The 139,285-nt window shown below is 39.6% G+C and overlaps 6 protein-coding genes, 4 non-coding genes and 1 pseudogene across 11 annotated transcripts; 5 read left to right on the forward strand and 6 right to left on the reverse strand.

The window, feature by feature from the left end:
• Positions 1–2,933: 2,933 nt before the first annotated feature.
• LOC112089511 lies at positions 2,934–3,039 on the reverse strand. Its single transcript, XR_002901149.1, has one exon. It is a non-coding gene; the product is annotated as a small nucleolar RNA R71 (small nucleolar RNA).
• A 10,766-nt stretch (positions 3,040–13,805) lies between these two features.
• On the forward strand, positions 13,806–13,910 carry LOC112089576. Its single transcript, XR_002901211.1, has one exon. It is a non-coding gene; the product is annotated as a small nucleolar RNA R71 (small nucleolar RNA).
• Positions 13,911–20,015: 6,105 nt separating this feature from the next.
• Positions 20,016–21,038, forward strand: LOC112089148. Its single transcript, XM_024160126.1, has 2 exons — positions 20,016–20,298; positions 20,389–21,038. The coding sequence occupies exons 1-2, from the start codon at positions 20,016–20,018 to the stop codon at positions 21,036–21,038; spliced, it is 933 nt and encodes a 310-aa protein (XP_024015894.1).
• A 5,984-nt stretch (positions 21,039–27,022) lies between these two features.
• LOC112089149 (uncharacterized protein At3g60930, chloroplastic-like) lies at positions 27,023–29,603 on the forward strand. The gene is made up of 3 exons (XM_024160127.1): positions 27,023–27,911; positions 28,002–28,774; positions 28,845–29,603. Exons 1-3 carry the CDS (start codon positions 27,023–27,025, stop codon positions 29,601–29,603), a joined length of 2,421 nt encoding a protein of 806 aa, XP_024015895.1.
• A 1,343-nt stretch (positions 29,604–30,946) lies between these two features.
• LOC112089150 lies at positions 30,947–34,818 on the reverse strand (annotated as a pseudogene).
• Positions 34,819–39,164: 4,346 nt separating this feature from the next.
• On the forward strand, positions 39,165–43,844 carry LOC18025541 (3beta-hydroxysteroid-dehydrogenase/decarboxylase). The gene is made up of 13 exons (XM_006408720.2): positions 39,165–39,288; positions 39,443–39,682; positions 39,774–39,863; positions 39,952–40,085; positions 40,242–40,412; positions 40,955–41,080; positions 41,426–41,505; positions 42,038–42,236; positions 42,363–42,468; positions 42,730–42,904; positions 43,195–43,351; positions 43,464–43,530; positions 43,626–43,844. The coding sequence occupies exons 2-13, from the start codon at positions 39,445–39,447 to the stop codon at positions 43,769–43,771; spliced, it is 1,689 nt and encodes a 562-aa protein (XP_006408783.1). The 5' UTR covers positions 39,165–39,288; positions 39,443–39,444; the 3' UTR covers positions 43,772–43,844.
• Positions 43,845–57,993: 14,149 nt separating this feature from the next.
• Positions 57,994–60,080, reverse strand: LOC112089151. Its single transcript, XM_024160128.1, has 6 exons — positions 60,053–60,080; positions 59,547–59,934; positions 59,138–59,267; positions 58,751–59,038; positions 58,434–58,658; positions 57,994–58,296 (listed from the first exon to the last, which is right to left on the reverse strand). Exons 1-6 carry the CDS (start codon positions 60,078–60,080, stop codon positions 57,994–57,996), a joined length of 1,362 nt encoding a protein of 453 aa, XP_024015896.1.
• A 16,213-nt stretch (positions 60,081–76,293) lies between these two features.
• On the forward strand, positions 76,294–80,629 carry LOC18025582. 2 transcript variants are annotated; one of them, XM_006408721.2, is made up of 10 exons: positions 76,294–76,885; positions 77,612–77,703; positions 77,877–77,979; positions 78,418–78,674; positions 78,785–78,916; positions 79,147–79,266; positions 79,344–79,469; positions 79,582–79,802; positions 79,903–80,056; positions 80,298–80,629. In XM_006408721.2, exons 1-10 carry the CDS (start codon positions 76,735–76,737, stop codon positions 80,514–80,516), a joined length of 1,575 nt encoding a protein of 524 aa, XP_006408784.2. In that variant the 5' UTR covers positions 76,294–76,734; the 3' UTR covers positions 80,517–80,629. The 2 variants fall into 2 exon arrangements, with proteins under 2 accessions (XP_006408784.2, XP_024015814.1); XM_024160046.1 differs by having other exon boundaries at positions 77,612–77,683; positions 77,879–77,979.
• On the reverse strand, positions 80,617–84,617 carry LOC18025583 (polyadenylate-binding protein-interacting protein 7). The gene is made up of 7 exons (XM_006408722.2): positions 84,518–84,617; positions 84,362–84,419; positions 82,933–83,835; positions 82,112–82,550; positions 81,919–81,989; positions 81,419–81,543; positions 80,617–81,284 (listed from the first exon to the last, which is right to left on the reverse strand). Exons 3-7 carry the CDS (start codon positions 83,743–83,745, stop codon positions 80,990–80,992), a joined length of 1,743 nt encoding a protein of 580 aa, XP_006408785.1. The 5' UTR covers positions 83,746–83,835; positions 84,362–84,419; positions 84,518–84,617; the 3' UTR covers positions 80,617–80,989.
• A 15,645-nt stretch (positions 84,618–100,262) lies between these two features.
• On the reverse strand, positions 100,263–100,369 carry LOC112089382. The gene has a single exon (XR_002901020.1). It is a non-coding gene; the product is annotated as a small nucleolar RNA R71 (small nucleolar RNA).
• A 5,384-nt stretch (positions 100,370–105,753) lies between these two features.
• Positions 105,754–105,860, reverse strand: LOC112089355. Its single transcript, XR_002900992.1, has one exon. It is a non-coding gene; the product is annotated as a small nucleolar RNA R71 (small nucleolar RNA).
• Positions 105,861–139,285: the final 33,425 nt, after the last annotated feature.

A 139,285-nucleotide genomic window follows, 5' to 3' on the forward strand; every position in this document is an offset into this window, starting at 1 on the left:
GTGTCTACCACACATTGGATTGATAAACCCTTTATGCTGCAAAAGCTAAGGGATTGATAACCCCTATTTAGAGCTTAAAAACCTCTAGTGAATAGAAATCCTCTGGTGGGAGTTCGTAGTGCAAGTACTTTAGCTACCGCCTAGTCTAGTGCTAACCACAAATGAGCTATCATGCGTAGTGTAGAAGCGTGCAGGTCTAAATCATCATAGTTTTCTGTCAAACATTCCTGAAAAATACTAAAGGTCGCATAGGTTACATATTAAAATTTAAAAATTACTTGAAAATTAAAAACAAAGAAAGCAAATGATTAGTACGGATAGACATCCTCCCCCAGACTTGAATCACACTGTCCCCAGTGTGAAAAAGTTGGTGAGAAGATGGTGAATAAAAGCAAGATAGTATAAAATAAAGGAAAAGAAAAATATAATGATGATAGAACCGTGATGGTGGTTAAATGACAATGAAGTGCTGATCAATCACTCTTCCTCCGATGTGTCTGCCGCGAATTGGTGCTGCTACTGTAAGACGGTGACGACGCGCACAAAACGTCGTCCCTGTCTCTCAACTCTGCTGATAACACCTGATTTTGACCACTTTTATGGATCACTTTCAATATCTTATGCAGGTGTTTTTACTCAGTTTTAAAGGTTTTATAAGTGTTTTCTATTTTTTGGAGTTTTAAAAGGTTTTTCAGGAAGCTTGGGACTTTGGAGTGCATTTAGGAGCAAAAGTACATTTTTGGATAAATTCAGGCCGTCAGAAGTTAGGCAACCAAAGAAGACCTTCTCACTGTCTGATCATCCCCAAATTTGGGTACATTATAGATGAGACAACCAGCTTTCCAACACACTTTGGATCAAAGCAATCCAACGGTTAGATCTCTCGATATCATCAATGCACTGAAGGCCGATCAACACAAGCCTAGTCAAGCACAAGTGCTTTCACCCGCGGCCAGCCTTCTTCCCAGCGCGGCTCAGGAGGTCTCACCCCCGGTGGACCTATGTCCGAACCTCAGGAGCCCAACTAAGGCCCCACTTCCTGCACCTATTTTACAAGCCCTAGACGCCCAAGACTTGGAGAAACACTATAAATACTCATTTTTAGGACTTTTGTAAAAGAGCCACTTTCTTCTCTTTGAGAGAGAACTCATTCATAGTTTTAGGTTTTATTTTTATGCCTTTGTAGAAGCTTTTCATCGCCATACTGTCTTCAATAAGAGAATTTTTTCTGCAACTTTGTTTCTTTTACTTTTCTTCTTCTTAGTTCTAAACCGATGATGATGTCTACCTCAGCCATGTCTGAGTAGTCACCTAGTTGGGTGAAAGGGTAATCCAAAGGGATCCCATGTTCGAATGACATCTAGGTTTTTAGGAAAATGGATTTTGATTCTTAACATGATTCTCCCATTCATCCAATTCTCAAAGCGGTGATTCTGGATTGATCACCCAGAATCCGATCCTAGGTTTAATCCGAGCCACGAGAGTATTGTATATGGGTTGCCTGAAACGGATCTTATGGATGTCCCCGTTGTAGGAGACAAAAGCTACCTACGGAGGATACGTAAGCAGAGATGGATTCCGATCTACAAAGCATGATCTTGTTCTGGCATGAGAGCGAGAGTTAATTGCCATGAACAATTGATTAGATGATTAGGGTGAGAGTTGGCTAATCTTACATGTGTCTTTCCTAATTTCAGAGTCATAGAAAATCCTTGCCTAAATTCCTTGTGTTTTAGAACATGAACCCTAAAGATGAACCTTGAACCCAACGCTTTTTCCTTACTATTTTTCAACCAATTTTTACTTAAAGCTCTTTTTAAATTCTCTACATAATTAGATTTGGTGACAAACCAAAACCCCTTTTTATTAGATTAGGTTTACAACTGTTTTTAGCATCAGTTAGAAGTCCTCAACACACAGATCTCTGTGGATTTGATCCCTAAGTACTACTGCGTTTCCTGTGCACTTGCAGCTTGTCTAGGGTAAAACTTGTGTTGCCCACTGCACTCACATCAAGTTTTTGGTGCCGTTGCCGTGGATCTGTCGCTGTTGACTTGACTTCTTAATCTAATTTCAATCCTAAACCTTAAGATTTTCGAGTTCTGCTGGAGATTTTCTAACTCCTCTTTTTATATTTGCTTTCTTTGCTCACATGTGCATGAAAACTAGGAGAGATCCTGACGAAATCGTATTGCCCTTAGACAAGATTGACAAACACGAAAGAGCACTTAGGAAACTCAGACAAAGAACGCTCAAGATGGCCAATCCTAATGCCCATCAGGAAAATCTTTTAAATCGTGACCAGGAGGATCACATTGGAGATGATGACCATGATTCAGTTCATGGTGACGACCTAGATGCTGCTCATGAAGAAGATGGACAGCCACAACTCGATGAAGAGGGAAACCGAGTTCCTCTAAATCGTGCTCAAGCCGCTGAAAATCAAAGGAGACAAGACTAGGCCGATGTTGAATGAAGAAGGAATGATGAAAACATTGTTCCACCAGTTGTTAGAGAAGCCAATCGACCAATACAGCTTGCTAATCCTGCGAGAATACAGCCTCGGAACAGACTCATTGCCGATTTTGATGCACCTCACCAACACTTTCAAAATCGATCAGCTATTCAAATCCCTGTTCCAAGAGATAATCATGAGATAAAACCTCAGATAGTCTTTTTGGTGAAGCAGAACCAATTCCATGGAATCTCTACTGAGCATCCAATGGATCACATTGATCTTTTTGAAGAAATCTCTGGAATGGTGAGAACAACTCCAGAAACTGTGGACTATGTGAAGTGTAAGCTTTTTCCTTTCTCTCTATTTGATAAAGCTTTTAGATGGTTGAAATCTATGCCATCTGGTTCTATTACTTCATGGGAAGAATGCAAGTCAGCTTTCCTGAACCACTTCTACACCAAGTCAAGATCGAACCAGCTGAGAAACAAGATACAAAGCTTCCAACAAGGCCCAATAGAATCATTCTATGAAGCCTGGGAGCGATTCAAGGAGTATGAGAGAGACTGCCCTCATCATGGTTTCTCTAGAGCAAACCTGCTAAGCACCTTCTACAGAGGACTTCAGCAGAAGTATCAACCTTCTCTTGACACTGCCAGCAATGGAGATTTCAGTTCAAAAACTATACCACAAGGGAGAGCACTCATCGAAAATCTGGCTGTAGCTAACTGCAACAACAACCCTGAGTATGACAGATCAAAGAAGACTATCACTAGTCATGAATCAAGGGAGATTGCTGAGCTAAAAAGCATGGTAAGTCAACTTCTTAAGTCTCAAAACAAGAATAGACATGCTTGTGATATTGCTGTAGGAAATGAAGAAGATGGAAGATATGAAGAAGATGGCATGTACCAAGAGGAAGAAATTAATTTTATGGGAGCCCAGGCATATCATAATCGATTTAGTCCAGCTTTCAACAACAACTTTAGGAACTCTGGTGCCAACTTCAACAATCTCTCATACAGAAACCAAGGGGCCGAAAATCAGCCCTATCCACAGCAGCAAAGGAATTTTCAAAACAAGTTTCAAGGTGGAAACTATGGAGGAGGAAATTTCCAACAAAGACCAGCATTCAATCCACAACAAGCACAGACCAGCTCATTAGAAGCAACCCTTTCCCAGCTAAGTAATCAGGTAAAATCGCTTGAACAAACTATGATGCAGACTACTCAAGGCAATGAGAAGTCATTCAGGGAAATGGGGGTGAAGATCGATTGTATCTACACTGATTTGAATGGGAAGTTCGAATCTCTTGCGACTCATGTCAAGAAGTTGGAACATCAGATAGGTCAAACCGCAGATTCAATGAAGAGACAACCAGGATTTTTATAAGGAAGAGTAGAAGATAATCCAATGAAGTTCTGCAATGCTATGACAGCAGTTTTGGAGGAAGAACCTGTCGCAGACTCTAAGGAGAGATTGACACCTGAACCTCTCATAAAAGACTCTGAAACCGAGCATGAGAGAAGCCGAGTCATTCCAGTTAAGGTACCCAAACGCTTGCCTGACCAAAGACTCAAAAAGTCTAAGGATCCAGGGCATTTCTCATTCACTTGTTCAATCTTTGGAATTGAATTTTCAGATTGTTTATGTGATTCTGGTGCTAATGTGAATGTCATGTCAAAATCTGTTGCTGAGAAACTTGGTATAGGTACATTTGTCCCATCTCCAGTAAGGATAATCTTTGGTGATTCATCTCAAAAGAGAACAGAAGGAATGATCTAGGACTTGCCACTGATCATTGGAAACAAAACAATCCCAGCCGATTTTCAAGTCTTGGAGATGGACAACGACAAAGACAGACCTTTGATATTTGGTCGCCCATTCTTAGCTACAGTAGGTGCTGTTATTGACCACGCAAATCGCTGTTTAGTTTTCTTAAATGTGGACAGGAGAAAGTTCTATAAAACCACACCAGACCAAGCTCCAAATCAAAGGGATAAGGACAAGAAGAAGGTGATGGAGGACAAGAAGGAACTAAAAGCACTTGCATCTAGGCAATTTGGGAACATCAAGATAGTGGTGCCACCAGACATCAGCAAGGAAAAGGAGAAAAATCTTGAAGGAATTGTTGAGAAGACAAAATATATCCTCAAGGATGCAAAAATCCTCAAGAAAGGAAAAGAGATTGTGATTCAAGTTGAAGGAAATCCAAAGTTCAGGCTAAGAAGGACCACAAGGACTCTTAATTCAAGGAGTCTTGTCTCTTCCTCTCAATCCTAATCCTGCCAAGAGTCTAGCTAAAAGACTTTAAACAAAAGCGCTTAATGGGAGGCAATCCATTTGGTATGATTTTCTTTTCTTTTTATTTCTTTTCTATATGATTTCTTTTTTTTATGCATTTCAGGCTTTCATAAAACCCAGAAAAACCAAAAACATTCAAAAAACCAGAAAATACAAAAAAATAGGAGAAGAAAGCAGGAAAACGGGAGAAATCGGGAATTCCCGGGTAGCATTTGCCGCGGCCGCGATCAATCCAGCCGCGGCCAACCCGTCTTTTACCGCGGCCCGCACATTTCAGCCGCGGCCCAGCTCGAGTTTACCGCGGGCGCGTGCACCTGGCCCGCGGCTGGCCCTGTTTTGGTCACAAGGCGAGTTTTCCCTGTTTCCCGTAAAACAGAACTTCAATTCCCCGTTTATTATGGGATTTAACCGAGAAGTTCCCAGAACATAATTTCCGTGTTATAAACGCCAGGTAAGTCCTCTAAAATTTTAAAAATAATTTTTTTCTTAGAAAAAACACCTTCTTAAAAGAAAAAGAGAATTTAAAAGATCAAAAAGGTCTTTTCTCTTCAACTTCCCCAACAAGCTTGGAGATCTAGAGAAAAAGACAGATTTCAAACTTGACAAATCCTATCCAAATTTTCGAACATATCTCACTCTTTTTCAAACGAGATTTCAAATCTAGCATCACATAACACTTTCATCAAGGTATGAGCTCAAATTTCTCACTTTTTCTTAAGAACTCAGATTTAGGGTTTTCTTAAAATGAGTAGAAATTCACCTTAGGATGATTGGAAACTTTCTTTGGACTTAAGGCTAGACTACTGGGTAGTTTAATTGCATGATTAAACACTTAGACCATAGAGATTTGAAATTTTCAAAAATCTGAGATTTGAACTTTGAAAAAAAAATTGAAATTTGGAGATCTGTTTGGTTCAGCTTTGCAAATCTGGATTGTTTGGTTCTTGTTGATAGAAAAGTAGACTAGATTACATGTGAGTGAGCATAAAACAACATCCTGATTTAGAAATCTCATGTGTTGAACATCAGTATATCGAACTTGAACATAAATTCTCAGATTTTGTAATGTTTGATGCATTTACAGCTTGTTTGTCATGATAATGTGTTTATGATTTCTCTGTAAACACCTTGTTCATAAAAATCGATACCAAAGCAGCTTGATTTATCCTTAGTCTCGAGAATCTCGTTTTTGCAGGTCATAGATCTCACTCAAGTTCGACTGATTCGAACCAAGAAGAGCCCTCATGCGAAAAAAACCCCCATTCGCAGGAGACATATGATGCATTGAACGAGACACAACTGAGTGAAGATGAGCCTCTATCTATCTTCATTACCACGCAAAGAAGGATCTTTTCAGGAAAGATTGAGCAGACCTCCACTCAGCTATCTTTCCCAAGAAGAGTCAAGCCTTCCTCTAAGCTGAAAGTGAAGTATGTTGGTAAAGCCATAGACCCATACATCGATTACTTGGCACAGCTTAAGAAGCTGAAGATCAAGCCAACTCCAGCAATTGACTACTCAACTCTTGAGATGCTTGGAATCAAAGAAGATGTGATATGGTATCTTGATAGGCTTAGAATGAGATCATTCATGGAACAGAACTTTCAGACCTATGAGAACCACACCAATGAGTTCCTTGCATCAGCAACTTTGAGCTACAAGAAGAGAGCTACTCCTAGAGCTCTAGATGGCACACTCTCCTTCTCTATTGGAGGTCATCCGTACTCTCTCACCATCTTAGAGATATGTGATGTTTTGAAGTTGCCTTATTATGATGAGATTGCATTGGAGAAGGATCCAGATGAGGATCTTTGGAAGCTAATGGGTTATGGAGTTTATGACAAAGGAAGGTCTAAGGCATCATTACTCTCTCATCCTGCTGTTCGCTATGTTCATAAGCTACTAGCACACACTGTGTTTTCACGAGCCAATCAAGCGAATGTCCTTAAGCCAGAGTGGGTGACACTACAGCTACCATTCGCAGATCACCCCAGGTTTCCTTGCTTTGCTTACATCATTGCAAGGAACCCAGTGAAATTTAAGCATGAAATGCTTACAACTGATTGTTAGGAGTACTCACCAGCTTTTGGGAGCATCATCACTTCGCTTATGATAGCAGCAGGAGTTGATTTTTCAGCTGAGACACCTCTTCGAAAGGATTGGTTTGATCTTTCTCATTTCTCTAGAGACAGGACTATCACCAGGGCCAATATGGATCCAATTGGATTTGCTTACAAGTTCTCCACCAGTTCCACCGAGTACAGGGTACTACTACCCTCGGATTCAATGCCCCATCTCTGAGATGGTTCAAACCCAGGATGGAAACCAGAGACCAGCGACTTCCTAACATCTTTGCCACTCTTACCAAGAGAGAGGTAACAGCAAACAGCAGGAGACTACAGCCTGCACCATCCTCATTTAAAGCCAGTTCTTCTCATTTCAGAGCATCCACTAGGAGTGATGCAAAATTTGCAGCTTTGAAGAAGAAGCTTGACCAGCAAGAGAAGATCAACAGGCGCATGAAGAGACTACTTAAGAGTCGCCGGTCTGATGACTCCTCATCCACAGAGACAGATGACAGCCATGAGACATAGGCGCCTATCCATCATCACATCATGCCCATGGTTCTATCACCATTTTCTTTTCTTTTATTTAGACTCTTTTGCTTTTATTTCACCATCTTCTCACCAACTTTTTCACACTGGGGACAGTGTGATTTAAGTCTGGGGGAGGATGTCTATCCGTACTAATCTATTTTTCTTTGTTTCTTATCTTTTTCTGTAATTTTTTAAAAAATTTCTATGCTTATTAAAAGACCTTGAGTATTTTTCAGGAATGTTTGACACAAAACTATGATGAGTAAGACCCATGTGCTTCTAGACTTTTCATGCTAGTTTCTTTTGTGGTTAGTACTAGACTAGGCGGTAGCTAGAGTACTTGCACTACGAACTCCCACCAGAGGATTTCTATTCATGGAGACTTGTCCTGACAGGATAGACTAGCTCATTTTACTTGAACATAATCTTGACATCTAATTTTCTCATCATTGGTTTTAGCAGGCATCATGATACACATCTAGGACATCTTTACATCATTATTACCACTCTTTGTTGTCCTAGATGGCCAGTTCATCTTTAGCTGGTACCACACCCTTTACCCAAACCTTTATGTTTAAACTTCACGCATTCTCTCTTTAGCTCTTTTGGCAGATATGTGCAAAAACGCCGGAGAGGGAGGAACAACATGGTTTTCAGTCACTGAAGAGAATGACTGAAGAAATTTGGGAAATAGGAGTATCAGCAATCATATCAAAGCTCGATGGTGCCTCAAAAAGCTTGAATTTAAAGGTAAATTTTGTGCCTCCTAAGACTCTATGTCAAAAGGCGGTTTCCCCTTCAAAAAAAAAAAAGAGAGAAAAAAAGAATGAAAGGAAAGGAAACTAAAAGCCTAAAGAGTCTAGGATGACCGAAATTATTTGAAGCAAAGGCTACAAGTATTCATTTGTGAGCATTGGGTTTTAAACCTGGACAAAAATCTAAGTCTGGGGGAGTTATGAGGAGAACCTGAAGAAGAGAGATCAATAATCCTAAAGCAAGAAGAATATGACTGGAAACTGTGGATATCAACAGCTCCACCCTCTCTTGCTGTTTTGCATAATGTCTTGTCTCTTCAGAAAAGGTAACCCTAAACACTGAAAGTCTCACCTTCTAAAACAGCCATTTTGAATACCTAGCCTTGATTGCCTTGCTAAACTCCTTTTGATGAGAACCACTGGAACTTATAAATGAATGTTAAGAGCTAGTTGACTGGAGGATAGGTTTAAGTGTGCAGACTTTCGCATGACAGATCAACAGACTATTTATGCTTGTGCTTTGGTGAGAATTTTCTAGACTATCCTTGATTTGAGCATAATGACTAACTCTAGTTTAGAAGCATGATCTCTGAGATTTTGTTAGTTCCTACGTTTTTCAAACCTCTTTTCCAGGTTCAGATCTTTCGTTTTGTTTGAGGACAAACAAAGGTTTAAGTCTGGGGGAGTTGATAAAACCTGATTTTGACCACTTTTATAGATCACTTTCAGTATCTTATGCAGGTGTTTTTACTCAATTTTAAAGGTTTTATAAGTGTTTTCTATGTTTTGGAGTTTTAAAAGGCTTTTCAGGAAACTTGGGACTTTGGAGTGCATTTAGGAGCAAAAGTACATTTTTGGATAAATTCAGGCCGTCAGAAGTTTGGCAACCAAAGAAGACCTTCTCACCGTCTGTTCATCCCCAAATTTGGAAATTCTAGAGGAGACAACCAGCTTTCCAACACACTTCGAATCAAAGCAATCCAACGGTTAGATCTCAAGATATCATCAACGCACTGAAGGCCGATCAACACAAGCCCAGTCAAGCACAAGTGCTTTCACCCGCGGCCAGCCTTCTTCCCACCGCGGCTCAGGAGGTTTCACCCCCGGTGGACCTATGTCCAAACCTCAGGAGCCCAACTAAGTCCCAAGACACTTCTTGCACCCATTTTACAAGCCCTAGGTACCCAAGACTTGGAGAAACACTATAAATACTCATTTTTAGGTCTTTTGTAAAAGAGCCTCTTTCTTATCTTTGAGAGAGAACTCATTCATAGTTTTAGGTTTTTATTTTATGCCTTTGTAGAAGCTTTTCATCGCCATACTGTCTTCAATAAGAGAATTTTTTCTGCAACTTTGTTTCTTTTACTTTTCTTCTACTTAGTTCTAAACCGATGATGATGTCTACCTCAGCCATGTCTGAGTATTCACCTAGTTGGGTGAAAGGGTAATCCAAAGGGAACCCATGTTCGAATGACATCTATGTTTTTAGGAAAAGGGATTTTGATTTTTAACATGATTCTCCCATTCATCCAATTCTCAGAAGCGGTAATTCTGGATTGATCACCCAGAATCCGATCCTAGGTTTAATCCGAGCCACAAGATTGTTGTATCTGGGTTGCCTGAACCAGATCTTATGGACGTCCCCGTCGTAGGAGACAAAATCTACTTATGGAGGATACGTAAGCAGAGATGGATTCCGATCTACAAAGCATGATCTTGTTCTGGCATGAGAACGAGAGTTAATTGCCATGAACAAGTGATTAGATGATTAGGGTGACGAGAGTTGGCTAATCTTACATGTGTCTATCCTAGTTTCAGAGTCACAGAAAATCCTTGCTTAAATTCCTTGTGTTTTAGAACATGAACCCTAAAGATGAACTTTGAACCCAGCGCTTTTTCCTTACTGTTTTTCAACCGATTTTTACTTAAAGCTCTTTTTAAATTCTCTGCATAATTAGATTTAGAGACAAACCAAAACCCCTTTTTATTAGATTAGGTTTACGATTGTTTTTAGCATCAGTTAGAAGTCCTCAACACACAAATCTCTGTGGATTCGATCCCTAAGTACTACTGCGTTTGCTGTGCACTTGCAGCTTGTCTAGGGTAAAACTTGTGTTGCCCACTGCACTCACATCATCTGCGCTCCAGGTCGGACTGTGTGCATGGTGATGTAGATGATGAAGTATGGTCGGTGGAAACTGATGGTTGATATTGAGCATGTTACACAGTCTCGGGACTGATGCTGAAGGTATGTAAACTTGGTGCTTCTCAGTGCCAGTGCAATACTTGTAAACGAACCTATCTAGAACAGAAATGGCACGAGCGATAGTGTGATTGCGAGAGAGATAGAGTAGGTCATACCAGTCGTCGGGAAGTGGATCATCAGATGAGAAATTGAATCCAACAGCCTGTAGTATGGCTGTAATAGCGCTCCCATAAGCAGTAGTAGCATCCTCACATCCATGTTAATCATTCTTCACCTTCACCATGTTCTGTGCTATAATCCAGGCAAAGCAGGCAAGTCAAGGGTTGTCCATAAATGGTGTCTGAAGTGTAATGATCTGAGTCTTCATAACACACCCTCTAGAGAAAATCATGTGTGCTAAGAGCTTGTGCACAACTCTCACTGTGGGATGAGTAAGGATAGCTGACTTGGATCTCCCGCTATCATAGACGCCATGACCCATCTCTCTCCATAAGTCAAAATCAGGTTCTTCTACGAGATGAATGTCATCAGTGTATGGAAGCTTAAGAGCCTCACAAAGTGCAGAAACGGTGAGTGAGTAGGACTGTCCACGGATAGAGAATGATAGGACACTGTCAGATGCTCTAGGGCTCCTCCTCTTCGTGTGGTGAAGGGTGACGGTTGCTAAGAACTCGCGGACTAGTTCGGCATAAGTTGGAAGATTCAGCTCCATGTAGGGTCTCAACCTAAGTGCATCGATGTACCAGATGACATCTTCTCTAATCCCAAGCATCTCGAGTGTATGATAATCAATGCAGGGCGTTGGTTTGATGTTCAGCTTCTTGAAGCGCCTTGCATAATCAACTCTTGGGTTAATCTCCTTCCCAATGTATCTGATCATTGGTGGCTTGGGAATCGCATGGGCTTCTCTTGAGTGTTGGAGCAGCCTCATCACACGACCTCTTGTTCTCGGTATAGCTCGGCTAAGCATGTACTCTCCAAGAGTACTATCATCAGGTATTGCCTCGGAGCTGTCACCAGTGCGATGGCTTCTCCGAGACTCGGTTGGTTCCATTTCTCTTGCTAGAAAGAGAGATTTGACGATATATTTGAAATCAGCCTTGAAAAAGAGTTAGGTATGGTCCAAGAATTTCTTAAAAAGCTTAAGAATTGAAAAAGATGTTCTATCTCCTAAATCTCCAAGTATTTTGGAAGACAAGAGAAAAAGGAGTTTTGATCCATAAAGTGCATTTCCTTTCTTTTAAAAGCGTTTTTGTGGCAAAAACGGGGAATTCTCGGGAATTCAAAAGCTTCAAGAAACTTACCTCACTTGTTTGATACGCAACCGGAAATTAAAAACTTATGGAAAATCTGCATGGGCTTTCCAGGGAATGTTCCGCAAATTTCGGGAATCACCAGAAATCTCTGAAAAGTAACAGGAATCGGATGTCCCGTCTCAACAACCAACGGCCACGGTCAGGTGGCGCGCGACCGCAGCAGTCCTAAGCTCGGCCGCAGTAACATTCACGGTGCCGCGGTCGAAGGTGTGTTGGCCGTGGGTCGGTTGGTCGCGACCGCGGCCCATCCTGCGGTCTTCGTCCATCTTTCAGGTTTTTATCGGGCCGAGCAGCTAAAAACTTCTCCTTTTTTCAGTTTTTCTATTTTTCTGAATTTTTTAAAGGTACCTGAAACTAAAAAGAAAAAGGAAACATAAATTTCAAAAAAGGAAAAGAAAACTAAAATAAAGTGTACCTAAATGGGTTGCCTCCCATCAAGCGCTTTTGTTTTAAGTTGTTTAGCTCAACTTAGGCTTAAAAGATCAGGTTGGTCGGAACTCCACTTGATGTGCCTTTATCATTTTCGGGTGCTGGACATTTGGCTTCTTCTTCTTCTTAAGGCACCAGCTTCTTTCCTTTACTCTTCTTTCGTACTTTAACGTTGTTTAAAACCTTTTTTGTGTTCTCGATCAGTTCTTGGATCTGTTCCTCGCTAGACTCTACTTAATCTAATGGAATGATGATCTTAATTTTTTCAATAGGTCTCGGCTTCTCCTTCTCTTTCTCCTTTGGCCGTTTTCCTTTGCTTGGAACATTGTCTGGGACAGTGGAATAAAACTTCTTTCGGTCTACGTTTAGGAAGACAGCATGCCGGTTTGCATGATCTATTACTACTCCTATTGTAGCTAGAAATGGTCGCCCGAATATAAGTGGTCTCTTCTTGTCTTGATCCATTTCCAGAACTTGAAAATCTGCTGGAACAATCTTGTTCCCAACTAGGATTTGTACGTCATGAATCGCCCCTTCGGTATCTTTTTGAGATGAATCTCCAAAGATCACCTTAACCATCGATTGCCTTAAGGTTTTTATCCCCAATTTTTTGGTAAATGTCTTAGACATGATGTTGACATTGGCTCCTGAATCGCATAGACAGTCTGTGAACTTGATCCTTGAAATGAAACATTGGAAAGGAAAACATCCCAGATCATCGGCTTTTGTAAGCCTTTGAAACGGGGAACGTTGAGGTACCTTGAATGGTGGTTGCTTAGCATCGACATCCTTGTAGAGAGATATAAAGACTGGGGCTTCTTTATCATCTCCTTTGGCCTCAACTCCTTCTTCAGGCAGTGTGGTGATGGCATTCCAAAATTTCCTGGGGTTGTCTTCAACTCTCCCAGGAAGAGCTCCATTTTGTCTCTTCATTGAATCGGCTGTTTGGGCAACTTGGACATCTAGCTTTTTGACGTGAGAAGATAAAGCTTCAAACTTCCCGTTCAGGTCATTTTACATGCAATCCACTTTCACGTTCATGTCTTTAGATGCTTTCTCGTTTGTCATAACAAGCTGTTGGATGGACTGTTCAAGTCTTCCGATTTGCGAAGCTAACTGGTTTATTGTGACTCCCTGCTGCTGTCCAAATTGATTGTTGAATCCCGTACCTTGATAGTTGTATGGTTGTCGCAGTTGAAAGACTCCAGTCCATCCAAAATTTCCACCTTGAAACTTAATTTGGAAGGGCTTATAGAGCGGTGGGTAATGCTGGTCTTGAGGATTTTCCACATTTGGATTGCGGTAAGAAAGATTGTTGTGGTCTTCATTCCAAAAGTTATTGTTGAAACCGTTGTTGAAGCAATTCGGATATGGTGCTTGTGCTCCTACATAGTTCACTTCTTCTTCTTGAAAGGTTGGATTAGTGTGATCGGTATCACAAGGTCCTTCGTCTTGTACGCATTGTTGGTCTCTCAAGCATGGATTGGGCGATTGTGGCTTTTTAAAAGCTGGCTCATCATATTCTTCAACTCGGTTATCTCCTTGTTATCTGTTCCAGTCTGCTTCGTCGATCGATCGTATTCCGGGTAGTCATTGCTATTGGTTTGAGCTAAATTTTCGATGAGAACTCTTTCTTGTGCTATCGTCTTCTGTCCCAAATCTCCATTGCTGGATGTATCAAGTGAAATTTTGTATTTTGGTTGCAAATCTCTGTAAAATGTGCTCAGCAGGTTTGATCCGGGAAATCCATGGTGAGGGCAGTCACGTTCATACTCTTTAAAACGCTCCCAGGCATCATAGAAGGGTTCAGCCGGTCCTTGCTGAAAACTTTAGATCTTGGTTCTCAATCAGTTCGACCTTGACTTTATATAGAAATGGTTCAGTTTACATTTTTCCCAGTTAGTGATCGATCCTGCAGGCAAAGATTTCAACCAACGGTGATCTTTATCTGCTAATGAAAAAGGGAACAACTTACACTTTAAATAGTCTGCTGGAACTTGGTTTATCCTCATCATGCTTCAGATTTCTTCAAAGAGTTCAATGTGATCCATTGGATGATCGGAAGGAACTCCATGGAACTGGTTTTGTTTCACCAAAGCGATGATTTGAGGCTTGACTTCAAACTCATTCTGGTTCGGGAATGGTACTTGAATTGCAGATCGATTTTGAAAATTCTGAGTAGGTGCGTCAAAATCAGTTATGCGATGGTTCCTAACTTGTCTTCGGTGTTGATTTGCTTGCTGAAAAGGGCGGTTGTTTTGAGGTCAAGGACTTGCTCTAGGGCCGCAATAATGTGAAAGTATTTTATTCTTGGCAGACTATGGAGGAACTTTTTAAGAAGCTTTGTTTCATCAATGACTTCTCCCAATGCGGTTGACTTCGTAGCTAACTCCGAAAGCTTCCCGACAAAGTCTTTTATGGTATCTGTTTCCTTCATCTTTATTCGGTCTAACTTAGTGGTTAATGTTTGAAGTCTTGCTTCTTTAACTCTGTCAGCTCCCATATTCCTAGTTTTTATTGCGTCCCAAACTACTTAAGCGGATTCGAAGTTTCCGAGTTGCAGAGTTAATACATCGGGTATCGATTGGAATAAAAGAGCTCTGGCCATATCGTCTTTTTCAAGGGCATTGTCTCCCTCTTTTGTTCTGGGATCGAACGTTTCCCAAACCTTGTACACCTTAAGTGCTGCTTGCATTCAAATCGCCCATACCGTATAGTTAGTGGTATTAAGCATTGGAAATTGTATAGGCGAAGGACTGCTCTCCCTCAGCTTGGTAGTTACCAGAACAATATCGCCCATATTGCTGTATCGGATGATCTTTGTTTTGGCTCTGATACCAAATAAGCTTAACACTTTGAGATTAAGAAAACACCTTTATTGCTTTAAAGAAAATAACTCAAAACTTAAAGCTCTCAAAACTCTCTCTATAGACTCATGAGTCTACCACACTTTGGTAACTTCATATATATAGAGAATGTTTTCCTAAATCCTAAACCAATTAGAAATACAAATTTCCTTTTCTTTAGATATCTCCTAAATATATTTAGATAACTCCTAAATATAACTATTCCTAATTGATCTAGGAAGCTTGCTGCTCAAGCTTTCTTCAAGCTTAATCGAACATGAGAGCTTTGAGAAGGAAGCATAGGGTTTGGGGAAAGCGAGAGCTGAAATTGATAAGAAATGACAGAAAGTAAAACTGGGGTTTTGGAAGTGAGAGAAATGGAGGAGATGAGAGAGTAAGGTTATTCAAGAAGAAGCTACAAACAAATTGCAGAGGAATGTTGCTAACATGAAACTGGCACTGGTGAAGGATAAGGTAGAATTGGAGAATTATAAGTCTGAGAAGAAGTGCACAGAGAAAGCTCTGAGTGAATCATAGAAAATGGAAATAGAGAAGGTGTTAAAGAAGGCCGAGTTGTGGAAGAAGCTAGGATTGCGCTAGCAGTGTTGAAGGAGAATAGCCTACTAATGGAGTACTCAATGATGACCAATAGAGTTCCTTGGAAGGAAAATTACAGTGGCTAGTGGTTGCTGCTGGTTCAGTTAACTTATTATCGACTGTAAGAACGAATGTTTTGACATTGTTTTTAATTTTCTAACTAGATTTTAACTCCGTGCATCCGCACGGGATTTTTTTATTTTTATTTCTAATATAATATTTTTTATAAAATTTCATTTTATTATTTATTTCTTTTTAAATCAAGAATTTTGTAATCATGTTTAACTTTGAATAGTTATAAATTTCTATATTAGTAGAATAAGGATATGAGTTAATTAAATATATATTGATCTAATGTTAATTATGAACTTTGTTATTATGTAAATTTACACATAAACAATCTACATATCTATGAATTGGCTAACAAGTCCGTTTAATTATCTCAAATTATTTTTTAATATTTAACATGTTTTGACAAACTAATCTGAATAAAACTGTAATTATAAATGCATAACTCTAACTTGCTCCATCATATTATTGTATAATATAAATATTTATCAATATTAAATATTTTATACTTTAGACCAATTGATTATGATTAAATATAATAAGATATTCATTTACCATTTGTGTTATTATGAAAATTTTATTTAAATTAAAAATTTTAAATTAAATCTAACCTGTATTCAAAGAATTTTCAAATAACTAAAGTTATTATCTAAAATTTCGTAATAAATTTATTTATAATTTTATTTAATTTTAAATTAAATGGAATCTATATTTTCGTAATTAAAATTAATTGAAAAAAATTTCGAATAATTTGAAATTTAAATTAAATATAAACTATATTTAAGGAAATCTAACAATATCTAAATTAATACTAATTTTTGAAATTTGATATAATATAAAATAAAATATTTTAAAAAAATTCAGGTATGTTTGGAAACAGGCACTAAAAATGCTTCTGTTTTAATAGAATAGATGGGATAAACAAAAGAAAAAAAACATGATATTAGAAAAACTCATGTATATACACAGGTATTCCTCTAGTAATATCAGAAAATCAGTCAACATTCATTCCAGGAAGAGCAATATCAGATAATGTTTTATCCCGCATGAAGTTCTACACTTTATATATCCGGCTTTGATCTGAGGTTCAGATTAGTACATGAGTTTATGTTCTTCTTGATAGGTTCTCTTATTTTCATGTTTCAATTGCTAAATTGGGTGAACAAAAATCTTGATGATCTTTAGTAAAACTAGCGGTTTAGTTTGTATTATTGTTTTTTCATTGGACCTGTTTCGGAGAAATATCATTTTCTATTTTTTTAGGAAAAACGATATATTTCCCCCTCAAAAATATTATATAGTAACAGATTCAACCAAATGTTCGACCTTGGCTTAAATTTTCCCAATTGCAAAGTTGAAAACTTATTTTTCCTAATTAGAAAGTTTGAAATCTATGTACCTTCAATATAAAAGTTCAAAACTAATAACCACCCAGACCATGATTTAAATCGGTTTACAATTTACCACTGAAGCTTAACAAATTAAAAATAAAATCAAACCAGAGTATGACCCGATTTCAATGGATTAACAAAATTAATACCAACCCAAAATCTAAACCCAAAGTAAACCCAAAAAAAAATTCCTCGTGAATTTCTGTGTAGCGAGCTTACCTTTGTGAATTCTTCTTTCTGTGACTGTCACCCTAGTGTTCTGTCTTCATCTTCTTCCTAGCATAGGACGGGCATATTGTGCATATCTTTTGCTAGCTTCCTCAATTCTCCTGCAAATTGTGCATAAGGTTCTGATTTGGATTTCGGGTTCCATGTCTACAAAGAAATGCAAATCACCCAATGTAAGACAAAAACGACATCAAAGTTAAAGCTTTGGCAATTCAATTCCAGTATGATCTATGTCTCTCTTCAACCTCTTTCGACATTTTTCTAGCAATGAATATTCTTTTAGATACAGTTGTTTACTTGGCTCTCCTTAAATCAGATATAAACTGTGCACAATAGACAGTTAAATCTTTAGCAATTCAGCTTCAATATGATCTCGAAATCACAAAGTCATGGGCCTCTCGAAATCAGTGGAATAACTTCCACTATATAGACTCTAGACGAGCTCGAAAATATGTTATTCAAATTTGTTTGTCACGAATTAAGTACTAGATCTTTCAGGTTTTGTAATTTTGCCGGTGGGATTGTTCCGTTGAGATAATTGAGATTGAGATCAATCGTTTGAAGCTCCGAGCACTGATATATTGCCAACATAATCTGTCTGGCAAAACGATTTTGAAATCTGCCCATCAAAATTGTTGTAGGAAAGTTTCAAGCTTTTGAAGGTTGGTGCAGTTGATAAGCGCAATAGGGATGTAGTCTGTTGGTGGTATGCTCTACAACCCGGTTGGGTCCGGTATAGACCGCCAGTTTATGATGGTCAATGCTGGAATGGCTTCGGCCTGATTTGAAGGTCCATCAGTGATAAGACCCAATGATAAAAGTTGGTGGGATTAGAGGGAGAAAACCCTAAGACACATGGGATTCAGTTACTGTTCAAGGGGCTGGACTCCTTTCCAAGGAATAGAGAGCTCACTAATATTGTATCCAGTTCGTCGAGAAACCTTCGAACCCAAAAATTTGTATTCCGAATTCGATATATTAATAAAAAGAGTCTTTACGACCTTGAATTACCAAATTGACCCTTTTAAGTTGAGATCTATAGTCAATAATTGGCGGTCACTGTGGGGCCGATTCAGTAATCGACCTTCGAACAACGATGACAGACGCAGCACAACCGACCTCTATCCAAGTCGGGAGCCAAGTCACCATGTTCGATAACGACCCGAGGCAGGTCCCACCACAGGTCGGCGGACCTCCAGGCGATGGCGAACATAGCCCGGCCCGACCTTCAGTATATACCTCAAGAGACAACGTATGACCGAGTTCAGTAGGAGCTCCAACCAGCACCGAAGCCCGACATGCAACGATAGCTACCTTCAATCTAACCGCACTCATAAACGCCTTCGCCGCTTAGATGCAGGAGCTGGTCAAAAGCAACGATGCCAAGTTCGCAACCCTCACTGCACAGATCACCAACTTGCAGCAAGAGAGTCCGCTTAGAAGATGGAACCTTATCAGCGATTTCCAGGGAGAGGGAAATCAACAACACACTGCAGCACGTTCGGTGGTCTAGCAGTTCGAAATCCCAATCCCCCAGTCGCACACCCCGGAAGCCACGCACGACCTAGAAATTGAGCGGATGCAAGCCTAACTACGTGACATTAGCTCAAATTTCCATCAGACAACCAGTTCGGCACCAAAGATCGACCGAGTAATCCAAGAAGCGCAGAAAACGTTATTCACCTCCCGGATAACCAACATTCCTGTGCCTAATCTCGAGAAATTAAAGCTACGACCATATGAAGGAAACTCAGATCCTAGGCACTTCCTCACGTCGTTCGAGATCGTGATAAACCGGCTAAAGTTCAGTTAGGCCGAACAGAAGGATGCCATCCAATGCCACCTTTTCGTCGAAGACCTCGAAGACATTGCATTGGACTAGTTCTCTAGGCTGGAAGCCAACTCCATCGACAACTATAAGGAGCTTTCGACCAAATTCGCAAAACATTTTTCTATGTTCATGGGACAGAAAACTCGTGTGGAAAATATCCCAGAGAGAGACCGAGTCCCTTAGAGATTTCATGGCCTGCTTCAAGGAGATCATAGCATAGTGCACAGTTGATGACGAAGCCGCCCTCGAAGCATTATACTAGAAGACCTGGTATAAGTCCTCGTTCCACAAGGAACTTCGTCGCAACAGACCCCTCACTCTCGAAGACGCGTTTCATAAATTGAATATTTTCATCGCGGAAGAAAAAGAGGAGGCCGCCAAGGATCGCCAGTACTCGGCAACAAAGCCTAACCAACCCCCGACCCCAATGGTTAAAGATATCCAAGGGGCAAACTGCAGCCCAGAAAATCAACTGGGATGGTAAACCAGGCCGGACCTTCAAATTCAAAAACAGGTTGGCCCCCGAAATCTTGGAACACGTGGAACCGAGAGGATGACACGCCAGCGAGTGAACGTTTTTGCGAATACCACGAACGGTACGGGCATAGCACGGAAGAATGCAGACATCTAAGAGACTTCTTGCTACAGCAGTACCACAAGGGGGAGGTCGCTGTTACAGACGTGCCCTGACCCGGCCTCTGACGACCAAACCTTCGACAGAACAAGTCCGAGAACCAAGAGCCCGCTAAAGCTACCGACTCCGACGATGAACCGACTGCTTCCCCTAAACGAGACCATGAAGCAGTTAACCGGGAAGCAAATGTTCCCAAATACAGAAAAAGGTTAACATGATTATTGGAGCACTGGAATCGTGTAATTATTCAGTTCGGGTGCTAGACGAGTATAGCCGCCAAACTTCAAGTGCCACCCTTCCACAACAACGGCTACAGTGACCTTACTCTTCACTGACGCCGATCTACATGGAGTATACATGCCTCACAACAACTGCCTCGTCGTCGAACTACAGGTTGGTGATGTCGAGGTAAGCAGGATACGGATCAACAGTTCGGTGAACGTCATCTTCAAGGAAACCCTTAAGAACATGGATTTCCCGGACTCAGAAATCAAGCCATATATGGAGTCGCTAACCGGCTTCACCGAAGATAAGACAATGACAGTTGGTACGGTGAACGTACCGATCTACGTCGGAGGATCAGCTCGAATGATCAAGTTTCTAGTCCTCAACAAGCTGGAGATTGACAACACCATCCTAGGTACTTCTTGGTTGTTCGACATAAAAGATGTGGCCTCCACCTTCCACCAGTGAGTCAAATTGACCCCATCCAGAATATACACATTAAAAGGAACTCAGACCATATCCCGGCAATGCCATCTCACCGAGTGCAAACTCAGTCTTGCACGAACATGCATCATAGGCCCCTGCCAGAAAGACAGTTTTTCGGTGGTAAGCGAGTTCGCCCAACCAAAGCAAAGCCTTGTCGAACAGGTCGGCATCGATCCAACCAATCCGGAGAGATGCGTAGGAATAGACGCTGAACTCGATAAAGATATCTGGGAGGCACTCGTCAACTTCTTCCGGAAGAACGTCGCCACATTCGCATGGTCCATCGACGGCATGCCGGGAATCAGCCCGGAGATCACTTGCCACGAGCTAAACGTTGATTCGACCTATAAGCCGATTAAACAGAAAAAACGCAAGCTCGAACCAGAAAAGACGCGAGCGGTCAACGACGAGATCAAAAAGCTTCTTAAGGCTGGTTCAATCATGGAAGTCCGATACCTGGACTGGTTAGCAAATCTATTGGTAGTAAAGAAGAAGAACAGAAAGTGGAGGATCTGTGTCGACTTCACCGACCTGAAAAAAGCCTTCCCCAAATACAGCTTCCCCTTGCCTCACATTGATCCTCTTGTGGAAGCAACAGCCGGAAACGAATTGCTATCCTTTATGGACGCCTTTTTGGGGATACAATCAGATACTGATGCACTCCGATGACCGTGAAAAGGCTTCGTTCATCACAGATCGGGGGATATATTGCTACAAGGTCATGCCATTTGGCCTCAAAGGTGTGGGTGCAACATATCAGAGACTTGTAAACCGTATGTTCGCTAGCCAGCTCGGCAAAAACAATGGAAGTGTACATCAATGACATGTTAGTCAAGTCATTATACGCTAAGGACCATTTCGGTCACCTTGCGTCATGTTTCGACATCTTGAATGAGTACAGGATGAAGCTTAATCTTGCTAAGTGCACATTTAGTGTAACAACAGGAGAGTTTCTCGGATATATCGTGACCGAGAGAGGAATCGAAGCCAATCCAAAACAGATAACGTCATCTTAGATCTGCCGTCTCTGACCTCGAAGAAAGAGGTCCAGAAGTTAACCGGAAGGATCGCCGCCCTTGATGCTACAAAAGCAGGGTGTCTGTTTTACTAAGCTTCAGGTTTTAATTTATAACCCCTAAATGTCTGCAAGTGCACAGATGTGCGCTGTAGTACTTATGGTAGCGATCCACAAAGACTTAGTTGTTTCAGTACAAATTCACGCTAATTCTTAAATCAGACTAGAACTAAACAGATTTGGGTTTTGGTTTTGGTTGTCACTAAATCTAAACTAAAAAGCAAGTAAAAAAGCAATTGAAAACAAAAGCAAGTGAAAGCAGGAAAATCGAATGAAAAGCGGAGAATGTAAACAATAGAAAACAAACGCTGGGCTCAAGGGTATTGCAGGGACTCATGGACTAAACCTATGATGAAAATAAGTAAATAATAAAGGTAATTGACTACGTATGTTTTAGAATTTGAGGCATGGAAGTATGAATAGTCTGCTTTTGCAGCACTAAACAACTATCTCTCGCAACCCTGACCAGTAGGTTTCCATTCTGACCCTGGAAGAGAGTAGATGCAATAGTTTAAAAAAGACTCATCAACATTCACAACTCATTTATAGGTAGGTTTCCAGTCCTATAATAGAATTGCTGATAACACCGGATTTTGACCATTTTTATGGATCACTTTAATGTCTTTCATAGGTGTTTTTACTCCATTTTCAAAGGTTTTCAAAGGATTTCTATGTTTTCGGATTTTAAAAAACTTTTCAGGTAATTTGGGATAAAGAGGCATAAATTGGAACAAAAAGACTCTTTTGGATAAATGTAGACCGTCAGAACTCTCATGGAGAGACGAAGATCTTCTCACCGTCTGATCACCCTCAAAATTGGACAACTTATAGAAGAATCAGCCAACTTTCAAATGCACTTTGTTTGGAGATATTCCAACGGTTGGATCTCAAGATACCCCATTTGCCCCGGAGATGTTCGTAGACGGCCAGCAAGTCACGCGACCGCGACCACCAGCCTATTTCCCGCGGTCACAAGCTTCCCGACCGCGGCTAACTACCTATTTCTCACGGTTACATCACTCCCGACCGCGGCCGGCCAAAGTCATTTCTGAAGCCCAAAGTCATTTCTCAGCCTCAATTCCGGAACCCATATTTCTGAAGTGACTATACACCATCATGGAAGTGAGCCGAGGAAGTGAAGGTTCGACATCGAGTGGTTGACTGGGTTGCGTAGAGAACGGAGAATAGAGGGAAAACCCATATTTCTGAAGCCTAAAGTCATATCTCAGCCTCAATTCCGGAACCCTAGAGACCATGGAGTATTGAAGATTATAAATACTTGTCATTTAGGTCGTTTTTAGACACAACCTTCATACTTTTACAGAAACCCTTTTCCTTTAGCCATTTTTATGCGATTTTTATAGAAGATTGTTCAAGTCTGAGTTCTTCAATAGAGAAGCTTTCTTTCATCTATTTTCTTTACTGTTTTTGATTACTTTTATTAAAACCAATGATGATGTCGACCTCAGCCATGTCTGAGTAGATCCCGAGTTGGGCTTAGGGTTCCCGAAAGGGGCTCTCATAATCGATTAAGATATCTAGGTTTATAGATCTGGGATTTTAACTTTGTTCTCTGTTTATTCTCGTTCTTATTGCATGTATGCTTGATTGATCACCTAGTATCTGATCTAGATAGTTAGTGTTGCGAAAGTTTTCATTAAGTATCAGACCTAGAATGAAACAGGCGATTTTTTCGTAGGAGTGGAAACCTACCTGCGGCGAGATTGTGAGTACTGACGAGTCTTGTGCAGCTCTTGCGTTCTCTCCCTTCCAGGGCTAGAGTGGAAACCTACTGGTCAGGGTTGCGAGAAACAGTTGGTTATGATCACGGCAGTGACGTAGTCATACCGCCGTACTCTAGCTCTAGAACCCTATATTTTGATATCCGTCAATCCCAATCTGTCATCCCTAGTGTTAAAACTGATTATGATCCCTGTAGAGTTCCCGAAAGCTCAGCGTTTTTAGCCATAGTTTACAAATCAATCGATTTTTACTTGCTTATTTAGGTCTGCATTTCAATTGCTTTAGTTCGATATTTTGCTTGCTTTATTTGCTTTCCATTCGATTTTTCAACTTGTTCCTTAGGATAGATTTATTTGCTTTTTTCGTTTTATTTTAATCCGTGAAAAACAACCAACCTCTAAAACCAATCTAGTCTAGACATAAAGTTAGAAATTGTAGAAGAATACCAGGCACACAAAATCTCTGTGGATTCGATCCCTAAATACTACAACTGATTAGCTGTGCACTTGCGGCTTTCATTTGTTTTTGTTAAAGGTAAAACTTGTTCCCTCACGGAGTTGACACGCATCAATTGGGCGATTCACCCTAGGTCAGACAATCAATGAAAACTTTCGCAACATAGCATATCTAGATCGAATTCTAAGTGGACAGCAGAGAATCACGAAGTAAGAATTAAGGTTAACGAACAACACCTAGAAGATTATAAATCCTAAATCTATCGATTCATAGATGAGACACATGAAATTCCCTTTGAAAAATCATTTTAAACCCAATTGGGAAACTAATCAAACATATTGTAACAAAGCATCATGAACGTATTGAGACTGCTAGTAATTAAAAAGAACAAAGAAGAAAAACAAAGAACAGAGTTGCAGGTGGAGGCGCGATGATGCACTACTTTGGCGGCTTCTTCTTCAGAACCGACGGCTTCTCTAGGGTTTTGTAAAATTGAGGCACACACACAAACACACCCTTTAGAATGATCTGAAAGGGGTATCTATAGCTTCTGGAGTTTTCTTGGACACTTAGGGCTTCAAAAATAATAAAAGAATCGACTTGGGCTTTAATTAGTTTGTCTAGGAAGTTAATGTTGTCTGGCCGCAGTCGCGGTGCTTGTACCCATGGGGAACCATGCTTTGGTCGCGGTCCCGACTTGTGCTGTCTTCCGAGACTGCATTTTCTATCTTTATTGCATCGGGAATATCTAAAGATCTAACCGTTGGATTGTCTCCAATCTAAGTGCATTAAAAAGCTGGTTATATCCTCTATGTTGTCTCAAATTTTGGGGGTGATCAGACGGTGAGAAGGTCTTAATCGTTTTCCATACTTCTGACGGTCTGCATTTATCCAAAACTGATCATTTGTTCCAAATTGCATATCTTTTTCACAAGTTTCCTGAAAAGGCTTTTGAAACTCTTAAAAATTGAAACACCTTAAAAACCATTGAAAACAGGGTTAATACACCTGCATAAGACATTATTATGATCCATAAAAGTGGTCAAATTACGGTGTTATCAGTTCTCAACAGATTCATTTCCAGGTCGACAGATAAATGTTTGCCGTTCTTCCAGTTTCTCCGTGGAAACAAGCACCACGTATGGGGTACCGAATGCGAAGAAGCTTTCCATCAGTTGAAAACATATCTCTCAACGCCCCCGGTATCGGCTAAACCGGAAGACGGTGAAACCTTGTACTTGTACATTGCTATGTCGGCAGCAGCGGTCAGCAGCGTCCTAGTCTGCGAGGACAGAGGTGAGCAACGACCGATCTTCTACGTTAGCAAGTCACTGATCGATGTCAAGATCAGGTATCCGACCCTAGAAAAACTAGCATTGGCAGTTGTTGTTTCAGCCTGCAAGCTCCGACCCTACTTTCAGTCACATTCTGTCACTGTCTTAACCAACTAGCCACTATGCACCATTCTGCATAGCCCGAGCCAGTCAGGCTGACTCGCGAAATGGGCTGTCTAGTTGAGTGAATACGACATCGATTATAAAAATCGAATCAGCGCCAAGTCTTAAGTTCTAGCCGACTGCCTAATCGAGCTACCGAAGGAATTCATCGTCGAGCAGCCAACAAGTGAATTGTGGATTCTCCACGTCGATGGATCCTCGTCACATCGAGGTTCAGGGGTCGGAATTCGTCTCAAGTCCCCAAAAGATGAAATTCTCGTGCAATCATTTCGTCTTGAATTCCTGGCGTTGTGTGAGCCAAAATTCGCACAACCAGAATTTGTGAAGAGAAACTAAGGGATCTGAAACTTCTAGGATAATCGAAAGAATAGTAAGATCAAAAGAGGATTTTATTGCTGTAAGTGTTTAGTCTTTGTTGCTTAGGGTTGCCAGAGTTGGCGGAATGAATTGCATACATCATATATTTATACTAACTATCTAAACCGCCTAGCCGAAAATCTCGGGCAAAATTTTCGGAATATTTCCTTATCGCCTCGTGCGGCTGACCGCCTTTGCATCTCGCCTAGGGTTTTCCATGGGCTTCACCTCTCAAGGCTTCGGTTCGGCCCATCCATGCTTCTTTACGGCTCGGCCCATCTAGCCTCCTTCACGGCTCGGCCCACTGGCCATGGAGACATGATCTAGCCCACCGCACCGATACACAGCTCGGCCCAAACATGTTGAAGTGGGGCTCGGCCCATTTCTTTCGATGCGGCTCGGTTCACCTGTCTTCTTTCACGGCTCTCCCCACTGGCCTATCTGCACGGCTCTCCCATTCGTCTTGGTGAGAACGGCTCTCCACTTGTCATGGTGAGAACGGCTCTCCCACTTGGCCAGCACGGCTCTCCCACTTGGCGACCACGGCTCTCCCACTTATCTTTCTTCCATACTTAGCCATTCTAAGGTGGTTTATCTACTTGGGGTGAAAACCGACCCCAACAGTTAGCCCCCCAGCTTGTCAGTTTCGGAGGCGAGAGTGACGAGGTCCATTATTTCCGATCGTAGGATAAACCACTGAGTTAGACGCCGAGGCGTTTTGGGAATGAAGATGCCGAGGTGTTCTGGGGATGAAGGCGCCGAGGTGTTTTAGGAATGAAGACGCCGAGGCGTTCCCAAGGAGTGCCGAGGATGCCGAGGCGTCCGAGATGGTACCGAAAATGCCGAGGCAAGATTAAGGACGAGGCAATTTTTTTTAAATAGTGACAGCCCATGACGAGGTGATTTTAGGAGGTGATGCCGAGCCGAACAAATGGCGAAGCGTTTTGAGAGAAAGCTCGTTAGCGACGAGGCGTTTCAAGAAACAGATTCAACGCCGAGCCATTTCGTTAACGGCGAGGCGTTTCGAGAGAACAGATTCAATGCCGAGCCGTTTCGTTAACGACAAGGCGATTCAAAAGAGAAAGAGTCAATACCGAGCCGCTTCGTTAACGATGAGGCGTTTCGAGAGAACGGATTCAATGCCGAGCCGTTTCGTTAACGACGAGGCAATTCAGGAGAGAAAGAGTCAATACCGAGCCGTTTCGTTAACCTGGGTACCCTGACTGTTGGTCTTTCGAGAGGAAATTCCGGATCTTTCGGCGCGTGCCAACGATGCAGCCCGGTATAGCCAATTCACCGCGGATCCCACACGCTGTTGGACGGCTTCTCGAGGTTTACGCGGAATTCACGCGCTTCGTTTTTCTATAAATAGGTGAGCTCCTTCACTCTTCCTCATTATTTCCCGACTCATTCGTTTTCACTAAAGGTAGCTCTCCCTTCTCTCTTCTTTCTCTCTCTAGTTTATTTATTTTCTGGCTAGGGTTTCCGAGGTCTCTGCCGTTCCAAATCTTTTTCCGGCAGAGGCTCGCCGAGTCGCGCTGTAACTCTTGTAAAAGTCGTAAATTATGTCGAGCTGTTCCGACGATTCGTTGGAATCAATTTTTCACTACGAGCCAAGCCGCGTAGACGCCGAGGCGAGAGGTACGGCAGAATCCTCCGAGGCGTCTGCTTCGCCGAGCCCCTCCAATCACTCATCGGACGAAGCGTCAAACCATGAAAACCCATCAGATGTCGGCTCTCCAGATGGCGAGCCGTCGGTTTCGACGAGCCGTCCCCAGGATCCCGTTCCTAACGAGGACATTAACCGCGCCGCGCTCAAGGCCGAAGAGGAGGCATTTCCCTTTGATCTTTTCAAGGCGAAGCTTGAATTGGAACACCTCATGGCGTCCCGAGGAACTTCCACATCAAGGCGAGGGCCGAGAGTTAAGAGACAAAAACCTGACCCGCCTGGATCTACACTCTGCTCCCTTGAGTCGCTCGAGGCGTTGAGGCATCGCTTCGGAATATCCGAGGCGGTGGAGTTCGTCGTTCCAGAGAAGAGCGACCGAGCCGACAACCCTCCAGAAAATCATTTCACTCTGTACGAGGCGTTCTTCGAGCTTTGCTTCCTCTGGTTCCCGATCCCCGGAGTGATCCTCGAATACCTTTGGAAACACGGGATCTCGATTGGGCAGATTATGCCGAGGGGATTACGGCATATGATTGGCATTTTAGTCCGAAGCTTCGAATGCGGTCTCGACATCGAGCTGAATCACCTGCTGAACTTGCTGAAAATCAGGAAAGCTCCGAAAGGAAATAGGTTCTATATTTCCAACAAGGCGAAGCGACGGATTATTGGCGGTTTTTCCAGCAAGGATCAGTTTTGGACTGAACGCTTCTTCTACGTCTTGGTGAACGAGGCGTCGGTCGGCGAAGATTACGTTCACCGAACCAAGACAGCTTGGGGACCACTTGGTAGCCGACCCGAAGCTTTGCCTCGGCTCGGAGATTCAGTTGATATTCTCTTCCTTTTCTGAGACTTTTGTTTTTTGCTTTGTTTTGCAGTTTGGTGCTATCTTCCCCCGATTCCCGACGATCTCTTTACTGTTCGAGACTCTCTTTCGGCGCGGAAGGTTAAGTGGAGAAAAAACTTCACCCTCGAAAGAATAGAAAAGGCGCGAGCCATCCTTGCCGGAGTCCCCGTCAGTTCTTCGTCCTCAAGTTCTTCAAGAGATACCCGGGAAAAAATGGTGGTAATCGCCCTTAGAGAAAGGAAGAGGCACGAGGAAGAGGAAGCCGCTAGACGAGCTGCCGAGGCGGCTTGCGCGCAAGCCGAGGCGGTCTCAGCGCAAACCGAGGCCATCCTTCAACCCGACCCTCCGAGCCGGGAAGGGGACGTGATGATCCGAGCCGCAAAAGGGAACGCTGCCGAGGCGGTTGAAAAAGAGATAGCGCCCGAGGAAGAACCGGGCGAGATAATCTCCGAGGCGTCAGGGGACGGCTCGGCGGCGCGGAGCAAAACACCTTCGCACTCCGCCATTCTGGCTCTCCCGAAGTCGACGAGGCCGCCAACTTCGGTCATCCAGAAGCATGACCCGAGCCGAAAGCATTCGGCTGCCGACAAAGGGAAAGGCGTCGCCGTTCAAAAGGACGAGCCGGCGAAGAAAAGGCGAAAACCGACGCCAGGGGATCCTGCTGCGCATAAGTTGGTCGTTGACGACCCTGACGCCTCGGCTGTCATGTTCTCGCGCGTTAATAACGCGAACACGCGCCTTCCCCCATCAGAGAAGCTGAGGAGGCCGAGGTCATACGGCGCGATGGCACATCGCGGTACTAAGGTGCGTTTTATTTGCCTTTCTTTATTTTCGCGAATTTTACTAAGTGTTAACCGGAGTTTATTCTTTGCAGTTTGTCGCGGCCATTAATGACCTGATGGCCGAGTACGAGGCGGACCTTTCTAAAGTTGAGCGTCGCTTGGACGAGGCCCAAAACGAGACCGCAGCGTCAAAGGTGAAGCTGGAAGAGGTGCAAAACGAAGCCGCGGCAGCAAAGGGGAAGCTCACCGAGGCGATGACCCGAGTGTCGAGGTTGGAAGAAGAGAAGATAGTTCTCCGAGCAAACGTCAACAAAGTTTCCGCCTCGGTGATTCGCCTGGAGGAAGCAAGGAGAGCCAAAAGCGTCGAGGTGGCGTTGCTTAAGAGGCGCATCGAGGCCAAGGACGCGCTGTTCGAAGCCAAGGTCAAACGCGAGCTGACGGCAAAGTTTCAGGAACGCCTTGCTAAGGTGGAGGAGGGTTTGGTCAAGCTCGAGAAGCTCGGCATGACCAAAAATGATGAGAACGATCTGGGACAGATCAAGGGCAATCTCGCGATGATTGCCGACCTGAAGAAGCCGGACGCCCCGACGCTTGACGACGAGGAGGCGAAGCTGAAAAGCTGGGAGAGTGAGTATGCCGACGACGAGGCGTACGAGCGTATCGCTTCCGAGATTCGGGGCGAACTGTATTACTCTCCCGTATCGCCGGACTCGGTTGACATAACCCTCGGCAACGAGCCGATCGAAGAAACAGCGGCCAATTTAGGCGTTGTGGACCCGAACGGCTCGAACGCGGGTACGCCGATTCCCTCGAACCTTCTCGCCGATCGTGAAACGCAGTCCGCGGCATGAGTTTTGGCTCACAAATTTTTCTTGCTTGCTTTTGTACTTAGGATTTTATCCGCTCTCTTTTGAACTTTTATGTGTTTTGTGCCTGGACGGCTTTATCCACCCGACTCTTTATTTTTTGCTTAATGGATATATTTTCCTTAGCCGTTTTCGGACTTACTTGTCCATTAATTCGCAAAAATGTCTACGAAAAATTGTCAAGGACGGAGGCTGTTATGTTGATTTTTTCCTTTACTGTATTTTCGAAATTGACCGGAACATGGGCTAAGGGATGAATTGTTTTAAGGACCTCGTTTAGGTTCTAGACGAATTTTTGATAGTAAAAGAGCGTTACGCGATAATGTTTAGGCAAGTCTTTGCTGGTAATGCCGAGCCGTGTTTACGGCGAGGCGTTTTCGCTTTGAATGATGTCGAGCCGTGAAAACGACAAGGCGTTTCGTTTCGAGTGGTGCCAAGTCGTGAAAACGACGAGGCGTTTTTGTTTTGAATTGTGCCGAGCCGTGAAAACGACGAGGCGTTTTGTATCGAGTGTTGCCGAGCCGTGAAAACGACGAGGCGTTTTGCTTTGAATGGTGCCGAGCCGTGAAAACGAGGAGGCGTTTCCTTTCGAGTGGTGCCGAGTCGTGAAAACGACGAGGCGTTTTGCTTTTGTTAGCCAAGGATGAAGTGTTATCAAACCTGTCTAAGGACCGGTGTTCTCGAGTATGTTTATCCGGGTTTAAGAGTTTTACATCGGTTTTAGAGAAAGCGATGTAGTCTCGACTTATATTCTCGTGTGCCATAGTAAACCGTGGCGACCTGATACGTTTTTGGTCTGATATTTGTATAGCGCGCTTTAATTTTTATCCGTAGAGGATGTAACTTGCACCCTCGTCCTAGGAAAGGTGGCAAAATTCCGTTTAGAGAACTTTGTACTTGTTGCCCCGTTGTGGCCAGCAACGAGACGAGGCGTTCGAAGGCTTAGTTTGCCGAACTGAAATTGAGGACCGTTAAAGGTCCGAGGTAATCAGGTCATGATATCATGCCGAAGTGGTGAGTTAAAGAATTCAAAAATCCGAGCTTGTTACAATGTGAATCTAACCGAAGCGATAATAAATGAACCAGAAATCAAGGGTAAAAGTGAAATAAGTAGATGATTAAAAACGAACTGAGAATATGCCGAAGTGGCGACGTTCCTAAATGGGCAAGTCAAAATAATAGAGTTAAAGGAGGTATGTGTATACGTACCCACTCCCCCCCCCCCTTTTTAGGAGGGGGGACAGCTGAACTCGTCCGAAGACGGGCTGCCTACGTACCCTTTGCAGGGATCAAGCCGTCCCGTAGTTCATACTGGCCGTGCTGTGGTTTTAGTGATAATACTTCTTTAGATGCATTGCGTTCCATGATCTTGGAATCGCTTCGTCAGCTAGTGTCGTGAGTTCGTAGACTCCTGGACGAACCACTTTTGTGACTTTGTAAGGACCTTCCCAATTTGCTCCGAGCTTTCCTGCGTTCTTCTCGGCTGTGTTTTGGAAGACCTTTCGGAGGACGAGCTCCCCTGCTTTGAATCTTCGACTACGAACGTTTTTGTTGTAGTATCGCGCCGTTGCTTGTTGGTAGTTCTGGATTCGAACTAGGGCTTGGTCGCGCTTTTCGTTGATTAGGTCAAGCTCATCTAGCATCCTTAAGTGGTTCAAGCCCTCCTGCCCTGGTAGAAGTCTTCGTCGAATACCTGGGAAATCCACCTCGGGGGGAATTACGAACTCCGATCCGTAGACCAGAACGAATGGAATTTCCTCGGTGGCTCGGCGCGGAGTTGTCCGATGAGACCAAAGGACTCCTTCGAGTTCGTCTGCCCATCGTCCCTTCTTGGCGTCGAGCCTCTTTTTCAGACCGTCGAGTATTGTTTTGTTGGCTGCTTCAGCTTGTACGTTCCCTTGGGGGTATCTTGGCGTGGATTTGCTGAGGCGGATTTTCTACTTCTCGCAGAAGGCTTCGAAGCGTGTTGAGATGAACTGGGATCCGTTGTCCGTGACTATTTCGTAGGGGACCCCGTGTCGGCAGATGATATTTTTCCAGACGAAGTGTTCGACTTAAGCATCCTTTATGCTTGCATAGGAATCGGCTTCGACCCATTTGGAGAAGTAATCCGTGAGGACGAGCAGAAAACGCTTCTGCTTTGAGCGATGTAGAGGTCCGACGATGTCCATCGACCATCTCATGAACGGATAAGGCGACGAAATCGACGAGAGCAGCTCGGTAGGTTGATGAATTGTCGGGGCGTGCCGCTGACACTTCTCGCACTTAGCCGTAAATTTCTCGCAGTCCTTGATCATCGTGGGCCAGAAGTAGCCGTGCCGTTTTATCTTGATAGCGAGAGACCTTCCACTGGAGTGGTTCCCGCACGCGCTGCTGTGCACGTCGTGCATGATCTTTCTTGCCTCCGGTCCTTCGACGCATGTCATGAGAGGCCCTGAGAATCTCCATTTAAACACCTCGCCATCGACGAGGACGTAACGTGCGGCCTGAGTTTTTAGTTTGCGGGCTTCCCATTTGTCAGTTGGCACCTCTTCATCAGCGATGTACATTCGGATAGCTCCGAGCCATTCTTTGTCGCAACCGTATTCCGGCTCGGCTTGTGAGGCGTCTTCTTCCATTGGAATGGCTTCGTCGTCCTCTGGTTCTTGTTCAGGAGGATTTATCAGCCAAACTCCTCCCACTTCTTCGATACTAGGACGTTCGATGAATTTGACTGGGATCGTCCGTCGGAGATCTGGGTCTGAGGTCGAAGCGAGTGCTGCCAAAGCGTCAGCCGAGGTGTTTTCTCCTCGGGGAATTCGCGTGAGGTCGAACTCGTCGAATTTTTGCACCAACTCTCGAACCACCTTGAGGTAAGCTCCCATTCGTCCATCCTTTGCCTCATATTCTCCGTTAAACTGGCATGCTACGAGCTGTGAATCACAAAAAGTCCTTATCTTTCGAACCAGGATTCCCTGCGCTAGTCGTATGCCAGCGATCAGTGCTTCGTATTCTGCTTCGTTATTCGAGGCGTGGAAGTTCAGGCGAAAAGACTGCTCTAATATTTCTCTGGTGGGAGAGGTGAGGTGGATTCCTATCCCCGAGCCATTTCTAGATGACGAGCCGTCGACGTGCAATGTCCATACTTCGTCTAGAGTTGGCTCGTTTGTTGCTTCGGCCGGGAGTTCAATGAGAAAATCAGCGAGCACTTGTGATTTTGCAGACGACCTATTTCGATACTCGATGTCGTATTCGCTCAGCTCTATGGCCCACTTGGCGAGCCGACCGGATTGGCTTGGGCTGTGCAGGATCGAGCGCAGCGGAAGTGTGGCGAGCACAACAATCGAATGCGATTGAAAGTATGGGCGCAGCTTGCGAGACGAGACTACGACGGCTAGGGCGACCTTCTCGATCTAGGGGTAGCGGGTCTCGGCGTCGGTCAGCGTCTGGCTGATGTAGAAAATGGATTTTTGCTCGGATCGTTCTTCTCTGATTAGTACCCCACTTACAGCTGTAGCAGACACCGCAATGTAGAGGAAGAGCGGCTCTCCTTCGACCGGTTTTGCTAAGATTGGTGGGCTTGCCAGATAAGTCTTCAATTCCTGGAAAGCCGTCTCGCATCGTTCATCCCATTCAAATTTCTTGTTCCCTCTGAGGGTGTCGTAGAAGGGCAGGCATTTGTCTGTGGAACGGGAAATAAACTTGTTTAGCGCGGCAACTCTTCCTGTTAGTCTTTGCACTTCGCGCTTCGTCCTTGGAGAGGGCATCTCAATTAACGCCTTAATCTGCTTGGGGTTCGCTTCTATGCCCCGGTGGGTTACCAGATAGCCGAGGAATTCTCCCAAGGTGACCGCGAACCTGCACTTCGCTGGATTTAGCTTCATGTTGTGCTTGTTCAGCTGTTTGAAACATTCTTGTAGGTGCGCGACGTGGTCTTCCTCCTCGAGTGACTTGACTAACATATCGTCGATGTATGCCTCCATAGTTTTTCCGAGCTGAGCCGCAAACATTTTGTTGACGAGCCGTTGATATGTTGCTCCTGCGTTTTTGAGTCCGAATGGCATGACCATGTAGCAATATATCCCGCGATCAGTTATGAATGCTGTTTTTTCTCGGTCGTCAGGGTGCATCAGAATCTGGTTGTAGCCGGAGAATGCATCCATAAATGTTAACAGTTTATTTCCTGCAGTGGCTTCGACGAGCCGATCGATGTGTGGCAAGGGAAAGCTGTCTTTTGGGCACGCCTTGTTGAGATCGGTGAAATCCACACAGACCCGCCACTTGCCGTTCTTCTTCTTTACAACCACCGGATTCGCGAGCCAGTCCGGATATTTGGCCTCGGCGATTGATCCTACATTGAGTAATCTCTCGACTTCGTCGTTAACTGCTTTAGCTCGTTCTGGACCAAGCTTTCTTCTTTTCTGCTTGACTGGTTTAAAGGTCGGATCTACATTCAGCTCGTGACAGGTTACATCGATGCTGATGCCTGGCATATCTTCCGCCGTCCAGGCAAAGGTATCGATGTTTTCCTTGAGGAGGGAAAGGAGCTTGCTTCTCAGGGGCTCTCCTAGTTGTGTTCCAATTTCGACGCACCATTCCGGATGCGCCTCGTCTATGCACACCGAGTCCACTGTGTCACATATCGGCTCGGTGCGTGTTTCACGGCTCTCCGCGATCTGTAATTGCTATAAGAGTTTGGAGAGCTTGTTCGCGGGCTCTCTATCTGTCTTCATCTTTTTGCGGTCTATGTCAGCTCGTGCGTCGGTGACGGGGTTCCTCAGTTTGTGCTCGGCTAGGCAGCACATTCGTGATTCCTTCTGATTCCCCCAGATCGTTTGACGCCCGATGGAGTTGGGAATTTGAGGCAGAGATGGTAAGTGGAGGGTACTGCCCGCATTCCGTTGATCCAGGGAGTTCCCATGATCACATTGTAGATTGATGGGTGGTCCGTGACGCAGAATTCGACGATCTTAGTGACTCCGCCAGCTACCACGGGAAGTCTGAGCGTTCCCATAGTCATCGTCGTTTCTCCTGAAAATCCGGTTAGAGGTTTGGGGATTGCTTCCACCTCGGAGAGGTCGATTCCCATTCTTCTGAGTGTTTCCCTGAAGATGACGTTCACCGAGCTTCCAGTATCGATGAGCACCCTTGCTACATCATGATCCCTGATCGTTAGCTCAATCACCAACGGATCGTTGTGAGGTCGATCGATTCCTGCCATTTCCTCCTCGGCGAAAGAGATCACTGTGTTTGGGATGTCGGTTGGCTCTGTCCAATTCTCCTTTGCTTCGGCTTGACGCTGATATGCTTTGATGGAGGACACGGTATCTTGGTAGTATTAAGATCCACCCATGATCATATTGATCCTTTGCCTCGGCTCGGGTCGCTCTTCAGGTTCGCCTCTCCTGTCGCGCTTGGGATTATCGCCTCGTCGGGAAGGATTCGCTGGTTCCGCCGCACCGCTCGGCTCGGCTTTTTCTTGTTGTTCGTTAGGGACGAGGTCTTTGAGGCTGACCGCGTTTTGGAGCTCTCCTGCTGCCATTTTTGCTGCGAGCTTTGCTCCTAGAGTTCGGCATTGAGCCGTTGAGTGTCCATAGGTCTGGTGATACTCGCAGAAAGCCTTCTCGTCGTAGTTGGCGGACTTTCTCACCCAAGTGTTGTTGCGCGGCTCTCCTCTTCCGCGTCCGGAGCTGACCTGGTAGTTATGGGCACCTCCGCTCCTAGGTTCATCCGAACTCTGCGTTGTTGCATTGCTCGACGGATTGCCCTTCTTCGCGGGGCGCAGCAAAATTGAGCTTCGGATCGCTGCTTTCGTGGTTTCGTACTGCTCGTCCAAGTTTTTCATTTCCTCCTCGTTTACGACGAAGTCTGATGATCGGTGCAACGCGTCTTGAATTGTTTGCGGCGTATTGAGAGCCATCTCCCGGCGGAACTCGGATTTGTACCACAAAGATCGTTTCAGAGCCTCGAGCGCAGCCTTGTCGCTTATCCCTTCTATTTTGGATACGACTGCCTTGAATCGTGCCATATAATCCCGAAGCGGTTCGTTCGGTCCTTGGGATAGTGTCCACAGGTCGGCATCAGATGTTCCTCTGTCCATAAACATCGAGTATTGTTTAAGGAACAAAGCGGAGAGCTGTTGAAAACTGCCGATAGAATTGCATTCCTGCCTCGAAAACCATTCGAACGCGGCTCCCTTGAGATGCTCCACGAAGAGCAGGCAGTATCCGGCATCTACTTCGCGTTCGGTGAGTTTAGGGGCGTTCTTTGTGAAGGCTCATCCCATCGCTATTCGAAACACGGTGATGTGTGCTTTCGGGTCGGTTGTTCCTTCGTAGAACGGGATTCTCACCTTCCCCGGCTCGGGAATCCTGGCCTCCGTGATTCTTGCAGTGAACGGGGTTCTTTGAGTTTCTTCAAGCATTCGGTCAATTTCGGACGCGGCACTTGTCGCGTTGTGCACATGAGATTTCATGGCGCGTATTTCAGCCACTGTCCGAGCCATAGAGGCTCGCAGCTCTTTGAGCTCGAGAGTTTGTGCGTGAGTCATTCCCTTTGATTGGGGGGGTCGCTCCCGCTCCTCTCGCCTCGGCTCGTCTTCGCGTTCTGCCTGCTCGATCCATTGGAGATTTTCTTCCATCTCGGTTGGGTTATCGCCGCGGGTTGGATCGGAGACTTCGTCAGTCCGGATGCCGTTCAGTGCCGAGGCGAGTTCTTCCTGACTAATTCGGCGAGCCGAGCAAGTTTGTTGCGGATTCATGGTCTCTTCGTTCTGCTGGGCGTCTATGTCGATCGCATCGCCCCCTTCCTCACCGGCTCGTTGCCTGGAGTTCCGGCGTAGTGGAGGCGGCTCGGTCATGTTGATTCAGGTTGCTGCGGGAGTACGTTCGTCAAGGGGACGAAGAAACGAGGAATTTCTTGCGCCACTCCCCGAGGCTTCTGCGGGTGTCGAGAAATCGAAGCATCTCCGAATTCCGTCCATCGGGTCGGGAATTCCGGCTCTCCAAGTCGAGTGTTGTCGCTCAGCCGCCATCGCGTCGAGCCTCGCCGTAATCGCCTCGTTTCTTTTGTCTTGGTCATCAATTTTTTTCATCAACGCAGCTATCATGTATCGCATCTCCTCGTGGGTTTCGGTCGTCGCCGTTGTTGTGCCTGATGCTGGAGCGTCCTTCTCCGCGCCGTTACCGGTGTTGTTGTTGTTGTCGTCGGGGGTGTTGCTCGCCATGTTCTTCGGATCTTAAAGTCTCGTCGATTTAGAGTAAGAAAGTTTCGATTCCCCACAGTCGGCGCCAAATTGTGTGAGCCAAAACTCGCACAACCAAGAATTTGTGAAGAGAAACTAAGGGATCTGAAACTTCTAGGATAATCGAAAAAACAGTAAGATCAAAAGAGGATTTTATTGCTGTAAGTGTTTAGTCTTTGTTGCTTAGGGTTGCCAGAGTTGGCATAATGAATTGCATACATCATATATTTATACTAACTTTCTAAACCGCCTAGCCGAAAATCTCGGGCGAGATTTTCGGAATATTTTCTTATCGCCTCGTGCGGCTGACCGCCTTTGCATCTCGCCTAGGGTTTTCCATGGGCTTCACCTCTCAAGGCTTCGGTTCGGCCCATCCATGCTTCTTTACGGCTCGGCCCATCTAGCCTCCTTCACGGCTCGGCCCATTGGCCATGGAGACATGTTGACGTGGGGCTCGGCCCATTTCTTTCGATGCGGCTCGGTTCACCTGTCTTCTTTCACGGCTCTCCCCACTGGCCTATCTGCACGGCTCTCCCATTCGTCTTGGCGAGAACGGCTCTCCACTTGTCATGGTGAGAACGACTCTCCCACTTGGCCAGCACGGCTCTCCCACTTGGCGACCACGGCTCTCCCACTTATCTTTCTTCCATACTTAGCCATTCTAAGGTGGTTTATCTATTTGGGGTGAAAACCGACCCCAACAGGCGTCCAACAACGAAGCCGAGTACAAAGCTCTGTTAGCCGGGCTAAGGTTGGCAAAGGAGCTCGGAGTAAAGCACATCCACGCCTACTACGATTCACAACTTGTCACAAGCCAACTAAGTGGCGAGTATAGAACCAAAAATGACAGAATGGACGCCTACCTCAGAATGGCCAAATCACTCATCGCCGGCTTTGAAATATTCAAACTCACAAAGATCCCACATGGGGAAAATGCATCGGCAGACGCCCTCGCCGCCCTCGCGTCCAATTTGGACCCCCACTTGAACTTGAAGTGTACTATTATCAACCAAAAATTTGATGTTTAATTATTGAATTTTTCAATCGTAGAATACACGTTTGGATTTACATTCCTGAGAAATAACATCTTTTAATCAAATATAAATTGAAAAATTTAATAATGAAGATACACGACGATAGAAATGGAGAAGAAACTCGACGGCGGAAGTGGAGACGAAAAAGATGACGGCAGCAGAGAAAACACCACCGAAATACACAAACGTACTCTTCAGTAGAGAAAACGACACCGGTGAAAATCATTGACTGAGGCTAGTAAAGATCGATTAGATCAGAAGAAAATCGCAGATGAGAGATATTTTGAAAAGAGGAAGTGGTAAAAGAGAGATTTTAGAAAACGACTCAGTTTTTTCTTTAATATTAGGGATTTATGTTTTTAAATAAAAAGAAATATTTAATGATGACTGTATAAAAATTTTGCTGATTGTGTAAAATATATATTTTTCTTTGTAAAACTAAATTAGAATGGCAAATCCGTGATTACCAAAGATAACTTTGGGTTAAATATTTTTTATTTAAAATTTATTCTATTAAAACAAAAGTATGTTTTGTGTCCAAACAAATTTTACTTAGTTTTTTACTATTTTGTTTTTGGATAACTCATATTTATGTTACCAAACAAATATTATAATTTAATTTATATATAATAAAATAATATGTTGAATTTATTTTTAAAATTAATGTTTTTAAAATCAAATTTTAATTTAATTTAGATTTTTTTAGATATAGATTAGATTAATTATCAAAATTACAAAAATTAGTTGTTATTATCTTTATCAAAATAATAAATAGGATATTAATTTATGCTATATTTAAATACTTAAATTTAAATAATATTTTTATAATAATAAAAAATAAAAAATAATATATTATTATATACATTTTATAATTAATTTATTTAAAATTTTAATTATTTTAAATTAATAAATCTTTATATTATATAGTAATATGAACAGACGGATATAATTATCTTTTTATATTCATAATTTTTTTATATTTATGAAATAGATGAGACAAAATTATATTTTTATAATTATAGATAAATTATTAGAAAAATAAATTTTATCTAAACATAAAATAAATTTGTGTTATGTATTAAAAATTATATCTATAAAAAATATAATTTACATTATAAAATTAGATTTAAAAAATAAATTTCTCGTGGAGTAAAATCTAATTATAGTTATTATAATAAAACTGTCTAGAAAAAGTCATTTAATAATTTTCATTAAAATAAGAGTTATTTTAGATAATTTCTCTTAAAATAAATAAAATAGATGAGAGAGAAGGTGTGGGGCGCATCACACACGGAAGCAGCTTCGAAGTTCGAACTACAGAATCATCCACATGCCCCAACAATTTCTTTCCCCTAAACTCCTTAGCCTCTCACTACCACTTTTCTCCTGAAAAGATCTTTCTCGCTCTCTGAAGGTAATGTCGTCACTTACTTTGATTGCCGTTGTACTCTCTAATTCGAAGATGATCGATTCACTGATTGCGTAATGTTATCTGATTCGCCATTTATGCTAACTACTCTCCAAATGATCGATTCATGATTGCTTTTTTTTTTCTTTTGCCGGAGAAGACATGTCGCCGGAAGAGGCGGAACGATGGTGCGTCGTTACCGGTGGCAGAGGATTTGCTGCGAGGCATCTTGTCGAAATGCTCGTACGCTACGAGATGTTCCTCGTCCGCATCGCCGATTTGGCTCCGGCGATTCAGCTTGATACTCAAGAAGAGAACGGATTTTTAGGCGAAGCAATGAGATCCGGTAGGGTTCGGTATATCTCCGCTGATCTCCGCGATAAATCACAAGTCGTCAAAGGTTTTTTTTTCTGTCTCTCTCAACTGTTTCATTTTTCCCGGAATGTCGGATTTTAGGAGAAAATTGTTCTGATGATGGATCATTGGAATAGCTATTCATGGAGCGGAGGTGGTGTTTCACATGGCAGCTCCAGATTCTTCTATTAATAATCACCTGCTTCAGTACTCGGTTAATGTTCAAGGTACTTGATAGAAACTGGAATTGCACATATGTTAGTGTCAAACTGAAATTTTGTTACTTTTCGTTGTTTATGGATTTTAATTTTATAGGGACAAGAAATGTGATTGATGCTTGTGTTAATACTGGAGTAAAGAGGCTTATCTACACGAGCTCTCCTAGCGTCGTGTTTGATGGTGTTCATGGTATTTTGAATGGTAGTGAATCAATGGATTATCCATCGAAGGTATTAAATACGATTGGGTGTTACAGAACTATGGCATTAAAATGATTATTCAAATCTCTGATTTTGCTCTGGATATTCCAACTGATTCTTGTTATTGACACTTATATGCTTGTTTTGGAGCTTGGTGATTAAATGTAATATTCTTCATCCTCTCAGCACAATGACTCATATTCAGCAACTAAAGCTGAAGGAGAAGCGTTGATCATGAAAGCGAATGGCAGTAATGGACTACTTACTTGTTGCATACGTCCGAGCAGTATTTTTGGTCCCCGTGATAGATTATTGGTTCCTTCACTTGTTGCTGCTGCTAGGGCTGGAAAATCAAAGGTTGGATTATTTTCTTTGTCTATCGCTTTGCCTCTCTATTTCCTCTCTACCGTCCTTTTACCTTTCCTCCTCTCTATAAGCTACAAATCTAGAGTACTGAATTATCTATATGTCTAGACAGCGTTAGGGGTGTGGGAATTTCCCTGGAAACTTAAACTGGGTGACAGAGATGCAATTCCCTAACAGGAAATGCAAAGGCTGATAGGGAAAGCAACATTTGTATGAGTACATGAGAAATGATTTAAGGGAATGGTTTCCTGGTTGAGCTTTGCTATATTGGTTCCTAGTTGAGAGAAATATGGCTTTGCAGAGTAGGAATTTATTATTGTTTGTTCTAGGTTTCTGCGATTTACGTGCATTGGATTGATCTCTTTTAGAAATGGTGTCCTGCTAGTTAATAGGTGCTATATATGATCAAGGATCACTGTAAAATGTATATAAAAGGGTGGGATGCATTGTTTGCTTGGATTTTCTTCTTTGACATAAAAGCTTTCATGAATTGTATATTTGATACGACTATTTCCTGCTTCTTTAATGTCCAGTTTATCATAGGTGACGGGAATAATCTCTATGATTTCACCTACGTTGAAAATGTTGCTCATGCCCATGTTTGTGCTGAGCGTGCTCTAGCTTCAGGAGGAGATGTTTCTACAAAAGCTGCTGGCCAGGTATTTGTTTTCAGTTTATTCCATGCCTTTGTTTTCCCATGTGAAGTTTGGTTGCACCTCCTTTATTTGTGGTCTCACTACTTTTCTAGCTTTATATGACTAGAATATCTAGATATTGTCATTTGGTGAACTGTACTAAATTAAGGACGGCATTTTGTGTATGCTTTTTACGCACACAAAGGATCATACACGTTTCCGGTATACCAAGATAACTGAGACAGAAACTGTGTTCATTCTAATAGTATGTGAACTTTCAAATGGCCTTGCTAGTCAGATGGGAATTTACGTATGATGTTGTACAACAATCCTAGTTGTAGGCTGACCTGAAATTTAATGGATGTACAGGCATATTTCATTACCAACATGGAGCCTATTAAATTTTGGGAATTTATGTCCCAGCTTCTTGAAGGGCTTGGCTACGAGAGGTATTGTAAATTGCCTGACTGTGTACCTAGTGAGTAGTTATAGTGGTATGTTTGCTCACATTTGTTTCCGCTTTATGCTTGTTAGATCTTTCATACACAATGAAGGGGAAAGACATATTGTAGTTTCGTTTTATTTATGTTTTTGCATGGTAATTGAGTTGAGCTTCACTTGGCGTTCTTTTCAGAAGTTTATCTATTTTTTTTTGTGCTTAACTTATGATGAAGAGAACTGAGGTAGATGAGATTATTAAACAGCAATATTTGAGAGAAGAAATGCTATTTAAAGTGAATAAAACATCGTCCAGAATCTTGATCTTGAATATTCTTCTGATTTTCAACGTAGTAAGGGAGTTACTTAGAATAGTTGGGTATGTACACTGTTTTTGTTAACATTTTTGTGCCTGACTTCTTTGAGGATATAGTTTCCTAACCTTGTTAAAAGTTTTTGACAGCTTTACTTATCTAAGAAAGAATGCACTGACCTAAACCCATACCTTTTTCTGTTTTTCCAAACTTATATCATATTTTGCAGGCCAAGCATACAGATCCCTGCGTTTGTGATGATGCCAATTGCGCATTTGGTTGAACTGACACATAAATTCTTGGGACCATATGGGATGAAAGTACCACAACTAACACCTTCAAGAGTTAGGCTGCTCTCGTGCAGCAGAACTTTTGATTCAACGAAAGCAAAGGACCGGCTAGGCTATGCTCCTGTAGTACCACTTCAGGTTATACGATACTTGATTTATAATAGAGAAGTCTTTGTTGCATCTCTATTCCATTGCTACTGGTTCTGGATGCAGAGTATGGTTTAGATATCATAATATCTAATGCATGACTTGATGATCCTGCAGGAAGGTATACGGCGTACGATAGACTCATTCTCTCACCTGACAGCTGGAAGTCAATCCAGAAGAGAAGGCCCATCCATGGCTTCTATGATCCTTGGAAGTGGAAAGGGTGTGGCTAAATATTTCATTCTTAAAATTCATTACCGGCTTTTTTCCTTTTATTCTAACGTCTTTGGACAACTTCAAGATATGCTCGGCTCTCTTGAAAATGATGGTGTTAGGTTGATAGCAACCATATTTTTGCGGAGATGCTTAGGATGTTAGTAAAAGTAGACATAATAGTTTTTCAACGTTAGCACAATTTAACATGGTCTTGATTCATTTATTACGATACATATTGAGAATGCTGATTGCTGACATGATCTTGCAGTTGCTGATATACTTCTCTGGAAGGATTCAAAGCAGACTCTCATTGCCATATCCATTCTAATTAGCATCTATTATAACTTTGTTGCAACTGGGTCTACCATCATTACTGCTCTTTCGAAGACTCTATTGGTATCGTCGGTATTTTTGTTCTTCCATGGCATTCTACCAGAGAAACTGTAAGATTCCCAAAATGCCAAATTTTGATAGATTTTCGTTGTATGCAATATGAAATACGTTAACTTGCTTCTCTGTTAGCCCATAACGGAAAGAAGAAGTTATTCTGCTCACATATCTTCAATTTCACGAAACACATTAATTTATCAGCATGTTCACGTCCCAGTAGAAGGGGAAGATGCATGCCAAGCATTCTTGAAATACTATGTCGTGTGTCAGGAACAAATAAAATAAGGATTTTCTGACTATTCAGATTATATGTAACTGAATAAATATATGCTTATATTTGCAGATTTGGTTATACAATTGAAAAGATTCCTGCTTCGCAGTTTCACCTCTCGAAAGACTCGTCACATCACCTCTCATTGTCAGTGATCTCCTCGTGGAACACCACTGTTAAAGCTCTAAAATCACTTTGCCTGGGGAACGATTGGAGCTTCTTTCTTAAGGTATTTTCCCCATAACTACTTGTCTCTGGAAAGTTCGGGACAAAAATTGGTCGCAAAAATCATCTTTGCTAGTAACTTTGTAACACTAGGTTTGGTGTTTCTAATGTTACAGGTGGTGTTCATTTTGTTATTATTGAGTTTCGCTGGAGCCATATCTCTTCACAGCGTATTTGTTATAGGTACCGTTTCTCTCTCTATCTCTCTCTCTGGTTTATGAATTAGAATTCCTCAACGATATCTAGTTTTGTTGTTGCTGCGTTTCTTTGTTCAACAGGACTTCCCATTGCCTTTATTGCTTTTCTCGTGTACGAAAAAAAAGAGCAAGAGATAGACTCGATAGTGTTGGGTTTTAAATCTTTCGTATACAAGCGGAAATCCGATGTGTATGAAAAACTGTTAAGAAGCAAGAAACATGACTAAGAATCATTCCTCTCTGCGCAGCATCTGTACTGTTCTTTTGTTTCCAACGACGTCTGTCACTCTGGTTCGAACTTTTTTCTGTTTTTTGAGATATAATTCTCTCTTCTACTCACTTCTTGTGGTCTTTGAGGTATTATTCACAAGTTGCATTGTATAGCAATAGAAATGATGGAAACTAAGAAAAACTACAATGGATTACTTTGTCCAAGTTAAAAGAAAAAGGATAAAAACTCGTCTTGACATTTTTGTCATACTGTATGTGTAACATTGTTGAACGCATAATTTATTTAACATGTTCTTTTTCTATGTTAACAATTTATTAAGTGTGCTTTTATTTTTACATAGGTTCGTGATTTTCTATCTTAACTTGTCAAGGCTGAATTATCACGGAATTATTAATTATTGTGTTATGGGTGTTTAATTAAATAACTCCCAAGATGGATCGAGAAGAAATCCCTCAGATATAAGAAGTATAAAATTAATGTAAAAAGCTCTTAAGAATCTTTCCCTTAATGAAAACACAATTCTGTCTACAATAGCCAAGGAAATTTCATTTTATCTTAGGAAATTCATTCTGGATGGCTGTAGTATTTGTTTTAGCCGAAAGAATCCTTCCTGGATGAGGATAAGCAAGGTACAACTGTTTTTTATGGTACAACTATTTGCAATTACCTACTAAAAAAAATAACAATAAAATCATTAGCACCGCTCTGGAACAATTAGGAGTTTGCCTAGAAGAAATACGGGGTTTAAGAACTCTAAACACATCTTAAACTATAAAGAAGAAATTAACAATTAGAGAACAAATGTGAAAAACTATAAATTTAAAAATTAAAATCTAAAATAATTCCGGAAGAGTTCACTCCAAAAAAAAAAAAAAAAACAATAATAGGAGTTTTCGAGTTTAAGATGAAGATGAAATTGAGAGGAGAGAGGTTGAAAGAGATTAACAACAATAGAGGGAACATTTACTTTCTTATAATGCCTCTACCTTAAAATCTGTGTTGCCCATTGTCTAGTAGTCATCTGGCTACGGTCTACAATGTAATCCAGATAGGAGTGCATGCTCTCTGAGGGAATAGCAGATGTGCATGCCATTAACAATAAACTAACATTCCTTCCTCTGATGTTCTCTTGCAGTGATTCTTGGTCGCGTTTTCATAAATTGTTGGTACATGATGCCTCTCAATTTCTTGGACAATAGCCATTACACAAAGTCTAGGAAGTAACAACATAATCTATTACCAACCGACTAGAAAACATAAATTGAATACAATTGTAGACAAATCGAGATTAACTTTACATAAATTCGAGATCATTTCTACATAATTATCTCAAATATATCACAAGAAAATTTGAACTTTCATTGCCCCATTCAGTTACTCATTCAACCCAAAAAACTAAAAAATTAGAGAAACCGAACCTTATTTAGAATTTGATCATTCGTAACCGGGACAAATCACTCCTAAATTCGAGGGAATACAAGACGATTCGAAAATGAAGAATAAAAATGGAATAAGATTGTTTTTAAAAAATTTTCATATCACCAAAATTCAGGTTTTTATCCCTTATTTGATCTGAGTTCATCGGATTCAACTCAATATTGCTGAGTAGATGTTTATTAATATATTTTTGAAAGTGACAAGTTTTTAATGCTTTTTAAATTAAAATAATTTAATAATAAATAAATTTTTATAACGGGCATATAATTTTTTTATCCACAGTTTAGATACCTAAATTAGTTTAATAATCTAAATAGGTGGTACAAGTGTATATACATAACATCACGAAGATATATTTGTAAAACTTCGTGCTATGTTCTCTTTTCGTATTCTTTGTTTGTGAGATATCTATTATAGTAAATCCGAAGTGTATTCTTTGTTTGTGAGATATTTATTATAGTAAATCCGAAGTGATTTGAGCTGTGGTTTAACACAGAGCTTTTGATGTCGTTTTAATTAATGAAATTCTTATGTTTTGATTGGTCAGCTGATGTTATATTTTGATTGGTTGATCAACTATTTTTATCACTAAACCATAAATTAAATGCTCATTAAACCATGTATTAAATGCTAAAATCATTTTAAAAAATGGAACATGGGCCGTATTTCTAACTGCCGAATAACGTGGCCCAATTTTCAAATACAGAAACATTATACATACCTTCCAATATGTTGTTTGTGCTGAATGAGATGATAGCTGTGTTGGTTAGGTGCTTTGTTCATTTATCGAATGCTCACGGGTTCGAATCCTGTGGTTAGTTTTTTTTTTGTTTTTAATTTTTAGATTTTAGTTATAATTCGATGTTTGGGAATATTTTTTATTTATTAAATATTTTACAAAAGGAAATATGTCATAATTTCCTTTGTTATTATCTAGAATAGAATCTTTACATTTTTATAATTAATAACTACGAAATTCATGGGAAGATAATATCGTATATAGAACAATAATTACCTTTTAGTATTTTTCACAAGAAAATAAACCCTATGTTGTTTAGACGTATAAATATGAGTGTTTTCAACCAAACGTCTCATAATTTACGCGTTAGTTTTTCTATTAGAGTTCCGTGTTTATTTTGCTAGGGTTTTTATAATAGCATTAACTCTTTGGATCTCTTTAGAAAAGATTCATCATGTTTGTCTATTTGCATGCACACCTAACTATGTGTTCGTCTAAGTACAGCTTTGATCATCCATCTAAAGTCATCATCACTTGGGAAGTTCCGTCTACTGCTTCGGGTATATATCTAACTATTATCAAATTTAGTAATAATATATATGCTCTCAACTTTTTTAACAAATTCTAAAAATTTATTCGACTATAGGTTTTGATAACCAGGCTTATGCTCGCGGGTTAAGGTCTGTGTTGAAATCGGATCGCCAGAATATGAATCACAAAGAGATGACTGATTATCGTTACGTAACTCCATACATTTTCATGGATATCACAAAAAAAGGTTGTTGTACCTTTTTAGGTTATTCATGCAAGTTATAATACTTATTAGTAGTTGTTTTGTATTTGTGGGTTATTCATGCAAGTTACTTATGGATTCTGCTATCGACGAATGGACCTTGCGGACATATAATCCTGTTATCGAAGGTTCGTAGTCCTGTCTATTAATCTTACATTTTTGTACCTTTTGTAGTGCTATATCTTAGTCTTTCAGATACATACCTTTATTATATATTAATCTACGAACGTGTTCATTTTTTATGTAGATATTGATTCTGCGTATTATATATCTATTCTTGATCATAAGTTTTTTTATCAAAGGAGGTATTTCTGCTGTTCATGTAATATATTTTTGTTAATGATGTATATTAAATTTTTATACGTATTTATGTTTGTTCTGATGTTTGTTTTGTGCATTTAGGTTCTGATCGTGTTAATACGAGCGATCATGCTCAGAAGACTTTTCTATGGGATTTTGCGAGGAATGCTTGGGTTATGAATAAAGAATCTAATGTTTTTTGTTTTGAACACCGTTTTTTTATTTTATTTTAGAATACTAACTACACCGTTTTTCAATATATTTATCTATGCAGAAGATAGTGAATCTGATGATACCGAGGTGTTATCTGGTCGTGGTACTGATGATGATTATGGTTTTTGAGGATTATATGGGGTCTGATTCAGAGACGCGCGATGATACTGATGATCTGGACCAAACAGATGAATATGATTCTGAAGATGATTTTATTGACGACGATGAGTCTTGTGAAGGATCTGATGGTTCAAGTGATAACTCAGAAGGTGATAGCGGTGATGACGAAGATGAAGATGATGACGATGCTGATTCAACTGATGATGATGAAGGTGATGATGAAGATGTTATGTTGGATGATGAGACTGAGATTGACGATGATAGTGAAGATCAGCAAAACGTCGAACTGGGTGATATACTCATCGAAAAGAATATTAGTATATCTGGACACCAGAATTCGGTGTGTACTTATACAGTTTCTCTTGGTTCAATGTGTTTTGGAAGGTGTGTGTCACGTTTGAGTCCTTCCAAAGATGGTTGTACTATCTTTGTTAAGGTTTTACAGACGTGGATGCATATGTTAATTTCGAAACGTTCTTCCATGGAGCTCATATTGTCGGATGAACAGGTATTTATTGTACTATTACACAAAAATATTATAAATTTTTGTTGGTATCTAATTGACCGTTTTATTCACAGGGTGTTAAAATTCAGGCCACTGTTAGGGATGGTGAGATCGGTGTCGCATCGTCTCGCATAGATGTTGGTAGTTGGATTATTATCAGTCATTTTTCTGTTATCGATTGTGAGGATAGTTGTAGACCGACTTCTCATAGATACAAAATATTGTTCATATCATCAACTATCATTGACAAGACTTCACATAGATGTGAAAATGCGTATTTTGACGTCGTTGATTTTCAAAGGATATTGGACTGTGCCCATGATGATGACTATTTAGTTGGTGTGTTTATTTTCGATTTAGTTATTGAATTTCGTTATCATTATGTTGCTGATGTTAACATGGTTTAGTTTTGTTGTTTATGAAGATTTGATAGGTCGGGTCTTAAATGTAAGTCGATATGGGACGTGGTGTGGTTTACTGACTGGAGAGCATTTTGTTCCTTCATATGGCAGTCCATGTAGTGATATATATGTGATTCCGAGATATGAGGTTCATATTCAACCGTCACATTCTGTCTTAGGGATAAACGGTACTGTCTGCTGGATGTTTTAAACTATATATTCTCGTTTTATTTATTCTATCTAACTGATTATGTGTGACTTGTTTTAATTTAGTGGTGTTGATTTGAGTTGTGAATTGTCCGGTGAGATAGCTAAAAACTTTTATGCATCTTGGAGACGCTGTGATCAGAATATCATTGTGTGTGTGTGCTTAGATGGACAGTTATTGATTATTTTGGAGGTATTTTTAGTATACTAATTCATATTCTCTATATTCGTTCTGTTTTATTGTTTTGATTCTATATGTGTTTTATAAACATAGGCAAGATCACTATATCTTCCACTTCTCCTACTAAGTTCGAATTCAATCCCCGTATTCCAGAGTTAGATGAGTTTTTGGAACAGTGAGTTTCCAATACTTAATGATTGTATTTGACTTTTTTGTATTATCTCGTGGTCACCTTCTCTCTCTCAAATCTTTTTTATAAAACTGCAGATATCCGCGTAAGAGGCCATGCACGTGTGGTAGTGTGGGATGTCTACATTGAATAGTGTTATAATGCATCTTATTCAGATATGCATATATCATTTTTAAAAACTATTTACCATGTATACAAATTATAGTTTAATTATTCTTTATTCTTCAGATTTTTTTATTTTAATCAATAAATATATTTTTTAATGTCATTATTATTGTTGTTTGATATTGAAATATGGAAAGCGGAGAAAATAATATAAGTTATATATTCACATAAATAACGCATGTTTTTATTTATTTCTTAGACTCCAAGTAACTCAAATTTATAAATATTTTAGGGGATTCGAAGATATCCCCGATCATATCACAACTTTTAGTTTTTTCCATTTAGCAGTTATGAAAATCATGGTGTTTCTTTTATCAGACATAAGATATATAATTGATTATTTAATTACTTACTAAAAAAAAGGAAAAAAGTAGTTGAAAGGTAAAAAGTTCTGTGAAAAAGTCTATTCGTTAAAATGTATGAAATGTAATTAAAGGAAAACATTCTAAGAAACCCTAGAAAAAAATAAACAACGCGTAAACCACATAATTCTTATATCTCTATATATATGCATATATTTCGGTATAGGTATATATATGCATCTATCGCGACTTCGCGAGTTACCAGTCTGCATTGTTAGATTTTTTTGCATTCGGGTTCTTCGATGGAAGCGTTTGGTAAATGAGTTTTGTATTACGTTTTTAGAGACGTCAATAATCGTTAGTTTTCTTTACGGTATTCGATTGATTGTTGTTATTGTATATATGATTTTTTGTCTATTGTCCATGTCTAGGTGCTCACAGGTGACCACGTGTTAATTGGCAAGTTATGCCGTTTCATCTCCCTCGGGAAAATATTGCGTTTTCTAATAATTTAGATAGACATGTTCCTACTAGAAAACCTAAATTCCTTGCTTGGTTTAGGTGTAATCACTCTTATTCAGAGGCGAGAAATCTTTTATACTCGGAGATTCCTTCTATGTTTGTATGAGATCGTAAAAATAGGACATGGAAGCCAAGACTAAAGGGAAACTCTGGTGCGTGTGTTGTGAATCGCCGACTGAGTACGGAGAAGAGTATTATCTGAGGCTCTTATTGGACATAGTTAGGGGTCCACGTAGTTTTGATGATATTAGGACTGTTGGTGGAGTCGTGTATCCTTCGTTTAGAAATGCATACCATGCATTAGGGTTCGTTAGTTGATTATCAGAAAAGACAGTAGTTATTTATCATATTTTCTTTTTAGTTTCTTTATTGAGGCATACTTATTTCTTATTTTAATAAAAGCAATATATAATAAATGATATTAGAATAATTATACATATCAAATTTGTTATAATAATCAAGTTTAATTATAACGCAATATTATTTCGCTTTTTCGTAATCTTATCGTTGCTTAAATTTTAGAAAAATAAAATAAAATAAATACATATTTTGAGATATGATTCGGCGTATATATAGAGTTGTTTCTCATTCTTTTGATATTTTGTAAACTGTAAACGTCTGTCGGTGTATTTGTGATGGATAACTCATATCATTGCTTTTTTTTTACCGAGTTCGAATATATAATAGATGGATCCTGTGACATTAACAGTTGTGTGGGTAAGTTGTGTGTATTATGTATGTTCTTGTGATATGACACATAATATGTTTTGTAAGTTGTAAATCGCTATAGTGTTGACTTGCCTTTTTATGTTTTTTGCGTTAAGATCTAATTGGACGTGTTATGACTGTTGGAAACTACGTTGATCCACAACATCCTTTTGAAAGCTACATGATGAACGAGATATATATCGAATTGGAGAATCAGAGGTATTGTGTACTTGATGTGGTCGTGTGTGAGGGTGTCAAGTTTTACCCTAAATGAAATCAATAGCCGCAAGTGCACAGCTGATCGATTGTAGTACTTAGGGATCGAATCCACAGGGAAGGAGAATCTTACCTGCAAAAGCCTTCGAAAGAAATATAAAGTAAGGAAGTCTAGAACTAGGCGAGTTTTGTGAGGGTTTTAGTGGTGTGTTTAAAATGTAAAAACGAATCTTAAAGAGAAAATACGGAAATTGAAATGACCTAATAACTAAACTTAACAAAAACGGGTAAAAACGAGAAAAACGGCTAACCTAATTGCTTGAATGAAAATCGATTGAAAGGGAATGAAAATAGTGAACTAAAGCTTGAAATAAAACGGTGTAAATCTATAAGAAAAGAGGCGATGGGGTTCAGGGAAGTTTTCTCAGGGGTATGAACGATTCAAAACATTGCTAGAGAGTAAAGTTGATAAGATCTTAGCTTAAACTTTTCGAACTAGAGTCACGGACGTATGAATACGCCACTGTCGTGATCATAGACAACTATCTCTCTCAACCCTGACCAGTAGGTTTCCACTCTGGCCTTGGAAAAGAAGAGATGCATTATGTTTAAGACTCGTCAGCATTCACAAATCGCCCATAGGTAGGTTTCCACTCCTATGTTTGTTTTGCTCTCCCAAACTAGATCTGACACCGGATGAACACTTTCGTGTCACCAAGCATCTGGATCAGATTGTAGTTCATGACGCTACTTTCATGCAGTAAAAACGAATTCAGAAGAAAAAGTTCTAAGATTCGGCTCAAAAGCTCATGGAATCCTCACCGAACATATAAATCCCCATCGAAAATCCCTTAGACCCAACAATAAAACTACTCAGACATAATAAACGAAATCAAAAACATAGTATTAAAAAGTAGAATAGAAACCGAAATTGAAAAGAAAGAACAAGGGTTCAAGAGACAGATCTCTCTCTCACTAAAACCTAAAAACAAAGCTTAAAGTAAAATTTCTGTAAAGTATTTCGTCTCTCCTCCTCTCTCTTAAAAAACGACCTAAATGACATGTATTTATAGTCTCCAATACTCTCTGGTGTATAGGGTTACGGAATTGAGGCTGGGAAAATGATACGGGCTACAGAAATGGGCCTTCAAAGTCGGAGTTAGCTGGCCGCGGTCGGGAAGTGCGTGACCACGGGGAATGGGTGGGTAGCCGCGGTCGCGGTGGTTGTGACCGCGGAGAATGGTCTGTTGGCCGCGGGTGGAAACGCTTGCCGGCTGGTTTACGGGACATCTTGCTCTTTGCGTATCTTTTGATTGAACCGTTGGATTGCCAAGCTGTAAAGTGTGCTGGAAAGCTGGTACTTCCATCTTTAAGATTTCCAAATTTGAGCTGGATCAGACTGTGAGAAGGCCTTCAATCGGGGGTGAACTTCTGACGGTTTGACTCTGAGCTGAAATCTGGTTTTCTATCCATTTTGTTAAGCTTTTCCCAAAGTCACCTGAAAAGAGTCTTGGAACTACAAATACTAGAAAAACGTAATAAAAGTACTTAAAAGCAATTAAAAACATAGAAAAAGTATTTCAAAACGATCCATAAAAGTGGTCAAAATACAGTGTTATCAGTATTATCATACAGTTTATAATTCAAAGCTACTTACTTACAACCAATTTTCCGCTGATTGTTTTATTTTATAATTATTACAGGATGTCGTCTACCATGTCGTTTGGTTGGCAATTTTGGTCGAGATTTTCTCGATGGTTTGACGCATTGTGATGATGATATGATAATATGTATCTTTCTGTCTGCAAAAGTTGATATCATCCGAGGTATTCTAAGGCTGAAATTCATGATACTTTTTCGAATATAGATATAACTAGATAAAAATTAAAAGTGTTTGTTAGGCTATTAATTCTTTCGATTGTTTTTTTTTTGTGATCATAAGGTAATTGGATGGCTGTAGCCGCTCCTAATTACACACGGATAATGTTGGCACCAGCTATTCCTGAAGTGGTATGTCTCCGGGAGGCATTGGTGTTAACCGATCAATATTGATTTTCATTTCACGAATACATAAATCTTGGAATACCAGCCTATACATTTTTTTATATCGTGTAAAACTACATTGCAGTTTTTTAGATTGTTATTGTCATTTTCTTCTCATATGAATTATCTTATATATCTCTGCGTATGTGCACGATTGTTACAATATATTATAGAAATTTTTCATTTTATATTTAGACTAATAATTATTCTTTCATGCAATATATTGTTTAAGAATTGTAAATATTATATACGGAGGATAAATTATACAAATGATAAACTGTAAAGATATTTTGATTGATCTCATTTTATATAATTTATTGTTACGCTTAATTATTGGTATGTATTAACGTTTTTGGTAGCTTAAACACATCGTTTAGGAAGAATTCCTTAATTTATTTACCTAAATCGCTAATTACTTATTTATGAAATATATTTTCTACTTTGTATATACAGTTACTGTAATGTTTGCCATTTTTAAAATTGAATTTATCTTCATTATGTTAATTTTCCGTTAAAGTATATATAAATTGATATTATCTGAGTATTATTTTTTTGCTTTATACAGAGAATTAGAAGATTTTATCGTTTTTAACATTTTTAAAATAAAGAAAATTAGAAGATTTTATCGTCTTTAACTTTTGTTGCGATATATGTATATTCTAAAAAGTAGTAAATCATATCCGAATTAAGTCTAATTTACATATATATATATATATACATATATATATATATATGTAAATTAGACTTAATTCGGATATGTATAGAGACTCATTCTTCGTCTTAGTTTCTCCCAATTTTTCTTCTTTGTTACAATATCGTGTGGTCTAAGCTATGTCGATTTTTAAAAGAAAATCAGCATCTAATGTTTTCGTTAGGGATTTACGTCCTGGCTCTGATAACTTTGTTATCAAAGTTAATATCCTCAAAGTTTGGGATGGATTTAAAGGCAGAGGGGGGTGTTCACTTGAGATGGTCTTGGTTGATCAAGAGGTTAGTGCTATAATTTGTGAATATCCCGGTTAGCCAATTATTTGTTGGTTAATTTTTTTTAATTGTCCTTTGGAACTCAGGGTGATAGGATACAAGCAACTGTTGAAAGATTTTTCGCTAAATCTTTTCGTAAAGATTTGGTCGAGGGGAGATCGGTGCTTATCAATACTTTTAAGGTTGTTGAGTATAATTCTGAGTATCGAACTACACAAACACCTTTCAAGATAGTGTTCTATGCAACTATGACTGTCTCTGGATGCTTGGATTTTCCTCAGGAAGTTACCGAGAAATATATGAAAAGTTTTCCAGATATTTTATCAACTGATTTGGACAATGGCTATTTGATCGGTACCATATCTAAACAGAGACGCATAGTTTATTTAACATTTTTTTATGACACGGTATTAAATACTTTTTTGCATTAGATAGCTGTTGGCTAATTGCGTTGGTTCTTTTGTTTCGTGTTACTTTATTACAAACGCTAAGACGTGGTCGGACAAATCGTAAGAGTTGGTCATGTTGAGGACGTCATGGCTCAAGGAAAACGTCGTTCTAGACTTAAGATTTATCTTAGAGATGAGAGGTAACATACGTAGTTCTAATTTAATATTTTATTTTATTTTGTGTTATTTTTAGTTATATGATTTAACTCATGATCATGTATTAATTATAACAACAATCTACAATTACCGTGTACTCTTTGGGCTGATTACGCAAAAGAAGTTGCTGATTACGTTAAACGTAATTGCGCATCCATCGTTGTGGTTATTATAAGGCTTGCATGTATCAAAAACTATTGAGGTATATTATTTAATGATTTATACTGATTCAATTTTAGCGACGATTATGAACAATTTTGTCATAAATTATATGTATTTCTGAAACACCGATTTATTTATACTTTTTAGGTGAGATGAGCGTCTCAAATGCTTTTAATACAACTCAGACTTTGTTTGATCTAGTGTGTCCTCTGGTGGCGAAATTCCGATCTGAGTAAGAATCTATTCAATGGAATTACAGTAAGGTTTTATTTGTACATCTGTTCGTTCTACTATAATTAGTTTTTGTATTTTTTCCGTTAAGGTTGCCCAAGATAAGTATATTCTCATTCCTAACAAAGATGATTCGGGTGTAGATTCTAAAGATTCATTAAACAATGAATTTTTGGGAACTAATATTAGGTGAAAGTTAAGTTCTATACATTCGATCGAGACGGAATGTGAATATGCGATACTCTGTCATTTTTGTTTATAAAATTTTTTTCTATATCGGTGGTTGTCGTTGATTGTTTCGAATAAGCAGGTTGGTAAGTAATTGTCTAATTAAATCTCTATTGTTTGAATTCGGCGTCTACACACCTTTATAATCATTATGTCGTATATTTTTTTTTATTTATAAAACTAATTGTCTAATTATTCTTTTGTAGTTTCTTTCTGTTGTTGAACGTGGACGATGGTTTTGGAGGGATGGCAGTCTTTGTCATGTTCGACAAAATTGCTCAAAAATTGTTTAAGAAGACTGCCGAGGAAGTTTTCGAAGAATCTGTTGGGGTACACCTATAGTTTTATTTGATAAGCATTATGATTATATAACTCATTTAAAATACTTTCAATATATTTTGTAGGATAATTCGTCTGGACTGCCTCAATCACTGCGTGATCTAGAAGGAAAAGAGATCCTTTTTAAGGTTGTTGTAACGGAAGATAATGTCAAAAAGGTTAAGACTTCGTTTTCGGTTGACCGGTTTACATCTGATGACTATATGATTCAGACATTCTGTAGTCAGGTATATTCTGAGGTATGCTTTCGATTCTTATTTTTTCTGGATATTTAGATATGTAACTATGCATAACGGATTGTTTATTTGCTATGATTTTTTTTTAAGCCTCCGCTTTTGGAAACCTTTGTTGGTGAAGATAAAGGAGCACATATTGAGAAAAATCTGCCTGCCTGTTCTAAAAGTGATTGTGATGATCCTGATGTCAGTGTTTTAATGTAAATGCAGAAGCTTATATCGAGAAGATTGTACCTGCATCTTCTAAAAGTGACTGTGATGCTCCTGATGACATTGCTAAACTAAATACAGATGTTTCTATCGAGAAGACAGCTCCTGTGAGTTCTAAAAGAGATCGTGAGGATCCTGACGTCATTGCTAATCCTGTCAAAACATCTGGATCTAGAAGGAAGAAGAATTCTATGTCATAGGATGTTTAGTGATAATGAGGTCGCTATTATATTATCTTATACATTTTTATGATTCGAGTTTTGTTAGAACCTTTTTCTATTCGGAATATTATTGATTTCTATTTTATGCTTACTTAATCTTTATTTAATTTGAAAGAGTTTAATATTTCGTTATAAATAGTTGTTCTTCATTTTTTAAAATTGATTGATTTATATTCAGTTTTATGTTTACAATCGTCACGTGTATCGCATATTCACACCATGTCTGTAGATCGTTTTTCTATCGCATTTGTTTTAGTTATGGTTATCAAGTTTAGTATTATGTCGATAGTTAATTTGTTATGACGTTTGTCTATGATACCGATAATTGGTTTATTGTAATCTTAGATATGATAGTGGGGTTATAATCAATAGACCTTTTAAAACGTTGTTTTGGGATTTAGGTTTACCCTTGAACACATCTACATAACGTCCTGGAAACTGTCGTGACTCTGAAAATTGATTTTATTGCGACCCGATTCATATAAATCTAAACTCTGTCCGTTTTTTTTTTTGGTGTTATAAGTATCAAAATTAATAAAATGTACATATATCACGATAAGTTAAATAAATATCGTGATATATATATTATGATCGTAATATTTGTACGAATAAGTATCCAGTATTTGTAGCAAATGAATTATATATTCAGTTTTAATGATTCTCGAAGATTCTAGAGAAAATTTATTCTGTTGTATTTACGTGTGCGTATATTTATAAAATAAAACAAAATTGTCAAATTTCTAATAAAAAAATGCCAAAATTATAATAAAACCCTAGAATACTTGGTTATATATAGATGTAGTGTCATATCGTGGTTTACTCCATTCTTTGCTGCGAACTTTTTATTTATACCTCTATAATGAACTCATCAGGTACGATATATACTATATATCCAACTTGATATCGTTTTGTGTTTATTAAGTTCTGCTTTCTTATTTATATTGGTTGGTAACTTAGATCTAATTATGTTTCGTAGGTGCAAATACACGTGGAAGTGTTAGTCCAAACGTGTTGCCTTTCCATCTTCGTGAATCCGAGATTGTGATGACTGATGAATGCAAAAATCTTGGTTCTAATGGAATATCTAAATTCACGGCTTGGATGAACTGCAACAAAGAATGCCCGGAAGCTAGGATGCTTATGTATTCAGAAATTCCAAGTAAATTTGTTTGGGATCGTAAGAAAAAGTTATGGAGATGACGTGTCATTGGTGACCCTGGAGTCAGCGTTATAGCAGATTGTTCGGATGGATCTGGCGAGGCAAATTAGCTCAGGATTTTGTTGGCTGTCATAAAAGGCCCATGTTCTTATGAGGATATTACACTACAAGAAAACAGTGATTTAGCGACCTCATATACAGTTGCTAATTAGTCGCTAACACTAAATTTACGATCGAGTTCCGACTAATAGCATCAGTCGCTAATATTGAGTCGCTAAATTAATTCGTCGCTTATCAGTCGCCAAATACCGACTGAATAACGACTAAATGTTGACGAAGTTAATCAGTCGCAAAGCATTCGTTACCTTAGCGACTGATTGACGACTGTTTTTGCGACGTATTTGCGACTGAATGGCGACCATATGGTTCGATAATTAAATGATATTTGGTGCAATTTAACGACTGTTTTGCGACGTATTTATGACTGTATTCCGACTGATTTACGACTGCATTGCGACGGCTTCAATAAATGAAAACAAAATCTAGTTTTACGATTAGATTCCTCCAAATCTGATAATTTGAATCCATTCTACATTTTAAATAACAATTTAACAGCAAAAAATATTCAAATGTAAAATGCAAAAAGTCATTATATTACATAATACCATTGTTTTAAAAAAAGACATAAAACCATTGTTCCAAAAGTTACTAAACAAAGATCAAATGGTTACATACTTAACCATTGAGATAAGTTCAAAAGAGTGAGCCGAGATACTTAAAAAAAGAGACGTAGAAAAACCTTAAGAGTGAGTTGGATCACTTGGAAGAGTTTGATTTGCAGCCAAAAAATCCATGAACTTTGGATCAGTTTCAGTCAAATACTTTTCCACCATAGATAACTTGTCCAGCTTGGCTTGTTGCTCTGCTTCACGCTTGGAGTTCTCAGCCGCTTGTTCTTCTATTTTGCGATGAGCTTCTTGTAGCTGCTCTTCCAATCCCTTGTATGTTGAAGAGCTTCCTGGGCATTTCCTCTTTCCATTGACATGTGTCTCTGAAAGACTTCCAATTGCATAAGGAATACCTCGCTCATTTATGAAAGTCGACTGCAAAAACAAAATAAGGATCAAAGCATCAATGCATATATTAACATCAAAGCATCAAACAAAGTAACAACTTGAAAGCTATAGAAGCAAAGCATAATATAAAAGAACACATCAAAAATAAAAAACGAAGACTTTACCTGAAGAAAAATCTCATTCTCCTCTTCTATGGTTAGCCCCAACGATGGTGAAGTACCATCTGAAGTCTCTGAGTCTATCCCGAGGTCAGCCAACTTGGAATCCAGGTTCTTCCTATAAGCCTCAGCCACATTCTTGGACTTTCGGTCTACAAACGTTCCATCTCGTTTTGTATGAACCTTGATGAAAACTTCACCAAGGCTCACCGGTCTTCCCAACTCTTCTTCCTGAAATGATAACAATATAAAGAAAGAATTAGTTCCCATCTGACTAAAGATGATATATAACTTATGAGAAAGTTAAAAATTGATATACTTACCATTTCTTGTTGGATTTGGAGGCATGACTTCTGCCCTGAGAAGTGAACATGAGGACCAAGTCCATTACGCTCAGACATCTGAGCAGCTGATGTGGTGGAACTCTTCTCTTTGGCTTCTTCAGTGTCACAATACTCTGTCATTTGTTTCCAAAGAGTATCTCCAATCCAGTTTGGTTGTTCTCGAGAAGCCCTAACCTTGCTGACCATGTCTTTCATCCGGAGGAGACATACTCTCTCAAACCTTTCTTGAACCACACCGGTTAATAAAGGATCCAAGGTGTGGGTTTTCTACCAAAAAAATAGAGAAGATGATGTTAGTGAGCAATAAAAAACAAATGGCTCATATGTATCAACACAAAAAAGGAGAATATGGATAGAGAACCTTACCGCGAATTCAACAAAGAATCTTTCTTGTCTCTCCCGAGGCACACATGTCCAGCTATAAAATGGGCCATCGAACTTGTTACAGAAAATTTTTGTTATCTTCCGAGTAAGGGAAGACTTGTCACGCCCAAACCTGCAAGCACACAATAAAGTAAAGAAACAGTTACAATCCTAAACCCAATACTAAGATAAGCAAATAAGCAGTCCATAAATCCAAGCTAACAATTAATATACCAAGTCCATAAATCTAAGCTAAGTACCATAACAATTCTAACAAATCTAAGCCAAGTACCATAACAACTCTAAACAATCATAACAATTCTAAGCCAAGTACCCTAACAACTCTAAACAATCATACAAATTCTAGCCAAAAAACCCTAAAACTATGCAATTAGATTACTTGAAATCATACCATGTTGTGTTCGGCTTCTTTATGGGAGAGAGGACTGTGGTGTATGCTTCCCTGCCAGGCTGAGTGAGCAAGGCATTGAGAATTCGTTGCTGGTCTTCCGCGAGATTCACCGGGAATAGAGCTTCTTCTTCTTCTTCCGGAAATACACTTTGAGCGTCAGAAGCTTGCTCGTGTCGTTGTTGAGAGACAGGTTGCTGTTGACTGCGTGGAGATGGTTGCTGTTGACCGCGTGGAGATGGTTGCTCGTGAGATTGAGACTCTGGTCCTCGATGTGGATTCTGCGAATTCGGGAACAACTGCGCCGGTGGTGGATAATCCCTCACGGATACTGATGATTGCTGCGTGGGGACAACCGGCGGCGATGGCGAGGGCGTGAAGTCGTAACGACCTGGCAGAGGCGACGACAAAATTAATATTTTACTAGGAAAATAAATATGTATATATATATAATAAACATATATTTTTAAAATGGAAGAAAATAAGGTATACGAAAAGAATAATATTACTATAAGCAGAGTTTTGGTATAGTACCATCGTTTATTGAGTCAAATGATGAAAACATAAATAAAAAAGAAAACCAAACATACGGAAAAAAAACTATTCAAAAACTTAATATAACACAGTCGTCTGATTCTGTGATTGTGGTCCGCATTCTCTCGACTTCGGGTAGGTTAGGGTTTAATAAAATTTTGGTACAATCGTATGCGGTTATCGCTGCCCAACCATGTGCAAATTTGAACAGTTTGACGAATCATATAACACAAATGTTAATTTTGTGTTCTTTCCGTGATAAAGCAGTCATCAGGTCCAATGCATAGTCGTTCCGTAATAACACTTGCAACCTAGCATCTCTGTTGGGCATATAATAATCACATAATGTAGTAAAAATTGATAATTATAGTGATTGCAATTGAGAAACATATTTTAAAAACTTACGATTCGTTACGGAGCTCCACGTAAACATCACCCCACTTTCTTTGGCTCTTGGAGGATTTGTGACTAAATGTTCCAATCACTGCGACGTGTCCAGTTATATCTAATAAAAAGATTAGTTAGTCATTGAGAAAGTTTATAGATATAAAATAACATATATTTTTTGTTATTATTTATTAATTTATCTAAAGTCATACCAACGAAAAACAATGGGTCTCAGAGATTGTTGTGTATGTTACCAAATTCAACAATACTTAGGTAGTTGTTGTTATCATAGAAAGGGATCTTTGAAAAATAAGTTTGACAATTCCATATTATTTTATAATTGTGCAACGTCGGCCTCAAGTCTCCGATGACAGGGACTACACCAAAACGATACAGAATATTTGAATCTCCCTGCTTCACTTCTGATGTAAAACTGTCTATAAACCCTTTTGATATTGATCCATGTATTTTATCACCCAATAAAAACAAAAATATGTATATATGCACGGAACATATAGAGTCACCGGAATACCTTTTTATCAACCAACACCAAATCTAGAGTGTTGTCAGGTTCACCGATGTGCTTGAAAATACGCAGTATTTTCACACGAATACGGCGTAGTTGGTTTGATGGAGTTATATCGGAGACATTGGTGTAAGTCATATTTTTCATTGCTAAAAGACAAGCAGCGAACGACATGATATAGTGCCTATAAAACCTAAAAAGTAGTCGTCATATATTACTCGGTAATGCTAATACATCGTTTTTATATATAACGATGCAAATGTCTCACCTCCGATATATTCCTAATACAAATCGGAAAATTGTTATAATTATAATATTATAATATCATAGATCCCTAATACAAATCAGAAAAGGTATCCCTGCGATCCCGATCTGGAAGGAATATATCAAGAGATGAAATTTTCTATCAAAGTAGTATGTTATCCTAAAAATGTAAAATAAGCATTAAGGTATCTCAAAAATGTAAAATATTCGAAATATCCTTTTATTTTAAATTGTATAAATAGGAAACAAAAGTTTGGTTTAAATATTGTCTCTGCTATGTTTATTTAAGGTACCTTTGGACGTAACCGTTGTAATTGTTTTGAGGCTCTGGGTTTGCGTTTAACTTAAATGGCTTATTTCCTATCTATCGCCGTACATAAAAAATATGATCAAAATCTGTTTGGAATTTCCGAACTTGATCCTACCAAGCATATATGGAAGACTAAGTTGAAAGTCTTACTGAAATTTAAAAGATTTCCTGAATGTGACCGCACGTTAGACTTTATAATGGGGGATTGGAAGGTATAACACATCAATTTCATGATTATATTTTAGTTTTTGTAATGATAAATGTTTGAATGTTTAATTTCTTACTTTATAATAATATATAACTATCGTGTAATTAATACTAAGCAATGAATATTATTCTAATCAGGTTATTACGACGATGGTGATCCTATATATATATATATATATATATATATATATATGTGGTAATTGTAAGGCTTATATGTGGTATGGAGAGAGGTTGGGTAAACGATATCGTCGTGGGAAGCCTATATTCTTCATGTGTTGTGGTCAGGGTAAAGTCGTTCTTCCACTTCTTAAAACCCCTCCGAATTCGCTATTAGCATTGATGTATAATGATGGTGATTTGCGTGATCACTTTCGTGAGTTTATCCGGGCATATAATATGATGTTTTCTTTCACTTCTCTTGGAGGAAAAATAAATAAAGAAATCAACGACGGGAAAGGTCCTTACATTTTCCAGATGAGTGGGGAGAACTATCATTCTATAGGGGCTTTGCTACCACCTCCTGGAAAAGAACCAGCCTTTTTACAGCTATATATATAAATATATATATATATGATACCGCAAATGAAACATCTAACCGAATAGCTGCTTATGAGTATGATTATTATTCTTTTGGTTTATATTTAATTTAATCATTGAGATCAATTTAAAAACATATATGTACTGTGATTAAATGTTATGTGGTTCTAACTGTCATAAGAATTTATTTTAAAAATTTTATAGGAAAACGGGACCGACTGATAAATTGCGAGAGAATTTTGTTGAGAAAATAAAAAATATGCTAGATAAACATAACAAACATGTGGATGCATTACGAAACGTTCGAGAAAGGTTTGATCCTAACGATGATACAAGCCGGTTAAGGATAATTTTAAAGCATGACAGGAAAAGTGATGGAAGGACTGAGAATCTACCAGCTACTAATGAGGTTGCTGCATTGATACCTAATGATTTCGATCATGAGATAGATGCACGTGATATCATCATCGAGTGTAAAAAGACTGGGAATCTCAAAAGGATCAGTGAACTACATCCTGCGTATCTGCCTTTGCAATATCCATTATTGTTTCCCTATGGCGAGGACGGGTTCAGACTTGGTATCGATATTGGTTTTGTAGATACCCAAGGGAAGAAAAGGTTGCATATTACTATGAGAGAGTTTTTTGCTTTCCGCATACAGGAGAGGGTTGGCGAGTCACCAGTCATCCTTTTATCTGGAAGATTATTCCAGCAATTCTTAGTGGATGCGTACACGATGATTGAGACTAATAGACTACGTTTCATATCAATGAAACAGTCTAAACTTCGTTGCAAAAATTATGACAAGATAAATAAAACTGTTGATGAAGGTGACACTGATCTTTCTGACAAGGGTAAACGTATTATTATACCTTCTTCTTATACTAGTGGTACAAGGTATATGGTGCAACATTATCTAGATGCGATGACTACTTGCCAGCATTTTGGTTTTCCGGATCTTTTCATAACCTTTACGTGTAATCCCAAATGGCCTGAGATTACCAAGCACCTAAAAAGACATAACTTGAAGCAAGAGGATAGGCCAGATATATGTACGCGAGTGTTCAAGATGAAACTAGATGATCTCATGCACAGACTCACCAAAGAAAATGTGTTAGGTATCTAAAAGCCGGTATGTTTTATTAAACTAAGTATCTTATTTCGTTTAGCAAGATACTGTCCATACCATTGCTAGATGATCATGCTAACTAATCTTTTAAAAACTACAATTTATTCTTTGCAGCGATCTATACGATTGAGTTTCAAAAATGGGGACTACCTCATGCACACATCGTTCTTTTTTTAGAGGCTGGTCACAAGCTACCAACTGGTGATGACATTGATAAGATAATATGTGCTGAGATTTCTGACAAGGATATTGATCCAGCGCTGTATGAGATAGTAGGAGATGTCATGATGCATGGGCCATGTGGTGCTTTGAATAAGGATAGTGTTTGCATGGCTGAAAGGAAATGTACAAAGTATTTAATAATGTCTTTCTATATAGGTATGTAGCACCTTCGGAGTCTACGTGGAGAATTTTCGGTAATCATACTCACCATCGCACGGTTTCTGTAGTTAAACTACCCTTTCATTTACCGAACCAGCAAATGGTCATATACAACAAGGATGATCCAAGTGACGAGGTTATTAATCGTGTCTCAGTTGGTACGTCAAAATTCATTGCTTGGATGGAGTGAAACAATAAGTATGAACTGGCGAGGACGTTAACTTATGCGCAACTTCCTACGAGATTTGTGTGGAATAAACCAAATAGGATATGGACGCCACGATCAAGGAGAGTTGCTCTTGGTAGAATCACGTACGTACCCATTGGGACAGGTGAAGCGTATTATTTAAGGCTTCTGCTTAATTTAGTCAGAGGACCACGTAGTTTTGACGATATAAAAACAGTCAACAAAGTTCTACATTCTTCGTTCAAAGACGCTTGCTATACGTATGGATTATTGAATGATGACAAAGAATATATTTAGGCCATCAATGAGGCCGGATTGTGGCTTTCTGTCAATTATCTCCGTCGTCTTTTTGTGATCCTGCTCACAACTCATAGTATATCCATTCCTTCTAGAGTTTGGGATGCTACATGGCAGGTATTATCAGATGACATCATATATAATTACAGAAAGGCTGCCAGTGATCAAAGTAAGTCGTATAGTTATTGTTTGTGTTGTTGTTATTATATATCTTTAAGATCATAATAGCTAATTTATCTTTTGTAATTTTTTTGAAATTGTGTAGCTGTTAGTCTATCTCAGGAGCAAGTTAAAGACTTTACTCTGGTCGAAATAGAACTTCTTTTACGTGTAAGTGGGAGATCTTTAAAAGAATTCACACCTATGCCGTTTCCTAAAGATTTACTCTGGAGTCACGTGATAATCCTCTTATTCGGGATGAGAGGAATTACAATTTGCGAAACTCTTAGAGTTAGAAACGAACAGATGTTAGCCACTGTAACCAGCGAACAGAGAAGTGTTTATGATGAGATCCTAGAAGCTGTAAATAAGAACAAAGGAGGAATGTTCTTTGTTTATGGTTCTGGAGGTACTGGTAAAACTTATTTGTGGAGTCTATTAGGATCTGCTCTACGTTCCCAAGGTGATGTTGTTCTTAAGGTTGCATCGAGCGGGATTGATGCGTTGCTATTAGAAGGAGGCCGAACTGCGCATTCAAGATTTGCAATCCCTATCGTGGTTAATAAGTTTACCTTCTGTTCAATCAAGAAGGAGTCGAATCTTGCCGACCTGATAAGGATTGCTAAACTCATTATATGGGATGAGGCGTTGATGATGAGTAAAGACTGTTTCGAGACTCTAGATAGAACGATGCGTGATATATTAGAAGTTGATAAGCCCTTTGGTGACAAGTTCATTGTTTTAGGAGGGGATTTCAGGCAAATATTGCCAGTGATTCCAAATGCCGGGAAGACAGAGATACTTATGGCCACTTTGAATTCGTCACCTCTGTGGTACAAATGTAGAGTGTTGAGACTTACACAGAACATGCGACTTATAGCTGGAGATAATAGCCGTGCGATGCTTGAACGAGCTGCCTTTACAAAGTGGATCTTAGACATTGGTGATGGAACGATAAATGATGATGGAAGTGGTGAAGCCGTGATTGATATTCCTGATGATCTGTTGATTAAAGACTGTAAAGATCCTATAAAAACGATCGTCAAAGAAATTTATGGGAGTTCGTTTTCGAAAGAGACTGATCCTAAATTTTTCCAAGACTGTACCATACTGAGTCCGAGAAACGATGATGTAGATACGATAAATGATTACATGCTTTCAAAGTTGTCGGGTATGTTTATTTTGTTTTAGTTCCTCTTAACTTATTTGTTTACGATTCTTTTGTATATAAGAGGTGTTGAAAGGACCTATCTTAGTTGTGATAGCATTGATACGGCTGAAGAAGTTGTCAATTACAATGATGCATCTGAAGTACCCTCGGAGAGTGTAGCCAGTAAGAATAAAGATGGTTCCAACAATATGATTTATACCGAGGAGTTTTTAAATAGTATCAAGATGTCTGGTTTCCCTAATCATGTCCTGAAGTTGAGAGAGGATACTCCTGTAATGCTTCTAATAAATATCGACCCTAAGAATGGGTTGTGTAATGGCACAAGACTCATCATTACTAAGATGGCTAATTATGTTCTCCAGGCTCAGATAATAACAGGTAGCAAGGTTGGTGAGAAATTACTGATTCCTAGGATATTCCTCTCTCCTTCGGAGATGAAACTTCCTTTCAGGATGAGACGCAAGCAGTTTCCTATCACATTAGCTTTTGCAATGACTATAAACAAAAGCCAAGGACAGACACTCGAAAAGGTTGGTTTGTATCTTCCAAGGCCGGTATTTACTCATGGGCAACTCTATGTCGCTGTATCGAGGGTTACATCCAGAGAAGGTTTGAAGATATTGATCACCGATAAAGACAACAAACCACAAAGCAAAACATTGAATGTCGTCTACAAGGAGGTTTTTGACAAGATATGATAGTTCTTTTTACTGTGTTTTGTTTTGTGATTTTTTGTCTCTATGTATCTCGAAATATGTTAGTTCTTTTTATTATATAAGACCATTACGTTTGGTTTTATAGTTTTTACTGATAGATTTTATGTTTTTCGATTTTTCACTAAGTTGGATCTGATGTATTAAGTTTTATAAAAAGAGAATAAAACATTTTTGTTGGGAAAATAGTTTTATATCATGTATTAAGTTTAGATTATCTATTATCGTCAATGGGTTTGTAAAGCACATATATTACATTATATTTGATTGGTTTACACCAAAAGAATGTTACTAATGGATATGGGTATCGACTATTATTTTTATTGAACCCAAATATTGTATATAAATTGGAAGTTGTATAGATAGTCGGTTTTATCAATCTGATTAGTTTTTTTCATATATATATATATATATATATTACTCCACCATGTACAATTTAGCAGGTTTCTTAATGTTTTCTTTTATTAATGGTTTGATCTCTGACGTTTAACTGTAGTCGGATATTCCAATGAAAAACTCAATTTGATAATATATTTTAACGACAATTAAATTGTAGCATATTATTGGGCATCTATTGACATTTCATATGATGAACATTGTCACGTAGTTATAAATATCGAGAATACTCCAAAACCAAATTATCATGTCATCGAAATAAACTTAATAGTTTTTAGAAAATAAAACTAAGTACATACTGTCATTAAAGTGGTCATTGCAAACAGGAAAAAAAACATGAAATTGATTTGAAACTGATATGGTTCTTGATTAAACTCTAGACCTCCTCTTTTTACGTTCCTTCTCCTCTCCCTTTAAGCACAGACACAAACAATCCAATTTACATTTTTGTAAAATTATATAGCTTTAAACTAACTCAATATTATATTTAAACATGAATTGTTTCTAAAACATAGAGTTCAATCGGCAATCAATAACAAAATATAATGACTCAATAACATAGATTTTAGACAACTTTTCATTATTAATCTAAATATATTTCTGATTACGTACCCATTCGGCGGTATCCATGTGTCGAATTTCTGTCTCCACAAAACCGCAACACATGCACTTCAACCCTATCTCAAGATCTAGAATCAGGTCGTGTTTTCGTTTTGTGCAACTTGATTGTGGTGTCTCATTAGATGTGTTGCCTTTGTCATCCTCCATAAGTAGAATATACAGATTTTACAATTCATTGTGCAAGGCATGATTAAAATAAACTTTAGTGAATAGGATGTATTACCTGAGGAGTATTTTGTTTGGCTTTCTGATTTGATGCGGTGAGTAAATGTAATTGTTCCCATAATTCTTCTTGCTCTATCTCGGAATCTGTTGGTGAAGGTGGTGACTTAGGTTCCACGACACCGAATCTCATTACCAATGGTGGGGGATTGATGATCAACAAGCCATTTTTATCAAATTCTTTTTCGTTTGTGTTCGCCATGTTATGAATGCTCTCACAAACGATAAGGCTACTTATAAAATATTTTAAAGTTTTTTGAAAAGAAACTCTCAAGTCAGTATTTATAAGGTATGCAATAATAATTAATTTTTTTCATTTTTTAATTTCTTTATGGGGAAGATTATGCGACTTTATGTTTGCACCTAACCGTTTAACTTTCCAGGTTTCCTGTTTCATATAATTTTAAGGAAAATTGCCCAAGTATATACATAAAGTTATAACATATAAGTCTACATAAATGTTATTTTTGTTATGATGTTGTATGAATATATCATTTCCTAAAATATTGAAACATAAAATTGTCCAAATAACATAAGCTATAGAGAGAGATCATATTATTTTATGGAAAGTGTTGCAATTAAGCAAAGTTTTATATTTAGTAAAATAGTATATTTACTTATTGAGGTTGCGTGTATCTTTGGTGAAACTTAAAACATGGAATATATTCTCTCTGGCACGAGAAACGAACAAATCGGTCAATATCGATATGGAAGTGTCTTGACAAAAATTAGTGGGATTGTTGTTGGTTTTGACAATAAGGGGCTTTAAATGGTAACTGTTCAAATTTTTTTGTTTAAAATAATTCAAACGAAAATAAATTTATAAGAAAGACTAACTGCCTATTCAACTGCATAGTCTGTCCTTTTCATATTTAACACACTTTCTCATACTCCGTCACTTTTAGTTTTCCTCTTTATAAAACTTATTCAGAGTTCTCGATCGAAAAAAAAGAAAAAAAAAGTTTTTAAAATGTCTGATGTTGTCGATTTTGCATGTTTGGATACTTACAAAACAGGGTGGTTAATATCTGTCAAGGTGGTCAGGCTCTGGAAGCATTCAACATTCTTCGGAAATACTATCGAGATGGTTTTTTCTGATATCAAAGTATGTGTCTTTTTTTGAAGTTATTCTTTTATGTTTTCTGTTTATTATTCATTGATTATTTTTGGCTGTGTTATTTTTCTAGGGTACTCGGATCGCTGCAACCATTATGCCAAACGAGTTTCCCACTCGCTGGAAAGAAATCAAACAGGAACAGTGGATTCGGATTTTCAACTTTCATGTTAAAGAAGCTACTGGATCAATGCTTACAACGATCAATAAACATCGTTTGCAGTTAACTTCTGTCATTATTATCACCCCTATTCGAACGAGGTCGTACAATTTGTATCTCCATTGCTTCCGATTTTATTATATTGTGGATCGAGCCATTCCTTTTGACTATATGATTAGTAAGAATTTCATCTTTAACTTTTTATAAGAATTAATCAAGTTTATCGGTGTGCATGATAATTTCTAAACATATATGTTAAGTTTTATAATATATTTAAATTCAATTTATTATTTCGTTTATTATCAGACGTTATGGAAACTATTGTGCATATGGGTCCACTCTGCAATGCAAGTAATGATGCTTATGAAGAGAATCTCGCTTATCTCCGATTTGAGATAGTAGATGCACGGTATTATGAATCATGTCCATTGATTTATATGTAAAAGACTGTTAACATATAAAGTCTTAACCAAATATTTTAATTTTCGTATTATTTTTTCTTGTGGCAGAAGAGAAGGTCGGTTAGCATGTTACGCCCGTGGTTCTCTAGCAATAAATCTCCATGATGTATATATGAGAAACACATGTGAATCAGTTGTCTGGGTGTTAAGGTTCTGGAAGATGACAAATGGCCAAGGTATATACATATTTTCTCATATATGTCTTAAAATCTGAATATTGAATAAAACTTTTGTCTATTGTTGTTTAGGAGTCGATAAGAAGTCTGTGGTTCTCCGATCTAATGATCTATGCTCAGATTTTTTGTACAATCCTGTCGATGCAGAAGTTGATGCATTTAGAGCGACGTGAGTATTTAAAATTTTAGGTTCTATATATATTATTGTTTCAATGTTTATTAAAACGTTTTGGTAATGAATTTTTATCACTTTCGTCGGCGGAACCAACTACGGACGAGAGCATCGACTGTTTGATGTTATTTGTAGACTTCCTCTATTCTGCCTCTCTATTTACACTGTTTCTTCTTTGTGTTCTCGAACTCATTACTTAGTAATTTTATGTCTGCTTTTAAAACTAAGATCAGTGCTTTTGTTTAATACTTTCTTATTGTTTATATATTAATTTTGTGATGTATTATCAAACTATATTTTATGAATTATATGTGTTTTATATAGCTCATATTGTTAGGTTCGATGTCAGACTATGTCCTTTTTATAAGATTTCTGTGGCTTCTGTTATGAAAAATATTTACATTATTTTTGGTATATTCAGAGTAATTGCCTAAAGTAAACATACTATAAATCAGGATACTTGCCTAAGGTAAACATATTAGGAAATATATATATACTTCGACTATTTGTCACAGAAAAACGTACTGACTGTCGTCATAAATTTTCAATAGACTTCTAACTATAACTGTCTTTTCCAAGACCTCATAAAAAAATTTAATGATCGTGATAGTAAAGATATTCTACGATATGGATCCAGTCGTGTTTAGTCTTTATGGTTTTTCAGGAAAATCGAAATTAGTAATATTTTTGTAGAGATTTAGATTCGTTTAATGTTTAGATGTTTATTTGCTTAATAATATCTGGTATACCTATATCAATAATATTAAGTCATGATTGATTAATGGGTCCAGTATATCTACATTTTTAGATACCATAATAACCAAATTATATTCGGATATCGAAATAATAATAAAAAATAATATTACAATCATGAATTCCTTAATTTAACAATGATTTATCGGTATGAAAACATTAATATACACACATGTTTTGTCTTCGAATTAAAACAAATTTTTAAATCATATAGAAAGAAGATATACATATATAGATTGTGTTTTGTTATATTTTTAACAAATTATAAAGTTATAGATAATTTGTTTTTTAGTGGTTGTGATCATATTGTATTTATATTTAATATATATGTATATATATATATATATAACGGATAATGGAAATCGTTTTAAAAGACTCGGTTCAAGTAAACGGTTTCTAATGAATCGTCATCATTATGCGTAATAATATTTAAAAAACTTAACGTGTATATATAGATGATCTGATAAAGATTCGATGCAACAGAACATAACTACTTTCTGATATCTTATTCTCTCTAAACATCTGACAAACATGGGTAGTTATGATTTGGTTCATGAGATGAATGGATGGAGAGATGACTGGAGGATTGTGGTTAAAGTTTTGAAAAAGTGGAGGGTGAACGATCCACAGGGATTACCAGGTCTTGGCTTCATTATGACCGATGAGAACGTTAGTTTTACTATAAACTAAACTCTTTAGTATTAAATCTCTGATTCTGTATATTTCTTTATTGTTTATATAATTTCTGTATTTTTTTCTTATATTGTAGGGATGCCGAATTCAGGCAATTGTTCACAATCAGATGTTCGAGTATTTCGAACGAGTTTGCCATGAAGGTCACTGAATTATGTTATCTCGGTTTAGTCTCAACCGATTACTCAGTAATGATTGCGATAAGATAACTAGACACAATTTTATGATTACTCTGACTGACGACACAAAGGTTTCACGTATAATACCAATATATTATAAGGCATTCCTCAGTTTCGTACAATTTTCACAGATTATCAATAATCCTTTCGCTCATGAGTATCCTATTGGTTAGTATAATCATATATTGTTTATTTGTTTATTTGTTTTTTTTTTTGAAAAATTCGCTGTAGTTTTACTGATATGTGTGTTTATTCAGATTTGATTGGTGTACTTGACATTGTAAGAGATCTCATACCAGTTGTGCAGACATATGGAAAAATTGTCCTGACACTTCATTTTCGTCTTAAAGACAATGAGTAAGCGCATTCTTTTTATTTTCTATTGCTTATTGTTATGATAATTTAGTTTTACAATAACTCTATTATGTAATTTGAAGAGATAATACATTGGAATCTATCGCACATGGCTCATTAGCATCTGACATAAAGGAACAATGCATATGATATGATGGTCCATTTGACGTCTGTGTTTTAACCGATTAGTGTGTTACGAGGACTGGAGGTATACCCTTTAATTTGATATAACTCTAAACAATTTGAATTTATAGATAGCATCGTGCGTATTGATTCTTTTTTATTAGAAGAAATTACTATCCAAAATCACAAAGAAGAAGGTCTTTCACGTTTCATGACTGCTCCTGGAATGGATGAAGTTTCTGAATTTCGGGCAAAGTAAGATAATTATTATGACATAATTATTATGACATTAACCCTACTCCATTAATATAATTTTTTTGTAGTACTATTGTTTACGTATATTCTTAAATGTTAATTTCAGGACTTGGGTGAAGATACGAAACGAAGTGCATGGAAACAATTCTTTTTTTAGATATGTACTAGCTATAATTTATATTTTTATTATTATCTTTGTTATCGTTTTTTTTTTGTTTTTGGTTATTGATTTTTATCATGTTCTACTAAACACTATGTTTTATAAATAATATGATTTTGTAGCATCTATGAAAGAAAAAAATAAGAATCTAGAAACAGTTGTTTTTGTTTGTTCACTGAAGAAATAATTACTTGGTTGAATTTACGCGTTCTTGAACACGATAACAAGTCACCATCTTTAAAATATATATGTAGATGTTTATGATTTAGCTAATGTAAATTTTCTTTACAATAAATTTGTCATTTAAAATATATAGATGGTGTTATAATAAACAATTTTAAGAATTGGTAACAATGAGAATTGGAATATTAACATAATTTTAAATAGAAAAACCTCAATATATATATATATATATTTGTTTTACTCGAAGATAATATTGTTTCCTTATCTATATTTATTCTGAAATGTTAATATTCTTAATTTTCGGTTATAGATTAATTATAAAATCATATTTTTTTCTTATAAATATACTCTAAATTGTATAACCCTAAACGATAGTCATCACGAAATGGCGGATTATGATTTTGTTCGTCAATTGGACTCTCAAAGATCTGACTGGAGAATTATAGTGAAGATACTCAAAAAATGGGTGGTGGATTACTCGGACGATAATCGAAGTCTAAATTTCATTATGGTCGATGAAAGGGTAAATTTCATTAACCTATAATGGTATTTGTGATATTGATTATTGGTTATGCTTATTGTTTTAACATACACTAATTTGTTCTTTTGTTGTTCTAATGTTATTGTATAAACTTCTAGGGTTGTAGAATACAGGCTCGGGTAAACAATCAGATGATGGAGCATTTCAATCAAATATGCGAGGAAGATCAATGGTTTATGTTGACTGGATTTCTTTTGAATCCTTACAGCTGGACTAATATCCAAAGTATTACAAAACATGATTACGTTATTACACTGACAAAGGGAACAACGATTTCACCAGCTTTACCATTAACAAATAATTCGTTCTATAATTTTGTATCATTCCTCTCGATTTATGAATTCCCAGATGCTCATTATTATCTAATTGGTAAGAATATTTTGGTATCTTCTTATAATGCAAACTTTATAGTTCGCACTAATGTCTTTATTTTGACTAATTACAATCGCAGATTTGATTGGAGTCGTCGAAGATGCTATATATTTTACTATTACATACCCGGATGGAATGACTTCATCATCAATTCGATTTAAGATAATAGATGATGAGTAAGTATATCTCAAACTATATGTTTTTGAAGTTTAACTAACTAATTATTAACTACATTCTTTGTCAAAATATAGGGAGTTTATGCTAGAGTGTGTTGCACACGGTGAGTTGGCAACTGAAATAAGAGATAAGTGTAGAGAATACGAAGGTCCCTTTGCTATACGTGTGTTAACCGATTGGTGTGTAGCAATTGACGGGGGTATGTTCTGGGATGATACATCAATATGTTATTTTTAAAATCGTTGTATATAACATAACAATATTCCAATATATATGTTTTAGAGAATGTGTCTATCAAGGATCATGATGATGATGGTGTGTCCCGTTTTATCACTGATTCACCTATTGATGAAGTTTTAACCTTGCGCAATAGGTAAGTATGTTTCTATGTGTTGTTTAAATTGACTTATGAAAAAAAAAATATTTTCATAAATTTAGATCTACATGATTTTGTTATTGAAATTTCAGGATTAGAGAGAGATTATATGGGCTGGATACAGATGATGTCTAATGGATTGGGCCGATTAAAAGGATTCAAAATCGATAATCCATATATATTATTAGTTTTGTTAGACACTTTTTTTTTTAATTTACAAGGCTGTTTTGCGATTATTAATAAATAATAATTTATTCTAATTTGGGTTTAAATTACTCCTTATAGATATAATATACATTGTTTTGGGAAATTTACTACTGGAGTATGATTATGTGCTATCGTGAGTTGATTATTTATGAAGGATTGTCATTGGATAAAAATAACATTATTCTAATAAATTGGATTATAAACGATATTAAATATTTTTAATAATGTTCTGTCAAAAAATAGCGCGTGTTGGATTATTAAAAAGCATGTCAATAACATATAACTGATTTGATTCTAAATCTGTTTGATGTAAACGGTTTATTATGTTCCACTTAAATTATATATCATCTGAGCCCAATATTTTTATACATCTTATGGGCCAAAAGATTTCGTGTTGTAACAAAAATTCGACTCTTCCTTTAACAGATAAACCGTGTTAACCAATAATCTATCTAGAATATTCATCATAAATTGCAACTTTTCAAAAATGGAGCATTTTTAGTTTAAAAATACGTAAAATGCACTGATTCACGCGACACTTTCCATAACCGTTATTTGGGTGTTATATATATCCTCATTTCCTCATATCCATTGTTAAAAATAAACAACAAAGCAATCCTTCTCCCCAACTGTTTCTTTGGCTTTATAAAAACATTATCCACATGACTACATATAACTTTGTTGATGAGTTACATGCATGGAGACGAGATTGGAAAATCCGTGTCAAAGTTTTGAAAAGATGGAATAAACCTGATCGTCAAGGCTTACCAGGGCTGAATTTCATTTTAGTCGACGAAAATATAAGTATTATCTAATATGAAGATATAACTGTTTTGTCTATATTTATTGTTTGTTTGATCTCTTTGCAAATTTCATTGTATTGTAGAATTAATGCTTCATGTGGTAACCTCGCCTTTCCATATTTTTACCGTGTTGGGACCGAAAGACGATGGCTTGAATTGTCTAAATTCGGCTTGATACCATCTGAATGGAAGAATGAGGGAAGAACAACGAGACACAATTATCAGATCATTCTCACTACTGGGACAGAAGTCTCAAGTCTACGATCATTGACAATGGATCCCTTCATGAAATTTGTCCCTTTTAGTGAGATATACAGAATTCCTTATGCTCAGTTATATCCTGTTGGTAAGATTAACTTCTAATATTCGTTTCAGTGATTTCATATATAAATTTGTACATATATAGAAAAAAAAATGAATTTCGTTTATGATAAATATTTCTCTCATAATTGATTTGTAGATCTCATTGGAGTGACGGAAAATGTTAGCGACATTGAAACAGGGAATAACCTTGATGGAGATATTATTTAGAAAATAACTTTCACCATCACAGATCTCGAGTAAGTTTATATTTTCTCTCACGATCACTATGTCTTGGTAACAAAGTTTGTAACTTAAATTGTTCAAATCAAAGGGATGTGAAGTTGAAATGCATCGCATACGGGGACTTTGCCGCTGATATCAAAGAAAGAACCAAATGATTCACTGGTCCTTTTGCGGTTTCTGTCTTAACCGATTGGAGTGTAAATAAAAAAGAAGCTATGGATAATCAAGCATATGTCATTATTATTTTCATTTTGTGCAATATATGTTTTATATTTATTTTGCATGTATATTTCCTAATAATAATTTTATAAGTGTAGATGAAATAACTATCCATTCACATGAAACAATTAGTTTTTCCCGTCTTCTCCTTGATCCCACTACGGATGATGCCCTGATTTTTAAGAGAAAGTAAGTAATATGAAAATTATAATTGGAGAGTTTTGTATATACAACAATCTTATAGTATGCATATGTCTCTTAAACCTCCAGGATTCGGGAGAGGTGGAGCACATTTTAAACACAAGACGAAAATTTAACTTATAACAATACTTAATAGAGTAGTGTTCTATTAATTTCTTTTTATAAGTATTTATATAACTTAAAACTCGTGTGTTGGATCTTATTACATGATTTATTTTAGTATTTGTATGATTTATTTCTTTATATAAGTATTTGTATAACTTAAAACTTGTGTGTTGAATCTTATTATACAATATTTTAGTCTCAATTATTGAAAATAGAAATGTGATGTTTATGTTACAAGAATTTCAATAATTAAATTATAATATGATTTATATGATGATTGTGTCCGCGGGACGCCTGCAGATACCTAGTATATGTGATATGCTGAAAGCCTATTTAATCTTCACAAACTCTTCTAGATCAAAAAGCTACCATCTTTAACGATTCAGAACAGACTGTTGGGACACCATATGGTTTCTCTGATTAAGTTTTCCTAGCCCTAACGATTTTGAATCATATTTTATTTTGCAGGCCGTGAGTTTGAATAGTGGTCACTAAACATTCTCCAATTTTGGATCACGCCGATAAAGCCAAAACCCCACGAAAAAGCTTTCACAACCAAAGCAACCATCTTTTTTATTTCCCCACACTCCGAGATTTCTAAAGCACCATTTTGTCCTAAAATCCCTCTTTTGTTCTTTTGAAATCCTTTTCATGTTCTTCTTACATTCCCCGATTTCTTTTTCTCTGAGAAAGTGAATCTCTTTTGATTTTGATTCCTTTTTTAGTCTTTTCTGCAATGATTCCGTATTTTGAAACTTGGTGGTGATGACTTGTATAATAAAGCCGAGAATGGAAGTTTAGGGTTTTCTCTGTATGAACAATGGGTGCTCTCGGAAGAAATGTTGGTCTGATCGATTCAAAGGGTTGTTCCAAATTGTTTCCTATCTTGCAATCTCCACCTCCTCCTCCCATGTCTCAACCCAATGGACCCTTCTCTTCTCTTGTCATTTGCGTCACTGGTTTATCCAAAGGTCCAATTATGTGTTCTTAGACGGTTTTATGTGACCCATCTAATTCTTTTCAATTCCAAAATCCGAAATTTGTTCCTTTTACAATCTCGATTAGGCTTCAGTTGCTTTTCATTGTGACTTGCAATTTAGTTTGATGATCAGTGGGATGTTTGGAGATTTATGTTCACCAATCTTTGAATTTTTTACTTGGCAAATGCTGTTGTGATCTTGTCTCCTTTATAACTTTTATTTTATTTGTATAAATTTCGTTTTTGATGTATTATATAAGAAGAAAGTTTGTAGATTTGTATGAATCAGTTTTAATATTGCAGAATTGCCAACTATTTTCTAGACTTCCAGATGCTGTTGTGATCTTGTCTCCTATAGAACTTGGGGTTTTATGGTTATAAATTGGGTTTTGATGTATGATATAACAAGAAAGTTTGTAGATTTATGTTCATCAGTCTTTGAAATTCATACTTGGCACTATTTTTCTAGCATTTAAGATACTGTTGTGTTCTTGTCTCTTTATAACTTTGGATTTATATATTGGGGTTTGATGCATGCTACGTTATTTAATTAGAAGTTTGGGGATTTATATTCATCAGTGTTTGAATTTCGTGATGGTAACTATTTTTCTAGACTTCGAGATGCTGTTGTGAAGTTGTCGCCTTGATAACTTTAGTTTTATGTTTATAAATTGTGTTTTGATTTAAGATACATAGTTTTGATTTGGTTATTTTGCAGATGCAAGAAAACAAGTGAAGGAAGCGACAGAGAGACTCGGAGGCGAATACAGTCCTCACCTTCACCTGCAATGTACCCATTTGGTTGTCCAGATATCCTTTTTCATTTTTTTATTGCAACTTGTAGTGGTTTGGTTATGACTTATGACTAAACCAAACATGATCATGTCATTATAAGCTTTTCTTCAGATAACCTGTATTGTTTTTAAGATTTGTAATATGGTTCTTGAACATAGATTCTTTTGGTATGCTTAACGATATCTTACAGCTCATGTGGACGTAAGTTTGAGCACACTTTGAAGCATGGGGCAAGAAACGGTCTATTTATTGTTACAATTGGCTGGTTTGTAGATAGCGTCAGGAGAAACCGTAAGTGTCAAACCGTGTCTAAATTGTTCGCTCAATAATTTATAGACTCTAGCCATGGAAATTAGTATCATAAATATAACCATCTGTTTATTTTTTTTTCTGGTTACTGCCTCGGTGTAACAGCAATGCAAATTGGTGAAAATTTTGCTTGCAAATCCATAGACGCTTGACTTTCTGTTGACTCCTTTAACTTTTAGTTTTGATTGGTTTCCAGGAATGTAACCTTTTAGTTAGCAGTCCTACATTGGCTTCTCCTAGTTCACTAGAGATAATCTGTGATCTGTCATCAACATGATATTCGGAGTGTTCGCTTCAGTTCAGTAAACTAAATTGGAACAGATTTTTTTAGATAATAGAGCTTATGGATATTCTTAATAAGTTGAAAGGTTATATGCGCCTGAAGTTGTAGCTGAAAATTGGTATTTTGTACTGTTGTAGTCAGGATGAGCGAATCACTTTACAATGTTAAACAACTTGAACAAAATAGCGAAAAGGTGGATGACCTGAGCCGGGTTTTTGATCTCGAACCTATTTGTCGTCCTCGTCCAAGTCAGCAAGCTGTACATTTTGGCACAGCAAAGAAGTACTGCCAAGTTTCTTCTTCTGAAACAGAGATTAGCACTAGTGTAGACATGACTCTTGCTGACCATTCCATGTATGTTGATTCAGACATTTCAAATGAACTCCGGGTTAAGGTAATTTGCGGGTTCCGTGAATTGAAATAATCTATCTCCTTTGGTGGTTTCAATTTGCTGGCAAGGCTGCTCAATATATTCTGTGATTCACTTTTGAAAGGAATGTTTAGGTGTTAAAGGTTGCTGAAGATCAAGGAGCAAAAGTCATAGATTCATGGTTTATTGGTTGCAATGCAAGTCTTGTCGTGTGTGAAGGTCCTTCTGTCCAGAGATATCTTGGCCATGCAAACACCATTGTCTCGGTGAGTTCTTCTTTATCTCATTGTTGTACAATTGTATTGTATTCTCCATAACGGGTACTATGAGGAGAATTTTATACTCAATCCCGCTACTTAATTGCTCTGTAGCCTTGTCATACAATTGACCATAGTGAGCTAGATGAGAAATAGTTCTAATTAACTAACAAATTTGTATCGTGATGGCTAACTTATGCTTGCTTTTGTTTGTTTGTTTGTTTATTTGTTTACATCAGCCACTATGGGTCCTAAAAACAGTAGAGAGACATCGACAAAGACTTGTTCACATGTCACCTGATTTAGCAAGACAGTTAGGATTAATGGTTGAAAGCTTTGAAGATGGTGCTACACTGGAGGTAATTTATCTTTCCATATGGTGTGATTTTAAGTGACAAGATTAATAGTTGCGAGCTTTCTTTGTAAAATGTCACAGAAAATATCCGGGGAAGGGAATACTCAAGATGCTCTTAAATTCAGGAGTAAATCAATAAAAGAAAGGAAAGAGACTGTAAATATAGCTAAAACTGGGGTTAGGAGACGGCGTGCTCGCCATATGCACGTAACCGATAATCTATTCTTCTTCCCTGAAGTCTAAAATTTACTTATGACGATTTTGTTTTCAGCTGATAATGTCTGAATTTGAATGCTGGTTCTCTTTTTGGATGTTATAGACTTGCCAAAACCCAATAAGACGCATAACACAGAACAGCCTGCTGGATAATATTTGCTGGACAATATCTGAAGCTGCTTCAACAGCCACTATTTTTGCTTATTCTTGCAGCAGCAGTGGCAACATCAATGAACCCCAGCCTTCTGTTGTACAAGAAGAGAAAGATAAAGCGTTAGATCCAGTAGCTTCATTTTCAAACTCGACCAGACCACTCACCGAGAGGTACTATTTCGCCGACGACTCTCTATTGCTGCCATGGTTGCAACCAAGAAAAATCTCACTATGGTCAACTAAATTTTTTTTTTTTCATTCTGGGGTGCAGCGAGAAGACGGAAGTGATATTTAAAGACAGCTTCCTTACAATTCTGTATCCAGCCGATCGGTTCTCGGAGATGGGACCTTCTTCACGGACTTATTTCAGTGACAACGGCTTCACTTGCATGCAAATCTTAGACTATATCCACAGATTTTACCAGGTACAACTTTCTCCGATGCATAGATGGAGTAAGTCATAATGTATAAATTTTGCTATCTAAATGATTCTTATGGGTGATTCTCCAGAATCAAATGTATCTTATCGGTGATTCATAATCAAGATTTATTACCTTCTCTATCAGTCTGATCAGATGTTTTTATGATTGTATATTTGTAGTTTTATGACCCTTTTAGTTTCACAATAATTAGATTGCTTCTTCCTTGTCTGTATTGATTCTGCAGGAGAACTTGCTGAACCATGAATTAGAGGTCGCGATTCACACAGACTCAAGGGACGCCGATCGTCTCAGAGCAACTTATTGCAACAAGGAGGCATCAGATGATGGATACATGGTTTTCCCAAGGATAGGACTATTGGGAAGCAGGAAAAGTTTCGAAATGCTTAAGCGTGTGAATGGAGAGAACAACAGTAATGTTTATGAACTCATGATTAGAGCTTGAACCACAATTTGTTCTTTTTACTGTCGACTCCTTAATTCAAGACTTATTGATGAGTAGTGATGATGCACAATGAATCTAAAGAATTAAGTATTTTTAGAAGAAAGGAGTATATAGCATATAGAGTGAAACTGTAAAAAAGCATAGAGAATCAAACAAAACATCATATAAAGCCCCCCACAAAAAGATAACAGAAAGAGGTCGAGGTCTGATTGATCCTCTGATGCTACAAAAAGTATTTTCTGAACAAACCTAAACATTTTATGCATTACGCCTTCTTCATTCCTTCCTTCTTGCCTTCATCTCTCTCCTAACACCTTTTTTTGTACTTCATTTTCAGCTACTCTCTCTTCCCATGTACAGAACAGATACAACAAAATGAATTCCGTGGTCGATCCTTTTTCTTCTTTTTTTTTTGGTTTTTCTTTCTCGTGGTGTATCGTTCACTTCCTATGTAAGTACCTGGCTTTTGTCTGTCAGTATATGATGACTGTAAGGAGACCGGCCTGAGGCTCGGAAAAGTCAAGGCCTTCTTCTTCGAGTAGGTAGCGCTGTACAGCAATTGGGAGTCTAGCCGGTGTGCGGGAACCCCTTGTGTGGTGGCCAGTCCCTACACATATGAAAACCTGAAGCCTCTCTTGTGTTGCTCGAGCTGTGCTCCTCATCACGCTCAGTTCGTGCTTCAGTACCTGAAGTGCTTCACTCACATGTAACCCATGCAAGTCTATCATTCTCTCATTCCCTCTACTGTTCCCTTGACCAATCGGGTTCCTGTGTTATTTATTACTCATAAGGCAGGTAAGAACCGAGAGAGAAAACAACAGTCTGCTTTTTCGTTTATGTAATAGCAGAGAAAAGATCATGTCGGAAGGAGGTGCAGTGCAGAGCAAGGAAAGAAGTCAAACCTTTGACGGTAAATGGCGTCTTGAGCTTTCCCATGAGCAGCCTTCATCTGCATGTTATGCAACTGTCCCTTGACACTTAGCTCTTTAGCTAAGGCCTTATTGCCAACAAGGTATGCTTGCCGTGCCTGCAGTCAACCAGACGAGTATTGAGCATACATGATAAATACACATGATACCTTAATAAGATGGACGGTGGAGTAATAACCGATAAAAATCCATCATGCAAAAAAGGCCTTATCACACTATCATCTGATATTGTAGATAAACTCGACACTTATTATTCCCTACGCCATATACCCGAAGTACTTTTCAAAAATCAGTCTGAGATTAAGGATATATCACCCTCAAAGTTATGCCCTATTATACACAACATCACATTAATAGACAAAAATGCACTAAATGGAAAATCCCAGCTACACAAAAGAACATACATAGTATGCAGAGAAAAAAACTAGAGGTCGCATAACTGATAAATAATGTCCTTCTCAGGTCTATTATACCTGCTCAAGGTATACATTCCGCAGACGTGCATAGTCACGTGCTTCCTCGCGTAAGTCAGAATACATATTCCCTGTTCATCCCCGATCAAAATAAGAGGCAGACATGCATCATATCTCCAATCAGAAAAGAAAACAAAGACTAAATATAATTATCTGAATGTGCACTAAAGTTTGTTGAAAAAAGGAAATTTACCAACTGCATCTCCGGTCTCTACCCAGACAGGTGCAGGTCGATTTTGCAGCTTATCAGAATAAATATTCCTCCCACGCGCACTCTTGTAAGCACCAACTGAAGCATGGGAATTTCTGCTTGAGCCAATAGATGAGTCTGCTGAATCTTTTGGTTCATATTTCCAAATACCAGAATCCTGGGATGCTAACTTCCTCACAGCAGAAACATAATCGATTGAGCCAGGCTGAGAAACTGATGAGCCCGACTTGAAGAAAAACATGTTATCCTTTACAGCAGATTGGTAATGATTTCCAGTTTGTTGCAAATCATCCCCACCAAACTGGGCAGGATTACCTTGGCTATTGGAGATGCTAAGGGCAGGAAAATCCATTGGAGTTAAATTAGGAGCAGCAAAAGCCTTAGGGCTTACGTTCTGATTCAAGCCACCATCCACTTGTAGCTACAGTAAAACACGTGGATGGTTAACAACCAGATCACTAATACGATAAACACATAGAAACACACGTAAAATAGCAAAACAACATGAGTAGGCACGACCGGCAATATCCAGTGAATTAATTATGCCAAACGAAGGCATGAAAGAGATAGCTGACTAAAGTCAACACTCCGCCCCGTAATTTCATGTGCATCTACACTGAACCATTTATTCACAAGCAAAATGAGTTTCCATAGCCAGGACTAGAAAAATTAATTGAAGTGGCAAAGAGTATGCAAATTGCCAATAACATCTGGACCAGACACACTGCACTATAAAGCAGGAAAACAGCATAAGCAAATGACACATCAGTGAAAGCTATGCCGTATATTGACTAGGAGAATACCTCAAGCTGAGTAAGCATCTCAACTGTCAAGTGCAAATCACACCCATTAGCAAAATAAACTTCTGCCAGACTCTCTGAAGCAAATCCAGGGAACTGAGAAGCAAGAAACTCCACAGGGTTCACCTCAATTTCCCCTACATTTGAATTCTCGGTAATCATGTCGTTAATGAACCCATGTCGAGGATTCCCACTGAAAGGGTTTTTTTCCCTTTCATTTCCAAGGAGCTGATCGGCATTCATAATCTGCTTATCCCAAGGCTTTGGACTTACATGCATGAAATTCGGTTCCCCGAATGAGGAAACAGGATATCTAATCTTTTCGGACAAGCTATTACCATTGGCAATACGTGAACGTGAAGCTAAACCATGTTGGTCTGAAAACGGATATCCTCCTCCACCTCCTCCTCCTCCACTAGCTGAAGGAAACTTTTCAGCTTCGTTAATGTCATACAAGGACAAGCTAGCTAGTGACAAACTCCCAGATCCATACGAATTGTCATCTTGAGTCATCAACTTGAAATCTGGGGTTATATCATCAGGAAGCTGGTGACTCCAGAACTGGCGTGCTTCTTCATCTGAATGATGTGATGCAGACGATTCCGATCGGTCCAAGACAGCTTTCCCTACAGAGCTAGAGGAAGCTAAAAGCTTTGATGTCACATCCAAATTGCTTGTAGTAGCACCTCCAGATGAAGGAGTCCGTAGAGTAAATGGAACAAACTCAGCAGCATGAGGGTTCAAAGTTGTTGGTTTGATACTTGAGCTTAGCTTTGGATCACTTGACTGGGTTGGTGATTTCTTGGTTAAGCTCATATCTTCAACAAAATGGAAATAAAAATCGCTATGTAGAGACTTGGGGACAAGGAAGACTTCAAAAATTACTGCTTTTTTTAACCCAAAAATCTGCAAAGAAAATCAGTTTGCTTTTATCACTAGAATTTTACCAAGAAAAGAAACCTGCAAGAAAATTGACTTTTATCACTCAAATTACCTAGAAAAGAAACGAAAACGTGCGTGGACTCAACACAAAACATACGCTTTCAGTGGCTACAATCAAAATTCAAAGGCATTGAATCTTTTATTTAAGATTTAGACAAAAAAAGTTCTCAGTTGCGTAGCAGACAAACACATAAAAAGGTAATTAATTTCTCTCTCACCTGGCTTCAAATCTGAGACCCAATTTCCAATATTCGTATCCATAAATAACAATATTACGAAAAAAAGAAAGAAAGAATTCAAACTTAAGATTTACGATTAACGATTTACGATTTGTAAACCCACTAAGTATGAAGCATTCTTCGAGAAAAAACGAGATTCACGATTTTTAAAAAAAGGGATAACCCAATTCATTGAACGACAGGAATACAAAAATCCGAGAAAGAGAAATAAAATCCCAAATCAAGGTAACAAAATCTGAAGGTAGACGAACCTTTGCGGAACAAATAGAGTGGATCCATGGAAGAGAAACGAGATTGAGGAGTAAAAGGCTGCGGAAAGCAAGATAAACAGAGAGATAGAAAGAGAGAGAGAGAAAGAGAGAGATATAACTTTTCAGGGCTAAGGAAGGTTTTGCGCTTTTATTTACCTAGGGATTCGAGTTTTTGGTAAGCTTCGTCTTCTAATCTTTTCTAGACTCTGTTTGGTGTTTTGGCTAAAGCTCTAAGCCACCACCACAAGATTATAAAAAAACACAATGACACACCCAAACCTTGCGCCTCTCGATTTTGACCTTATTTATTTTCATTTTTTTTCTTCTTTCTCTCATTTTTATTTTTATTTTATTTTTTAACTCATCAGTTAATTCATATTATCTATTAATAATAACAATATAAAAAACTATAAATAAACTATTAAACCATTATATTTTTATATTATACTTTTTTATATATAACTGCTAATTTATTCAAAAATTATAATTATACTATTATGTCTTTTATTTTACTACTTTATTATTGTATTATTTCGTACAAAACCGTTGATTATCAACAGTTGTTTCTCTTAATACTTATGTCTTTTCAAGATTGTATATATTTTGTTTCAATCTTCATTTTTTATTTTATTGAACATTTTTTTTAATAATCCTCTCTACTTTGAGAAACAACCCCTTCTACAATTTATTGTTTGATAAATTTTAAATTAACTTAAAATTCCAAAACATTGTTCATTTGCAAGAAATTGTTATAGAAATAGTATTACAAAAAAGGTTTATTAGTAGATGGTTAGCTATAAATAAAGAAAAAATTGAAATAAAAGGTGAAAGATCCACTTAATTCCCAAAAAATATTTTTGGAACAAAAGCCAAAAAATTTGGACTAGAAAAAAAAATGATAATTCTCTTAGCAATTATATTACTAATCTTAAAAGGTAACATAATATTTTTGTCTATGAGTTTTCTTTCCTTGCTATTTTAAATTTATTTTTTTATATTCTATTCATCCATGAATAAAGAATACCTTGAATTAGAGGATTCACATCCGCTCAATATCCAGAAAAATATTTCTCAAAAAAATTCAAAAAAATTAGGACTAAATAGAAAAATAATAATTATGTTGGCAATTTATCCCTAATCTTAGAAGGCATAATCTTTTGCCCTATGAATTTATTTTTTATTTATTTTAAAATATTATTTATACATTTAATTTATCATTAATTATGCAAGTGTAGCCCTACTTTTGGTTATATTATAATCGTTATATAATTTATTTGACACAAGAAACATGATATACCAATCTATAATAGGGATTAAAGATGCACTTTCTATTGTACTTGTTTATGTATATTTGTTAATTTATTCAAGTTTACAATTCTACAATTGTGTCTTTTCGATTTACTTTATTAATTGTACCATTTCGTACATAATCGCTGATTATCAATGGTTGCTTCTCTTAATACTTATGTCTTTTAAAGATTGTATATATTTTGTTTCAATCTTCATTATTTATTTTATTGAACTTTTTTATAATGCTCTTTACTTTGGGAAACCTCCTCTTATATATCAATTTATTGTTTGATAAACTTCAAATTAGCTTAAATTTCCTTAGTAAAAATATTGTTCATTTGCAAGCAATTGTTACAGAAATTATGTTAGAAGAAAGTTTTTAGTAAATGGTTAGCCATGAATAACGAAAAACTTGAAATGAAAGGTGAAAGATCTGCTCAATTCCTAAGAAAATATTTTTGGAACAAAAGCCAAAAAATCTGGACATAAACAAAAATATAGTAATTCTCTTGGCATTATACAATCTTAAAAGGCAACCTAATATTTTTTCCTATGAGTTTTTTTAGTTCTATTTCAAAATTTGTTATTTTATTATATTCACCTATGAATAAAGAAGACCTTGAACTGGAGGGTTTCACATCCGGTCAATATCCAGAAAAACATTTCTGGAAAAAAATTCAAAATTTAGACAAAATAAAAAAATATTAACTCTTTTGACAAGTTTATCACTAATCTTAGAAGGCAACATAATCTTATGTTCTATGAATTTATTTGATTTATGTTAAAACTTGCTTTTTAAATTTAATTTATCATTACTTATGCAAGTGTAGCAATACTTTTAGTTATACTATAATCGTTATATAATTTATTTGACACATCAAACATGATATATCAAACTATAATAGGGATTAAAGATGTACTTTCTAAAGTTTATTTGACACATCAAACATGATATATCAAACTATAATAGGGATTAAAGATGTACTTTCTAAAGTAGAAAATGACACTAATAGATTTGGATGTGAAGTAAAAAAAGAAGACAAAGAAGAAACCAATTTATGTGAAAGTGATGAAGATTTTAGTCTTGAAAATAAGAATATGATAATTCACAAAAAGTTTCAAGATTAAAAAAAGCTTGGAAGAACAAAATAACGATATGAAAAACTATGAATAAACTATTTTGTCTTTTTTATTATTATTTTTAGTTAATTGTATTTTTTGTGTATAACAATTATTAATATATAAGGTTATCATTATTATAAAATTGTGTCTTTCGTTTAATGTTATTTTAAATTATACATTTCTATAAAACAACGAATGAACTATTGTGTCTTGCTATTAAAATGTTTTGTTAATTGTGTTTTTATGTATATAACTGCTAGCTATTGTATGGTTATGTCTTTGGGTTTTTTATTGGTGTATGTGTTGTTTATTTAGTGAATCTATGATTATATTTTAATAGGAAATGAATGTTTTACTATTTACAATTGTAGAGATTATGGTCATTTTACCAACCATTGCAACTCTTTAGTTTATAGTTATTTACTAAACATTGCAACTCTTGAAATTAAGGTTAATTTACCAACCAATACACCTCTTAAGTTTATAATTATTAAACCATTGCAACTGTTCAAAATTTAAACATTTTATTTTTCAAGCATTGAATCTTTTCAAAATCAAGATACAATTACTTATTGAAGAGGTACAATTTTTCATCAAGATGATACAACTTTTTACCAGTATATATAACAATAAGACATGTTTTTTGGTTTTATTTTCACTTAGAGATGGATAAACATTCTATTTATCAAGCATGCAACTCACCTGTTAAATGCCATAAAGTTGAAGTATCTGCTACAGTTACAAGTTTTTCTAACACTATTGGCATAAGATCTACGAGTGCACTATTGTTCAAGAAAGAATGTATTATTTTTCAATAATATGATCAAATTTAGTTATTATTTTTTAAAATATACACATGTAGCATGTTTTAAAAACTTGGCAAATGATGTTTGAATTGTTATTGTGTTATGCTCCATTTAATGATGTAACATTTTAATGATGTAACAGTTACAAGTTTTTCTAACACTATTGACAGATCTACGAGTGCACTATTGTTCAAGAAAAAAGGTATTATTTTCAATAATATGATAAAATTTAGTTATTATTTTTAAAAATTTACACATGTAGGATGTTTTTAAAACTTGGCAAATGATGTTTGAATTGTTATTGTGTTATGCTCCATTTAATGATGTAACATTTTAATATGAAACTGATATAATATATTTTAAAAAAATATTTTTCCTGCAGAAAAGTATAAAAATAAATGAATACTGGAAATTCAATAGAATAAAAAAGTTTCTCCCAAAAATATTTTTCTGCACTGTTCTTACTCCCTACTGCTCGTAAGCCTCCATTGTTATTAGTTAAACTTTTAAGTGAGCTTTTTGTTTCTCCGATATATAAAAACTTATAATTCTATCCTACCTTTTATCTCTATGGGTGCAGAAATTGATTATTCTGTTCAAAATACATATGAGATGTATTGTTTCAAGATCCATGGTGAAAATTATCATCTTATTGGGTTTAAAATACATATGACATTTTCATTTATGGATGAATTTTGGTATATGTGTTATTTATTTAGTGATTCTATGATTTCACTTAAATGGGGGAGGAATGTTGGAGACTTAATTGTTATAGTTATTTTAATGAATTATTGCAAATTTTGAGTTTTTAGTTATTTTACTAAACATTGCAATTTTTGAGATTATGGTTATTTTACCAGCCATTGCAACTCTTGAGTTTATGGTTGTTTACTAAACATGACAACTTTTGAGTTTATGGTTATTTTACCAACCATTGCAACTCTTGAGTTTTTGTTATTAAATCATTGCAATTGTTGGGATTATGATTATATCTCAATTTTTTACCAACCATTGCATCTCTTTCATATTTTTTTTATTTATGTTTATTAATTTAAAAGAGTTTTTTTAAAGATAATAATCCCAAACTTAAGCAGTCAATTACTTGTGAGTATTCGAGTTGTGATACCACTCATCCCGTATTGGGCATAAGCTTTACACTCACATCCATGGGTGTGCTTATTGGAGAACAATTCTCACAAATGAACCTCTTAAAAACTTTCTCAATGTAATGAGATTGTGTTAAAGATAGTCCTTTGTTTTCACGCTTGATTCTAATTCCAAGAATCACGTCCGCCTCCCCCATGTCTTTCATGACAAGACTTGATGACAAAAATGCTTTGGTAAGCTCTACTTGTCTAAGCTCGGTGCCAATGATCAACATGTCATCAACATATAAGCAAATGATTACTCCATTACCAGACTTGTCAAATATGCTATATAAACACTTGTCCAACTGATTTAACTCGAATCCATTCGACAAGACATCCTCATCAAACCTTTAATGCCACTGTTTAGGTGCTTGATATAGCCCATACAATGACTTTATCAACTTACTGATATTTTCATAAAATGCATAATTTAGCTTGCATATTTCATTCCAAATCATGTCTTATTTTATGCATTTTAGGTCTTTAGGCATTGTTTTAGACTTAGGAACTTGCATTAGGTCCAAGTGAGTCTTTGCATGGTTTGGAGTCTTAAAACAGGTACTTTGGAGGCTTCTGGAGCAGAAGAGAAGAGACCAGTTGTTGAAATGGAGTTTGGAGGATCAGAAATGGTGGAAATGGTGTTTTTGGATTTATCAGCAAAAGGCTGAACCGCTGGACCATGTTTATCGGCCAAAAATGCCTATCGGGTGAATTCTCTCGGCCAAACGCTGTACCGGAACGAAGGAAGCATCGCCTAAAGTTCTATTCCGAAGAAGCTTTGTTTTATCGGATAAAAAGCTTACCGCTAGATCAGTTTATTGGCCAAAACCCGCGCATCAGTACAGGAGCCCTCGGCTAAAACTTGTTGCGCCGATACGTCTCAAAAATTACTCGTCCGGGGAGTCTTAACGTCCGATTTGGCTTCCGGGGTCTTTATAAAGGTTGGAGAGGATTCTGTCGTGGTTCCAGAAAGCTGAAATCAGTGCATTTTGGATCAGTAAGCTGAGAGTTATGGCCACCAGAAGACATGCCTGTCTCGCTTGCATTCCCGACCGATCCGATGTGCTTCAAAGATTACTCAGGACGATGACTTTCCAGACAGATTCAGTTTTCAGGACCTTCACCAAGATTCAAAAGCTTCAATTCCTCTTGAGATCACTTGAGATCACGCAATTTGGAGCTCTGAGCTGAGAGATAACGTTTCCGGAGTAAACATTTTTTTGGAGGCCTTTTTCCTGAGCATTCCCGTGCACTGCAAAGATTGACCATCCGGGAGACTTTCCTTTCCCCGGATACAGAAATTTCTTTCACAAACGTTGGAGCTGAGTGAGCTATCTTTCACCTGGAGCTGGAAGATTGGGATTTTGAGTAATGAGCAGAAAGTTACAGTGGTTTAAGTGCTGAGAGGTCTTTAGCACCGAAATGAACACCGGGAAAACTGACCTCGGTGTTGGACTTACTTTGAGGATCCTCTTACACTGAACCTGACACCAAGGTCCACACCGAGATAATGCATCCCGGTGCTGGTCAAGTCGTGCGCCAATCTCTTTTTAGATCCACACCAGCCATAACAACGGATTGAGACATCTCGGTGCAGCCTCCTCCGAACTGACTCAAACCTCAACACCGACCTCTACACCGGTAAATGGACCTCGATGCTAGCTCCACCGAACCAAAACTTTCTCATCATGTCAAAGGCAGGACAACATTTTGATATATCATGATTTTTATGGTTTTTGACCATGATATAAGTCTTATTTATAGTCTTTTTAGTGTTTTTTTTAGTCTTTTGGAGTCTTTACAGGTCTTAGGTACGTTTGGAGCTTAACTGAAGATTTTAGAGCACTTTGGAGCTAAATTAGGATCAAATTCACAAAGGACAAATCATGTGCATTGGTGTCGCACGACACCATGGAGAGTGACGCTCGACATCGATCGCAGAAATAAGGAAAACGTGATTTTGTCCAAGTTTTGTAGAAACTCTTGGGCTTTGAAGTCTCCAATAACTACAAGGAAGCCCAACACGTGGTTTGTAGTATTTATTAGGGTTTTTAGCCACCAATATCGATACTTTTAGATTTTCTTAGAGAGCTTTTACTTTTTGTTCATCAATACTTTGAGAGAGATTTTGGGGAGACAAGTCTGAGACTCTGCTCGTCTGAGAAAAGATTTTGAACCCCTGTTCATTAATCTATTTACTGATTTCTGCAATCTATTCATTCATGTTTATTGTTTCAATCTCCATGTCTGAGTAGTTAACTTGTTAGGTTTAGGGTTCTCATCAAGGTTTTCTCTAGATGTCTGATTAATTGATTTAGTTAGGGTTCATAATCTACTTAGTTCTTCACCATAGGTTGTTCTTAAAGCTAATTCTGGACTGATCACCTAGAACTTAGATCTTAGGTTGCTTAATTGACACAGAATGGTAATTGAATAACTGGAAAGAACCTAGGGTGAGCAAAGTAGCTATTCACAAAGGAATTTGGTTTAGATACTTTGTGAACATATGGAACTTGAGCATTAAAGCTGGTTTAAATCTGTAGGATTTACAAAGGAATTTGGAATTCTAGGATTTAAACTTAGATAATTCTCGCAATGGAAGTTGGTTAATTATAATTTTGTGATTTGAATTCAAGAACCGTGCTTAAACCTGAACCCTGACTAGTCAATTGATCTGCATTGTTTGATTTCTTTAGAAACGCCCTAGACCTAATCGCCATCCATCTGAATCTTACAAACGTTTTTACTGCATCCTTTATTTTTATTGCATCGCTGTTTGCTTCTCATTAATCTGCTTAGCGTAATTCAAATTCTATTAGGTTTATTGAGTGATATCTTGTCTCTGTGGTTCGACCCCTGCAATACTAAAAATACACATCTGTGCTCTTGCAGAGTAGGATTAAACTTTGAGCAGATCACATTTCAAAGAGGAGTGAGATGCCTCAAAACCCAATCTTGGAGGTTGAGATCTTTGACTGCTGGGACATAGATTTCATGGGACCATTCATCAGCTCTTATGGGAACCAGTATATCTTAGTGGCTGTTGATAATGTCTCCAAGTGGGTGGAGGCAGTTGCTTGCCCAACTAATGATTCAAAGGTGGTGTGCAAGCTCTTAAAGAGTGTTATCTTCCCCAGGTTTGGTATCCCAAGAGTTGTGATCAGTGATGGTGGGACTCACTTTGTCAACAAGACTTTGGAGGGTTTACTAAGGAAGCATGGGGTTAAGCACAAGATAGCAAGTCCATATCACCCACAAACCAGTGAACAAGTGGAGATTTCCAACAAACAGATAAAGGCAATCCTAGAAAGGACATTGAGTGCATCTAGAAAGGACTGGTCTAAGAAGTTAGATGATGCTTTATGGGCTTATAGGACAGCTTTTAAAACCCCCATTGGGACCTCACCTTTCAATCTGTTGTATGGGAAAAGTTGCCATCTACCTGTAGAGCTGGAGTACAAGGCACTTTGGGCTGTCAAGCTACTCAACTTTGACATCAAAACAGCTCAAGAGAAGAGGCTCTTACAACTCCATGAGCTAGAGGAGATCAGGCTGAATGCTTATGAAAGCTCAAAAATCTACAAAGATAAGACCAAGACTTTACATGACCAGAAGATCATGAAGAGGGAATTCAAAGAAAGGGACCTTGTGCTGCTGTTTAACTCAAGGCTCAAGCTATTCCCAGGCAAGTTAAGGTCAAGGTGGTCTGGCCCTTTCAAGGTTTTGGAAGTAAGAAGCTATGGAGCTGCGGTGCTTGAAGGATAGAATGGAAATAGCTTTGTGGCAAATGGACAAAGGCTCAAGCACTATTTGGCTAGTGAAATCAAAGAGAGAGCTACCAAAGTCTCTCTTCATGACCCCCAACCCAGTAATGGGTATGAAAAGTCAAACTTAGTGACAGTAAACAAAGTGCTCTTGGGAGACACCCCAAGCCCCAAGCTTATCCTTGTACATACTTCTTTTAAATCTTTTCTCTTCTTTCTTTTTATGTTTTCAGGATGTTTTTGATGTGTTTGTCAAGTGTTTTCAGGTTTATAAGTGTTCAGAAGTTGTTCAAAGAAGGAGAAACGGTGCCAAAGGAAGGAAAGTTTAAGCTGCACCAAGTTGAATCCGACCGAGATCACACCGAGGCCAGCATCGGCCATGTGCACCTCGGTGTGGGAAATTATTCCCAAAGGAAGCATCTTACCGAGCATATGATGGCCAGCGTAAGCTTGACTGCAAGTCGAGCTAGACCAGCATCGGATCCTGCATCGGGCAAGTAGACCTCGGTGTGCATCTCTATGTGGCATGTGGCTTGACACCGGGTTCTACACCTGGGAAACTCAAGCCGGTGTAGATGTCACCGCGACTGATGTGGTCTGCGATGAGGGTGTCAAGTTTTACCCTAAATGAAATCAATAGCCGCAAGTGCACAGCAGATCAATTGTAGTACGTAGGGATCAAATCCACAGGGAATGAGGATCTTTCCTGCAAAAGCCTTCAAAAAAAATATAAAGTAAGGAAATCTAGAACCAGGCGATTTTTGTGAGGGTTTTGGTGGTTTGTTTAAAGCGTAAAAACTGATTTTAAAGAGAAAATACAGGAATTAAAATGACTTAATAACTAAACTTAACGAAAACGACTAAAAACGAGAAAACGGCGAAACCTAATTGCTTAAAAAAAAAACGATTGAGAGAATGAAGATACTAGACTAAAGCTTGAATGAAAATCGGTGTAAATCTATAGAAAAGAAAGCGCTGGGGTTCAGGGAAGTTTTCTCAGGGGTATGAACGATTCAAAACATTGCTAGAGAGTACATTTGATAAGATCTTAGCTTAAACTTTTCGAACTAGAGTCACGGACGTATGAATACGCCACTGTCATGATCATAGACAACTATCTCTCTCAACCCTGACCAGTAGGTTTCCACTCTGGCCCTGGAAGAGAAGAGATGCATTATGTTTAAGACTCGTCAGCATTCACAGTTCGCCCACTGGTAGGTTTCCACTCCTATGTTTGTTTTGCTCTCCCAAACTAGATCTGACACCGGATGAACACTTTCGCGTCACCAAACATCGGGATCAGATTGTAGTTCATGACGCTACTCTCATGCAATAAAAATAAATTCAGAAGAAAAAGTTATCAGATTCGGCTTCAATAGCTCATGGAATCCTCATCGAACATATGTATCCCCATCGAAAATCCCTTAGACCCAACAATAAAACTACTCAGACATGATAAACGAAATCAAAAACATAGTATTAAAAAGTAGAACAGAAACCGAAATTGAAAAAGAAAGAACAAAGGTTCAAGAGATAGATCTCTCTCTCCCTAAAACCTAAAAACAAAGCTTAAAGTAAAATTTCTGTAAAGAATTTTGTCTCTCTTCTTCTCTCTTTAAAAACGACATAAATGATATGTATTTATAGTCTCCAATACACTCTGGTGTCTAGGGTATTGAGGCTGGGAAAATGATATGGGCTTCAGAAATGGGCCTTCGAACTTGGAGTTGGCTGGCCGCGGTCGGGATGTGCGTGACCGCGGGGAATGGATGGCTGGCCACGGTCGGGAAGGTTGTGACCGCGGGAAATGGCCTGTTGGCCGCGGGTGGAAACGTTTGCCGGCTGGTTTACGGGATATCTTGCTCTTCGCGTATCTTTTGACTGAACCGTTGGATTGCCAATCTGTAAAGTGTACTGGAAAGCTGATACTTCCATCTTTGACATCTCCAAATTTGAGCTGGATCAGACGGTGAGAAGGCCTTCAATCGGGGGTGCACTTCTGACGGTTTGACTCTGAGCTGAAAATCTGGTATTCTATCCATTTTGTTAAGCTTTTCCCTAAGTTTCCTGAAAAGAGTCTTGGAACTACAAATACTAGAAAAACTTATTAAAAGTACTTGAAAGCAATAAAAAACATAGAAAAAGTATTTCAAAACGATCCATAAAAGTGGTCAAAATACGGTGTTATCAACTCCTCCAGACTTAAACCTTTGTTTGTCCTCAAACAAAGCAAAAGTCTAAACTGGTTAAGTGAAAACAAAAATAGGAAATGCACAAATCTCAGAGACATGAACTCATAAACTAGGATCAAAGATCGTGCATCAATCCATAACTTAGTCTAAAAAATTCTCACCAAGACACAAAAGATACTAGTCCACTTTTTCCATCATGCAAAACTTAAAGCAATCTAAATCTTGATTCCAGTCAACTAGCTCTCTACATTCATTAAGTGCAATAGCGAATTTTCATTAAAGTCATCATCCAGGGTAGACGGCGTTGATATGTTCATAATTTGTATCATTTAGGTTGTATATTTCATTTCAAATCATATCTTATTTCATGCATTTTAGGTCTTTAGGTGTTGTTTTAGGACCTTAGGTGTTGCATTAGGTCTCAATGAGTCTTTGCATGTTTGGAGTGTTTATCAGGTGTATTTGGAGCTATTAGGGGTTGAAAAGGTGAAACCAGGAAGAGAAACGGTGATTAGAGCTTTGAAAATGGTGAAAGCAGCCTCATGTACCGCGAGTGGATTTCTCGGCCAAAACGCGTACCGGTTGTTCAAGTTTCTCGGCCAAAATTCTCGGGTACAGATACATCTCCGAAATCGCCTTACCGGAAGGTCTTGCCGGGCGATTCAGCCTCCATGGTCTTCATCAAAGATCAAGATAATGGAGTCTAGATCTCAAAACAGTTAGAATCGATGAGTTTGGAGTACCGAGCTGAAAGATACGGCCACCGGAAGACAGACCTCTCTCGCATCCGTTCCGGAGCAATCCCATACGTCTAGAAAGATCGCCTGTCCGGGAAATCTTAACGTCCGATTCAGATTACAAGGTCTTCAGAAAAGTTGGAGATTATCAAGTCACAGATCAAGAACATGTAGAATCATCTGATTTGGAGTCGTGAGAAGAGAGTTATGCTCACCGGAAGGCACACCTTTCTCGCTACAGTTTCAAGACCGGTCCGATGAATCACAGAGATTGCGTAGGACTATGCCTTTCCATGCTGATTCAGTTTCCGGGGTCTGCATCAAGATTCGATATCTTTAAGTTCTCTTTCCAGAACGTCTAAGATCATCCTGTTTGGAGCTATGTGCTGAAAGATACACTCTCCGGAGTGAACACTAGTCCAAGAGCTTCTTGTTGATCGTCTCAATGCATTGCAGAGATGAGCCGTCAGGAGAACCTTCCACTCCCCAAGCATCAAAGGTTTCTTCAGAAAAGTTTGAACCTGATGAGTCATCGTTCTTTTGGATTTTTTTTTGACATCATTTGGAGTTGTGAGATGTGAGTTCCGGAAAGCAGGAGACAGGCATGTAAATCAGGCGTCCAAGGATGGAAATTAAGCTAAGTGTAATACAATGACACGGTGAGGACGCCACAGTCTGAGCTTAGTCGTGGCATGTTATGATGTCTCTCGGGATTTGACACGGTTACTGTGCCATGGCCATACACTTAGGCTTGGCAACACCTGAATGTTTGCTAAAGACAAAGGCTCATGACACGGTCATATCGCCACGGTCCTTACTTGACCGTGAAAAGGGTTTTACCAACCTTCGGCGAATGATACGGGGAGAATGCCACGGTCTACACTTGACCGTGGCAAGATGCTGCTTCAGAATGCCAACCTTCGGGGAATGACATGATCAAAAGACATGGCCTGCGCCTGACCGCGGCAAAAGACTAAAGGACTCGACACGACCAAGAGACATGGCCAATCATCAGGCCGTGGCAATCACCGAATGTTCCACTCTTTCGCCACGCCCAGAAGACACAGTCCAAGCCAGACCGTGCCATCTCCAACTGTTCTTCATCCGAACCCAGAAAACTTAGACACGGCCATGCATCACGACCAGAGAGAACCCGTGAAACCAAGATTCATCAAAAACAAAGGATTCAGCCTTGACACGTGATAACACCGTATTTTGACCACTTTTGTGGATCGATTTTAAATGCTTTTCAAATGATTTTTATTTATTTTAAGTGTTTTTACTATTAGTTTCTAGTATTTTTAGTTCCAAGACTCTTTTCAGGTAATTAAGGCAAAAGGTGTGCATTTTGAAGCAAAAGACCATTTTGGATAAATTTGGATCCTCAGAAGTTTCACATCCGGTGAAGACCTTCCCACCGTCAGATCATCCCCAAAATCGGACATAATATATAAGAGACAATTAGCTTTCAAATTCAATTGGTTTGAAGACAATCCAATGGTTAGATCTCCAGATATCCTTGATGCACTGAAGACATGTTCTGCAGTCTCGCGAAGGAAGCAAGCACAGAATGAAGATTCAACCTCAAAGACCAATCCCCGCGGGTCCAGGAGCCACGACCGCGGAGAACACACTCTCGAACGTGGTTACGAGTCTCTGGCCGCGGCCAAACCCAAATTCACCGCGGTCAGAAGCCTCGCGACCAGTGCCGACTAAAAGGCTGGCCCATGACCCCGTTTCAAGCCCAATTCGTCTTTTCTTCTTGGAAACCCTAAGGACGACTGGGGAGTGTTCAAGACCTATAAATATGTGTCTAAGGAGACCTATTTTCGTGTGCCTCAGAAGAATCCCTTTTGAAAGCCACCAAATTTAGTTTTCTAGGGTTTTTATGCTTTTATGTTCTTAGTTCTTAGTTTAGGGAGATAGAGATTTCTCTTGAACCCTCTTTATGTTCTACCATTATTTTAATTCGGTTTTTTACTTATATGCATATTTCAATTTCTTTTTCATCTTCTTCATATTAGATTAGTTGTTTAAAGGATTTGAAGAGAAGTTTTCTCCGAGCTTAGATCTCGAAATCGAGATGTTTCTTCTTCATCTCCTTGTCTGTTTTTCTCTTCTTCTTTCTTCTTATTAATCTATGCACGTCTTCTATCTACTTTATGCACGTTTTGGAATGATGAGGTATGAGTTTAAAGGCTCGATCGAAGGGAATCGACTATGTTTGATAAGGATCTTCGCGAGATAAACCAAAGCCGAATTCTAGAAATCTTTTTTCTAAACTTATACTTAAAGCATGGATCTAGCGTCGCGAGCTAGAGACTGATCTAGGTCTTTGGTGTTGCGAAAGTATTCGCCCGGGGCTGGATCTAGTTTGAGAAGAGCAGATCAACCATAGGAGTGGAAACCTACCTATGGGCGAGCTGTGAATGTTGACGAGTCTTAAACATAATGCATCTTTTCCCTTCCAGGGCCAGAGTGGAAACCTACTGGTCAGGGTTGCGAGAGATAGTTGGTTATGATCACGACAGTGGCGTAGTCATACGTCCGTGACTCGAGTTCTAAGAATTTACTAGGATCAATATTAAGAGCTTTGTTCATCCTTTAGATTTATTATCGATTTATTCACTTATAGTTTTCAAAATCCTTTTTAAAAACCTTTTTAACACTCTTTTCAAAACCTTTTCAAATCCCTTTTTAAAATACATATATAGAAATCGCACAACCTATCCAAAACCCGTTTTTCGTCTTAGACTTCGTTTACTAATTCTGGTTCTAAGGTTCTGCAGGTAAAGCGTGGATTCTTTGTGGATTGACACCCTAAGTACTACAACGCACTGCTGTGCACTTGCAGATATCTAAGGTTATAAATTTAAAACATGAAGCCGCGAAGTCAACCTTAGCAGCATCAACACGGTCACATGTCACGGCTTGACGAGGACCTGCTTGACCGTGGCAAACCTCATTTTTACCCATCAGAACCGGGTCGGTACCCGGTTTGTTCCGGGCTGACCCGGTTCGTCCAAGACTAGTATAAATACATTTTAGACCTAATTTGCTAGCAACTTTTATCTTATCCTTAGTCTCCTTTCCTTTTTGGTGAAAACAATGTGTTAAAGACCTTTGCTTGAGTTTAATATCGATTTGAGAGTGTTTTCCATCTTGTCTTATCATTTCTCATCATCAAACAACACTTCTAATCATGATTAACAACACATCTTGCAAATGAACTTGTGTGTTGATTATGATTAGTGAGTAAATCCATATTAAGGTCTTAGATATGTAGATTAGGGTGCTTAGGTGTTAGATTAATGAGTTTAGAAATTAGATCATGCATATTCCATTCCTTACAAGCAAGCATCTATGCTAGATCCATACACATCATATGTGGTCTATATCCATAGGCATTCATGCACCAAAAGTGTTTGATGAAATGCCTGAACCATGCTTGTAAGGGTTTAAGCGATTTTCATCAAGAGTTTGATTGTTTGTTGCTTAAATGACTGATTAAACTGATTTTTAATGCTGGTTATCTCATGCTTCACTAATGATGATTAGGTTAGGAGCTGTTATAACTTAGAAGTTAATGCCTTCATGAGAGGATTAGCTTGGTTGATTGAGTGTAAGTTGAATGGCTTGTTTGATCATCATGATTCATTAGCTTATTAGTTTGGCATCAAGGCACTCTAATCCACTATCATGTCTAAGACCTTTCTCATCATCGTATCTACATTCTGATATCATTTTAAGCTCTTTTACTTGCTTGTTTAAGTTGATCATTAGCTTTAATTTTTGTTTTAACTCTGTTAGTGAAAGTAACATCAAAACCTCACTCATTTGGCTTGAATTAAGAACTGATACTGCATCTTAGTGTCTACACATGATGGATTGATACCCTTTGTACTGCAAAGTGACAAAAGGGATTGATAACCCCTCATTTAGAGCCTTGAAAACTCTAAGTTATCAATTGGTGCCGTTGCCAAAGTGTGATAGCATTAAGATTGTGTCATTTCTTGAGATCAAGCATTTTCTTTTGTGTTTTCTAATTTCTTTCAAGTTCTGGTTGTGAGTTTCAGGTGCATGAACACCAGGTCCAGATCAAGAAGCTGTGGTCCACCTTTCCCCTTAAACGACAACATTAATCTTTTGGTACCAAGGAGGAGAAGGGACAGGCGTGGAAGACAAATTGATCAGGCTGATATGGAAGATCAAAGAGAGCATGTGGTTGACGTGGAACAACCGGCTCAGGAGCAAAAAGCTCAAGGTAATGGAGCTGGTAATGCAGCTGGTAATGGAGCTGGTCAAGGGTTACATCAGGGTAATGTTCATCAGGAACAGGTGCATCAACATCAAGCTTATGTCCACCAGGAACAAGCTCCAGATCATCAGCAAAGGCATCAGGCCAATGTCCAGCAAAGACAACAGGTGCACCAACATCAGCCCTTTCAAAACTAGCAAGGGAGATATGAGCAGCCACAGGTCTATGTTGGAGAAAATGACAGGGCAAATGCTCATCAGTATGGAGCTGGAATTCAAGCACCACCTGTACAAAACAACAACTTTGAAGTGAAGGCATCCTTGTTGAATATGGTCTAGAACTCAAAGTTCCATGGATTGGCAATGGAAGATCCCTTGGAACACTTGGATCAATTTGATAAAGTATGTGACTTGACAAAGATAAATGGAGTTTCTGAGGACAGTTTCAAACTCAGATTATTCCCCTTCAGTCTTGGTGACAAAGCTCACCAATGGGAGAAGAACCTCCCAAGAGGCTCCATTCAGACCTGTGAGCAATGCAAGCAGGCATTTCTCTCTAAGTTCTTCTCCACCTCCAGAACAGCTAAACTGAGAAACCAAATCTCTAGTTTCACTCAACACAGCAATGAGAGTTTTGGTGAAGCATATGAGAGATTCAGGAGCTACACCAACCAATGCCCACACCATGGGTTTAGTGAGGCTTCACTTCTCAGCACACTTTATAGAGGGGCTCTTCCCAAGATTAGAAACCAGCTGGATACTGCCTCCAATGGAAACTTTCTGGGAAAGGAGATTCATGCTGCTTTAGAGCTGGTTGAGAACTTAGCAATGAGCAATGATACATATGGAGAAGACTTTGATAGAGCCAATAGGAGTGAGAGTTCAAGCAGGGATCAAAGGTATGAGAAGGACTTTAAAACACTTGAAAGCAAGTTGGACAAAGTGTTATTGGCCACTCAAAAACCAATGCACTTTGTAGGAGAGTATGAGGAACCTTCTCAAATCTTTGAGAACATCAGTGAAGAGGGTCTTACTCAGGAAGAGCTTAACTACATTGGGAATCAAAGATTCCAAAGGTATCAGCATGGCAATGCCAATCAGAACCTCTCTTACAGGAATCCCAATGTAGCAAACCCACAAGACCAAGTCTATTCCACTTCTCAAGCTCCACAGAACTTTGTTCCCAAGAACAACTTTCAAGGGTCTTCTCAACCCAAGAATCAGTTTTCTCAGAATCAGGGTTTTAGTCAGCAACAGCAACCATTTCAGGGTTCTGGTTTCAGTTCACAGCAGCAGCAAAAGGCACCACCAGGGTTTGGTCCACCACAGTTCCAACAACAAGCGCCGGCTCAACATCAGTTTCAGCCAACACCGGTTCAGCAGCAGCCACAGATGGGGTCAGATATGGTTGGGATTCTGCAACAACTGCTTCAGGGTCAACAAGTATTTGCAAGCCAGTATGCATCTATGCAGCAGGACATCAAGGAATTGAAGCAAAACCAGGCATCTAGCTCAAGGAACCAAGGCCAACTACCTGGAAAACCTGAACCCAATCCCAAGGAATATGCTAAAGCCATTACACTGAGAAATGGCAAGGAGTTACCTGGTATTGAGCACAACAATGTGATCATTGAGGACAATGATCAAACTGAGGGGGAGGCAGCTTTAAAAGATGATCAATTTGCTGAAAGACCAAGGAAAGAAAAGGGTAACGAGGTGGAAAAGGAACCTGAACCAGAAAAGATATATGTCCCACCACCTCCATACCAACCCAAGCTACCATTTCCAGGGAGATTTAAGAAGAAACTTGTAGACAAGGCCAGAGCTGTATTTGAGAAGGCACTCAATGAGACACCACTCACAATGCCTCTCATTGATGCATTTCTAATGATGCCAAAGATGGGTAAGTTCTTAAAGGATGTTATTCTGAACAAGACTAAAGAGCTTCAAGGTATGGTGGTACTAAGTCATGAATGCAGTGCCATCATTCAGAAAAAGTCCATTCCAAGAAAGTTGACTGATCCAGGGAGTTTCACACTCCCTTGTGCCATTGGGCCTCTACTATTCTCTGGATGCCTCTGTGATCTGGGAGCATCTGTCAGCTTGATGCCATTCTCCATAGCAAAGAAGCTTGGCTTTAGAATTTTCTAACCTGCAATGATCTCTCTTGTCCTTGCAGACAGATCAGTTAGGTTACCTGTTGGGATGTTGGAAGATCTGCCTGTCAAGATAGGTGGTTTAAAGGTTCCAACTGATTTTGTTATGCTAGAGATGGATTAGGAACCAGTTGATCCTCTTATCTTGGGCAGGCCATTCTTGGCCACAGCAGGAGCTATTATTGATGTGAGAGGTGGCATCATAGAGCTTCAACTTGGGTCTGAGAAGCTTAAGTTTGATGTCAATGAGATGATGAAGAAGCCCACCATAGAAGGTCAATGCTTCTATGTGGAGACAATGGATCAGTTGGCTGACGAGTTGCTTGAGGAACTGAATACTGATGACCCTCTTCAAGCTGCATTAACCCAAGAACAAGGAGACCATGGATTCTTAGCAGAAGAAAGTGAAGGGTACAAGCTGTATTTGGACAATGCTAGAGAACTTGGTCCTGAGACAAGGTTTTTGGAACTGGAACAAAGTGGCCCTAAGGTCTTGGATATCAGAGGATCAGACACAAGCCAAGGAGCAGTCCAAGCAGTCATGGCCGTGGGTTCCAAGGTGAAGGAGCATGCCAGGTTGTTGATATGTCTATATTTTACATCATTTAGAGAGCATTTTAGAGTCCTCATCATGTGTTTTCCCATGTAAATTGTGTCTTTAGGCATGAAAATAGGATTCAGGGCTTGCATTAGGTCCCAAAGAGTTTTGCATGTTTTGAAGTCTTTATCAGGTGCCTTGGGAGTCGTTTGGAGCTTAAGAAGAGGAGCAGAGGAGAAAACGGTGAGGAAAAGGGTCAAAAATGGTGAAAACCGCTTGGAGAAATTTCTCGGCCAAATCGCGTACCGGACGGACGGAAACCTCGGCCAAAATCCTTACCGATCGCTCAACACCGGCCAAAATCCTTACCGATCGACCAAAGTCAGCTTGGGTCGAAGATCGGGTGCAAATACCATGGGTTGAGTTTTTGGCCGAGGCGAAGGAATTTTTACGACCAAAAAGCTTACCGCGGTACACAGCCCTCGGCCATTTTCCTTACCGCGGGAAGCTTTTCTCGACCAAAATTTGTCCTTGTCCGCGCGTTTCAAAGATCAGCAATCCGGGGAACCCTCCGGTCCGAACCAGTTGGCGGGGTCTTCAGCAAAGTCGGAGATAATCAGTCAAAGATCCCAGAACAGTTGGAATCATCCAATTCGGACCAATGGGGAGAAAGATACAGCCTCCGGAAGATGCACCAACATTACGCGCACCCGAGAACCGAACGGCAGAGTACGAAGGCTACGGCGGACGGAGCCTTTCCGGACCAAATCAGCTTGCCCGGTCTTCATCAAAGTTTGAGATCTGTGAAAGACCTTTTCAGAACAGTTGGGATCGCTCAATTCGGAGCAGTGGTTTGAGAGATAAAGTCTCCGGAGTTCACATCGGTCTAAAAAGCTTATTTTCTGGTGATTCGAATGCGGTTCAAAGATGTGAAATCCAGGAAACCCTCCGCTTCCCAAGCTCCGACGGTTTCTTCACCAAAGTTCGAGCTTATTGAGTCATCTTGACTATGGAACTGGTCTCAGAGCATTTGGAGTCGTGGGTTGAAAGTTACTGTTTCCGGGAGGTGACATGGTCGATACGAACCCAAATATGTTGCTATACGCGCTAAGTGTTTTCTCAGGGCTCGGCATCGTTACCTCGACATCGGCCAAGTCAAGGCTCATATTTTGGGAGTATTCTGAACTAGGCCTCGTGCTGACGCCTCGGCACGTTGGAATCAAGGCATGCACACGTAAAAAAATGAAGCTGGAAACGACTAAGTGTTGAACGTGCACCTCGGCGCAATGACCTCGGCGTGCATGCCGGCCCCTGTTCGCTCAAACCCCTCGACTACCAAGCGCCTCGGCATTTCATGCCGAGGTCCATTGTCACGAACCCAGAATCAAGAACAAAGCTGCCCAAGAACACACACATGAAGATGGATCGAAGACTAGGGTTCATGCATGTTTTTGACGTGTTCTTCACGAGATCTTCATTTGGATCTGGACTCACGTGCACTCCTCGACATGAAGACCTCGGCTTCACTCTCCGACACACCGTGGCACTCACCCATCAACCCAAGAACGCGGTTCAGTACCCGGTTTGTTCCGGGCTGACCCGCAACACTTTACCTTTGCTATATATACATTTTGAGACTAAAAACCTAATCATCTTATCTCTTACCTGTTTTTAGCTTTAAGAACTTGCCTCTTTGGTAAAACTTGATCATTCTAATCCGATATCTCGCTTTTGCATGAGAAATCTTGTTCCTTCTTTATTTCTTTGATCATCTAACATTAAACTCCTCATCATGACCAACTACACGTCTTGCAAAAGACTTAGTGAGCTCGTTATGATTAGTGAGTAGTCGTTTAAGCGGCTTTAGACGAGTAGATTAGGGTGCTTTCAAGGTAGATTAGTGGGTTTAGGTGTCTAGTCTTGCATGTTTCATTCTTTAACCGACGAGATCTTTAGGCTGGATCCAAGCACGTCACTTGAGGTTCAGATCTGAGACATATCTCGCATCAAAAGTGTTTGTAGAAATGTCTGAACCACTCGGTTATGGGTTTAAGAGTCTTTCATCGCGAGAGTGATAGTTTGTTCTCTTAAATGGCATTTTTGAACTGATTCTTATTGCTGATTGATTCGATGCTTCTCAAAAGACATTTTTGGTATGAAGGAGGATCAATTTAGATGCTTAATACTTTCATGAGAAGATTAACATGCCTTGAGTTCAAAGTTAAATGAAACCGCTTGATGTTTTGATTCATTAACCCACTAGTTGAACTTGGAAGCACCCGAGTCAAGTGTCTCGTCTAAAGTCTCTTGCTTGATTACATATTATCATCATCTGAATCGCTTAGTTATCATTTACATCTTTGCTTTGTTTGATTCTCATCATTTACTTTACCTACATACTTAATCGTTGTTATTCAGCTTAGTAAAACCTTCACCCTTTTTATCTTGACTTAAATAAACAAACAACATAGACTAGTGTCTCGTTGACAAGTCTGGATTGACACCTCTTAGAACTACTTTGACAAGGGGATTGATAGCCCTGAGACCTAAAAAGTCTTATCTATCAATTGGCGCCGTTGCCAACTTGTCGGAGCATTAGTCTTTTGTTTGTTCTTGAGCTCAAGATTTTAACTTTCTTTGTTTTACTAACTTCTTTGCAAATTCTTGTGTTGCTTTCAGGTGCATGAAAACCAGGTCTCGGAGCACCGAAACGCCTTTACCGTACGACGACAACATCAACCGGATTGAGAGGCGAGCTCGCGAGAGGGAACGGCATTTTGAACGACTTGGAATGGCAGAACAGCAAAGGATCGAGCAACAGGCCCAAGAAGCCGAACACCAGGCTCATGCTACTCAGGCGCAGGCAGGCAGGAATGAACAACAAGCCTATGTTAACCAACAACAGGCTCAAAGAAACGAGAGGCTTGCTCAGCAAAACCAACAACAGGCTAATAGGAACGAGCAACAAGCCCACCATGTTCATCCGCCACCGCCACAAGCTCAGAGACAACCTCCTCCGGTCTTTGTTGGAGAGAACGACCGAGCTAATGCGCACCAATACCGAGCTGGGATTCAAGCTCCACCGGTTCAAAACAACAACTTTGAGGTTAAAGCTTCCCTGCTCAATATGGTGCAGAACTCAAAGTTCCACGGTCTAGCAGGAGAAGACCCTCTTGAGCATCTAGATCAGTTTGATCGGGTTTGCGACCTAACCAAGATCAATGGTGTCTCGGAAGATAGCTTCAAGCTACGCTTGTTCCCATTCAGCCTCGGTGATAAAGCTCACCAGTGGGAAAAGAACCTCCCGAGGGGTTCTATACAAACCTGGGAGCAGTGTAAACTGGCGTTCTTATCAAAGTTCTTTTCCACATCACGCACGGCTAAGCTCAGAAACCAGATCTCAAGCTTCACGCAGCACAATAACGAGAGCTTTAGCGAAGCTTGGGAACGGTTTAGAAGCTACACTAACCAATGCCCCCACCACGGCTTCTCAGAGGCATCCCTCTTGAGTACTTTATACCGAGGTGCACTCCCCAAGATCAGAAACCAACTCGATACAGCTTCAAATGGAAATTTTCTTGGGAAGGAGATCAATGCGGCAATGGAACTAGTCGAAAACCTAGCCATGTCTAATGATACTTATGGCGACGACTTTGATAGAGTAAACCGTACAGAGGGATCCAATGAAGAACAGCGTATGAAAAAGGATATAAGAGAGCTTCAGAGCAAGCTTGACAAGGTTCTGATGGCGACACAAAAGCCAATACACTTTGTAGGCGAGTTTGATGAGCAAGAGCCAAGTTTTGACAATGTTAATGAAGATGGTCTAACTCAAGAGGAGCTGAACTACATAGGGAATCAGCAGAGGTATCAGCGGTTTAACAACTACAACAGTAACCCAAACCTCTCATACAGAAACCCGAATGTAGCTAATCCTCAAGACCAAGTGTACCCTGCTCAGCAACAACAACAAAGCTATGCTCCAAAAGCTCCTTTTCAGAATACCTTCCAGCCCAAACAACAGTTCAGTGGGCAACAGCACGGCTACACTCATCAGAATCAAGCGGCTCAGGGTAACAACTTCACCAGCCAACCGCAACATCACAAGTTTCCACCAGGGTTCAATCCGCAGCCGATGGGTAATCAGCGACAGCATCAGGGAACAGGTCAGAATCAGATGGGAAACGACGTCTGTGGGATATTACAGCAACTGTTACAGGGTCAGCAGAGAGTTGAGAGCCAGCACGCGACAATGCAGCAAGATATCAGAGAGCTTAAGCAGAATCAAGCCTCTACATCATCCCGAGGCCCGGCTTTACCAGGTAAACCGGAGCCCAACCCCAAGGAGTACGTGAACGCCATAACATTGAGGAGTGGCAAGGAACTACAAGCTCCGAAGCCTACGACTAAGCTCATTGAGGCCAATGAGCAGTTAGAGGGGGAGGCAGCCTCAGGTGATGCGTGTAAAGAAGCGGATTTTGAGAAAGAACCGATCAAGGACAAAGGAAAAGAGGTGGAAAAGACAACAGAGCCTGAAAAGCCATACGTTCCACCACCACCTTACCAACCCAAGATACTGTTCCCAGGGCGTTTCAAAAAGAAAATCTTAGACAAAGCCAAAGCGGTCTTTGAGAAACACTTGGAGAACACGCAACTCACCTTACCCATTATAGATGCTTTCTTAGCTATACCACAGTTTGGGAAGTTTCTAAAAGATGCGATCCTCAACAAGACAAAGGAGCGCCAGGGTATGGTAATACTGAGCCATGAATGCAGCGCCATAATACAAAGGAGGTCTATACCAAGGAAGCTATCCGATCCGGGCAGCTTTACCTTACCGTGTGCTTTAGGTCACTTGAAGTTCTCAAACTGCTTGTGTGATCTAGGAGCTTCTGTGAGCCTAATGCCATACACGGTGGCGAAGAGATTGGGATACAAGAGTTACAAGCCGGCCAAGATCTCTCTTATACTAGCTGATAGATCGGTTCGCTTACCGGTGGGTTTGCTTGAGGATTTACCTTTAAGGATCGGTGAGATAGAAATCCCCACGGACTTCATAGTTCTTGAGATGGACGAGGAACCATTGGACCCTATCATCTTGGGCCGACCGTTCCTAGCGACCGCAGGAGCCATTATAGATGTGAGAGGAGGAATGATTGAACTACACATCGGTTCCGAGCATATGAAGTTCAATGTAAAAGAGATGATGAAGAAACCGACCATTGGAGGTCAGGTTTTCTATGTGGAAGTGATGGAGGAGCTAGCTGATGAGCTCCTGGAAGAGTTGAACGCAGAGGATCCGTTACAAGTTGTCCTTACACGTGAACAAAGCGAGCACGGGTACTTGAACGAGGAAAGCGAGGTGTACAAGCAACTTTTAGACCAACCGAAGGAACTTGGAGCTGAGGCTAGGTTTTTGGAGCTCAGGAAGAGTGGCCTCGACATCTTAGACAGCGAGGGGTCCATGGGAACAGAGGAGACACCTCGGGATATCATGGCCGTGGCAACTCATATCGAGGCCGATGATAATCCGCGCGAGAACAAGGAAAAGACCGAGGAAGCTGTTCTGGGCCAATGTAGCTTTGATACCGATTGGAATGAGGCAGACACTCCCCCTGTTGAGCTCAAGCCTCTACCAACAGGGCTCAGGTATGCGTTCTTAGGCTTGAACTCCACTTTCCCTGTGATCATAAACGATAGTTTGCTTGAACATGAAGAACGTGCATTGCTTAATGAAATCAAGAAATTCAGGAGAGCAATAGGGTATTCCTTGGCCGACATAAGAGGAATCTCTCCTGATATATGCACTCACCGGATCCACCAGGAGGACCAAGCCATGTCCTCTATTGAGCACCAACGTCGCCTTAACCCGAACCTCAAAGAGGTGGTTAAGAAGGAGATACTAAAGCTCCTTGAGGCAGGGATCATATATCCAATCTCTGACTCTCGGTGGGTATCTCCTGTGCACGTTGTGCCCAAGAAAGGTGGTATCACGGTGGTAAAAAATGATAAGGATGAACTCATAGCCCAAAGAACTATAACCGGCCATCGCATGTGCATTGACTATAGGAAATTGAATTCTGCATCAAGAAAAGATCATTTCCCTTTACCATTCATTGATCAAATGCTTGAACGGTTAGCCAATCATCCTTATTTCTGTTTTCTCGATGGATACTCTGGATTCTTCCAAATACCAATAGATCCAAGAGACCAAGAGAAAACGACATTCACTTGCCCTTATGGCACTTATGCTTATAGGAGAATGCCTTTCGGTTTGTGTAATGCACCGGCCACTTTTCAAAGATGTATGATGCACATTTTCTCTGATCTAATTGAAGAGAAAGTCGAGGTGTTTATGGATGATTTCTCCGTATACGGCTCCTCTTTCTCCGAATGTCTTGCTAATCTTTCTCAGGTTCTAAAGAGATGTGAGGAGCATAGGCTTGTATTGAACTGGGAGAAGTGTCATTTCATGGTACAAGAAGGCATTGTCTTGGGGCACAAGGTATCAGAGAAGGGAATTGAGGTGGACAAGGCCAAAATCGAGGTAATGGTGAACCTACAAGCTCCGAATTCTGTAAAAGGGATAAGAAGCTTTCTTGGGCACGCTGGGTTCTATAGGCGGTTCATTAAGGATTTCTCCAAGATAGCTAGGACTTTAACTAGGCTATTGTGCAAAGAGGTGGAGTTTATCTTTGATGAAGAGTGTGAGGAAGCGTTTAAGAGGATCAAGGAGGCTTTGATCAGTGCACCAATTGTACAAGCTCCCGATTGGTCTTTACCATTCGAAGTGATGACTGATGCATCTGACTATGCCGTGGGAGCTGTCTTGGGGCAGAAGAAAGATAAGAAACTCCATGTGATTTACTATGCCAGCCGCACCTTGGACTCAGCTCAAGAAAAGTATGCAACCACCGAGAAGGAAATGCTTGCCATTGTGTTTGCATTTGACAAATTCAGGAGTTATCTAGTGGGATCAAAGGTCACGGTTTACACAGATCACGCGGCCTTGAGGTACTTGATGTCTAAGAAGGACGCTAAGCAGAGGCTTTTGAGATGGGTCCTATTGCTCCAAGAATTCGACATGGAAATACTTGACAAGAAGGGCATTGAAAACGGGGCCGCAGATCATCTCTCAAGGCTGAGGATTGAAGAAAAGGTCCCCATAGACGATGCTTTACCTGAGGAACATCTCATGCTGGTACGGTCTTACTTAGAGGTGGAAGAGGCCAACACGATCAAGGAAAGAAGCCTCCCATGGTTCGCGGATCTTGTGAACTACCTGTCTTGCGGTTTAGAGCCACCGGATCTTGATGCCTATCAGAGGAAAAAGTTCTTTAGAGATGTGATGAGATATCATTGGGATGAGCCGTATCTTTACGTGCTTAACAAGGACCATCTCTATAGGCGATGCTTGGCCGAAGAAGAGATCCATCCGGTGCTACAAGAATGCCACGGTTCAGCGTACGGTGGTCACTTAGGTGCATTCAAGACGGTTGCCAAGGTTTTGCAAAGCGGCTTCTGGTGGCCGACTATGTTCAAGGACGCTCAAGATGTGGTATCGAGATGCGAGGCTTGTTAAAGGCACGGTAACATATCCAAGAGGAATGAGATGCCCCAAAACCCAATCTTTGAGGTCGAGGTCTTCGACTGTTGGGGCATTGACTTCATGGGTCCCTTTGTGAGTTCATACGGAAATCAGTACATCCTTGTCGCGGTGGACTATGTGAGTAAGTGGGTCGAGGCTGTTGCATCCCCAACCAACGATTCAAACGTGGTGGTAAAGCTTTTCAAAAGTATCATTTTCCCACGGTTTGGAGTTCCAAGAGTAGTAATCAGTGATGGGGGAAGCCACTTTATCAATAAGACTCTTGAGAGTCTTTTAAGGAAGCATGGGGTAAAGCACAAGGTGGCCACACCTTATCATCCGCAGACTAGTGGTCAAGTGGAGGTCTCTAACCGACAGATAAAGGCTATTTTAGAAAGAACCGTGAGCTCATCTAGGAAGGATTGGAGCAAGAAACTTGATAATGCTTTGTGGGCTTACAGAACCGCGTACAAGACCCCCATTGGAACCTCACCGTTTAACTTGCTCTATGGGAAAAGCTGTCATCTACCGGTTGAGTTGGAATACAAAGCATTGTGGGCAGTGAAACTTCTGAACTTTGACATCAAGACTGCACAAGAGAAGAGGGTTTTACAGCTTCACGAGCTTGAGGAAATCAGGTTAGATGCTTTTGAGAGCTCTAAGATCTACAAGGAAAGGACCAAGGCGCTTCATGACAAGAAGATACACAAGAGAGAGTTCAAAGAAGGAGACCAAGTTCTGCTGTTTAACTCGAAACTCAAGCTATTCCCTGGGAAGTTGAGATCCAGATGGTCCGGTCCATTCGAAATTCTTGAAGTAAGGCCTTATGGAGCGGTTGTTCTAAAAGGAAAAGATGGACAAGGCTTTGTGGTAAACGGTCAGAGGGTAAAGCACTACCTGGCATCAGAAACAAGAGAGGGAGCTACCTCAGTTCCTCTTCTTGAACCAGAATCGGCCTGAAAAGGTATGAAAAGTCAAACTTAGTGACGTTAAACAAAGTGCTCTTGGGAGACACCCCAAGCTTATCCTTGTACATATTTCGCTTTTCATCTTCTTTTTCTTTTTACTTGAAGCTTTTTGAAGGGTTTGTTAAGTGTTTCAGGAGTTAGATGGTGAATCTTGATGATGAGAATAAGAAAAAGCTCGAAAATGACATGGCCTGATGAATAAAGTCCTAGAGTGTACGTAGCCTCGGTATCGACCCTTGGTATATACATACCGCGGTAACCTTTACCGAGTAAAGCCTGAGAACCTCGGCTAGACTCCTCGACTCGATTTCATCATAGCCGTGTCCGAGAAGGGTCATAGTGAAATGACTATGTGTGGGGGAGGGCCACGGTGTAAACACCTCGGTATAATTATACCGAGGGGCAAAGTTCACTTAAAACGGTCTAAAACCTCGATCCGAGACCGCGACCAGTTTACACCAGGGCCGGACCGTTTAAACCCCCTGCACCAAGTGTTTCTTTGTTAAAAACATGTGACCTCGGCATGATACCCTCGTGGTGGAGCATACCGAGGTGCACAGTTTCAAGAATGATCAAAAACATAAACACCTGGCACACTTGAGTCAAAGAAGAAGGTTTGCGCGGACTAAAGAAAAGATTTGAAGGCCGCGGGGAAATTCTTGTTAACTTGAGCTTAGCCCACTCGGCTTAGTGCCCTCGGGGTAGAACAAGTCGAGGCCGCCCAAGAGAACACGAGAAAAACCACTCTAGTCCGTAAGGAACCCGGAGTTTCCACCAGGCAAAGAGGATTGGATCGACCCTGCCTTGGCATTCTTACCTGAACCCTCGGATAGCAGCCCACCACGTCAGTCCACACCTTCCTGCTCCACATCAAATCCCTCGTACTACTTGGGATCAGACCTCTCCGACTAAGGTATCGACTTCAAACTCTTGTACATATGCATCTTGTGTATATCATCCTGCATTCGCTTAGTTTGTCTTTTTACTTCTCTCACACGCTTTTATAACACACAGGACTGTGTTATTCAAGTGTGGGGGAGGAGCTTTGTGTTTTCTGATCTTGTTTTCTTTGTTCTTATTTGACTTTTGCATTCTTGAGTCTCATTTAGCTTTGTACATATGGTAAAACCGCATCATTAACATTCTAGTTGCATCTCGCATTCTAAGATCGAGTCTAGTTGCATCATTTAGGACTGCATCAGTGCAAGGAGCAATGATAGATTTTTTCCTAGAGAGTAAATCACTTGAGAACTTGAACTAAATATGCTTGTGAAACTCATTCTGTGCTTGTAAAGCTTGAAACGATTTGAATCTGTGAAGCAAGTCTAAATTACACTCAACTCTAGTTAAGTGATAACCCTGAACTTGAATTGTAAATATCTTTTGATGCATTGCTTGAATTGGCTTGTGGATACCGATATACATACTTGAGCTAGAATCATTGTTTTCACTACCCTCTTTTCCTTTGCTCAAGTAGCTGAATCCGCATCATGGATCAGTTCCCTCACCTTGAACCCAACTTTCTTTTCGAGCCAATGTTTGTGTGTGAATTGTAAGGCCACCTTGGACTGAACTTAGCAGAAAGTGTTAGGTTTAGAGCGACAAGGGCATGCCTCATTGAGTGCTACGTTCCAACATCAAGGAACTGAGAGTATTGGCAAGAAATAAGTGTGGGGGAAAAGATCTATTGGTGAGTGGAAAAAGGTGAGCTGAGAGAAAAAGAGAGAGTGGAAATAGCTAGGGGAATGAAAGAAAAAGAATCGAGTCTTGAATTTGAAAAGAAGAGCTCTGTTGTTCTAAAAAGAAAAGTATAGTCTCTGAAATGAAAAGAAGCCAAAAAGGCTCAAGTGTTCTAAAAAGAAAAGAAAAGAGGCTAATCGCTGTAAAAGAAAAGAGCTGTTTGAATAAGTAAACACCAGAGGCTTGAAAATCAAAACAAAAGTGAGTCCCCTAATGAAAAAGAAAGCGATTGAGAGAGTGAGGATCTTGAGAGGGTGAGCAAGTGAGAAAAGCTTTGAGTGGAGTGTGGGGTGTGATGAGTCTTGCCCTTGTATGCATCGGTTGCTTTTTACCTTTAGCATTCTGCCAAAGTTTGGTCGTTCATTGAGTGATCCCATTGTTGCATTACACCCGCTTGAATATTGATGAGATAATTTTTATCTCATGACCTTACCCTAGCCAAGCCAGCCTATTTGAACATTGCATCATTTGATTCACCGGTTACGAGCTTAATGAATGTGAAAGAGTTGAATGTGATAATGACTTGTGGAGATTCTGTGCTTTAATTGTAAAATATCTGAGTATGGCTTTGCATTGCATATTTGAGCATGAATCCAAGTTCTCTTTGTGATCACTTCTCTCTAAAAAGGAAATATGAGCTCCATCTGCATTACAACCTCTTTCTCTCATTTGTTCTCTTCGCTTGAGGACAAGCAAAGGACAAGTGTGGGGGAGTTGATATGTCTATATTTTACATCATTTAGAGAGCATTTTAGAGTCCTCATCATGTGTTTTCCCATGTAAATTGTGTCTTTAGGCATGAAAATAGGATTCAGGGCTTGCATTAGGTCCCAAAGAGTTTTGCATGTTTTGAAGTCTTTATCAGGTGCCTTGGGAGTCGTTTGGAGCTTAAGAAGAGGAGCAGAGGAGAAAACGGTGAGGAAAAGGGTCAAAAATGGTGAAAACCGCTTGGAGAAATTTCTCGGCCAAATCGCGTACCGGACGGACGGAAACCTCGGCCAAAATCCTTACCGATCGCTCAACACCGGCCAAAATCCTTACCGATCGACCAAAGTCAGCTTGGGTCGAAGATCGGGTGCAAATACCATGGGTTGAGTTTTTGGCCGAGGCGAAGGAATTTTTACGACCAAAAAGCTTACCGCGGTACACAGCCCTCGGCCATTTTCCTTACCGCGGGAAGCTTTTCTCGACCAAAATTTGTCCTTGTCCGCGCGTTTCAAAGATCAGCAATCCGGGGAACCCTCCGGTCCGAACCAGTTGGCGGGGTCTTCAGCAAAGTCGGAGATAATCAGGCAAAGATCCCAGAACAGTTGGAATCATCCAATTCGGACCAATGGGGAGAAAGATACAGCCTCCGGAAGATGCACCAACATTACGCGCACCCGAGAACCGAACGGCGGAGTAGGAAGGCTACGGCGGACGGAGCCTTTCCGGACCAAATCAGCTTGCCCGGTCTTCATCAAAGTTTGAGATCTGTGAAAGACCTTTTCAGAACAGTTGGGATCGCTCAATTCGGAGCAGTGGTTTGAGAGATAAAGTCTCCGGAGTTCACATCGGTCTAAAAAGCTTATTTTCTGGTGATTCCAATGCGGTTCAAAGATGTGAAATCCAGGAAACCCTCCGCTTCCCAAGCTCCGACGGTTTCTTCACCAAAGTTCGAGCTTATTGAGTCATCTTGACTATGGAACTGGTCTCAGAGCATTTGGAGTCGTGGGTTGAAAGTTACTGTTTCCAGGAGGTGACATGGTCGATACGAACCCAAATATGTTGCGATACGCGCTAAGTGTTTTCTCAGGGCTCGGCATCGTTACCTCGACATCGGCCAAGTCAAGGCTCATATTTTGGGAGTATTCTGAACTAGGCCTCGTGCTGACGCCTCGGCACGTTGGAATCAAGGCATGCAGACGTAAAAAAATGAAGCTGGAAACGACTAAGTGTTGAATGTGCACCTCGGCGCAATGACCTCGGCGTGCATGCCGGCCCCTGTTCGCTCAAACCCCTCGACTACCAAGCGCCTCGGCATTTCATGCCGAGGTCCATTGTCACGAACCCAGAATCAAGAACAAAGCTGCCCAAGAACACACACATGAAGATGGATCGAAGACTAGGGTTCATGCATGTTTTTGACGTGTTCTTCACGAGATCTTCATTTGGATCTGGACTCACGTGCACTCCTCGACATGAAGACCTCGGCTTCACTCTCCGACACACCGTGGCACTCACCCATCAACCCAAGAACGCGGTTCAGTACCCGGTTTGTTCCGGGCTGACCCGCAACACTTTACCTTTGCTATATATACATTTTGAGACTAAAACCTAATCATCTTATCTCTTACCTGTTTTTAGCTTTAAGAACTTGCCTCTTTGGTAAAACTTGATCATTCTAATCCGATATCTCGCTTTTGCATGAGAAATCTTGTTCCTTCTTTATTTCTTTGATCATCTAACATTAAACTCCTCATCATGACCAACTACACGTCTTGCAAAAGACTTAGTGAGCTCGTTATGATTAGTGAGTAGTCGTTTAAGCGGCTTTAGACGAGTAGATTAGGGTGCTTTCAAGGTAGATTAGTGGGTTTAGGTGTCTAGTCTTGCATGTTTCATTCTTTAACCGACGAGATCTTTAGGCTGGATCCAAGCACGTCACTTGAGGTTCAGATCTGAGACATATCTCGCATCAAAAGTGTTTGTAGAAATGTCTGAACCACTCGGTTATGGGTTTAAGAGTCTTTCATCGCGAGAGTGATAGTTTGTTCTCTTAAATGGCATTTTTGAACTGATTCTTATTGCTGATTGATTCGATGCTTCTCAAAAGACATTTTTGGTATGAAGGAGGATCAATTTAGATGCTTAATACTTTCATGAGAAGATTAACATGCCTTGAGTTCAAAGTTAAATGAAACCGCTTGATGTTTTGATTCATTAACCCACTAGTTGAACTTGGAAGCACCCGAGTCAAGTGTCTCGTCTAAAGTCTCTTGCTTTATTACATATTATCATCATCTGAATCGCTTAGTTATCATTTACATCTTTGCTTTGTTTGATTCTCATCATTTACTTTACTTACATACTTAATCATTGTTATTCAGCTTAGTAAAACCTTCACCCTTTTTATCTTGACTTAAATAAACAAACAACATAGACTAGTGTCTCGTTGACAAGTCTGGATTGACACCTCTTAGTACTACTTTGAAAAGGGGATTGATAGCCCTGAAACCTAAAAAGTCTTATCTATCAGTTGTTTGAGCAAGACAGCTTCAGTGCTGATTGGGATGAGTCTAAGGCACCTCAGATGGAACTCAAACCTCTTCCCAAGGGGCTCAGGTATGCTTTCTTAGGTCTCAATGAGTCTTATCCTGTCATTATCAATGATATGCTGTTAGAGGATCAAGAGCATAGGTTGTTAGGAGAGTTGAAGAAACATAGAGGAGCTATTGGCTACTCTCTGGATGACATTAAAGGTATCTCACCCTCCCTATGCACTCATAGGATTCACTTAGAAGAAGAGTCAATGTCATCCATAAAGCACCAAAGGCGCCTCAATCCCAACTTAAAAGAGGTAGTGAAGAAAGAGATTCTCAAACTCCTAGAGGCTAGGATAATTTACCCAATCTCAGACTCTAGATGGGTTTCACCAGTCCATGTGGTGCCCAAAAAGGGGGGAATGACAGTAATAAGAAATGAGAAGGATGAGCTGATAGCTACTAGGACTATAACTGGACACAGAATGTGTATAGACTATAGAAAGCTCAATGCAGCCTCTAGGAAGGGTCATTTTCCTTTCCCTTTTATTGATCAGATGCTAGAGAGGCTTGCAAACCATCCCTTCTTTTGTTTTCTGTATGGCTACTCTGGATTCTTTCAAATCCCCATAGATCCAAGAGACCAAGAGAAGACAACATTTACTTGCCCTTATGGAACATTTGCATACAGGCGCATGCCTTTTGGTCTTTGTAACGCCCCTGCCACATTCCAGCGTTGCATGATGCATATATTCTCTGACATCATTGAAGAGAAGGTGGAGGTGTTCATGGACGATTTTTCTGTCTATGGCTCCTTCTTCTCCGATTGTCTCTCTAATTTGTCACAGGTCCTGGAGAGATGTGAGCAGCATAAACTGGTGTTAAATTGGGAGAAATGCCACATCATGGTGCAGGAAGGGATTGTACTTGGGCATAAAATCTCTGAGAAGGGCATAGAGGTTGACAGAGCAAAGGTGGAAGTGATGGTGAATCTGCAAGCTCCCACTTCAGTCAAGGGGATAAGGAGCTTCCTTAGGCATGCAGGGTTTTACAGAAGATTCATCAAAGATTTCTCAAGAATAGCCAGACCTTTGACAAGGCTATTGTGTAAAGAAGTTGACTTTGTCTTTGATGCTGAGTGTGAAGAAGCCTTCAAGATGATCAAGGATGCATTAGTCAGTGCACCCATTGTCCAGACTCCAGACTGGTCCCTTCCTTTTGAGGTTATGACTGATGCATCAGATTATGCAGTTGGAGCTGTGCTTGGCCAGAGGAAGGACAGAAACCTTCATGTCATTTACTATGTCAGTAGAACCCTTGATTCTGCCCAAGAGAAGTATGCTACCACAGAGAAGGAAATGTTAGCAATAGTCTTTGCTTTTGATAAATTCAGAAGCTACCTGGTGGGATCAAAAGTCATTGTATATACTGATCATGCAGCCCTCAGGTATCTGATGACCAAAAAAGATGCTAAGCCTAGACTATTGAGATGGGTCCTCTTACTTCAAGAGTTTGATATGGAAGTACAAGACAAGAAGGGTATAGAGAGTGGAGCTGCAGACCATCTCTCTAGGTTAAGAGTGGACTCCAAAGTCCCTCTTAATGACAGTCTTCCTGAGGAATCATTGATGGTGCTCAACTCTTATTTGGAGTTTGAAGAAGTGGATAGCATCCAAGAGAAGATAATGCCTTGGTTTGCTGATATTGTGAACTTTCTTGCTTGTGGGGTGGAACCACCTGAACTTGATGCTTACCACAGAACGAAGTTCTTCAGAGATGTCCAAAGATACCATTGGGATGAACCCTACCTGTATGTCCTGAACAAAGATCAGCTGTATAGAAGGTGTCTAGCTGAAGAGGAGATGCAACCTGTGTTGCAAGAGTGCCATGGTTCAGCTTTTTGGGGTCACATGGGAGCATTTAAGACTGTGGCCAAGGTTCTTCAGAGTGGGTTTTGGTGGCCCACAATGTTCAAGGATGCTCAGATGGTTGTTTCAGCATGTGATGCCTGTCAGAGGCATGGGAACATTTCAAAGAGGAGTGAGATGCCTCAAAATCCAATACTTGAGGTTGAAATCTTTGATTGCTGGGGAGTGGACTTTATGGGGCCTTTCATCTTATCTTATGGAAATCAGTACATACTTGTGGCTGTGGACTATGTGTCCAAGTGGGTTGAGGCTATTGCTTCCCCTACCAATGATTCCAAGGTAGTAGTGAGGTTGTTCAAGAACATAATCTTCCTAAGATTTGGAGTACCCAAAGTTGTTATTCTGATGGAGGGTCTCACTTTGTGAACAAAACTTTGGAAGGTTTGCTGAAGAAGAATGGAGTGAAACATAAGGTAGCTACTCCTTATCATCCTCAAACTAGTGGCAAGGTTGAAGTGTCTAATAGACAGATTAAGGCCATTCTTGAGAGGACTGTTAGCTCAAGCAGAAAAGATTGGAGCAAAAGGCTGGATGATGCATTGTGGGCTTATAGAACAGCCTTTAAGACTCCAATTGGGACATCTCCTTTCAATCTGCTATATGGGAAGAGCTGCCACCTTCCTGTTGAGCTGGAGTACAAGGCTTTATGGGCTGTGAAGTTGCTGAACTTTGATATCAAAACAGCTCAAGAGAAAAGGATCATTCAACTCCATGAACTTGAAGAGATCAGGTTGGGGGCTTTTGAGAGCTCCAAGATCTATAAAGAAAAAACCAAAGCTCTACATAATCAAAAGATTCTGAAAAGGGAGTTCAAGGAAGGTGATCTGGTGTTGCTGTTCAACTCTAGGCTTAATTTGTTTCCTGGAAAACTTAAGTCTAGATGGTCTGATCCCTTCAAGATTATTGAGGTCAGGCCATATGGAGCTGTTGTGTTAAAGGGCAAGGATGGTCAAGAGTTTGTGGTCAATGGCCAAAGGATCAAGCACTACCTGGTCTCACAAAGGAAGGAGGAAGCTACATCAGTTCCCCTTCTTGATCCACCACCAGCCTGTTAAACAGGTTTTCAAAGTCAAACTTAGAGACTTTAAACAAATTTCTCTTGGGAGACACCCCAAGCTTATCCTTTGTAAATATGCTTTAGATCTTTTCTTTTCTTTCTTTTTATGTTTTATAAATTTTTGATGGGTTTTGTGAGTTGATCTCAGGTTCTAGGTGACTTTTAGAGGTTGTGGCTCAGGGACAAAGTGGAATGGAGCATGTGAGAAGGCTGAGAGAAGAGTTTAAAGCATGAAAACTTGAAGGACGGCCGTGTGCTACTTGGATGTGCGGCTCGGCCAGGCTGAAAACCATCTCGCATAAGAACTCGCAATTTAGTCCTACTTGGGTCTGCGGGTTACTCACCTGGAAGCATGAGATTTGAGCAAGAAAACGCCTAAGTGTCAAAACCTGCGGGTTGGGCATGCGGCTCGGAGAGAGGGAGACCAGGTCGCACGAAGACTCGCGTTTTACACCGGCTTGGTGCTGCGAGACAGTCCAAAGAATCCCAAGTCGCACATGAAGAACAGGGCGCAAAATCATCTAAGTGCCCAGACCTGTGACTTAGGAGTGCAGCTTGAAGAATGGGAGGACCAATCTGCAGGAACGTTCGCAAAATACACCGAGTTGGGAGTGCGAGAAGGTCAGAGAACAGCCAGGTCGCACACTAGGAGAAGGAACCTTTGGCGTCTAAGTGTAAAAGGTGCGACCTGGTCCTGCAGGTTAGATGCAAGAAGGCCAAGCCGCATGAACATTCGCAATATACACCGATTCGGTCATGCGGATCAAACCAAGCAGAGCCCAGGCCGCACACCAAACGAAGGATCCAGGAAGTCTAAGTACCAAGAGCTGCAACATGATGCGGCTTAAATCAAAGAAAGACTAGGCCGCAACGGGTTTGCAAATTACACCGGCTTGGACGTGCGGGTGAGCTGAAGGATCACCCAGGTCGCAGCATGAGGGAAAGGTTCAGGTTGTTCGAAGTAAGTTCCTGTGCGACCTGGTCATGCGAGTTGGGCACGAAGGATCCCAGGCCGCACGTTAATTCGCAAATTATACCGACTGGGTCATGCGGCTTAGCTCGGTGTTCACCCAGGTCGCAGCATGAGAGGAAGGACGAGATCGTGCAGAAGAGATTTATGTGCGACATGGGCCTGCGGGATGAGAGAAAGGAGATCCCAAGTCACACACATAAGGGGCACTTAACACCGAGATGGGCGTGCGGCTCGGTCACGGGAGTTCCAGCCCGCACAAGGAGAGAAAGGAGTCTGGTCAACGAGAAAAGGACAGGTCAAAGCCTTGACTGGTCAAAGTGGATCTATTGACCACCAGTCCAAAGGCTGTGTCAAGTCCCACACTCTCTCTTCCTCACCAAAAACACGAGTTTGCTCTCTTACCCCATTTCTCTCCATTGTTTTCATCATAACTCTCATTCTTTCACCAAATTCGTTGATTCAAAGTGCTCTGAGCTCGTTTTTGAGTTGTTAATCTCATATTGATAGCATTTCGAACTCGTTTGCATCATAATCCCAAGGTATTCACTCTGTTAAAATTCATCTTTTTCCATGTTCTCAAATGGTGATTTTTGAACTTCAAAGTGTGGAATCGATTTTAATAGGTTGTTTTAGACCTTGGGATTATTTTTATAAATGCTAGGGTGCAAGATTATCATGGAAAACATAGCCCTTTCTTGGTGATTCACTGTTCTTGAATTTTGAAAATTGTTGCAAAGTAATTCATGGAAAAATCGATTTTTCTTGAAAAAGTGATGAACATTTTTCTTGCTGAGTTTCTGCTTTGCACTTTTGTTTTGCATTGCTATGAATTCATTGGACTGATGCTTGGCTTGAGAAACTTGTTCATGTGCTTTAGAAATCGATTTTTGCAACAATTTGTTTTTAAAATTTTTTTGAGAACTTTGTGAAACTTGATCTTGTGCTCATCTTGTTTTTGAGAAATTTATTGGCAGATGACTGAGAGAACCAACTCTCTAGCCAAGAAGAAGGGCACTGCATCCAAGGACAAGGGTTTGGTCTCAGGGTCTTCACAGCCAAAAGGAAAAGGCCAAGGCACCAAGAAAAGCACAAAGCAAGGGAAAGGTGAACAAGCGCCGAAAAGGACAAGGCATGAAGAGAAAGAATTGGTGGTTGCTTCTGGTTCCAAGAAGAAAGGGAAAAAATTGGCTGTGGTATCTGATGATGAACAGACTGAGAGTGGCTCAAGCAGCTCAGCTGGAGGTTCCCAAGGCACCATTGAATAGGCATCAAAGAGGATCAAGAAAGCTGAACCAGAAACACCTGATTATCTGGCCAAGATTCAACAGATGGGGATCCAGCAAGGGAGGTTCCCTGATGTGGACTTTTTGAAGAAGATTGGCATCTATGAAGATGTCAAAACTCTGCTTGGGAATATGGGCATTGAATCACTTTGGAGATGAGAGAATCCGCATATGAAGAGGAGTCTAAAGAGTTCTTGGCTTCTTTTGATGCTTTTATGTACTACCCAAGGGATTCAAGGATTCTTCAAGGGGATGGTCTTGTACACATGGAGTTTACTGTGAAAGGAAAGACCTACAGAGTCATTCAGGGAATTGAATGAGATATTTGGGTTTTCTGCACCTAAAAACGTTCCTCTCTCCAACCAAATTGGTCTTAGAAAGGAAGATATTCAGGCTCTATGGAGATCAATAGCTTCTGGGAAGTACACAGCTGGAGCAGCTAAGTCCTCTTGGATAAGGAATCCAGTGCTGAGATATGTCCACAAGATCCTCTCTCACAGCTTCTTCTTCAAACTTGATGTTGGGAGAGTTCATAAGGGAGATTTGAATCTCCTTGGTGTGGGGCTGAAACAATTGATGCCAACTCATGAAGATGGGAAGCCCTATGAAGGATATGCTTACACACCTTGCCTTGCCTCTCAATTAGCAAGGTCTTTGATGTTCTACAAAAAGTGCATTTGGGGTTCAACAAAGAAGGATGCAAAGCTGACCCATGGATGGGTTGTAACAAAGATCTTGAAGGCAAAGGGGTACAGGTTCAAGGAGAACAAGGCAAGGTTTGACCTGATTAATGAAGCCCATTTGTGTAAGATCGGTTTCCTTCAAGGAAGAGTTGGAGCCAAGCTGGTTTACAACTTCAAGTCCTTCATTGATGAGCCAGTCCAAACTCTCCTGCCCAATCCCTCCATCACCACAGTCCAAGTAAAGAGGAACATTCACTTCTACTTGCTGAAGGAAGATCTGTACAATGTCCAAACTGATCCACCAATCCTCAAATACAAGAAAGCTTGCAGAGAAGAAGCTTCCAAGGAAAGGAAAGCAACCGCTGAAGATGCTTCCACAAGTGCTGCTGGTGCTGGAGATGATGGTCTACCTCCACCTCAAAAATGTTATGGTGGAAACAGATATCACTTTGATGATTACAACTGGGAGGAGCCAGGCACTTCAGGGTTTAGAGCTCAACAAAAGATCGGTGTTCTCCAACAATGGTGCAAGTACCAAGATAAAACAATCCACAAGATGACAAAGTGCATCAAGGAGATGAAGAAAAAGATCAAGAAGCTTGAAAACCCTTGCAAAGGTGGATCTCCAACACCGGTTTCACCAAGGAACAGAGAAGAGGTTAGAGAGAGTTCCACCAACTGCACGGCCCTGGTCCCATATGGCATAGCATGGGTGGATCTTGAAGACGGTTCTGATGAGGCAAGCCATCACTGCTGGGAGACACCATCCGGTCACACTTCAAACCCCTCTTACTATTTGGGGTCAGACTTCCACAGCTCTTAGGTAACACTCCATCTCTGTATATATGCATGTAGTTAGCTTGTTTTCTCTTTGCATTTTGTGATTTTGCTTTGCACTTCTCCTTCATGCTTTTATAATACAAGGGACTGAGTTATTTAAGTGTGGGGGAGGAGTTTCATCTTTCACTAATCATGTTTTCTCTGTTCTTATTTTATACTTTGAGTCTTGAGTCACATTCTTGCATGCATTCATGTAGTTTCATCTAAGAGCATATAAAAACAAAAAAAACAAAAAAAAATCAAAAAATCAAAAAATTTTCATAAAAAAATGTTCATGTAGTTGCATTCTCATTTTTAGGATTGAGTCTAGTTGCATATTCATGTAGGCTGTATAAATGCAAGGGAGTGATGATAGGTTTTTCCTTGAGATAATATCACTTTAAGAATTCGGTTCACTGCCCTAGTTTCTAGTTCTTTGCTGCATGTAAACAAGAAAGAAATCAAAACTGATCCATGCTTTGAACTTGTTGAGTGAATCAAGATTTTGATTAGTTCCAGCCTTATCTAAGTGAGAACCATAATTTGACAATCTAATTATCATTGCTTGTGCATGTCATTGTGAACTCATGGGTACCCTTAAAATATTTGAGCTCTCTTATCCCTTTTACCACTCTTTGCTAGCTCAGATAGCTGTTCTCTCACCTTGAGACAGTTCCCTGCCTTTAACCAAACCTTCCTTGAAGCCTGAAACACTATAGTGAGAGATGTGAGGTCTTTTTCTGAATAAACTTGACAGAAAGCGTTGGGTTTAGGGCGACAAGAGTAGGGTCTCATGTAGATCTAGCTCAGCATCATGAGTCTAGAGTAGGCTAGGAAGAGTTCTTGAGAAACACTGAGTGGAAAAGAGGAAATTTGAGATGAAAACCAGGGGTTGAAAGAGAAAAGAAAGCGGTTTGGGGTCTGCTGTTTAAAGAAAGAAAAGCTCTTGTGTGTTGAAAAGAAAAGTCTAGCCTCTAAGTAAAAGGAAAAGAAAAGAAGCCAAAAGGGCTCAAGTGTTTGAAAAGAAAAGAAAAGAGGCTAGAAAGTGTTATATGAGAAAGAGCTAAGTGGAAGATTCAGACCCCAAAGCCTGAGTTTAAAGTTGAAAAGATGAACCCCCTGGTGAGAAAAAGAATGAGAGTGAAGTGAGGAGAGGGTTGATAAGGAAATGAATGTCTTAAGAGAGGAGTAGCTAGGATGTAATCTTCATGGGAGTAGAGTTAAGGTGAAAGACCGATTTGGGGCATTGGGTAGATGGGATTCTGCTCTTGTATGCACCAGTTGCCTTTTACCCTTAGCATTCTGTTAAAGTTTATTCCTTCTTGAGTGATCCCTTGAGATGCATGGAAACCATAAACATTAAATAAGATCATCTTTGTCTCATGACCCTGTCCCAAGAGAAGTGAGTTCACATGATTTGCATAAGCATGATTCACATGAGCTTTAATGAATGTCAAAAGGTTGGAACTATGGCTGTTTGTGAAAACTTAAGCTTGAGCTTGATTCATTTATTGATAAGTATGGCTAAAGTATTGTGAGTAATCTTGTTTGCAATGCATCTTAGAATTAGCAACTAGGACAGTGAGCCATGAATTCTTTTAGTAATACACTCCCTCATTAAGGAATATGAACTCCCAATGCATCCAACCTCTTTCTCTCATTTTCTCTTTTTTTGCTTGAGGACAAGCAAAGGACAAGTGTGGGGGAGTTGATATGTTCATAATTTTGCATCATTTAGGTTGTATATTTCATTTCAAATCATATCTTATTTCATGCATTTTAGGTATTTAGGGTTGGTTTTAGGACTTAGGAGTTGCATTAGGTCCCAATGAGTCTTTGCATGTTTGGAGTGTTTATCAGGTGTATTTGGAGCTATTTGGAGTTGAAAAGGTGGATCCAGGAAGAGGAATGGCGATCAGGACTTGAAAGATGGTGAAAATGGGTTTTTGGATGTTCTCGGCGATTCTCATGTACCGCAGGCAACTTTTATCGGCGATTTTCATGTACCGCGAGTGAGCCCCTCGGCCAAAACGCATATCGCTGCTAAGGTTCCTTAGCCAAAATTTCCGGGTAAAGACACATCTCAGAAATCGCATTACCTGAAGGTCTTGCCGGTCGATTCAGCAGTCGGGTGCTTCATCAAAATTGGAGAAGATTGGATCCTGGTTCCAGAGCGGGTGGAATCATAGGATTTGGAGGCATGAGAAGAGAGTTAAGCTTGTCGGAAGACACGCCTGTCTCGCTGCCGTTTTGGACCGACCCGATGAGCTCCGACGAATGCGAAGGACGATGCACTTCCAGACCGATTCAGTCTACAGGGCCTTCATCAGATTCGAGATATTTGAGTCCTCTTTCTAGAACGTTTGAGATCATTCAATTTGGAGCTATGAGCAAGAAGATAACGTTTCTGAAATGGACGCATGTCTAGAAGCCTCTTTCTGACCGTATCAATGCACCGCGAAGATGAGCCCTCCAAGGATCCTTACACTTCCCAAGCGCCGAAGGTTCCTTCACCAAAGTTGAATATATCTGAGTACTCTTTCCACTGAAGTTCGATTCGCATCATTTGGACCAGTATCCTGGAAGTTACTCTCCCCTGAATGTGAAGTGGTCTGAGAAGACCTGAAGGCTGCGAGATAGTCTTGTGACTTTGTTAACTCGCAATGCTTGGAGATTAATGTTTGGGGATTGAGATGAGTGTTGAGATGTGCGGATAAGGTGTCACTGGGTAAGGTCTAAGGCTCCCGAGCAAGAAAAATACTAAGTCCACAAGTGTGCGACTTGAGCATGCGAGTTGGCCAAGCTTGGAACTGAGCCGCCTGAAGGCTCGCAATTTACACCGACTTGAGCATGCGACGTGGAGTGATGAACACCATCCCACACATAATTATGAAGGCCCCTGCTACATGGTCGTGCGAGTTAAGGAGCAAAGGGAACTGAGTCGCATGAAGATACGCAAATCACACCGAGAGAGTAATGCGGCTGGGCTTACATGGGTTCTATCTCGTTCAAGCTCCTTTCTTTGGCTGTGCGAGTTAGGCATGCGACATGGGACACAAGGAGGACTAAGTCGCACACATATTCTCCCCAGATTTCGTCTTGGTCATGCGAGTTGAAGAGGAAGAAGACTGAATCGCACAAAGACTCGCAAAACACACCTAGATGGGCATGCGGCTGAGACTAAAGGACTTAAGGCTCACAAGACTGCTTCTTTGGCTGTGCGACTTGGGCATGCGACTTGGGAAGCTCCTGACCAACTCGCAGACTCGTCATTTCACCCATTAAAGCCGGGTCAGGACCCGGTTTGTTCCGGGCTGACCCGGTTCATTTTAAAGACCTATATATAGTTTTTAGGGTTTTATCCCAAGGACTTAAGCTTTATTCCATAATCTCTTTGCCTCTTTTGTGTAAGAAAACTTCTTTTGAAGAGAAATATCTGAATTTGGGTGTTGCATTGAACTCATCAGCAAGACTAATCTTTGCTCTAGTCCTGCGCAGGTGTTTAATACCAAGTCTCAAAGCAATTGCCGTGGACATCATGTTAAGACAAGCTCCAGAATCACAAAGCACGTATTTAAACATTTCACCTCTAATAGAACAAGAGATGAGAAACTGACCTGCACCTTCGATTTTGTGAAGTGTTCGAACAGGTTTACCTCTTCTGACATGATTGAAAAAGTCTTCTATTTCAGGGATTGATTCCTTGCTCTCACAGAAGTAATGGCCTATCATGAAGTCCTTGCAAGCTCTGGCATAGGTGATTCCTTCAGGTAAATTTCGAACCCCTTCATTGAACTCATCAAGCTTCTCTTTGCTGATTTTGTTGGTGTAGTGGCTACATTCTTCAGGTTTTTGAAGGTGGATCACATAGACAGCTGCTTCTGGTGATGTCATGTATCGAGCTCGCATAAATACCTATGTATATCTTCTTTAGACTACTTGCAGTACCTGAAAAAGACTTGCAAACGTCCAAGCTTCCAGATTTCATCAAAGCTTAGTTGAGTAGGGAATGTCCTGACCATAATGTTAAACTCTATGAGCTTCTCCCTACTGATGTTGTTGGTAATCCATTGAATTTTTCCTGAACTATCTTCTGAGCTATCCTGCGTTTGGATCTTCTACAAACAACCCATACTCTTCATCTTCAGAGTATTGTTCTTCATACTCATCTTCACAAGACAAGGCCATGTTGCAGGGTGATAGACACGACTTTTTAGGGTCTCAGGGCTATCAATCCCCTTGTCAATGTAGCACAAAGAGGTTTATCAATCCAGATGTGGTGTTAGACACTAAACTATGTGATCAAGTTCTTAATTCAAGCAAACAAGAGTGATTTTGGTTAACTAATGACAGCTAACAAACTTAAACAGGATTAAAGACAAATGACAATAACAAATGATATGATGTGAATATGATATGAAGGAGGCATGAGATTCTAGACATGATAGTTGGTTAGGGTGCTTTGGTGTTAAACTAGAAATGCTAATGACAATGATGAGACATGATTCAAATGATTAAGAACTCTAATCTAGGTTAATCCTCTCATGAAGGTATTAACCCCTATACTAATTCATTTTCAAACCAAATTCCCATTTGTGAAATATGAATCAATATGCATTAATAATCAGTTCTCAATGATCATTCAAGCAAATAACAATACATCATCATGCAGAAAAATGCTTAAACCTCTAGCACAACTCTTTCAGGAATTTCATCAAACACTTTTGGTGCATGAAATTCCCAGAATCTAGATCTCAAGTGATTATCAAGGATCTAGCATAGAGAACAGTTGTTTAGAGAAATGAATCAATGAATCTAGCCCTAAGCACTCCTAATCTAACACTTTAGCACCCTAACCTACACATCTAGAACCTCATTAAGGTAACTACTCACTAATCATGATCAACACACTAGATCCTTTGCAAGATGTGTTTTTAATCATGATTAGAAGTTGATTTTGATGATAAGAAATGATGAACAAGATGGAAAGAAACTTCAAATCGATTTTAAACTCTCTAAAACAAAGTGTATTCAGTAGGTTTTCACATAAGGGGAAAGAAGACTAAAAGTAGATTAAGTGTTCTCTACAAATTAGGTCTAAAAACCTTATAAAGGAGGCTTGGGCGAACCGGGTCAACCCGGAACAAACCGGGTACTGACCCGGCCTTGATGGGTAAGTGTAGGTTTGCCACGGTCTGGTGTGCTCTTGGAGTGACCGTGGCAATCCTGACCGTGTCAAAGTCTTTACTTGTGTTCTTGGTCCCTTTTGATGCCACGGTCTGATCAAGCTTCATCTGGAACTCGTGGCAAGTTACCGTGTCAAACGCCGAAGATGTGTAAAGGTTGCCACGGTCAAGCCCCCAGACCGTGGCATTCTGACCGTGCCAAAACCTGCATGCATGTGAAATCCTTCCCAGCCAAGTCTATGCTTGCCACGGCCAAGTCTCAGGCCGTGGCGTTGAAATCGTGTCAAAAGCCGAAGCTGTGTAGAAGTTGTCTCCAGCCACTTTTTTATTTGCCACGGTCAAGTCCCAGACCGTGACATTCAGCTCGTGCCATTCGCCGAAGGTTGCAAGAAGTTGCCACGGTCAAGCCTCAGACCGTGGCATTTAGGCCGTGTCAATCGCCGAAGGTTGCAAGAAGTTCCTCTCAGCCAAGTGTGTGTTTGCCACGGTCAAGTGTAGACCGTGGCATGAAGATCGTGTCATTTGCCGAGGGTGCACAAAAGTTGCCACGGCCAAGTGTGGACCGTGGCATTCCATCGCGGCATGCTTAACTTAGTCGCTCTGGGCTGTCTGGATCATCTCGCATTCCGGAGAGTGTAACTTCCTGGAGACTTGTCCGAATTGAGTGATTCCGGTTTCAGAAGACAGAGGACTCATTTGTCTCCAACATTGATGAAGGAAGTTTCAATGCTTGGGAAGTGTAAGGTTTCCTGGAGGGCACCTCTTTGAAGTGCATTTACACGACCAGAGAAAGGCGTCTAGACATGTGTTCATTCCGGAGACCGTATCTTTCTGCTCAAAGCTCGGAATTGACTGATCTCGGATGTTCTGGAAAGAAGACCCAAATGTCTCTGATTCTCATGAAGGCCCCGGAAACTGAATCGGCCTGGAAGTGCACCGTCCTTCGCATCCTTCAGAACTGATCTGCTCGGTCCGGAATACCTGCGAGATAGGGGTTCCTTCCGACGAGCTTATCTCTCTGCTCACGCGTCCGAATTTCATGATTCTACTTGCTATGAGACCGTGCTCCAATGCTCTCCAACTTCTATGAAGCACCCGCCGTCTGAATCGGACCGGAAGGCTCCCCGGACAGGCGATTTCTGAGGCACGTTCACACCCGGAGATTTTGGCCGATACACTTCATTCGCGGTACATGAAAATGGCCGGTAAAGCTTCCCGCGGTACATGAAAATGGTCGGTAAAACCTTCCTGGCCAGCGAGAATGGCCGATAATCTCCCAAGACCCAATTGTTCCACTTTTTCAAGCTTTGCTCACCATTCCACCTCCTGGATTCATCTTTTCAGCTCCATATTCACCTGATAGACACTCAAAACATGCAAAGACTCATTGGGACCTAATGCATCTCCTAAGTTCTAAAACAAACCCTAAGGACCTAAAATGCATGAAATAAAACATGATTTGGAATGATTTATGCAACCTAAATGATGCAAATTATGAACATATCAACTGCAATGGCTTGTCTTCGTCTTCAGATCCTTGGGTGCTGATGGAGCAAACTAGTTGTTGATGGAGAGGTTTAGTCATTCTAGGAGGTGTATCAGACGCACATCTGCTTGTATGAGCTGAACGGGGCTGTTTTGGAACTTTTTTCGGTTGGCCTTGACTGCAGGAGGCACGACCGCAGGAAAACGTTCATGGGTCGCGGGTAGGTCAAGCACGACCGCGGGAACACCTGCGACCGCGGAAAAGTGTCTCCGAGTTGAAAATTAGAGAGTCGCAAAGTAGCTATTCGCAAAGGAATTTGGTTTAGATACTTTGTGAACATATGGAACTTGAGCATTAAAGCTGGTTTAAATCTGTAGGATTTACAAAAGAATTTGGAATTTTAGGATTTTAACTTAGATAATTCTCGCAATGGAAGTTGGTTAATTATGTGATTTGAGTTCAAGAACCGTGCTTAAACCTTAACCCTGACTATTTAATTGATCTGCATTCTTTGATTACTTGAGAAACGCCCTAGACCTAATCGCCATCCATCTGAATCTTACAAACGTTTTTACTGCATCCTTTATTTTTATTGCATCACTGTTTGCTTCTCATTAATCTGCTTAGCATAATTCAAATTCTATTAAGTTTATTGAGTGATATCTTGTCTCTGTGGTTCGACCCCTACAATACTAAAACTGCACATCTGTGCTCTTGCAGAGTAGCTTAAGAATTAAACTTTGAGCAGATCACATTTCAAAGAGGAGTGAGATGCCTCAAAACCCAATATTGGAGGTTGAGATCTTTGACTGCTGGGACATAGATTTCATGGGACCATTCATCAGCTCTTATGGGAACCAATATATCTTAGTGGCTGTTGATAATGTCTCCAAGTGGGTGGAGGCAGTTGCTTGCCCAACTAATGATTCAAAGGTGGTGTGCAAGCTCTTAAAGAGTGTTATCTTCCCCAGGTTTGGTATCCCAAGAGTTGTGATCAGTGATGGTGGGACTCACTTTGTCAACAAGACTTTGGAGGGTTTACTAAGGAAGCATGGGGTTAAGCACAAGATAGCAAGTCCATATCACCCCCAAACCAGTGAACAAGTGGAGATTTCCAACAAACAGATAAAGGCAATCCTAGAAAGGACATTGAGTGCATCTAGAAAGGACTGGTCTAAGAAGTTAGATGATGCTTTATGGGCTTATAGGACAGCTTTTAAAACCCCCATTGGGACCTCACCTTTCAATCTGTTGTATGGGAAAAGTTGCCATCTACCTGTAGAGCTGGAGTACAAGGCACTTGAGGCTGTCAAGCTACTCAACTTTGACATCAAAACAGCTCAAGAGAAGAGGCTCTTACAACTCCATGAGCTAGAGGAGATCAGGCTGAATGCTTATAAAAGCTCAAAAATCTACAAAGAGAAGACCAAGACTTTACATGACCAGAAGATCATGAAGAGGGAATTCAAAGAAAGGGACCTTGTGCTGCTGTTTAACTCAAGTCTCAAGCTATTCCCAGGCAAGTTAAGGTCAAGGTGGTCTGGCCCTTTCAAGGTTTTGGAAGTAAGAAGCTATGGAGCTGCGGTGCTTGAAGGATAGAATGGAAATAGCTTTGTGGCAAATGGACAAAGGCTCAAGCACTATTTGGCTAGTGAAATCAAAGAGAGAGCTACCAAAGTCTCTCTTGATGACCCCTCAACCCAGTAATGGGTATGAAAAGTCAAATTTAGTGACAGTAAACAAAGTGCTCTCGGGAGACACCCCAAGCCCCAAGCTTATCCTTGTACATACTTCTTTTAAATCTTTTCTCTTCTTCCTTTTTATGTTTTCAGGATTTTTTGATGTGTTTGTCGAGTGTTTTCAGGTCTATAAGTGTTCAGAAGTTGTTCAAAGAAGGAGAAACGGTGCCAAAGGAAGGAAAGTTTAAGCTGCACCAAGTTGAATCCGACCGAGATCACACCGAGGCCAGCATCGGCCATGTGCACCTTGGTGTGGGAAATTTTTCCCAAAGGAAGCATCACACCGAGCATATGATGGCCAGCGTAAGCTTGACTGCAAATCGAGCTAGACCAGCATCGGATCCTGCATCGGGCAAGTAGACCTCGGTGTGCATCTCTATGTGGCATGTGGCTTGACACCGGGTTCTACACCTGGGAAACTCAAGCCGGTGTAGATCTTTTGCTCTAAAATGCACACCTTTTGCCTTAATTACCTGAAACGAGTCTTGGAACTACAAATACTAGAAAACCATACTTAAAACACTTACAAGAAATAAAAAGCATTTGAAAAACATTTAAAAACAATCCACAAAAGTGGTCAAAATACGGTGTTATCAACTCCCCCAGACTTAAACCTTTGTTTGTCCTTTAACAAAGCAAGATCTAAGCCTAGAAAAAGCCTTTAACATAAATCATAGGGAACTCAAAATTCTCAGAAACCATACTCCTAGACCATAATCAATCATAATGCATCAATTTGGGTGTAGCTTAGAAAATTCTCACCAAAATACAAGCATAACTAGTCCGTTGATCCGTCATGCAAAAATCTACACACTTAGATCTAACTTCCAGTCAACTAGCTCTTTACATTCATTAAAAGTTTCAGTGGTTCTCATCAAAAGAAAAATAAACAAGGTTATCAAGGCTAGGTATTCAAAGGGCTTTTTAGGGGTGAGGTGTAAAGTGTTTTGGGTTACCTTAATTTCTGAAGAAGCAGGATATTATGCAAAACAGCAAGAGAGGATGGAGCAGTTGATATCCACAGTTTTCAGTCATGTTCTTCTTACATTAAGATCTCTGATTTTCTTCTTCAGGTTCTCCTTATAATTCCCCCATACTTAGATTTTTGTCTACGTTATTATATCTCCCATAAATGAATACTTGTTGCCTTTGCCTTGAATAATTTCGTCAATCTAGGACTCTTTAGGCTTTTGTTTCCTTTCCTTTTCATTATTTTTCTTTCTCTTCTTTTCTCTCATTTTTCTTTTTTTTTTTGTTTTTTTTTCGACTTTTTTTTTTTAAGAAAAGAAAACACGTTTAGATAGAGTCCTAGAGATGCACGAAAATTACCATTAAGAATGAGCTTTCTGAGGCTGCTAAAGATTGCTGATACTCTTCCTTCTTAACTCCATTCAGTCATTCTCTTGAGTGACTGAAAACTGTGTCGTTCTCCCTCTCCGGCATTTTTGCACATATCTGCTGATATAAACTAAAGAGAGGATGCATGAGGTTCGAAAATAAAAGTTTTGGGTTAAGGGTATGGTACCAGCTAAATATGAACTGGCCATCTAGGACAACAAAGAGTGGTAAGATGAGGAAAAAAAATGTCCTAGATGTATAACATGATGCTTGCTTAGAATCAATGATGAGAAAATTAGATATCAATATTAAGTCCAAATAAAATGAGCTAGTATATCCTGTCAGAAGGAATCTCCATAATTAGAAGTCATCTGGTGGGAGTTCGTATTGCAAGTACTCTAGCTACCGCCTAGTCTAGTATTAAACCACAAAAGAGCAATCATGCATAGCGTAGAAGCATACAGGTTGGTTATCATCATAGAGTTTTGTCATAATTCCCTCAAAATGTATTTTGCTTTGAAAACACTTTGAAAAATCGATTTTTTTTTTATTTTTTTTTTTGAAAGAAAAGACTCATGAAATAAAGGTGGTTAGAAAGAGATGAAATCCTCCCCCAGACTTAAATTACACTTTAGGATGTGAAATAATTCAGAGTAAAGATGAGAAATAGAGTATATAATGAATTGAAAAGATAAAGAAAGAGAAAATTACCTGGATGTCCCGGGATCATGGTATGGTGGTGTGGTGATGGTAAAGGGTGGTAGATGGTTGAAAGTGTGAATGAGAATGGATTGAAGTCGTCATACCATTGATTCGGGACAGGAAAATTCGTTTTGGGTCGCGCAGGAACGACCGCTGGTCGCGCAGGTACGCCTGCGAGTCGAGCTGGTACGGCCGCGGGTCGAGCATACACGACCGCGGGTCGACCAGCCACGACCGCGGGTCGACCAGGCACGACTGCGGGTCGGTACACGAAATTTATTTATTTATTTCTTTTCAGGACTTGAAACTAAGAAAACAGAACCGAAAATTAGTAAGAGAAGGTTGTCTTAGAGTCAATTTACTAACCTCTGAGATTGTGCAGGTGAAGACGATTGGATTCTCCGGCAACGGCGCCAAAAACTTGATGCTGCTAGGGTTGACTTCGCGGCTTCATGTTTTAAATTTATAACCCTAGATTTCTGCAAGTGCACAGCAGTGCGTTGTACTACTTAGGGTGTCGATCCACAGAGAATCCACGCTTTACCTGCAGAACATTAGAACCAGAATTAGTTAACGAAGTCTTAGACGAAAAACAGGTTTTGGATAGGTTGTGCGATTTCTATATATGTATTTTAAAAGGGATTTGAAAAGGTTTTGAAAAGAGTTTTAAAAAGGGTTTTAAAGAGGGTTTTGAAAACTAGAAGTGAATAAATCAATAATAAATCTAAAGGATGAACAAAGCTCTTAATATTGATCCTAGTAAATTCTTAGAACTCGAGTCACGGACGTATGACTACGCCACTGTCGTAATCATAACCAACTATCTCTCGCAACCCTGACCAGTAGGTTTCCACTCTGGCCCTAGAAGAAAAAAGATGCATTATGTTTAAGACTCGTCAACATTCACAGCTCGCCCATAGGTAGGTTTCCACTCCTATGGTTGATCTGCTCTTCTCAAACTAGATCCAGCCCCGGATGAATACTTTCGCAACACCAAGGACCTAGACCAGTCTCTAGTTCGCGACGCTAGATCCATGATTTAAGTATAAGTTTAGAAGAAAGATTTCTAGAATTCGGCTTTGGTTTATCTCGCGAAGATCCCTATCGAACATAGTCGATTCCATTCGATCGAGCCTTTAAACTCATACCTCATCATTCCAAAACGTGCATAAAGTAAATAGAAAAGACGTGGATAGATTAATAAGACAAGGAGAAGAAGAAGAAGCATCTCGATTTTAAGAGCCGGGCTCGGAGAAGAACTTCTCCTCAAATCCTTTAAACAACTAATCTAATATGAAGAAGATAAAAATGAAATTGAAAGATGCATAAGAGTAAAAACCGAATTAAGATAAAGGTAGAACATAAAGAGGGTTCAAGAGAAATCTCTATCTCCCTAAACTAAGAACTAAGAACATAAGAACATAAAAACCCTAGAAAACTAAATTTGGTGGCTCCCAAAAGGGATTCTTCTGAGGCACACGAAAATAGGTCTTCAAAGATACATATTTATAGGTATTCAACTCTCTCCAGTCGTCCTTAGAGTTTTCTATGAAGAGAAGACGAATTGGGCTTGAAACAGGGTCATGGCCAGCTTTTTAGTCGGCACTGGTTGCGAGGCTTCTGACCGCGGTGAATTGGGGTTTGGCCGCGGCCAGAGACTTGTAACCGCGGTCGAGAGTGTGTTCTCCACGGTCGTGGCTCCTGGACCCGCGGGGATTGGTCTTTGAGGTTGAATCTTCATTCTGTGCTTGCTTCCTTCACGAGACTGCAGAACATGTCTTCAGTGCATCAAGGATATCCGGAGATCTAACCATTGGATTGCCTCCAAACCAATTGCATTTGAAATCTAGTTGTCTTCTTTATATTATGTCCAATTTTGGGGATGATCGAACGGTGTGAAGGTCTTCATCGGATGTGAAACTTATGACGGCTCGAATTTATCCAAAATGATCTTTTGCTCTAAAATGCACACCTTTTGCCTTAATTACCTGAAAAAAGTCTTGGAACTACAAATACTAGAAAACCATACTTAAAACACTTAAAAGAAATAAAAAGCATTTGAAAAACATTTAAAAATGATCCACAAAAGTGGTCAAAATACAGTGTTATCATCGAGCTAGACCAGCATCGGATCCTGCATCGGGCAAGTAGACCTTGGTGTGCATCTCTTTGTGGCATGTGGCTTGACACCGGGTTCTACACCTGGGAAACTCAAGCCGGTGTAGATGTCACCGCGACTGATGTGGTCTGCGATGAGGGTGTCAAGTTTTACCCTAAATGAAATCAATAGCCGCAAGTGCACAGTTGATCGATTGTAGTACTTAGGGATCGAATCCACAGGGAAGGAGGATCTTTCCTGCAACAGCCTTAGAAAGAAATATAAAGTAAGAAAGTCTAGAACCAGGCGATTTTTGTGAGGGTTTTGGTGATGTGTTTAAAACGTAAAAACTGATCTTAAAGAGAAAACACGGGAATTAAAATAACCTAATAACTAAATTTAACGAAAACGACTAAAAACGAGAAAACTGCTAAACCTAATTGCTTAAATAAAAATCGATTGAGAGAATGAAGATACTAGACTAAAGCTTGAATGAAAATCGGTGTAAATCTATAGAAAAGAAATCGCTGGGGTTCAGGGAAGTTTTCTCAGGGGTATGAACGATTCAAAACATTGCTAGAGAGTAAATTTGATAAGATCTTAGCTTAAAATTTCCGAACTAGAATCACGGACGTATGAATATGCCACTATCGTGTTCATAGACAACTATCTCTCTCAACCCTGACAAGTAGGTTTCCACTCTGGCCCTGGAAGAGAAGAGATGCATTATGTTTAAGACTCGTCAGCATTCACAAATCGCCCATAGGTTGGTTTCCACTCCTATGTTTGTTTTTCTCTCCCAAACTAGATCTGACACCGGATGAACACTTTCGTGTCACCAAGCATCTGGATCAGACTGTAGTTCATGACGCTACTCTCATGCAGTAAAAATAAATTCAGAAGAAAAAGTTCTAAGATTCGGCTTCAATAGCTCATATAATCTTCATCGAACATATGTATCCCCATCGAAAATCCCTTAGACCCAACAATAAAACTTTTCAGACATGATAAACAAAATCAAAAACATAGTATTAAAAAGTAGAACAGAAACCGAAATTGAAAAATAAAGAACAAGGGTTCAAGAGATAGATCTCTCTCCCCCTAAAACATAAAAACAAAGCTTAAAGTAAAATTTCTGTAAAGTATTTCGTCTCTCTTCTTCTCTCTTTAAAAGCGACCTAAATGATATATATTTATAGTCTCCAATACTCTCTGGTGTCTAGGGTTCCGAAATTGAGGCTGGGAAAATGATATAGGCTTCAGAAATGGGCCTTCGAACTAGGAGTTGGCTGAATGCGGTCGGGATGTGCGTGACCGCGGGGAATGGATGGCTGGCCGCGGTCGGGAAGGTTGTGACCGCGGGGAATGGCCTGTTGGCCGCGGGTGGAAACGCTTGCCGGCTGGTTTACAGGACATCTTGCTCTTCCCGTATCTTTTGATTGAACCGTTGGATTGCCAAGCTGTAAAGTGTGCTGGAAAGCTGATACTTCCATCTTTGAGATCTCCAAATTTGAGCTGGATCGGACGGTGAGAATGCCTTCAATCGGGGGTGCACTTCTGACGGTTTGACTCTGAGCTGAAAATCTGGTCTTCTATCCATTTTGTTAAGCTTTTCCCTAAGTTTCCTGAAAATAGTCTTGGAACTACAAATACTAGAAAAACGTAATAAAAATACTTGAAAGCAATAAAAAACATAGAAAAAGTATTTCAAAATGATCCATAAAAGTGGTCAAAATACAGTATTATCAGCGACCGAAGTGGAGCAGCACCTGGGTGACTCAGGCCTGTGGAAAACGCAACGTGGGAAGGAAAACTCAGCACCGGGGGTCACACCAAGTAAATGGAGCTCGGTGTTGAAATTTTCCCAAACGCGTACACCAGCACCGAGTTCTACACCGGGTAGAAGTAGGCCAGTGTCGAACCTACCGAGAACGCGGAAAATAACACTGGGACCGGCACCTGAAAGAACAAGCTCGGTGTGGAACTTCCTAAAACTAAACTCGATCAACACCAAGTGTAGCATCGAGTAAATGGGGCTCGGTGTAGCATGATGCACCCCTTTACCCAGCAGTCCATAGGGTGCGCCTGGTCAAAGTCAACAGAGGACAGCCCTCACCTGTATCCCACACCGACCTAGAGACTTAAGACTCTTCTTCCCAGAGACCAGGCTTGCCTCTCTTTCACTCTCTGAACTTCATTTTGTCATAACTTGCTCATTTCAAGTCGGACTTTCGTGATTCTTGTTGCACTAAGCTCGTTTTTCCATCCTCTTTCTGATCCTGCTAACATCTCTAGCTGAATTTCACTTAGTCCCAAGGTAATCGTGCCTGAAAGCATCTTATCTTGTTCTTGAACTGAATTGGTTTTTGAAAGATTTTTCTTGAAGAAAATTTTCTTGAAATCGGTTAATGCACTGTTAGGGGAACTTAGAACCTTGGGATTTAGGCTGAAAATGAGTTAGAAAGGAACCCCCGTGCTTAATTTCTGTTCTTGAGATGAGTTTTGCATTTCTTGGAAAACTTGTCTTTGAGCAGTGATTTATGGTGCAAGAATTGTTCTGGGATGATCCGATTTATGTTTTTGTTGTGGTAAATTGCTGTGGATTGATTTGGATGTGCTATTCATGCTAAAATTGTTTCCAAAAATTTACAGTGATTTTACCATTTTCGGTTTCATAAAATCTCACAAGTGGTATTCTCTTGGTTTATATGCTCATTTCTTGTGTGATACTTGTGTCTTCAGGAACCATGGCAGAAACCAGATGATGAACCAGAAAAGGAGAAGAAAGCTGCTATGAAAACCAAGCAGATTGTTATGAGAAAAGGAGAAGCTTCGACCTCCAAAGTCCAAGGAAAAAGGTCTGCTAGAAGTAAAGCAGCGGGTGGTGATGTGAGAACGGTTCAGGCCGCTGCTGGAAAAGGGAAAAAGACAGGGAGCAAGAGGCCAAGGAAAATCAAGGAACCATCTTTTGCTGATTACTTGAAGAAGCTGAGGGAGATAGAGATGGAACCCACTTGGTTTCCTGATTGTGAGTTCCTTGAGAAGCTTGGGATTTTAGAAGATGTGAGGACCATTACCCAATCAGCTGGTCTTGGGAAGTTGATTGACATGCATCATCATGCTTACAGTTATTCCACAGCTAAATTCCTTGCATCATTGCTTTCCATTGACTTCAAGATTGGTGTGGAGAGATATGAGATGACTTTTGCTGAGATATGTGAAGTCTTTGGGTTTGCCACTGAGAACTGATATGTTCATAATCTGCATCATTTAGGTTGCATAAATCATTCCAAATCATGTTTTATTTCATGCATTTTAGGTCCTTAGGGTTTGTTTTAGAACTTAGGAGATGCATTAGGTCCCAATGAGTCTTTGCATGTTTTGAGTGTCTATCAGGTGAATTTGGAGCTGAAAAGATGAATCCAGGAAGTGGAATGGTGAGCAAAGCTTGAAAAAGTGGAAAAATTGGGTCTATGGAGGTTATCGGCCATTCTCGCTGGCCAGGAAGGTTTTACCGGCCATTCTCGCTGGCCAGGAAAGCTTTACCGGCCATTTTCATGTACCGCGAATGAAGTGTATCGGCCAAAATCTCCGGGTGCAAACATGTCTCAGAAATCGCCTGTCCGGGGAACCTTCCGGTCCGATTCAGACGGCGGGTGATTCATAGAAGTTGGAGAGCATTGCATCACGGTCTCATAGCAAGTGGAATCGTGGAATTCGGAAGCGTGATCAGAGAGATAAGCTCGTCGGAAGGAACCCCTATCTCGCAGGTATTCCGGACCGAGCAGATCAGTTCTGAAGGATGCGAAGGACGGTGCACTTCCAGGCCGATTCAGTTTCCGGGTCCTTTATGAGAATCAGAGACATTTGAGTCTTCTTTCCAGAACGTCCAAGAGCATTCAATTCGGATCTATGAGCAGGAAGATACGGTCTCCGGAATGGACACATGTCTAGACGCCTCTCTCTGGTCGTGTACATGCACTGCAAAGATGTGCCCTCCAGGAAGCCTTACACTTCCCAAGCACCGAAGCTTCCTTCACCAAAGTTGGAGATAAATGAGTCCTCTTCTTCTCAACCGAAATCA

The sequence above is a fragment of the Eutrema salsugineum genome, unplaced genomic scaffold (assembly GCF_000478725.1).
Source record: "Eutrema salsugineum unplaced genomic scaffold, Eutsalg1_0 scaffold_12, whole genome shotgun sequence".
Classification (NCBI taxonomy): Eukaryota; Viridiplantae; Streptophyta; class Magnoliopsida; order Brassicales; family Brassicaceae; genus Eutrema; species Eutrema salsugineum.

Coding starts and splice junctions, on each gene's coding strand:
- LOC112089148 (XM_024160126.1), top strand. CDS start 20,016: ATGCCTCACAACAACTGCCTCGTCGTCGAACTACAGGTTGGTGATGTC. Junction 20,299..20,388: donor GATTGACAACACCATCCTAG/GTACTTCTTGGT, acceptor ACACATTAAAAG/GAACTCAGACCATATCCCGG.
- LOC112089149 (XM_024160127.1), top strand. CDS start 27,023: ATGTCGAGCTGTTCCGACGATTCGTTGGAATCAATTTTTCACTACGAG. Junction 27,912..28,001: donor GACAGCTTGGGGACCACTTG/GTAGCCGACCCG, acceptor TTTGTTTTGCAG/TTTGGTGCTATCTTCCCCCG. Junction 28,775..28,844: donor TGGCACATCGCGGTACTAAG/GTGCGTTTTATT, acceptor TATTCTTTGCAG/TTTGTCGCGGCCATTAATGA.
- LOC18025541 (XM_006408720.2), top strand. CDS start 39,445: ATGTCGCCGGAAGAGGCGGAACGATGGTGCGTCGTTACCGGTGGCAGA. Junction 40,086..40,241: donor CAATGGATTATCCATCGAAG/GTATTAAATACG, acceptor TCATCCTCTCAG/CACAATGACTCATATTCAGC. Junction 42,237..42,362: donor CTCCTGTAGTACCACTTCAG/GTTATACGATAC, acceptor ATGATCCTGCAG/GAAGGTATACGGCGTACGAT.
- LOC112089151 (XM_024160128.1), bottom strand. CDS start 60,080: ATGGTACTATACCAAAACTCTGCTTATA. Junction 59,039..59,137: donor GATTCTTTGTTGAATTCGCG/GTAAGGTTCTCT, acceptor TTTTTTTGGTAG/AAAACCCACACCTTGGATCC. Junction 58,297..58,433: donor AGAATGAGATTTTTCTTCAG/GTAAAGTCTTCG, acceptor TTGTTTTTGCAG/TCGACTTTCATAAATGAGCG.
- LOC18025582 (XM_006408721.2), top strand. CDS start 76,735: ATGGGTGCTCTCGGAAGAAATGTTGGTCTGATCGATTCAAAGGGTTGT. Junction 77,704..77,876: donor GTACCCATTTGGTTGTCCAG/ATATCCTTTTTC, acceptor ACGATATCTTAC/AGCTCATGTGGACGTAAGTT. Junction 77,980..78,417: donor AGATAGCGTCAGGAGAAACC/GTAAGTGTCAAA, acceptor GTACTGTTGTAG/TCAGGATGAGCGAATCACTT.
- LOC18025583 (XM_006408722.2), bottom strand. CDS start 83,745: ATGAGCTTAACCAAGAAATCACCAACCCAGTCAAGTGATCCAAAGCTA. Junction 82,551..82,932: donor AGATGCTTACTCAGCTTGAG/GTATTCTCCTAG, acceptor GTTTTACTGTAG/CTACAAGTGGATGGTGGCTT. Junction 81,285..81,418: donor GACGCCATTTACCGTCAAAG/GTTTGACTTCTT, acceptor TAAATAACACAG/GAACCCGATTGGTCAAGGGA.